The 144,179-nt window shown below is 38.6% G+C and overlaps 2 protein-coding genes and 1 long non-coding RNA gene across 12 annotated transcripts; 1 reads left to right on the top strand and 2 right to left on the bottom strand.

Moving 5' to 3' along the window:
- Positions 1-38,671: 38,671 nt before the first annotated feature.
- Positions 38,672-105,861, bottom strand: BRD1 (bromodomain containing 1). 3 transcript variants are annotated; one of them, XM_066550748.1, is made up of 13 exons: positions 105,771-105,861; positions 100,242-101,622; positions 88,657-88,813; positions 82,266-82,397; positions 79,030-79,158; positions 77,784-78,096; positions 76,734-76,994; positions 73,038-73,526; positions 57,791-57,926; positions 56,501-56,628; positions 54,531-54,640; positions 52,141-52,295; positions 38,672-40,572 (listed from the first exon to the last, which is right to left on the bottom strand). In XM_066550748.1, the coding sequence occupies exons 2-13, from the start codon at positions 101,606-101,608 to the stop codon at positions 40,389-40,391; spliced, it is 3,561 nt and encodes a 1,186-aa protein (XP_066406845.1). In that variant the 5' UTR covers positions 101,609-101,622; positions 105,771-105,861; the 3' UTR covers positions 38,672-40,388. The 3 variants fall into 3 exon arrangements, with proteins under 3 accessions (XP_066406845.1, XP_066406846.1, XP_066406847.1); XM_066550749.1 differs by having other exon boundaries at positions 73,038-73,142; XM_066550750.1 differs by lacking the exon at positions 73,038-73,526.
- Positions 105,862-106,442: 581 nt separating this feature from the next.
- On the bottom strand, positions 106,443-116,416 carry LOC136557152 (uncharacterized). Of its 8 annotated transcripts, none has more exons than XR_010783733.1 (9): positions 116,313-116,416; positions 115,198-115,310; positions 114,027-114,149; positions 113,486-113,589; positions 112,571-112,790; positions 111,795-111,961; positions 111,239-111,329; positions 111,037-111,119; positions 106,443-110,269 (listed from the first exon to the last, which is right to left on the bottom strand). It is a non-coding gene; the product is annotated as an uncharacterized lncRNA (long non-coding RNA). The 8 variants fall into 8 exon arrangements; XR_010783731.1 differs by lacking the exon at positions 116,313-116,416 and having other exon boundaries at positions 106,443-109,518; positions 110,176-110,269; positions 115,198-116,135; XR_010783737.1 differs by lacking the exon at positions 116,313-116,416 and having other exon boundaries at positions 112,571-112,609; positions 112,725-112,790; positions 115,198-116,135.
- A 119-nt stretch (positions 116,417-116,535) lies between these two features.
- Positions 116,536-142,483, top strand: ZBED4 (zinc finger BED-type containing 4). Its single transcript, XM_066550765.1, has 3 exons — positions 116,536-116,658; positions 123,267-123,343; positions 137,208-142,483. Exon 3 carries the CDS (start codon positions 137,605-137,607, stop codon positions 141,121-141,123), a length of 3,519 nt encoding a protein of 1,172 aa, XP_066406862.1. The 5' UTR covers positions 116,536-116,658; positions 123,267-123,343; positions 137,208-137,604; the 3' UTR covers positions 141,124-142,483.
- The last annotated feature ends 1,696 nt before the right edge of the window (positions 142,484-144,179 follow it).

The raw sequence follows: 144,179 nt of genomic DNA, 5'->3' as shown, positions 1-144,179 counted from the left end.
CCAGGAGAGCTGAGGCAGTGAGCACATGACAGACAAGCAGCCACAGCACCACACCAAGGAAAATGGAACATCCCTGCTCCATGCAGCCACCCCAGCCTACCAACAGGGTCAGGTCAAAGTGGGAGGGCAGGGAGTCCCAGTCACCCCAGGCAGCTGTGTGCTGCTTTTGCCAAGGAGAAGGTGAAGTCCCTCCACAGGTTCCAGCTACTGACCCAGTTCAGGCCACCAGAGAGATAAGAGGGACATTTGGCTGATTTTGGACTCCAGGTTTTCTTTTTGTTTTGTCCTTGTTCCCAGTTGGTTTTTATCTGGGGAGAAGAATGAGTTTTTGTAATTGTGGAGGTTCACTGGCCGTGTTGCTTTTCTCTCCTCTTTCTCTCTGCTCATACACAGTGGCCTATGAAGGGCATCATATTGGAGGGAGGGGTTATCCACCACTTTTTTCCTTTTTGTTCCAAGTCTGTGAAATTCAAGAGCTTTGTAGCTGGTGTTTATCATATTTATTTTTCGCCTGTTGTTCCATTTTTTACTAAACCATTATTTTTTTACTTATATCTTCTCATATTTATCTCTCCTTATTGGTGAAAAGGGAGTGGTTAAAAAAAGTGGAGGTAGCTCATTTGGGAGTGTCCACCCTCTTAAATTGTCTTTATTGTTTTTATTGTTTCAGTGTGCCCTGTATTGGACCTTTTTAAACAACCTTCTTGAACTAAAAGTAACCATCTTTCTGGTTTTTTCCCTTTTCTTTAGTTTCTAAATTTTCTCTGTTCTGCAATCTAGATAACACTGATAACAAAAAGAATTGTTGACATGCTTTTCTTTCCAGTCTGATTTTTGGCTGAACCTTATTATGATGTTTGAATGTTCATTAATATCTTTGTGATCATATTGTAAGTCTTAGTCACAATAAAGTAACAGAAGTAATTGCAACTGATTAGTGTGTTCTTAGACTACTCTAAGGCCTTTGATGTAACACATTTTGCTTACAAAAACAGAGCAATGGAAAAAGAATATGAAACCTATCAAAGGATTAAAACTGGCTGATAATTTTACAAATGGGTATAAGCAGCTCCCACCTTCAGGAATCCACCTCACCTGCTAGTTTGGTTTCCTTGGTTCTTTCTGTAGGTATCAGAGAGAATGAAAGAGAAACTTCTTCAGAGGGAAAAAATGTGATTTTCGTGCTCAGAAATATAATCTTAGAAATAATTACCTCAATTCTGTTAGGAACTCTAGGAGACTGGTAACTGAGTTCACTAAAGATTCGATCCCCCAAACAGAGAAGGTGAAATAAACATCATTATTTGCTCAAGAGTGGACAGCAGCTAGTGTTTTAATATATGTTGCATGATGTATTTGTAATTGCAGAGAAGTAAAGACTTAGAGGGGACATAAAATAAGGTACTTTACTTCTAGAAGACATAACAGTGTATAAAAGACAAACAATAAGGACAGGTCACTAACACTAAGGGTAGATCACATGCTAAAATGAGCAGCAGTGCAGGCATTCAGTATGGCTTTGAGTGCTTTTTGAGGCTTTTAGTAGATCCGAATGTAGCCAATGCTTAAAAAGAAGAACAATTTGTCTCTTATTTTTTATCTGAAGACATAGGTATTAAGAGATGTGTTCAGCTAATAGCTAATTCAACCTTCAAATGCAACAGCAAGATCAAAACCATTCACATAAATCCTGTTTCACTAAACAGGATATTTATTTGGAATAGATAAGATATCTGTATTTCTGTACTTGGCAGTGGTACAACACCTACAGGGATATTGTCTTGTCCAGCTTCAAGGCCTGCATTATTAGAAGAGTGTTCATAGTGAAAAAATATCTATACAAGTTCTATTGATCAGAAAATACCTCTCACAATACTCGTCCTTCAGTAGCTAATTCATTCAGTCTTAATAAAGGGAAGGTTGGGTTGTTGCATGCCTTAAGTCTCCATACCCACATGACAAACAGGCACTTCACAATAGCAGATTCATCAGTGCAGCAGGTAATTCTGTAATGAGACCAAATGATCTAGATGAAGTAAGCCAAATTTGGATCAACTGTAAAGCACTATAGACTAATAAAACATTAAAATAATTTGCTACTGATTATGGCAGACTTATCTCTGGAATCACTTTCAAGATTGGCTATTTTTCTAAATGGAACACTTTAGTTCATGTGGGAATTAATTCCAAAATCACCAATGGACTGTGTTATGCAGGAGGTCACAGCAAATGATCACAATGGTTCCTTCTGGCTTTTATGTTCTATGAATCTGTGAACTTGGTTCAATAAAATAAGTACAGCTGCCTAGCTGCAAGCACACTAGATAATGGACTGAGCTTTCTCCTCACCCGTGATATGTAAGCTTACATTCAAACCTCCCAGCAAAACGTCTGCTGAAATAAATTAATATTCCTCTTGATACATGTGGCTGGTGCATAAACCTGAAAAATCTGTGTTGATTGTGTTATGTTTAGACGACTTGGGCCTGAATTAAAAGGAAATTTAAGTACCTAGAAGAGGCATCCTACAGGGATGGGAAACAGTGCAGCAATGACTGGTAGTCAGTTCCAAACCCAAGAAATTCATGTAACCTTTCTCTATAATCAGATGAAAGTTGTAGATACACCAGAGAGGTGACTCCAAATCCAAGTTAGATGTCCAGGAAAGTTGGAACGAGTGAGGTCTGATGGTGCATTTCTCCCTTGCTGACCACAAATGCCTTGCAAAGACTTAACAGCCAAAGTGCAGAGAACTAGGTAGGTGAAACCTGAGAATATGTGATTAAATTCTCTGTCACACTCTCAATCTGCCCAACACTGGCATTCCAACTGAAAATACACGAGGGTGTGTTTATATATGTATATATACACACCAGTCAGAAAATTAGAGATCACTGTGATAGAAATATTTAAGAGACTGATAAGCCAGGCCAGTTTCAGATTTCAAAACAAGGATTGACTAGATTGCTGCTCATGAAAAACACACAGTCACAGTGGTTGCTTTGTAATGTCTATGAATCATTATCAGGACATAGTCACCGCATTCAGTCCTTGCCCATCATCATATCCTCAATTAGCTCTGCCTGCAGAGTGCTGCTGAACTGACACAGTACAGTCACCTGCCTGACAGCTATGGGCCTTGACAGCCCATCTGGCCCTCTGGCTGAGATGGCCACATCCAAGAGCTCTTCAATAAATCATAGAATCAAAGTTATAGAATGTTAAGGGTTGGAAGAGACTGTAAAGATCATCCAGTCTCAACCACCCCCTTCATGGCAGGGACATCTCTCCCTAGACCAGGTTGCCCAAGGCCTTATCCTGGCCTTGAACACTGTCAGGGCTGGGGAGGCTGCAACATCCCTGGGTGACCTGTTCCATCTAGATCTTATCACCCTTATAATGATGAGGCCTATGGCTTTAAATAGTCAACAAATATCACACATAAGACCTTGCAAAAAGCATTAAAATGAAAGCATTTAACCTAGAATTTACATAAAATAATAACTGCTATTTATTGTCATTTTAAGTTCTATTTCACTATAGTCAAAATATCCATATCAGCAAAAATAAGACATCACTTGCACATGGAGGCAGAAATTTATTTTTAGTAGAAAATAAATTTAGAAATTTGTTTAACTATATCTTAAGTTTGTTTGTTTTGATAGGGGACTCCTTCTTCCTCAGCTCTACCAAGATAGATATAATTTTACCATTCCTAATAAATAACCAAGTGGTTATTTAAGCAGATGTTTCAGCCTTCTGCATTTTACTGAATGGTATTGCTTTATGTTGAATCACATAAGAAAAAGCTTTCCAAATAGACAGATAGCTTCCATGTACCAGCACTGGTGGTATTGCCAATCCATTCCTACTCACTGAAAGATCTGACTGTAGGGATGACATTCCTTCTAGATACAGTTTGCTTGTTGGCAATTATGACACTTCTCCAGCTGAACAGAAAGATGCTTCATTTCTACAATACCAGTGAGAGTCAGGGAAGATAAACCTTAGAGAGCAATGAAAATTGTGGTGTACTAAACATTTTAAATCCAAACCCATAAAACTGCAATCAAATGAGAATTCCAGAATGTCTGTTTCAAGGTTGTGGAAGGACAAGAATGTATGAGTACAAATTCATGTGGCAACTTTTCTTCTGAGTTAAAAGAGAGTTGTTCACTCTCTTGATGAAGGAGCAGGTGATCTAGATGAAAAGAAAGAATATACCCAGTATTTAACATATCAACATCACAATGACAGCTCATACTGATGGAGTCAAGATAAACAAGAAAGCCTCTGGTTATCACAAGAGAGAAAGCATAATACAAGAAAAGGAATATGGTAATGACACATCCCCTCAGAACTGTGTACCTTCCACTGTAACACTGTGGTATACCATCCACTATAACACTGTGGTATATCTTCAGTTATAAACCTAAGGTTCAGTTTTGAGTACAAATGACCTGAGAAATCATAGAATCACTTTAGCAACCAATTGAATAAACCACTCTTGGCACTAATTCAAAATATAAATGACATAGTGTGACCAATTCCTTTCAGTTTAGTCACATTTCCTAGACTTACCTAATAAAGAAGCAGAATCAGCCTTTCATATTTACTTTTCTGATGATATTGGATCACCAATGAAAAAAGTTAAAGATGAAAACCCAGCAATTTTGTTTATCCTATACTATAAGAAATTGCTCTTAAACTGGATGAGTGGATGGATGGATGGATGGATGGATGGATGGATGGATGGATGGATGGATGGATGGATGGATGGAAAGAGAAAGATGATGTATATGTGAACATACTTATGAATACACAATTTTCATGTGAATAGAAATGTGTGTGTACACATGTAGCAAAAAGCATATTTGCTACAGACAAATATGGCAGAGCCTGAGGAAATGTATTCAAAAAGAAAAAAATAAAATAAAAGGCTCTCATGAAGTTACCTGACAAGCATCCATTTCAAACAGATTCAAACACTGTGGCATGCAGGAAAAGTAGACAGTTGTGGAAAATAGAGCAGTTTTCAGTAGAAAGAAAATTTGATGCTATGCAGTAGCTAAGGTAACACTTTTGAATTTAAGATTCAAAAACAAAGAACTTTAAAAACTCAGAAATTAAATAACTGCAATACAGCATATACAGCTTATTAAGTCAGCCATAATATTTCAGGTTTGTGCTGCTGTTTTAACAACAGACTTCTGATTTTTAAACAAAGCTCCTGATCTCATGCAGGCTTAGCCTAGATTTTAAATTCTGATAGAAGCACTTTCATATGTTAGAGAAAACTCAATAGATGGAAAATAGATTGTTTTTCTTCAGTGATTATTTTGTTCCACAGATCATGGAGTTGCTTAAGGCAGTGGGACGCTCCCCTGTGGTGCTTTTTGCTTGGTGTTTGTCAAGTGAGTTGCAGAATTGTTCATCCGGTACTAATAAACAATCTCATTAATGCTGTCTGAGCCCTGCTGCCTGTTCCAGCAAATCTGTCCAAACCTTCATAGACTAGTCACCTTTACTGCAACACACTCTCTCCCTTGTGTGCAGGGAGAGCTCCTCCTCCCTGCTGCATTCCTCATCTCCCCAACTACCTCTCTGTGGTCCAATCATTAAATGAAAACAAAAAAAAAATTATGTAGCAAAACTAACATACCAATTTAACAGGTGTATATTGCTTTCAAAATGTACAATACAAACCATATGATCATGGGGACTGATAATTTTTCATCCTTTTTTTAGTCACTGTAAACAGTCCATTAGGACAGTAGAGAAATCTGATAACCAGCAAGATATCAAATCCCATTTAAGGGTACCTTGGATCTCAGTCCTCTAGGAAGATCATATTAGTTTGCTCTGCTAGAGCTTAGAGCGCCTCAAAAAGCAAACAAGTGTCAGGATTCATTCCTATTGTCTGCTTAGACATTCCTCAAAATTACTAAACCTTGCCCATGAGAATATTTGTTTGGTGGATCCCCAGGAATTTCCACAGGTAGAAAGAAGGTGAAATAATAAACTACACTTAACCACACTTAATTATAGAAGAATCCAAAGCTTTTGTTTCTCTAAATAAAGAGGTAGGTAGATAGCCAGTTCTGTTTTTCTAAGAACAACATTTTTGGTTTGAGGATTTAAAAGCTTTAACTTGAGTTTTTCTTATTCAGTTATTATTTTTGTCCCATATAAATTCTTTGTATTGTATTTGTGCAATATGCTTACAGTTCAAAAATATATTTCTCTGAGTATGAGAAGAGGAACCATTAATGACACTATGACAAGTCAGACTATCCTTATAAGAGAAGGTCTGCAGATGTAAAAGTGTTGAAAAAAGACATACAGAGCATCTATACTATGCAAATATAAGATCTGAAGGCTCTTAAGCCTCCAGAGTGAACAAATTCAATGCAAGAAACATGAAAATAACAAAAGGTCATTACAGAGACTGTTTCTGAACAGCCAGAAATATCAACTCCTGTATTGAGGGCAGACCTACAACACGAAACATCCGCATGACAGATTTCTTTGGGATCAGGGGAAGGCATTCATGTGTGTTCATTTCACATCATCCCTCTGCTCAGTTCATTCAGGTAGTGCAATTTCAGGACCCTGCTCTTACAAAATTGTGATGAGAGTCATTCCTCTCTGACTATGCTAGAGTGAATTCACATAAAGTGATAGTTCTTTCCAAAGGATCAGGAAAATAACTGTTTAATGAGGAGACAGGTAGCCTACTTTGGCTTTCAAAACTTGCTTAGAGCAATAAGGGCATCTGGATTTTTGCAGGCTTGCTCAGAATTATTCATGTATATTGAAAATCTCATTTATTTTATTCTTATAAAATATGCTTGGCAATTTACTCATGTCAGACAGGGGAAAGGAAGATGATTCTTTACCTTTATATTCAGATTCTGCTTCAGAACTCAGAAGCAGATATTTAAAATTGGGCTGAGTTTCGTTGATGCTGTTTCATAAACTTTCCTCTTACATCCTCATCTAAAGCTACATCCTGCCTGGCACAGCAAACCAAGGAGCTGTCCTATGACAGTCACTGCCATGCCTAGATCCACCATTCAAGATGGGTGAAATAGGAAAGGCCTCATTTTCTGCTGTTTCTGCTTTCTATTATTTATTAAAAATATATTAAGCATAAAAGGGTTTCCAATATTGTTATGTTTGAAAGGAGTTGTCAAAAGTGTAAATGCTTTTAGCTATTAGTTCTTGGTGAATACAAGTCTCCTTGATATAAGAGATTTTGACTAAGCCTAAAATAGTTCTTAATGCCTTCATGACTGGAATTCATGAGGAGAATTCCTGTGCATAAAAAGTTAATGAAACTCAGGATAAAGACCAGGAAAACAATCCAATACATCTCATGTTCTTAACTGAATTAAATACTTCTGATATAACTTGTGATTAGCTGATTGCCTTGTTTGCTACACAAATGCAGCTTCCATCAGCTATCAGGATGAAACAATCCCAATGTATGACTCTGCTGAATATTCAGTCAGCTCAGCTATTTCAATACAGCCCAACACATAACAATCTACCAAAAGCAGTCAGAAATCAATAAACAGACTTATCTTCACATAAAACCAATTAATTCCTCACCAATTTTCTTCCTATTGCCATTGTCCATGTTCTTCCTCACCATTTCCGCTCATTTTGCTAAATGCAATTCTGCATTTTTTTATCTCTTCTTCCATTTCTATTTGTCCTTTCTAGTTATTTTCACCCTTTTTATATCATCTCTATTTTCTTTTTTGCCTTTGCAATTCTAGTTTAAAGACCTTCCTACATTCTTCATTTCTTTTCTATATGGTGATTTATTCAGTTTCTGCAATCTCCTGCCTAAATTTTCTACACAATCTTGCGTTCTGAACATGCACTTCAAGGATTTATTTTTCACTTTTTTTTACTGAAATACATTCACCCACGCTTATGCTACATTTTTCTTCTTTCTATTTTTCAATTCCAATAGACATTAGCAATGTGCTGTGGATTTGTTAAGATCACACAATCACAGAATATTCTGAGTTGGAAGGGACTCACAAGGATCAAGTTCAACTCTCAGGTGAATGGCCCATATGAATATCAAACCCACAACCCTTGGTGTTATTACCACCATGTCAACCATTTCATAACAAAAAAGAAAAGAAAAAGAGAAAATAAAAACAAACCAAAACATATTCAGATAAGGAAGTCTTATATCGAATACAAACATTTGGTAATTAATGTTTTCAGAGTAATTGAACAGCAGAAGGGAAGATCTTAAGTGTAGCCTAAAAATCAGCTACAATTTAGAAAAAGACTGCATTCTTCATTAATGCAACTGCCTTTCTTTCAGTTCTGGACTGCAGACACATGACCTTGACTACTTAGAAATATACAGGACTCCACAGCACATCAGAGCCCAACAGGAAGCTCTTTGGTTCTGCAGTGACTGCCATATTGCAGTGAGGGGACAGGCAAATAAAACAGCCCAGGTCTGGAAGCAGCAAAAGAACTTCTGGTCAGTGCTTCATCTGAATAACTGATACCCATCTCCCTTTGCATGACTGAGCTACAGAAAAATGCAGCTGCACTTCTCTCCTTCTGAGTTCCAGGATTCCCTCTTCCTCACTGTCACCTAAGTCTTACCTAAGCCAAATGTCTCTGCACTCTCAATGTTGTTGGGCTCTTTAAATGACAAGGGACATACTCTTCTCTAGCAGTATGGCTGACGGCTTTTGTAACCTGAACAGAAGAAAAGCTGAACCCACATCAATAGCATGGATGCAATTTTGCAATACTTTATTAATATTTAGTTCGATGTTAAGTATATTTATTTATTTATTTATACTTTTAATTTCTAGAGGAGTATGTCTCTAAATCAGGATGTCAGTGTGATGAGGAACATACTAGAACCTTCATTGAATTCCATCTGGAAAAATATCACTGAGATGCCCAAGGACTGGAAAATGTCTTAAAAAATCTGTATCTGAAGAAAATTCAGTAAGTTATCCTGATAAATACCTAAAAAGCTTTAGCTGCCTATGAAGGGTTATCCACAGAGAAGCAGCATATCACATTAATGTAAGCAGGAATTTTTGACAGCAAAACCAACTGTTTTGACAGTGTAGATGAAATCACCTCCAAGTTGTGTATGCAGGACTGTAGCAAACACTGCAGAAACATGTAGAGACCCCTTCTCTTCAAAACTGACTGTGCAAAATTGATTACTCTGATGTGCAGTAGTGTACTGCTCCTTATGTTAGGCATTACTTTATCATAGAGTGGAAATCTAAGTCTCATATTTTCATCTCCACTTTATATTCACTCAGTCTGATTCTGTCCTTGAGATTTATTTGTAAAATTTAGATCCAGAAGATTGATCCATTTCTGGATATTATGTAAACTTCTGTGCCTCAACCTCAGGACTCATCAACCCCATCCAAAAGAGGCAGTATAATTTGCAACATTCTTCTATGTCAGGAAGCTAATCTAGCACATCAAGCACAGGACTACTTCCCAGGCTTGTGCTCTGCCACAGTGCTGACTATCATGTAATGCCTACCCAAGCATAGTATGTTAGTCAACACAGCACAGGAGAAGATCTCTAATTCAGCACTGACTTAAAAACAGCTGTCTCCTCATTCACACAGAAGCACAATCACAGAACCATTTCTGTGTGTGGCAGACAGCAGGCAGCCCTGAGAGAGCACGTGTGTGTGTGAATCCACCACTCCTGCACCTGCAGCACTTGGCAGCCTCTGCCGTGTTTTTGTGGTGGGCTGACCTTGTCCATCTGCTGCTCGTGCCCACCCAGCTGCACTCTCACTGCTTTCTCACTGCCCCTCCTCAAGAGGATGAAGAGGAATAGCATGAGAATGCTCATGGGAGATGAATACAGGGAGGTCACTTCCCAGTGACTCTCATGGGGAAAACAGGCCTACCTCAGAGAAAACTAATTTAATTTATTGACAATTGAAATAGATTTGCAAGTGAGAAACAATTATTAAAACAACACCCCAGCCCTAGAGCAGCACTAGGGGATGTGGAATGGGGACTGATCAGTACAGAACAGCTCCTCTCTGATGATCCTTGCTCCAGAGCGGGTTAATCCATGGGCTGCAGTCCTGCAGGATAAACCACCTCCAGCAGCGTCTCTCCAGGGAAGTATGTGATCGAGCACCTGCAGTACATCACTCCACAGCATCTTGTCTGACCTTGCTGTCTGCAGAGCTGTTTCTTACAACTTCTTCCCTCTTCCTTGGCCTTTGTGGCCTTTCTGTGCCCTCCCTTAAGCACATTTTCACCATGATGCCGTGCCTGGTGGTGGGCAGGCTGGGACAGGCAGGGCCCCTCACAGAGCAGAGGGCAGGATGGCCACTTGCTGGCCCACAGATCTGAGCACAAGGACACCTCAAGACAGGCTCAGTGGGCTGCCCCAGTGTGAAGGGATAGAATGTAAGAAAATAGTGCAGAAGGTAGTCTCACCCCTGAGGACTTGCAGCTGTACTAATCACCAAAGATTAGGAACAGGCCTGCCCTTAATAGGCCACAGCTGTGTCCAGTAAGAAAAGTGCTACAAAAGAGTTGGAGTTTATTAGCTGTGCTGTGAAGAAGGAAGAGTTAGTGCTGTGAGGAGCTGCCTGTGAGAAATCACTGAGAAGGTGTGGGAACTTTTTCAATAAGATGACAATACCCCAGCTCCTGGGTTGGGCGTGTGACAGAGCAGCTGCAGCCGGGCCTTGCCGCTTGCTGTGGGCCGGGCCCTCAGAGCATGAGCAGCTGCCTTGGCTCACGGCTATGCACGAATGCAGATGGGCAGAACTTTCTTCACTTTTGTTTAAACATCTCTGGATGTTTTTGTCATTTTGTCCATGACCAGAGAGATATACTTATTACATGAAATGTTGCATATTTTACACTTTGATCCCTTTGATCTCTTTAGTTCGCTACAAGGTCAGCAGCATGTTTTAGCTCAGTGCAGCGTCTTAGACCAAAAATGCACCCTGGCATATTCTAACAAATGTACAATCAAAATTCTTGCAGCTTTCCTTACTGTAATAGCCAAATGGCTTGCGGTAGTGATGGCATTTGCACCATTTTATATTGTAGGGACAGATATATGTTTTTAGGAGCTGTACTGTGTAGATCCTGAAGGATTTGGTCTGTAGGGGTTAAGATGTATCTTTAGCAAGTTCATGCATATCAATGCATTCTTCAGCAGCTCTGAGCTCAGTAAACGTTTCTCGCTTCAGATGTTCCCATTAAGAATTAACATAATAAGTCAAAGACAAAAAAAGTTACAAGAGAAAAAAAAAAAAAACAAAACTAGAAATACATTAAAATAAGAGAAAGGGGAGAGGAGAGGCAAAATACTAAATAGTTGCTGACAGTGTTGGCAATTTACACAGATAAGGGAGAGCAATGGTCTCTTAATGAACCAGAAGAAGATCCTCAATTTTTATCATATTTTTATATACTAAAAAAATCCCTCATTATTTATACTCACATCTGTTGTGTATAGGTGTATCAGGTGAAAGGTGAATTAGGTGTACAACAGATAACCAAAGTAGCCCCTGGCCTTCACTGAAAAAGGCAGGACCAGGATGGCTTTAGATCTCTGCAAGTCTCCTTGAGCAATGCTGGCACAGGGACATGAAAAAGTTAATACAATGCAAAGAAATTTTAGCCCTAATTTGCACCATTTTGTACCAGACCATCCTCTGGATTGTAAGACCATCCAGGGACTGTAAAGAACCATACCCCCTCAACACAGTTTCTTTGTACTCCATCAGATCACCTCTGCCACAACAAACTCTTAGGTACCTGGAAAATGAGGTATTTTGTCCCTTTGAACTGCTCTGAGAGAAGATCAAAAGCTAATCTAGACTATTCAAAAATGTGTATTTGTTAGCCCTCTGAAACTAGCACCAGACTCTTGGAGTCACTTAGCTGAGAGAGGTCTTTGCACAGTACTAGAATGGTTCAGAAATGTATTGTGGTTGATATGTCATAAATTGTTATTGAATATATTCAAGACTGATATACTGTGGATTCTTCAGTGGAATGCATTGATAATATCAAATGATTCTGAATGTAGAATGCAACTTTCTGCAGATGCAGGAACTGTAACTTTCTGCATCTTCCTTTTCAAATATTTGCACTTATTTTCCTCATCTAAGATTTACACAAACCCTCTTAAAACCCAAACAGAATCCCTGAGTTGGTTTTCCACTGCTGACATTCTTTGACTAAATCTGTATATTGGTTAGGATGCCATTCACAGCCAAAGGATTGCAAAAGGTCTTCTCTGAATATAGCAACCTTCAAATGTCTGTTTAATACTTTAACTGCCCTTAATTTAGTAGCCAGGCTGAACTAATTATCATGAACATCAAAAGGTTTCCAGAAATACAGTCATTAAATATTTTTCTTTTTCATAGGATTAAAAAGCAACTCCTGGCTTTATTAGCACAAGTTTTCTCTTTAATTGGGTGCTAATGATGGTGCTTTTTCAAGGATTTTCACAGCTAGTACCTTGGGGTAAGTAAACATATAAATAGCTCTGGTAAGCTTAGGGGCTGAAATCTCAGGTTAACAGCATCATTATAGAGGATATACAATTACAACTAGAAGTACTTCCTGAAATTATTGCTGGTGCTTTACATTTCCAAATGACTCTTAACATGACTGAAGTCATTAATATATGCCTAACCATTAAAGAAATAAAAGTTATATTCTTACAGCTTTGGTCAACCTTTAAATAGCTACTTACTGAATTTCAGTGATTTTTTCTTTCTTTCTTTACAGTGAACATAACATGGGGAGGATTCCTCCAGAAGCAGCCTCTCAAACAATTGGAATGTGAAGAAACAGGATCTCAGAGGAACATCTTTAAATACACATTTTGGTTTTCCATGTTTAATTAAAGACCATTTGCTCAGTATAGTCACAACTGATGTTTATTGGTATCTTGAGTCCTGTAATTTACATTGCATTTTACTTTGTACCCAAAGATTCCAGGGAGGTAATCAAGCTCCTGTCCTTCTTCATGGCTTAAATGAATTGAGGCTAAAGCTCTTTCCTTGTCTTTTCCTTCTGGTGGTGCAGGAGGGTATGGAGAAGTGAGGGCTGTCACTGATGACATTTAATGCACAAGATTTGTCAGTGATGGAGCACTGTAAGTACTGGTCCTACCCTCCCTTGCTCTAGTGGTAACACAGGCCATTATTCTTTAGGAAACCCATAACAGCCTGCTGTCACCAACCTCAGTGTGCAAAGCACTGTCTTACACCAGAGACAAGCTCTGTTCCTGTTCTCAGGAGCTTCTGTTCTGAGATTCCAGGAGAAGAACAAATCAAAATGCCATTAATGTGCTTTATGCACTGACCTTAACAGCAGTGACTTTAGTTGGGAAAACATTACTTTTTAGTACATATTCTTTCCTACAAAAGTGCTTCATTCTTTGTAGCAGACTTAAACTTTTCCCCACTTTGACAAGGAAGAAAAGAAGCAGCAAGTGAGATACAATTCAGCTATTCTCCAGACATCATACGTCAGATTTCCCTTTATAACAGATTTTTAAATGCAGAATAACTGCTATTCATGTGAACTAGAAACTCTACTCTTTAGGACCTCTGACATTTTGATCTAGATAATAAACTGGTTAGCCTATGAAATAGGAGCAGAGGAAAAAGTAAATTAGAAAAGTTAATACTGAAAAAGTTTACTTTTGATTTTTATATCTGTTTAGAGCATTTTATAGTCTACTTAAAATACTTAACATTTTCTTCACTAAATGAAAAACTGAGAATTATTCTTTCATTTCTCATCAAAAACTTCACTGAAAGGAATAAGTTCAAAGGAAACATTTGACAGGTGACTTGGTGACTTTGTTTCTCAACACATCATGAGGTGTTCACAGGTAGGGGGGTACTTGGCATGTACATGGATACACCAAGTACATGAGGCAGCCTCCACCAGAAAAGAACAGTGATACTTTATTTGCATTGTGGAGTCTTGGCATTTCCAAGGTTGCTGCACAATGTTTCCTGTGGTATTGAATCACAGATAAAATGTGCAAACTTATACTTAGTCCCATGCAGCTTTTTGAATAAGCCATATAAATATAGAAGATAATTTTTGCAGATCATTTTCCTAACATTACTGTGAAACTACTAACAGTATTACCTCCTAATGCTACAATCTTACTATTCTAAAGATTTTCTAGGCACAAAAAACTCAAAAAACAACCCACAAATTTTAATGATTTTACTAAGCAAACTCATGTTTTCCTTTAGATTTTTTTCAGTGTTGAAACAAAGCAACATCTCATTGTGACTGAAAAAAACCCTACTTCAAATCAATTGCCCTCTATCTCTGAATAAGGTGAGATGATAAGAATTTGCCAGACAGAGACCTTAACCTTACTCCTTACAAAAGAAAAGTTTGCTCACTAGAGTCTTTGTGCTTTTAGCTATAGGAATGCATCACCTTCTTTAACAATGCCCTCTGGTCAGCTGCCTTTCTGCACTAGGCATTCTGCTCCAGACAGATGTGGGGAATATTAATCATGACAGTGTTTTACCTCCTACTTCACTGGGGAAGTAAAAATCTCAGAAACAGAATATCTGAAAGAGCAGATTAATTCGGGATGAGTCCTCTTCATTTTGGGCCAGATCCCAAACCAGAGTCAATCTGAAAACTCTGCTGAAGGCAAAAGAATCTTGTTATTGAAACCAGCTGAATGTCTTCTGCCACAGCAGTCTCTGAATGCTTAGGAGAAATTTACTGTTCACTTGATTCTAGGATACCTAAAATATTAAAGCCACTAAAGTAAGTATACCCATATTATATGTAAATGGTACCATTTAGATTCTTTGGAAGTCAAACTAAAACTATTGTGATTGGCACCTTGAAATTTTGACTGTAAATAAGGATTAACTTGATTCTTGCAGGCTAGTCCTCAGATAATTTTGCAAACTATCTTCTTCCTATAATTGCTGGAAATTTTTTTCAGCACCTTACTAGTAAATATTATGAATATATGAAATTGTCCAGTCTTGATTTCTTATTTCCAAGGCAGGTTATAACTACAACAAGAAGCACTAAATATGTCTATAATATTTAGTGATATCAAAAATTTACACGGCAGTTTAAAAAGAAAACAAAACCAAACCTACAAGAGTCCCCACAAAGCCCCTGAACATTGAAAACAAACTAGTAATTCTCCAGAAAGCTGTTCATCATATTTCAGTTTTTGAGGCTGGCAATGCAGCTGTTAGTCCCATTTCACAGTTGAAGAAACTGAAGCAGTGTTTTGGATTGATCAGGGTGAGGTGCTTTGAAAACGAGACAAGTGTTAGGGTTCAGAGACAGGAGGGACCACTAAGGTTCCCAAAAGCTCCAGATAAAAGCTCAAATTATATTTATCTACCTTTTAGAGTTCATCATCATGTAATGGGCTGTTACCTCAGAGAAAACTAATCAACCCTTGTCCTTTCAGGGTGATTGTAGTGACAGGCTCTGTTTTGGAAAGCCAGAGACCCTCACTCCAAGCCAGCATGCTGTTCTCTATGCCTTGTAACTCAGTGGAAAATCTCAGCAACAGATGATTAGCCAAATTTGTGCAAAAGTAATTTATGCCAGTGTAAATAAAATAACAAATCCTCACAGATTACTTAACTAAATATGATACTGGAAGTTGGCAAAAAGCCTTTCCGAGAGGAGAAAAGAAATTTAATTAGAAAGTGTACTAATGCCCTCTATTTTTGACAAGGAATAAATCTTCGTGAGACCTATCTCATCAATAGTTTGTTACTTCCTCAAAAAGCAACCACAGCCAGGGCAGAAGCAGAGCAAGCTGCCCCACTAATGAGCCTGGGCTCCTGTTTGAAGGAAGAGCAGTGCCAATGACAGGAGGTCGATAAAATTCTGACACAGAGGAGGGCAGAGGGGCTGCATGACTGCCCAACTGTGGTCACTTCTCAAGACTGAGGAGCACCTGCCCTCTGGGACAGACTCATGCATTGGCATGAGCCAGCACCTGCTGTCAGGGGGTCTCCAGCGTGCCAGGCCCAGGATCAGCTCCCACGCTGCTTGAGAGCAAAAGGAGCACCAGCTTCCATCCTCCCTGTCTGATGGGATCCTGCCACCAGATCCTGACTCAGCCACGGTCCTGAAAACAAGCTGCTCCACTGTTTGCAAACAGTGAGCAGGTCACATTTACACTCTCCAGTTTTCACATTTTGTAGGAAGCTGCAATCCCACACCTGTGTGGGAGTAAGGTAACTTTTCCCACAGGGGTGGGTGGTTCACCTTTGCAGGATGAGAGGAATTTCAGAAAAGTTGGAAGCCCAGAAGCACCACAGCCCCTCGAGGTGCCTGTGTTGCCATGGTGCCACCATGGTGGGTGAGCAGCTTCCCAGCAAAACGGCACACACACGGGGTCCTCGTGTGCTCAGCTCTTGCCCCAACTTCAAAAGAAAAAAAATCTTTTTGTAAATTTTCTCTTTTTTACCCCTTCCTCCTCGTCTAGAGAAAGCTCCCACAGTTTACTTTACCAGCAGGAACCAAGGTCCTGTATGGAAGAACTGCCAAGAGACACTTTGGAGCAGCAGTGCAATGGGACCATCCAACTGCACCCAACTCTGCACTTCCCTCAAAGTAAAACAAAGTGGTATTATAGTTTGGGTTCAGGAGAACAAATGCTTTCCATGGTGTTGTTATACAAATCTCAGTTTCCAATACAATGGGTGTTTTACACAGTAATAAATTTAAGAAAACAGTTTTTTAATTATAACATTTTTATAATAGTTTCCCTGTGATAACCTACAAATCCAAACACAGTTTCATGCCCTCTGAAGTGATTTCTCTTTTAAAATGCTTTTATTTTAAGCATAATTTTTTCTTGTACTTCTTAGTGTATGCCATAAATAAAAGGCTAATATTGATCGTGCAGTGTTTACTGCAGAGAAACAGTCTCATTTTAATTATTCTGCAAATAATACAGCTTTAAGTCTAGAAATATAAGCCAGTAGTTTATGCAATGTTCTAAGAAATGGTAAAAGAAGAGAAGAAACTCTGCTCATGTATACACACTATAATGTTTCCTCAGGCAGTTTGGATTAAAAAAGAGCTCCTGCTGGGGCTTTTTAAGAATAAAAGCAATTAACACAACTCCTCACTGTTTACATTCTCAAGACCTTATATCTCTCTTATTAAAAGCAATTGAAAAACTCCCCATTAAATCACAAGACTAAGAGAAGACCTCTAATTTTTTCTGTCACCTTTCTACACCATTATGTAGGTGTGTTGTTTTGCTGGCATTTGAGATAAAAAGATAAATTACATGGGTAGGTTTTCTCAGTATTTAGAATACCTTTTGTAAGAACTTTTTACACAGTTATGGCGATCAGGTCTAACCTGAATTTTTGAATCAGATCTTTCTTTAATAAGATTGAGATACAAAGGAAGAATTATTGTAGCCTATTCTAAATTTCTCTCACAGTCACCTTTGTCAGTGGAAGACAAAGACACTATAATTCAGTAATATTGCATTCTGGGAAGCTCCTTTTTTTTTTTTTTCCCCAGAACTATTAGTTGGAATGTGCAAAATGTGATTTTTCTAACCAAAAAATATTGCAGATGATGGACAAAAGGTAAGATATATTTATTTAAATACTTTGTCTAATGTCTCATAAAACCTTAATATTTCAATTGGAATAGTAATAAGCAAAATAGTACTAAGTGGAAACTATCCAAATAGCCATAAATTCATGACAGTGATAAATATAAAGGTTTTGATTTATGGGAATAAGTATTGAAGATTCAGTTTTGTTTGAAGTTCCTCCATCAAATTTGGAAAATCAGAAGCAAATTTGGGAAAAAAAAAAAAGAAAAAAGGTATCTTAAGAAATTTGGAGTTTTCAGTTTGAAATTTGGTATCAAAAAGTGGGACAACTTAAGGCACTTCAGTCCCATCTCTGAGTAAGACTCATGCAGACCAAAACATGAAAAAAAGAAGAAACCAGGAAAGCATTTACATCAGAGCTGATGGCACAATCCTGTCACCATGTGGCAGCACCCACTGCTGCCAGGCTGCCAACACCTCTTATTTCTGGCAGTGCCTCAGACCATGGCTTCATTCAGCCTGTACTGTTCTCTGTGGCTACCTGAGATTTTGTCTCCTTTTCTGAAGGACATGGAAGAATGAGCTGGGTTTCTTCATTTCCTTTCCACTAATCTTTATTCTTTTAACTAAGCCTGGTGACAGAGAAATCACAATGGTTTTTGCTACTTTATGCTCTAAAGAAAGGTAATAGATGCTCAGAAGCCTTCAGTAACTCAGAAAATATAAATAAAATCTAATGCAAGAAAAGATAAAACTGTTAAGCTTGTTTTTCTTGGCTTCTTTTCAGATAATTTCCCTTTCCTATTTAACTCCTGAATTTTGACATTTGCATATCCCAAATTCAAGCCTTGGAAAGATGAGATGTCCTAAATAGTAATGAGTAGGTGCATCTTGTTCATTGAATGAATACAGACGAATTACAAAATTAATCGTGATTTTTTTCCACTATGATTAGCAAATGAGGGTTTGTCATTGTCCAGGTTTTGAAATAATATTTTCAGCTGGAGGGAAAAAACTAGACAACCAGAATTCCAGGGCTGATACACACTGTGAGGCTCATGCTCTGCACGCCATCCTGCAAACACCTCCTCAGGGCCTCCTGCTGCCCCTTTCTGAAACCATTCTCAGGAAGGCTGATTTTGCCCTAGGACTACACTACCAACTACACCCTGCTAGACAGACAATTTTGGATTAGCATAATGCCTTCAAATCTTGGAGTGCCCCAGGAGAGAGAGGAGCAGCTCCTTCTGGGGTGTGTGTATACCACGGTGGTAACGCTGAGTTCAGTGGAGCCAGATGAGTTCCCATAGCTGAGAAGCTGCAACTGTGGTGACTTCTTAATGCTAAGGATCACATTTTAGGTCAATATTTTCCAAAATATTATCAGAGGTTTTAATGCTGTGGGGCAGGGTAATGTATACTGAGCAGATAATGCGCAATATGTGGTTATGTTTGAGGCTTGGGTTTGAATTAAAAATACAGAAGCTGTTAAGAGGTGTTCCTGCTTCTAAATAGCCTCTATACTTCTAAAAAGACTGTTTCAAAACTAGATGACTGAATGAAAGTGAATATCAGTGAAGACTGGTTAGACCAAAGAAGGACCATGTTTCTGCACTACTGGAGCTGCCAGTTTTGAGGGTACTGGGGCCATCAGAATGTGTCTTAGGGCTGCTCGCAGTGCAGCCCCAGACATGAGCACAGGATAATAGGCTTCAAACATGCTCCCAGAGTTGGAAACAGCAGCAAAACTATCAGCAGAATAATTTGTGGAGACAATTTCAGTCCAAGATTGCCATCTTGTGGACTGCAGCTGCAGAAGAAAATTTTTACAATCTATATTTGCTATCTTGTGATCAGCAATGACAAATTTATTGCACTCTAAAAAAAATTTATTACTTTTCAATGAATCTTTAAGATCAAATTAAGGATGTTCAGCTCTTCTGAAACAATCAGGAGAGGAATTTCAGTTTACACAAAATTAATAGTATCTTATAATAAATATTTTACAGCATCAACTTTTTACAATTACAGGGAACATTTTTGCGTGCAAGAATTATCAATCTATACAGGCTGGGGGATGAAGGGACTGAGGACAGCCCTGCTGAGAAGGACTTGGAGGAGAGGTGGATGAGAGGCTGGACATGACCTGGCAATGTGCACTTGCAGCACAGAAAGCCAAACATGTCCTTGGCTGCATCCAAACGAGTGAGGGCAGCAGGGAGAGGGAGGAGATTCTGCCTCTCTACACAGCTCAGACGAGGCTCCACTTGGAATACAGTGTCCACTTCTGGGTCCCCAGCTCAGAAAGGACATGAACCTTTTGGAGAGAGTCCAGAGGGCCATGGAGATGGTCAGGGGGCTGAAGCACCTCTGCTCTGAAGAAAGGCTGGAAGAGTTGGGGTTGTTCAGCCTGGAGACCTCATTGCAGCCCTCCACTACCTAAATGGGGATTATAAAAAAGATGGGGACCAATTTTTATTAGGCCTTGTTGTGACAGAACAAGGAATAATGTTTCAAATTAAAAGGGGCTACATTTAGACAAGCTATAGGGAACCAAGGTTTTACAATGTGGATGGAGCAACAAAAGAACAAGTTGCTCAGAGGGATCGTAGCTACCCCATCCTTGGAAACATTCAAGATCAGGTTAGATGGAGTTTTGAGCAATCTAGTTGAAGATGACCCTGATCGTTCCAGGAGATTTGGACTAGTGACCTTTAGTGGTCCCTTCCAACCCATAATATTTTATTCTAAGACTATGATTAATGGTTTATAAATTTAGACATAAAAATTTAATTAAACCTTTCAGAAGGTGACTTGGTAAAGTAATATTCTCTCCCAAAAGACTTTAGCTAGAAAAGTGGCTTTAATACAGGAAAACTGCTCACCTATCAAGTTACACAAGTAACTGATTTCTTTAAAAAAGATTAGTAGGCATAAATTATTTTATTTACTCTGTATTTGGATCTAAAATATTTTAACATATCTGCATGCTACTTAAATAGATTTTAGAATGCTGATTAAAAAAATTACCAAAACACATAAACAAACAGTCTGTTCTCAAGGAAAGATGTCTGTAATAACAAAAGATTTTAAGCACCATTATCTGGACCAGACAGCATTTATCCAATAAACATATGATGTATATATGTGTGTTTGATTTACTTAGGTTTACCATTGCCATACTTTTGAAACTGCCTGCTTTGTAAGTACACTGCCCTGCTGGACTGGGATTGCTGGGCTTGGAAATCTCAGACATTCCCTACAACAGGGCTCATCTGGAGAATGCAGGTTCATTATGGGGAACGCTGAGCCCTGCTCCCTGCTCTGTCATCTGCTGCCAGTGAAACTATTTCATCCAAAGATAAAAGCTAAGAGCATTGTTTTATGTTTTCCAAGACCCTGCAGAATGTGCAGCTCCTTCTCTGTACTGTTAATGCATAGCTTACAATGAGACCTCAAAATGCCACGTTCATTTGAGAAGCCAATGAGCCTGTGTTGAAAGGGACCCTTGGTCAATAATAACAATATATTGGGGATACATGATATAGAGGGTGTCAAACTGGGACATTATTGAAGATATACTACTTTTCTTTAAACATTTTGCATTTTATTTCAGAGCTACAAATGAGAAACAATAACAAGTCTGAAATCTAATCACATAGTAGCAATCCAGTAACAATCAATTACTATCAGCCTGATTTGCATTTAATTTACAGCATCATTTTCGTAAATGGAAGCTTTCTTTTAATATTTTATACTGTATTGCTGTCACTTTAAACTGTGCATTAAATATATAATATCAGCTAGTTAACTGTAAGAGATTTCTTTTGCAATTTTCCATAATATTTTATACAATGATCACTCATTCTCAGTTAACTTTGTCTCAGCTCTATTTACTCTGCTCTTTATTTGGTGTGGTAATACACAGAGGAGATTCAAGTAAACACACACGGCTTCTATCACAGAAGTTGAAAAAATGCAAATGTATTCAACCATTTGTGTCCATAATAATCAGATGAATTTTAACAGTGAACATTTATTTTGACTTTCCCAGTTGAAATTATTCATACATTATTTTAAGAAGCTTTAAAATTCTTCCTGTCTAAATTAAATGAAGACAAATGTTGCTCCACTTTTGAAAAAGAATCATTAATACCTTGAATGTGCCATGTACAAAAGATTGCTGCATTTGAGAACATAAAACATAATGCCTCAATGGACATCAGTGCATGTCTGAAAAGCACAGGTCTGTAATACAGCACACATGGCACACTCTGGAGCAATGTGTGGGGGAATATTTCAGTCCTTTAAAACAAGAAAGGCAAGCAAACAGGCTGGCTCCCTTCCTTCTAAGGTGTGGATTTGGCTGAAAAAAGGCACTCCCACGTTAACACACTCACACCTTAGCAGAATGATGGTCACAGACTCCATTCTGCTGTTATTAAGTCTGTGAACACAGACAAGATTGACATAAGCAGAGATAAGACCAAACAAAAAAATCCATATCTTCTTGGTGTGTGTTGTTGCAGTAAGCTTTGTACATTTTATTGCTTTATCTTCTCTTCAAATTTTGCAGCTGTTCATTATTATAAAATACTCATACAAAGCACATGAGCAGGAGCAGATGTTGTGTCACAACAATAACAAATATACATATCCTCCTCATGTGATGTATTTTGACACGTTTACATTATCACCTTTCTGTTAAATCACAGTTTTGAAGAAAACATCAGATGTGACATCAAACATCATAAAAAGGAAAATAAATTGTACCTGTAGAGAATAACTTCATATGGGTGTCTAAAGAGGCGATGTACTGTGGGTGTCCTGTATATATCACCTGACTAAATCCAAAATTCTGGAAGTGTCTACTGACACTAAAGACATAATCATTAAGTCTCCTCCAGTTCTAATTACTGTTGTATCCCAATGTTTCTTTCAACATGGAACATTAAATGGGTCTATTTTTAAAGAGCTGCCTAATGCAATACTAATGGCATGAAGACCAGTATTTCCACTGAAAAGAGCAAAAAGGAATAAAACCAGTGAGCTCCTGAGATAAGCTACTTGTAGCTTATACTTTATGATATCCCCCAGAGATACACAGGGACACAGAAAATTCCACACTTAATGAAAATTCCACCTCTGCCTGGTTGCTGCAAAGAGAAATATGTAAGGAATCCTGCTGTGGACCTCAGCTAATAATTCCTCAATGAAATTAATAGGAATATGAGGGCAAAATCATTGTTTGCACATTTGAGTATTAATCTGCAAATGTCAAAAGTTTAAACTAATACTAGAAAACAGGTTATGTGGGGTTTACTCCTTTGGGAAACATCAAACATCATTAGAAATGTTTTAAACTTTCATCTTCATCACCAACAGCACCTTTCAAGCAACGGCTAAACTTCTCCCAACTGACTATGGCTAACACACTTTATTGATGCAAAGTAGTTATTATTATTATTATTATTATTATTATTATTATTATTATTATTATTATTATTATTATTATTATTATTATTATTATTATTATTATTTTAGCACAGAATAGAGTCTGGAGCTTACTGGGAGTAATTTTCATCTATCAAAACAATAGAGATTTCTTGGGAGTTTCTGTGTACACATATTAATCATCTTCTGGTCCCTATGTTTGCTGCAGCCATGTGCTGGAGTTCACTTTAAACCTCCATTGATTAAAAAATGTCCCAGCTGTTTCTCAGAAATATGGTTTTTTGTAAAGACACACTTGGTCTGCTTCACTCAGTTTAACAGACCCTCTGTATTTATAAGGACACTAAACCATCACTGTGCAGAAGCTGACAGAGCAAAATTTCTTTGCAAACCAGCTTTAAGTTTTAGTGGGTTTAGTTTAGAATAGGCTTTAAAAGATATTTCTATAGCAGAATACAGGACTTAAGACCCAAAGGCTCAGATTATCCACTCTTGCCTGTGAAAGAACACATTTTTAATGTCTCTGGATATTAAGCCTAGACATTTTTGTATCTACTTTCTCTACCTGTGCAAGCAGATAATCTTGGTGGAATTACAGTAATAATTTAAAGCAGTGCCACAGCATGAGCCTTGCCATTATCACTCATGGGTCTCACATTATGAGAATTGCCTGTAACCCAGTGATGAAGAGATATTAATACTGCATCACTACATATATACTTCATACTTTTTACAGACATTTTTGTGAATCATTTGCTGGGTTTTTCTGGTGCAACAATATTCTGGGCTCCTCTCAGTTGCTTGGCAGTTCATGGAGAAACAAAGTTAAAGCTGTGGATGTTATTTTTCTATGGTCTTTTTTGGGCCAATGGTACAATCAACTTGACCAGAACACTAGGGCAAATGGTTTCTGCCATGGCAATGTGCCAGCTGCATTCCACAGAACTGACCAGCCTTGGCTGCTCCCACAGAGCCTCTTCCTGATGAAGGGAGCAGGGGAAGGATGAGAAGCTGCTGCAGTGACCATGGAAAGGCTGCATGACACAGCACTGTGTGGTTACAGCCAGAGAAACATGGGTGACACAGAGGGATTCCCTGTCCCTGGCTCAGTGCTGCTGCACAAGAGAGGGGTTCTCTGCATCCTGTTTGGGATGGACAGATACCCAAATCATACACTCTTCTCAAACAGCAGAGGCTTTGAAGGAGAGCAAATGTACCCCAGGAACCCAGAGGTCTTTAAAAAATGAAAATAGAGCATAATGCAATATAATTAATCTCTGCTGTTTTATCCCTAAATAACTCAAGTTTTGTCCTCAGTACTTGTGTAGATGTTTTTTTTTGCATGAAAAGGAAATTAATTTCAAAGTCCCAAGTAAGCTGTCTTTGAAAGGTAGATCATGGTTTTGCACCCAAAGAACCTGTAGTTCCATCTTAGAATCACATAAATATTTTAAATGAACACTTTCAGGTTCTCTGAGAAGAGCTGGCCATCTGTCAGGAATAAGGAGAAATCCCTCCAGATCTGGTTTGGACAGGAGGTTGTGTTAACCACCTGTCTGTACATATGTCTGTAGGGACATCTGGGACCAGCTGAGTGTGACCTCTGTGCTCATTTAGATTTATTTTAACAGGCAATACGTTATGCTGAAACAAAACTGTCCCTGTGGCATCACCCATCAAAGAGAGAATCTGCAGCATAAAGAGCAGGCCTTCGAGGGGGAAAGCACACAATTCTCTTCAAAGTTGCCAATATTCTGGAGTTTTTACTCAAATCATAGTTGGAATGTTCTCTGTGTAAAAGTTGCGTGCATGTAAAAAGGGCATGGTCATTGGAAGGACTAAAATGGGATTTGGATGTGAAGTTAAATTAAGACTGACATGGGAAAAGCCCCACAAATTACTATATTCTGCTAATTTCTGGTAGAAAACAGAGGAATCTCCTGGGTTTAAGACACAGATGTTAAGATGTAAGAAACTTTCTATGAAGAGAGAGGTTTGATAAGGTTTTGGTGACAGCTAAACTAGATTTGTAGTTTAGGCTCTCCTTTCTGTAAGCCTCCAAAATGTTTCCAAGCAAATTTTTTATCAGACTGCTAATAAGAATAACAGCATCAAGCCAGGATAAAAGATTTACATTTCAACCACACACTGCTTCCCTGTTCAGGGTCCATTTATGAGCTGGTAGCAAACTCATGATAATGAAATTATTATTAAAATTATAATAAAGTGCTACACAATGTCATTGTAGGTGTAAAGATGTTCTTAGAGTTTCCACCAATCTATTAATTTCAGTATTATTTCTAATACTGATTATGTTATTTTAAATGTCAGTACCATTAAGTATTTCACAATTAAAATACTAAAAAGTGTGATGAGACTTGTTATAAATACTTATATCAATGTTATAAATATAGATAGCACCGGGACCATAAAAATAGTGTTTGAATTAAGACATATTTGTGTTTAATAGCTCATGTGAAATGCCTTGAGCATGAGTAACTGCAGTTTCCATGGAGTCATTTAGCTTTGATGTTTTCCCTTTTTTAACACAAACAAAAACTCTAGCAAAAATAAGAATATTACTTATCTGTGTCACTTGTCACTGATTACTGAAGTATTGATGGTAATTACATCTTGTAAAACAGTTTGTCTTTTTATTTGAAAACTTCTAAAACCTTGGTCTTTTTCAATGTGTGCCTTTGTAGTTTTTCACTTGGAAACATTTTATTTTAGATATTGGTCTATCTTTAACTGCCTGCAAGAGGGGAAAAGTAAAAATGATTCACATCAGATGTAAAAGTTTTAACCACAATGACACTTGAAGAAAAAGACAATTTAAATATTATTATATAAAAAGAGGGAAAAAAGCCACCAATGCCCTGAAATAGTTTAACTAATTACTCTGCTAATATATAAAATTATAAAAGTTCCACAAAATCTCTCAGTCACCTAAACCTAAGCTGTGAAAGTATCAGTATTAGGGAGCTATTTTCCTAATGTAAAATCTAAAACCTCTTGACATCAATTGAAGCCTGTTTTTTCTTCTCCTACACAAGAGTTGTTGCAGAAAAAAGGTAGTTTATTTGGGTTTTTTTGTTGTTTGGGGGTTTTTTTTCGTTGTTGTTGTGGGGATTTTTTTAATGTTTGTTTTGGGGTGTTTTTTCTTTTTTTTTTTTTTTTTTTTGGTTTTTGTTTTAATTTACTTTTTATATGTTGCAGGCTCACTTCTGGCTTCTCAGAGTTAAACACCACCAGAAGGCTGGACTATCAGATACTCCTCTTTCTGCTGAAAATTAAATCTTTCCTGTTGTCTGAGCACAGAGACAGCTTCACACTGCATGAAACCTCCCAAAGGATGAAGACAGCAGGGCTGAACTGCTTTGTTTTTTCCTGTTGCTGCTGCTAGGAGAATTAGAGCAAGAAAGGGGTGGGAAAGAACTGACTAGAAGAGTAACTTCATGAGGAGAAAATGATCTTTGGATGCTTCTCACCCTAGCGTTATTAAAAATGCACGTGCTAAGCATAAATGGTCTCTTTTTCTACAAACCTTATTTATATATGCCTGAACCCTGCAGTCAGACTTGTGTGATCCCACTGCAAGGGAAGGACATGGCCATCATCCAGACCAGTAGTGTCAAAAATCTGCAATAACTGTCAGGTGTATGCAAAACCAGTAGCAGAGCTTTAAACAACTAAATTATTCCTTGCTGGCTTTTCTCTGTAGACTTGTGTCTTACAGAACCTCTTATTTATGTCAGTATATGAGGAGGATGGGGAACAGAAGTGGTGCTTCAGCCTCTTTAAGGGTCTTAGGACATGGCTGGAGGTTGTCTGAGCTGTTTGTTAGCTGTGATCCACTTCAGATGTCTGTGCAACATGAAGAGCACTCAGCATGAATGAAAATTCCCTATGTGAATCCATTCACATAATATGGGTTTACCTATACATGTTGACACATAGAAGCTGAATTATACAGGTGGCACTCATCAGAAGAACATTTTCTTTAATTATTAGATACTGTTTCTTTCTCAGTAAACTTTTAAAGTCTTTGCTTCAGACTCAACAAATAATTGCAGAAAGATGATATGCATAGATTCATTTGGCATATACCCTCAAGATACCTGAAATTGTTGCTTGTTCTGTTCCTTTTGAAGCAGGAGTCCTTTCTACTCTACCTACTTCTGCAGCCTTGTGATTCCAGCTGACTATTTAAATATGAAAGCAAAGCTGTACTATTTTGAAACTGATAAAACAGTCACCACTCAGCCTTTGAGATCTGTTCTCACTTTAAAGTCTTCATTAACAGCAGAAGAGCAACTACCTTGAAATATCTGCTTTAGCATCAGATCCCTCCAAATTGTGCTGTGTTGGTCACATATACTTCAGACAGATGGATTTACAGCTTATCAGTCCAGTAAACATTGATTTAATGGAAAGTCACTCAATATTCTCAGTAAATTTTAGAGAAAACCAGCAAATGCATTTTGATATATTGGACAGGTAGTGATGAATTAGCATGCAGAAACAGCAGCCCTCAGAATCAGGAAAAGTAAGAAATTAGTTCTAGCTGGTTGGCTTGTGGACAGTGGGAAATAATAGTACTCTTTAAATGGCCTAAACAAAACAAATTTGGAAAACATAAATGAAAAGGTCACCAAATGACACTCCCAAATTATGCTAATTCTGCAGCAGGAGTGATCCAGCAGTACATTTCAGCTCTACATTTAAAGTGTAGCAGCTTAAAGCATTAGACTCTAATCCTTCCATGGGTAGACTTCTATGCTCATATGCTCATTCAGTGAATACCTGGGCAGGACTTCTGTTGATTTAGTTAGGAAAACAACATTTTTCAGATAAATAAGTTTATTTGTTTCAGAAGACTATTCACATAATTTGAGAAAATCAAATTAAAATTCAATGCCTTTTATTTACTTCAAAACTATATAACAAAGAAAGATAAATGAAAGCAATGAAAGTATCTACATTGTATGTCTGATTTAAACCCAAGCTTTTCACCAAAAGTTCTTAAAAATCTATAGAGTTTTTCTTAGCTGAGATGTCCTTTGCTCCAGAAAGCCTCAGAAAGTCTGCAAGGAGACCTGTCCATTTTCAGCATGTTTTAAGCCCCCCAGTACATAATATATTGTATAAAATATGGACTGAAAACCAGAAATTAACAGTCTTTGCCAGGTGACTACAGGATCTGTTTGGGTCAGCACAGTTTTCCTGTTCCAAAGCAAAGTCACAGAGGTAAGCTTAAATCCTCATGGTTTATTATTTTAACTGTGATGAGGAAGGTCTTTATCACTGCTAAGGTTATTCCACTTTAAATAATCCATTAAATATTTATGAAGAAATGAATCCAGACATTTTATATCTCATGTTTGTTCCCTGGCCTACAGAGTGAGTCTTTGTGAAAACAGTTTGAAATTTGCCAGAGCTGAGCAGCTCCACAGAAAAGAAAACCATGAGTATCTGCTTGCACTGTAGACATGAGGATAGCAGTGGGAGTATTTGCATGGCTGTGTTCAAATTCCTTGGCAAACTCCAGCAAGGCACAGAGTTGATCTCACAGATCCATCCTGCATGGTTACTGCCAGAGTTGCTTCCTTGATAGGTGTGGGGCCCTGATCTGACTGGGCACCCAAGCCACTCTTTTACTCCCCTCCACAACTGGACAGGGGAGAGAAAATGTAAAAAAGGCTCCTGGCTTGAGATAAAGACAGGGAGATACCACTCAGCAGTTACAGGGAGAGGGTACTCAGCTGTTTGATCAGAAGGTCCCAGGCAAAACAGACTCAATTTGGGGAAATTAGTTTAATTTATTATCAATCTAATCCAAGTAAGTTCAGAAGAAATCAAATCTTAAAACACCTTCCCACGTTTCCCTTTTTCTTAGGCTCAGTTTTTCTCCCTATTTCTCTAATTCCTCCCCACTAGCAGCACAGGGGGATGGGGAATGGGGGGCTATCATGTCAATTCATCACACACTGTCCCTGTCACTCCTCTCTCCTCAGAGGGGGGACTCCTCACACTCTTCCCCTGCTCCAGCATGGGCTCCCACCCCACAGTCCTTCGGGCTGTGCTCCAGCGTAGATCCCCCACGGGTCACCAGTCCTGCCACCAAACCTGCTCCAGCCTGGGCTCCTCTCCCTGTGAGCCTGCTCCACTGTGGGCTTCCCACAGGATCACAGCCTCTTCTGAGTGTCCACCTTCCCTGGCAGCACTCTCCTCTAGGGGCTGCAGGGGCAGAGCTCCCTCACCATGGGCACCAGGGGCCGCAGGGGAATCCAGCTCCATTGTCTGGAGCACCTCCTCCAATTCCTTTTGTACTGTGGGACTCTTTCCCACATTCACACTCCTCTTTCCAGCTGTTGTGCAGCTGTTTCACCCCCTCCCTAAACCTGTTATCCCAGGGGCACCACCAGCACCATCACTGGTGGGCTCAGCCTTGGGCAGAACCAGAGGTGTCTTAGAACCTGAGGGCATTGGCTTCATGAGACATGGGGGAACCTTCTGGAATCTGCTCACAGGAGATACCTCTGTAGCCCCTCTGCTACTCAGACCTTGTCACTCCAATCCAATAGATTAAATAGGCTCCAGAACATTAATTTTCAAAGCCAGTGTCAAAATTTCTCTATTTCATGCAAGCATGGGATTCAGCAATAGATCTTTTTTGATAAAACAAACTTTTTAAAACTGTAAAGTTGTTTAAAGCTTAATGCCCTAGATTTATCCTTTGCCAGCAACTCTTCTTCTGAGAACAAGTCAGGATTTAATTATGTCCCACCCTAGAGATTCCCATGACCTTCTAAATAGTTAACTTTCATAATTTAGTCTTAGAACATTATAATCTTTCTCTGCCAAAGGCCTACTGATATTGCTATTCTCTACATTATCCTGGAGACATCACAAGCTGAAAGTCAACTCTGTGACTTCAGTTACAGTCAAAGGACAGACACAGCAAACTCCCTCTCATTTGTGAACTGCATGAATCAAACTATGGCAAATAGTAATAAATCGAGTGAAAGAACTGATTTTATATATTATAATATTTTTTACAAGTGGTCCATAATACAAAAAGAGGGTTCTATCTAAAAAGCATTAGTTTAACAAAACAAATTGGACATGTCAAATTGGAGTCAGGTCTAGTATGCATAATACAGGCATATCTACTGAAGAATAAACTGGTTTAACTACCTTTACATTAGTTGTGTATATTTCTTCTGTTAGAACTGCTAATTGCAGAGCATTGTCTGGAAATCAGCACCTTTGCAGATTTGTATTTGTCTGTAATATGTATTGTTTTAAAATAGGTAATACAAGAAATGAAACCAAGCAGCTAACTTAAAATTTCATATTGGATATGCATTGTCATGCAATTTTAAATGTTAGTTGCCCAAAATTCAGCCTGCCTACTTCAGCAGGCATGTCTGGGTGCACAGAGCAGGATCCACATAAACTGGTTCTTGTGCACCCTCTTAATCTCACATGGTGCAATGGTAAAAGCCCCATGCTGAAGATGTGCTCAGTTTGTTCACCTCCTTCAGAGTTAACAATTTCATTTCCCCTCTCACAGCAGAGGAGGAGAAAGAAAATCAGCTCAAGGGAAACCTGACCATGACTGTTAAAAGGGCCCCTAAGAAACCTGAAAGATGAAGCAAGACAGAAAATGGAAAGCAGGGCCACGTCCTCTTCATCTCTGTCTTCAGGCAGTTACTTTTACAGTTCCACCCTTGGGAAAGATTATAAGAAATTATAAGGGGTGAGCAGAGAGAGAGGGAGCAACAAAGCACAAACAAGTAAACAAGCAAGTAAACAACCTTAACTGAGGAAGAGAGTCAGGTTTAGATTTTTGTTGCAAAAGTTTTGGTCCATGGCTGCAATTTTTCATTGACGACACATGAATTTTAGCCCAAGCCTTAAGTTTGGGCAAAATTCAGCCCATTAAGGTATGTATATTTTACTTCTGAGGGAAAATTATTTAACTAAAGTTGTACTCATTTAGTGAAAATGAATTATGTTTGTGAAATATATAAGTGCCGTTTATAATTTTACTTTGTTTTCACAATAAGCTGGTCTTTATAAGTTTTTCACAAGAAAAATTACACCTAACATAGTTCTCCTTTCTCTTTGTAGTATATTTTTACTAAATGAGCAGCTCATCTATCAGAATTAAGTACTCAAATCCCTCAAAGACCACTGTGCTAATTTCTTTCTATCCTTTGATTAAAACACGGTGCCTCCACTTTTCCAAAATAAGGATTTTTTTTTCTCTTTTTACTACTACTTTATTTAGGGAATAATACTTAACAACCTGTCATCTTTTTTTGCCCAGAGATATAGCAGTATGAAATTAACTTAAATTAAATGTTAAAACATTTATATTTTTATCACCACATAAAGAAATGGAAATGGAGTTTCTAAATGAAGCAGAGACCAGTAAAACCTCATAACTTGAAACACATTACAGATTAATTCAAACTCTCTAACTACACACACTATTTGCTTTGGTACTCCCCAAATGCATTCCCAAAATGCACAGTAGAGCTTCTATTAATTTCAATACTGTCATGGCATACCCATATAGATTGTAGACTGGGAACAACTGGTACCAGCAGTCAAATAACAGTAAATAGGTTAAGATCATTTAGTATCTGTTTTATAAGAGAAAGTTTTATATTGTGCTTCACATCTGCAACACAGGAATAGAAATAAGGTAGAATCAAGATTTATGGGTGGATAAGAGACCAAGATAAATAAACGTACTGAAGCAAAACTTTTTGATATAATTATTAAGCTGGTTTTGGTAAAAATTTTGATTTTCATTGAAGTATATTCATTTCAACAAGGCTTTTTTTACAAGGCTTCCTCTTTACAGAATGGATGGCTGGTTGGGGTAACAGCAGCCCATGTTCAGCATCCACAGGATGAAATGGGAATCTGTCTCCCATATCCCATAGGGCTGCTCTGCCACCAGCACTGCTGACTATTCTAACAAGAGGTTAGAGGACTTCTGCCTTAAAATAAAAATCAAAATTTTGCCGTAACAAAACTATTGATGCTGATGCAAAACAAAAGCAAATTGAAAAAAAAATCTTAAACTTTTTTATGGAGTCTGGCTGGCATGTCACAGCAGCTGATATTGTCTCATGTTCTGGATTTGTCACTGAACTGTGTTGATCACATACAAGTGTTTTGGCTCCTGCTGAGCCAAGCAGCACCAAGTCCTTCTGGTTTTCACTCTGCCTCTCTGCTGGGAGGGGGAAGGAGACGGGGAGGAAATGCAGCCAGCGTTGTCAACCTGAACTGCCCAAAGGCATATTCCATGCTCACTTGTTAAGCTGTTTAATCTTGACCCACAAGTTTGCTTGCTTTTTCTCTTCCTCTGCCCTCCCACATCCCACAGGGAATGATGGAGTAGCTCTGCTTTGCTTTGCTGCTAGCTGGGGTCAGCCCAACCCACTCCTTTCCTAACGAAATTCACTGAGCAGCTGAGCCTGTGATTAAATTCCAAATCTATCAACTGATTAAAAAAGACATAATTTTGTACTCAGGCAGAAATGTGTTCAGTTTGATTCCTAGATCTGTCCCAGGCTTTCTCTGTGGCCCTGGACAATCTGAATTTCTACTGTCCTTGGACAATTCATTCAATTTCCCCCAACTGGAGTTTTACCAAAACTAATTTAATGGTAGTAGCAGCAGCAGCAGCAGCAGCAGCAGCACCAAGCCATGTATTGCTTTTGTCTTGCTCTGGAACTGTTTTCACTCTTGTTTGTAATCAAATTAATCAGTAAGAGGTTGTCCAAACCTATAACCAAACAGCCTGTGGTCCTCTTTTATAGCAGATCCCATGAATATCAGAAAAGAAAATGGTAATTTGATTATGTGTGCTTGAGAGGACCAATATCTACTGCAAAGGTTTCCTGTGTACTCTTGCTGCAAATGCAACAGCTAAACAGGCTCAGTTTCAGCCTTGCAACTGTGTTTTCACTTTCAAGGCTGTTTGTTCTTTAACTGGTAATTGTACACATATAGCTGACATTAAAGACTGTTGAATACAAAAGCTAATACGAGCTTCAGGCTGTCCCCAAAAGTAATTTTTCGAGAGACAGGTAATAAAACAGACTTGTGTAGTTCATTAGCAACACCTAACCTGACTGAATACATCACTGTCAAGTCTAGTAACCTTGGACACAGAAGACAGTGTCACACTAACCAAGATTAATGAAACTACTGAATGTTAAAAATAAAATAAGACCAGAGTTTTCAAAACTAAAACTTTTTATTGCTGAGGTGATAAAATGCTAATGGTTTATTTTTATGCAAATAGCTTATATGAAGCATGGGAGGCTTGACAGACACTTTAAACAATTGCAGTAATAAGCAGCATCAACAGTCTCTGGCATACAAGGCTCTGGAGGAGGTGCCATGTGACTATCTGCTGCTGTTACTGTCTTTGACCTTATTTTTTTTAATTCTAACTCTAAACTGAGAATCCTGCTCTCATTTTCTATGCAGCCTCTTTTTCCTTGCCTAGAAATTAGGACTTTTAGAATAAAAACTATTTTACTGTTGTCAGCTCTTTACCTCTCCAGTTTTCTTTACCTTTTCCTTGTATTTTCTGGTTGACAGGCATAATCTATGATAAATCAAATTCAGCAACTTCTCTTAACTGCTAACAATTCTCTCTTACTCTTTATTCTGATGAGAAGTACTTTTCACTCCATTCCACAAGGTCTTCTGAAAAACAGAAAAAAATTACAATATTGGATGACACATTTTTTTTACACAAAATATCATAAACTAGAATTTTTATATCTCTTAATGATAGGGCTTGTATAAACACCACCACAACAGTACCAAATATCATGAAGTACATGATAAACAGAATGTGAGAGTAAGTAAACAAAAAGGAGAGCAAAAAACACATGATGTTTGCTTCTCTCATCCTGGGAACCATTAATTCTGATTATTTATTCTGACTTAATTTTAATGTATGAATTTGGGGGAGAGAAAGGAAAATAATTGATAGTAAAATTAGACTTAAGAAAATTAGGTAAAAATTTACCTGTCATGAGGCAGCTTAACAACTAAGAATTAACATCACAGCATTGAAGAGACCTTCTGGGCTATCAAGGACAATAACCTGCTATTGCACGGTTCCTGTCACAAAATTATTAAGTTGTTTGTTTGGGTTTTAATGCCCAGTTGTCTCTACCCCACTGCTTCAATGTCCACATGTCAGATCCATGCAGGATGCTTGTTTGCTCACTTTGCCCATGAGCTCCTGCCCTGTGTGATTCGTGCAAGGGAAGCACTGATGCAATGAGCACCTGGATGGGGATTGTCCAAATGTCTGCTCTCAGCTGTGCGACATCTTGTGTTTTCTGTGTCATGCTTCCTGACAAGCACTGGTTTGCTGTCAGTCATTCTCAGTGAAAGAGGACCAGCTAAGGAACAACAGACAGCATTAAAAATCAGAATTATTAGAAAAGAAAACCTTGTGGTAAATAAAGCGGATCCCTTTGTTCTACAACCTATTATGTTCATTATTTTAAGATTAATATTATAAATATTATATCTATATTATAGCTACTACATTATTTTTAATTAAGATAATTTTAACTACTGTTATTTTTAATTAAGATAATTTTATTATCTTATTTTCCTTATAATGTTTTCCTTATACAAGTGCTAAACAGAAAATCTTAAGCAGCAACACTTTTTGCACACCTTAATCTTAAATTATTTTTTAAGTCCTAAGAAAAGAAGACATGATTAGTTTTCTTTCAACTGAAGTAAGTTACAGTGCTACAATACCTCTGTGAACTCTACACACTGAAAAATTAGACAATCTTCAAAGTCCCAAAATCCTACAAGCTTCATAGTAAAACATTGCTAATGTTTTTCAATAGTTCCCTATTGATTGTTGACAAAAATGATTCATATTCCTGTGGTTCTCCAGCTACTTGAGCATGAGCAACAAGTTTCCATGGCCCAAAATTACAAAAGAGGGTATTATCAATTTTTTTTTTAAAGAACTAGGAGTTTAAAAAAATTAACTGTCACAATCTCAAATACAGTGACAAATAAAGCCCAAATCATCAATCAACTCCAATCCTTTATCATCTTTGCACCATCTATTAGCAACAGTTTCCCCATTAAAATGACAGGTGTGGATTCTCCTTTGTCCTCCTTGTACTTTCCATGGTTTCAGATAGAATTTTTCTGTGGTTTTGGGGTGTTGTTTTTAAATAAAAATGCGGAAATTCTTATCCTCATAGGGCTTGATGTGGACAGCAAATGTGTCCTCACAGGGCCAAGTTTGGAGGAGTGAAGGACCCAGTAATGACCATAGGAGAGGAAGACATGTAAACATTCCTAACCCATCTTAGAATAAACCTACTTGGGACTGTTGCCAGGGAAGCTGAACAGAGAATACAGTTAAATCTCTCTAGAATTCACAAGGTGAAGCCCCTCATGGGGGAGAATGGCTCCAGACAGCTGAGACAAGACGAAAACCAAAGTTAATAGGAGAGATAAGTTGGTATCAATACATAAAATTTCAAGTAAAGAGGAGCAACCAAAGACTGGACATGGAAACTATTCACATTACTCCAGACCCCTCTGTAAAGGCAGACTTTAGCCACTTTAGCCCAGCAAGTGGAGACCTTCCTGCTTTCCTGACAGTGCTGCCTTGCTGCAGTGAAGACTTCAAAACAGATCAAAACAACCAAAAAACAAGTCGAGCTTGGAGAAACTATGAAAATAAAAAGGAGAAGAGCAGCACAAAGGCAGCAGAACAGCAGCGTGATGAGAAGATATTGATATCATGGGGATTAATTAAAAATTTAAATAATATTTTAATTATTAAAAGGAAAATAAAATTCTTATTCTGTCCCCTCTCTCCATGTATAAGCAAAAAATAGAAAGGGGTGACTGCAGTCACTGCACTGTTGGTAAACACATAGAAACAATTGAAAAAGATCATTAATAGTGTTAAAGTACAGCTGCTGACATCTTGTATTTTCTTTCCTGACCATCAGATATTTGATAGCACTTTCTATGCACAGCCAATAAAAGCTGAATAAGTAGGCAGGTAAAAATAAATTTACAGCCCCTCCCCATCAAATACCAATTCCCAAATGTTTTCTAAAAGTTTTTTAACTACATGCTATTCCAAAATGTTATTTTCCAAACTTCCATTACCTTGAATTTACTCTTTTTCTACATTAAAAGTTTTAGAGGAAATAAATCTTTCAAGGAAGAGGCAAGTCATAGCAACTGAATGTTAAACAAAACTCTCAACAAGGTAACCCAAAGGTGCTAAGCTGGATGTGGACAGTAAATGTCTCCTCCATTTCACTTCTGGATTTTCTGTTACAGATATAGCAGGGGTGAGAAAGTTTGTTCTCACACAGGCAAGAACCTTTACCCATATGATCAAAAGACTGAGATGAATTTATTTGATTCCCTAGCACACATCCTCAAGACAACCTCCCCTTGCCAGGCTGCAGGACAGAGCAACTGTCTCATCTGGAACCTTCACCTCCACACTTGAGTATTTCTGTTAATCAATGTGCTTGACTTGCACTGTGATACCAGCAGCAACCACCTCTGAGTCATTTTCTAACACTACAGAATGCAAATGTGAAAAGAAAATCAACAACTAAATAAAAGTGTAAGAAGTTACTCATCTGTCACTTGCAATTAAGACATGAGAGCCAGAAAATCCAGAGCTGTTTTGTCCTTTGTACTAGCTCTAGTTAAAATTAACCATTCCTGAATCAGCCCACTTGCAGCGAGAACAGAGAAAGCTACTTTTGATGGACTAGAAACACTAGAAGCAAAAAAGACTTACTGTTCACAAGCAGTAAGTTTTAATAGCAGCATTTTGAAAAGGAAAAACTGAATACTTATTTTGTAGATGTTGATGGTCTGTGTGCATTGCTCCCTCTACTGTAAAAGACAGAAAATCACAACAAACGTTCCCCAAAAAAATCACTGAGATCGGTAACAAACTTTTTAAAAAAAACATTATTCTCTAGTCACATTTTCCCCCTAAATATTTATACAATTGCTCATATTTTGATACAATAAAATACATTTTCACATAGTTTCAACTGATGATGTATGTCTCACACTTCTATTAACAGGAAATGATCACACCAGAACTGAGCAGTAAATGTACAAACTTACACCCTGTACTTATAACTGTAACACTCCCCAAGAAGCTGACAAGCCAGAATGTGGTGTTCCAGTTTTACTTTCCATTAGAATACTAATTTCCACTCTATTTTGTTTATTTATTTCTGAGTAACTATTTTAAACTTTAACCCAAGCTCAAGAGCCACTGGATGATACTGGATTTCATCACAAGAGAGTATGGGAACAGCAACTGACACTGCAGCAATCTCCTCTCGACAGGGTCTGGGAAGAATTCCTGGGAGTTTCCACTGCATAACCAAACAAAAATAAATGAGCCTTTCATATCAGTTTCATCAGAAGAAGATGCAGAACAAGCTTATCTTAATCAGTACAGTTTTCCAGCTGATAATTGTCATAAGTGCATACAGTCCCCTGTAAGATGAAGGCAGCACATCTTCCTTCTCCAAGAACTGATGAAACCATCTCTGAACAGAAAAGTCATGAAATAAGACTCAGAAATCTGAGCAAAATTCGAAATAGAGCTTTCCCTGATGATGTGATTTTAAAAAAAGTTCAGAAATAATTAATGCTCTTTTTTTGCAAAAATGAGCTCTTTTCCTCCCTGCAATGTTGCTAGTGTGCGAGGCAACTGAGAACGTAGGAAGCCTTCTGAAGGATCATTTTGCAACTCTATGCTTTCTTTTTTATGGCACTTAGTATTTCACAGGTATCAGCATCCTTATCATACAAATACTGTCATCTTCCAACTTCTGTTGTAACTGCATTTCAGCTTTCCAAGGTCCAAGACAGAAAAAAGGTCCATTTCTCTGTGCACCAAAATGAGGTTATGAATCATTAGCTAGTTTTACACACACAAAATCTGAGTACCTTTTGTGGAACCAGTCTGAAATAAAATCTGATGCAGTGTATTTTTTTAAATACCTTTAACAGAGTCCTCATGATGGCAAGTGGTTCTACTGTCTCAACACTGCCCAAATTAGGCTCCATTCCCTTTAAAGAAGAGCACGATTATATGTCAGATCCTTGAAGTCATATTAAATGCAAACCACAAGATTTTAATTTTTCTAACTGATGTGGCTGTCGTGGCCATCAGAGCAGCACACCTCAGTGATGGTCCTTCCAGGGTACCTGCCATCACTGCTCTCCCTAAAGCTGTGTCTGCTGTCAAGCCTGAGAAAACTATTTGCTTGATCATTCGTGACGTTTATCCAACTCATCATCCCTAATTACCAGGGTCCATCACAGGCAACTGGTCTCAGCTAACTGGAATACCTCCTATGCAAAGGGCTCAGTGAGGACAATGCTGGGTGCCACAGGAGAACATGCAGCTTCTTGGCCCAGTGCCTCTGGAACAGCTCAGTCATGGAGTAAGAAAATGGGCACTGCAGCAAAATCTCAGGGGCTAAATTCAGGACAAAATTTACAGTTGAGAAAGAAATTTTATTTCAAGCTTCTACGGGGGTATTACAAACAATAGAGAATAAAAACATTAAAAACTATTTAAAAAGTAATTGTCCCTTTAAAATAAAGATTCAAGCAGGTTTAACAATGAAGTATGCTATTCAATGAAGTTTTAAAAAAAAGATTTAAAAAGTATTGGTTTTGCTGTATTTGCTAATCCTTTATAAAAAAGCTGGGCATAAATACTTCGTGCATTCATATGCATTATTTGGTGTTTCATATTATATAACTTGGTACAGTATTTACGATATCACTGCAAAAGAGTTCAAACACAGTGCATTTATAAATAATGGAGCCATTATAAATCACATTGCAAACATACCTTGCCATTTTCATTGTTACAAATTCAGTATCTCAGTGAAGGTAGGAATAAAGTAGCTACAACAATCAATATCTTGACTTTATTTTTTTTTCTTTTTAATATAAAAATGCAGTTCTGGAAACCCACCCTCCTTCTTCCCCCTGCCCAAACATAATGCTTTACTTCTTAAAAATAAAAATAAAGTACTAATTCTATATACATCACATGTACCATACAAAAATGTATCCAAAGTTTCTATTGCTACCAAAGTGTTCTAAATTAAAAGTTACATAAATCCCCTCATTGGAAACAAAAGATTACAAGTTACCAAAAAACCAAATTACACACAAACCATCGAGTTATTTTATACAATTTCCAATACATTTTTCTCCCAAAGCAAGTTGTCTTCTCATGTGCCTGTATAAAAATGCATATCAATATATTTGTCAATTTTATTTTTCATTATAAAGCAAATTAATACATTTTCTACAATAAATAAAACACAGGGAGGCACACATATCAACAAAATTAAACCAATGGGAGATAAATGGGATATGGTTTTGAAAGAAATAATGTGCTTGCAGGCTTTAAGCCAGGTTTGTTTAAAACAGTAAGAACCTTAAATCATTTTGGGCAACAATGGAGTGTTTTTGGTGATTTGCAAGTGATGTACATAGTATAATTTTTATTGATGTCTTTCTCACAAAGTACCCTCCAAAATAACGCAACTTCCTTTCTTAAAATACATATTTGTAATTGTAAATTTACATCAATCTTAAATATGTGGTACTTTGTGCAAAGAGCAACAATTTACACAAACATTCAGAAGTCTTTTTCAGAAGCTACAGACCAAGGAAGAAATGATACAAGCAGCACCATACTGTATATGATTTAGGCAAACATATATTTGATGCCATTTTGATATTAGGCTTTAAGATCAACTAAACACCTCAAGCTGGAAGATGGTGCTTAGGTAACTTAACCTCAGAAAGAAAGAAAAAAAAAGTAAAAAGCATGGAAAAAACAAAAACCAATTCCCTCCCCAACAAAATTATAAAAGGAATTAAGGAGCTACTTCTAAAATCAGAATAAGTTAAGTGTTGAATATACATTTATGTACAATTATGAACACTATGAACAAGACATTTTAACAGGTTTAGTGGAAAATCCTCCAATCTACAACACAATAAAATAATTAATCAATATGGCAATGGTGATTTAGAAGAATTGCTCAACTATTTCAAGTTTGAAGAACTCAGCCACTGAATCAACAATTAAGGGGTTGTATCTTCAATACATTCTTTTAGACAAAGAGGTTCATTAGTAGAGTTCAAGTCTCTGTGGTATTTTTCATGCCTTGCTAGAGAATCTCTGTTAATCAATATCACTGAAGTCACTGACTGGTTCTCCATGGACTCGACTCAGGTGATTCATAGCACGATCAAAAGCAATTCTTACTGCTTTTCGTATGCTCGAGTTACGTCCTTCCATCATTTTTAACTTGTCTATGGTCTCATCTATCCCAAGGGGAACCATTTTGGATTTGGGAAGCCACTGCCTGTAAGAAAAAGGTAAAAAAATAAATCTGTTAAATACAGAATAAATTCAAGAAGTCTGTCCAGAAATGTCAGGGCTATGATGCCATGTTTCTCATATCGCAGCTTTACCACCTTGAACATGATCAGCTTTACCACCTTAAACAAAACAATTAAACACCTTTTAAGATAGTGCTTACTTGCATTAAATATTTAAAGAACATGAAATATTAAGAAAATCTTTTCCATAAAACAGAGAATGTATTCAGTGATATGTACTTAGTGATTAAGTATTAATACAAAAACTTAGCCTAAAATACTGATGCAGTTAAAAGAACAGGCAGCAGCAACTAACACTGGGCATGGCTCAAGATTCCCCTGACACAGTATTGTTTCTCCTCATTCTTACCCTTCCATTATTACAAGGAGTTTTCAGATGATGGATTTTTGCCTTACATTTCAGGTATCTCGATTTGGTCTTTATGGGGAAAGCTAAGCTGTCAAGGGAGTTCTGCTTTAGCATTTACTCTGCAGTATGAAATCCCACTAGCTCTGTATTCAGGGTGCTTTTCTGTTTCAAGCTCCATAAATGTCTTCAAATTCTGGGCATGGAGGAGTGATAATGGAAAAAGGTCTACATCCCATTCTTCTACTTAAAGCATTCTAAATATTTACTTTAAAAGTATAAATTAAATTTATGTCATTTTCATAAAGGTTGACTGTAATCCTGTTTTCCAAAGTTACAGACATTGAGGAAAACTTAAATTAGGTCAATTAATGAATATATTTAAGATATACTACTGTAGTCTGCAATCCCAATCCTGCAAAAGGCAGAAGCCCTCCTTTTGCATAAAAACATTAGTTTGGGAGGGAAACCATTTGAAGCCAAACCAACAGGAGATCAGACAGTCAAATCTTCAAATATTTTCTTTTAAATGAATAAAATTGGCTATTGAAATATTTTCATTTTCTTAAAGGACTCTAAACTAGAGCCCTATTGTATTGAGCACACACATTGAAATAAAATGTGAAGAGTCAGTACAAGGACATGGACAGTATGATAACAGCATGAAAAGCATCAGCCTAACCATTATCAGTTTCAATACATGTCAGAGGAAGTTTTAAGAAGGTATTTTTAAAAGAAAGCTTTGCAAGTCCTCCAGATATAAGCAGGGAAGAAGAAGAAACAAATATGAAAATCCATAGGGGATACCATAGGGGATGGTATCACAGAATGAAGGTGACAGATACCCTGCAAATGAATGAAAATCACAAACAAGGCTTCAAGACTACAAGAGACACAACAGAGATAGAATTACGAGTGCCAAAATAATCACAATAAAAGAATCACTACCAAAACAAGTTGGTGGGGTCAGGGTAGAGGGGAGGAAAGGGGCTGGAAGAAGTATTGAGTCTTTTCCTGTCCATCTATGCAGAGTACCCATTCGAGACAACTTTGCACAGTATTTACATGATTTAGGACCACCTGCACATAGAGGCTAATTAGAAAAGTTTAAGCTGCAGAGGACTCCCCAGATCAAGAAGCAATCAGAGCAATTATTAAGAAACTGACCAGGGGAAACATGCATTACATTGGCAACACCAGTAAGAGAAAAAAAAATGAGAAACTGTTGTGGTTTGCATTTGCCTGTTTGGTTTCCCCCTTTGATTCAGAGTTGTGGTCTAGTCCAGGTTTCAGTTATTTGTCAGTCATTGTACCCCTCCCCTGTTCCCCTGGTTACCTGTCATGTCCCCTCCTCTGGCTACCTGCCCGTCACTCGGCGCCCCTTCCTCCTTTTCCAGAAGCTTCTGGCCGGGGTGTCGAGTGATTGGTCCAGGGGCCAGGGCCCCACCCGCAACCTTCTCCCATTGGATGTTAACGGTTGTCAATCTTCAATGTATCTCTTGTACCTCTTTTTGATTTGCTGCCCCTGGTTCCGCCCTTTCCATATAAAACCTGAGGTTTTTCCTGCCTCAGGGCTCGGTCTTCGGTTCAGCCTCCGGCTCCCCGACCCCTCCCAATAAAACCTTCCCCCGAAGACCTGAGTCGCCCTTTCTTCCGCACCTGCAGCCTCGGAGTTTACCCACCCGCGACCGGCTGCCCACAAGCATAACACCGCTTGGGCACAAGGCCCGGACTTCGGGTCTGGGCAGTGCCCTACTGGCTGGAGATCGGCTGGACCTTACTCCTAGCCTGGGCTCATCAATTATCTTCTGGCCGCTGCTCCAGTTCTGGCGCCCAACGTGGGGCCCCTCTCGCCGGACAGCTCCTGACCAGCACTTCGGGTCAGTAGAGCCCAGAACACCATCGGTACGCGGACCCCACGGGCAGGATTACAAAAATCCCTTGGCCGCGGAACTACCCTGAGGTTGAGCAGGCTTCGCTTCTGAAGCAGCGCTCCCCGGGGACTTCGGACGGCAGCTCCAGCACCCGGAGTCGTCCCTGCTGCAGGACCTCCTCCGCCCCAGTTTTCCGTTTGCCACCCCCGGACTGGTGAGTGTTTCGTCGCTCTCCCTGTCGCCTCCTTTCCTCCCTCGGTGTTTCGTCACCTTCCCTTCAGTTTTCTAGGCAGGGGCCGGTGGGTAGCACCCTTTTTCAATTTTTCGTTTTCCTTAACTGGAGCGGGGAAGGCTGGGCTGTGGCTGCTGATCTGCAACATCTTATTGAGCCATGGGTGCTAAGCTCTCAGCAGCCCAGAAAGGGCTTTTCTTCCAAGTTGCGGGTGTCCTTGCTAGGGGGGGTGTTTCTTTTAACAAAAAAGAAGTTAAGAGGTTAGTTAGATGGATCTCCTCTGAGTTCCCCGAAGTCTCCCCTGCCTTGATCCAAGATCCTGCCTTTTGGCGGAGAGTTTCTAAGAGACTCTCGGAGTTGGTCAGGGCAGGGGACGCCTCGTTCTCTCAATTGGCATTTTTATCAACCCAAATTAAAAATATTTTGAGAACAAAAGGGGACTCAGAGAGACCAAAAGTTACGTTTGGCTGTCTCCCTAGTTCGAGTTCTGCTCCCTCTACCCCTAACCCTTCTCCCCACCCTTCTAAAAGTAAGTCCGGAATTCTGAAGAGTGCAGCTCGCCCTCCCAGCCAGGTGCAGGGGACTCAGTCGTCTCCTGGCCCTCTTCGGAATTCCCCGTCCCCCCGCCCTAGGAGTCCTGGCCAGACTCCTAGGGACTCCTCATCTTCTCCTGTTTCCCCAGCCCAGTCTCCTGTTTCCCCAGTTCTCGTCCTGAAATCCCCAGTTCTTAGTTCCCCGTGTTCACAGTCCCCAGTTGCTAAATCCCCAGTTCAGTCCCGGTTGCCTCCAGTGACGCAAAATGGCTCCCAGGGAGCCCAAGATGGAGGCGACCGCATGGCTGAGTCGGCGGGAAAACCCCTTTCTTCTTCCCAGAACCCCTTCCTACAGACTTCCAACCCCTTCCTGCCGCTCAGCCACTCCCATAGTCCCGCCTTACCGCCCTGCCCCTCTCTCAGCCCCTCCTCCTTCCCAGACCCCTCCTCCGTACCTCCCATTCCTCCTCCCACCTACCCACCCATTTCTCCTCCCCCATTTCCCACTGTGGCTCCTCCCCTGGTACCTCCCACGGCTCCACCCCCTGTCGCTCCGCCTCCTGTTCATCATTATGTCCCACCTCCTGACTCCGCCTCCTGGGAGGGTCCTTCAACATCAGATCTCCCTCCCCAGATTCTCAGCCACGCCCCTGCCTCCCTCTCTTCCGGTTCCCACGCCCCCCCTTCCGGTTCCCACGGTCCGGGGTCCGGGGGGAAAGGGGGGGGGGCCGGGAACCAGGAACCGGGATCCGCTGCCACACCATCGGCAGCCCCGGTCGTTTATCACCCTGAGGGGGACGGTGGGGCGCGCAGGCAGTGGGTCCCCCTTAATCATACGCAGATCAAAGAGCTGGTCAAAGCCCAAAAAGATTATGGCCGGGACAATGAGTATTTCCGGGGAGTGTTGCAGGCGACACTCTCCGAGGCCGACGTCACCCCCTATGACATCCGGCGCCTCTTCACATGCCTGCTCAATCCTACCGAGCGGGCGATGTGGGAGGCTGCCTGGAAGAGGGGAGTGACAGAGGCTCTCCCGGGCCTGTGGGGTCAACCTCATACTGGGGTGGACCTCATGGGTAATGTCCTCGCAATTGACCAGCTCTTGGGGACCGGGAACTGGGAGGATGGGCACTCGCAGGCGAGTAGCCTACCCCAGGAGGCGCTCCGGGTGACGGCCCGCGCAGCCGAGAAAGCGTTCCTGGCGCTGCCGGGGGCGGCCCCCTCTCTCTCCTTTTCCAGGATCTTCCAGGGCACAGAAGAACCTTTCCTCGACTTCGTCGAGAAGTTGAGGAGAGCTGTTGAGCAGCAGGTGGCCGATGAGGGTGCCCGAGAACATATCATCAGGGAGGTGGCGTCCTCCAATTGTAACACCGCATGCCGAGACGCCATCCTTAGCCTCCCGGTACACCCGGCCCCCTCGCTGCATGACCTGCTTGAAGTCTGCGCCCGGAAGGTCCACATCTTACCAACTAGGGAGGGAGAGAAGAGGAGACCACCACCGCCCCGAGTCGCCGCCGCAGATGAAACATCGGGAGACGCTTTCGCCGGGGCCACCAGCCGTCAACCCACCCCGGGAGTTACCGCTGCCACCGCACCTTGTCACCTGTGCGGCCAAATAGGGCACTGGATGCCAGACTGCCCGTTGCGGCGGGAATTTTACGAGTTCAGGAGAGCCAGGGGACAGAGGGGGACTCTCCCGCCAAAAAACTAGGGACAGAGCGCAGTTCCCCCCTGCGCCACGACATAAATAAGGCGGGGAATGTAACATCGCGCAGGGAGGGGAGGAATCAGGGACCGCCGCCGTCAAAATCGGACATTTCCTTACCGGATGTGACTTTTGCTAATACGCTTCAAACCAAGCCGATTCTAACTACCTTTTCTGCTTTTGGACCTTTCAGGTTGCAGCTTTCGGAGCCGCTACATCTCCGGAACTCCGACTTTCATCTCGTCGCTGTGAACCCGGAATGCCCAGGTAACTGGGGACGGATCCGATGTAAGTACGTCGTGGTCGGAGACACCAAGCACACACCACTGGCAGTGAACATCATTCCGGGTCTTTTACCATCGGACCCGGAGATGTTCGCTGTCGGGCTGCATTGTGTCCAACCCCCGATCTTCCTGCCCAAAGGGCAGGTGATTGCGCAAGCAATCCCTGTCCCTGAATTAACTTGGGCCATTGGTCACCCACCATCTGACCAAAGTTTTGCAGTAGCATGGGCCCAAGTCTTGGGGCAGGAAAGACCACACCTCAGTTGTTATATTTCAAAAGGGGGAGAAGGCAAGCCGCTCAAGGGCTTGTTGGACACAGGGGCAGATGTGACGATCATTCCCTCCCGGGAATGGCCGTCACATTGGGAGTTGCAAAACGCGCCAGGACACATCCGTGGTGTCGGGGGCTTACAATTGGCTAGGCAATCAAGGAGCATCGTACAAATTACGGGGCCGGATGGGCAATTGGCATCAGTGCGCCCATTCGTTCTAGATTATACGGAGCCCTTGTTGGGGAGGGACCTTTTGGCCCAATGGGGAGCCCGAATTGACCTTCCAGGGGCTCCTCAGGTTTTTCGGGCAGCGGTCACTGACGAGCGCCCTACCTGGAAACTGAATTGGAGATCAGACAAACCAGTACAGGTAGTGCAGTGGCCGCTCAACAAACAAAAATTGGCGGCGCTCAACGAGCTCGTAAAGGAGCAGTTACTTAAAGGCAACCTGGTGGAGACCACCTCCCCGTGGAACTCCCCAGTCTTCGTCATCAAAAAGCCCAATAAAGATAAGTGGCGGCTCCTGCACGACCTCCGTCAAATTAACAATATTATAGAAGATATGGGGCCTCTCCAGCCAGGGATGCCGTCCCCAACGATGCTCCCCCAAAATTGGAATTTGGCAGTAGTAGATATCAAAGATTGCTTCTTTCAAATTCCCCTACACCCGGATGATGCCCCGCGTTTTGCGTTCACGGTTCCCGCCATCAACCGTGAATCCCCTGGCAAGCGCTACCATTGGCGGGTCCTCCCACAAGGCATGAAGAACAGCCCGGTGATCTGCCAATGGTATGTCGCTTCCCTGCTGTCCCCAATCCGAGCAGCCGCAAAAAATGCAATTATTCATCATTACATGGACGACATCTTGGTGTGTGCCCCGACCACAGACATACTTACACACGTGCTTGACCTGACAATCAATGCATTGGTTGCTGCAGGGTTCGAGCTCCAGCATGATAAGATTCAAAGGATGCCACCCTGGAAATACCTGGGTCTTGAAATAACTAGGCGGACCATTGTTCCCCAAAAATTGGCGATTAAGACAAATATAAAAAACCTAGCGGATGTCCACCAGCTGTGTGGGTCCTTGAATTGGGTGAGGCCTTGGCTGGGTATACCAACTGAAGACCTGGCCCCCCTTTTCAATTTATTGAAAGGGGGAGAGGAGCTTAGTTCTCCGAGGTCCCTCACGCCAGAGGCCCAAGCTGCTCTGGAGAAAATCCAAAAGTCCATCTCGGCCAGGCAGGCCCACAGATGTCATCCGGGCCTGCCATTCAAATTTGTTATTTTAGGGAAACTGCCGCACCTCCATGGGATGATCTTTCAATGGGACATTAACATCAAAGGCAAGGACCGGGGCTTAAGGGATCCCCTCTTGATTATAGAGTGGGTGTTCCTTAGCCATCATAGGTCCAAGAGGATGACACGGCCCGCTGAGCTGGTGGCGGAGTTGATCAGAAAGGCTAGATCAAGAATCAGGGAGCTGGCAGGTGTCGACTTTGAATGCATCCACATCCCCCTGAAATTCGAATCGGGCCAACTAAAACGAAAGATGCTTGACCATCTCCTGGAAACCAATGAAATGTTGCAATTAGCTTTGGATAGTTACACCGGTCAAATTGCAGTTGATCGGCCGGCCCACAAATTGTTTAATCAAGAATTCACTTTATCCACAAAATCCGTTCAGAGCAGAACCCCTTTGAAGGCTCTGACCGTTTTCACGGACGCGTCTGGAGCATCCCACAAGTCAGTAATGACTTGGAGGGATCCTCAAACTCGGAGGTGGGAGGCCGATGTCACCGAAGTAGAGGGCTCGCCCCAAGTTGCCGAGTTGGACGCAGTCGTCCGGGCCTTCGAGAGGTTCCCTGAACCATTTAATTTGGTTACTGATTCAGCTTATGTCGCCGGTGTAGTATCCAGGGCTGAAAATGCTATCTTGCAGGAGGTGGCGAGCATCCCTCTATACAACTTGCTCTCCAAACTTGTTCATCTAGTCTCCCACCGAGAGCAACCATTTTATGTGATGCACGTCAGGTCGCACACAGATTTGCCGGGGTTCATTGCGGAGGGCAACAGGCGTGCTGACGCCCTTGCCGCTCCTGTTCAATCAGCCCCGCTTCCTGATATCTTTGGTCAAGCGAAGATCAGCCACCAGCGTTTCCATCAGAATGCGCCTGGTCTAGTTCGGCAATTCCATCTCACACGCGAACAGGCCAAGGCCATTGTGGCCACATGTCCCCATTGTCAGTCCCATCAGCTTCCGACCATCCCCCTTGGGGCCAATCCCCGAGGCCTATCCAGCTGCGAGGTGTGGCAGATGGATGTCACCCATTGTCCCTCCTTTGGCCGTCTTCAGTATGTTCATGTTTCAGTGGATACTTTCTCCGGCGCAGTTTACGCCTCCGCCCACACAGGGGAGAGGGCAGCGGATTGCGAGAAGCATTTGCTTCAAGCATTCGCTGTCCTGGGCATCCCGAAAGTTCTCAAAACGGACAATGGCCCAGCGTATAAATCCAGGGAGCTGCGAAGCTTCCTGCAGCAATGGGGAATAGAGCATAAGACCGGCATCCCCTATTCCCCGACAGGCCAAGCCGTGGTGGAGAGGACCCACCAGAGCCTGAAGAGAGTTTTAGAACAACAACGTTCGGCTGTGAAGGTGGAGTCCCCCCACATCCGTCTCGCACGGGCACTTTTCACGATCAATTTTTTAAATTGTTCGTTTGAAAATCTAAATCCGCCCATAGTGCGACATTTCGGGAAGCACGAGCAGCTGCAACCCAGGGCCAGGCCTCCTGTCCTCATCAGGGATCCGGAGACCTGGAAAACGGAAGGGCCCTTTGACCTCGTGACCTGGGGGAGGGGGTACGCTTGCGTGTCCACTCCCTCAGGTCCGAAGTGGATTCCATCAAAGTGGGTAAAGCCCTTCCGCCCTGAGAAAGGTCAGAAACCAGAAAAGGTAAATCAAGTCACCGAAGCGTGTTGGCGGCGGCGGCGGAAGCTATAAGAGGAAGACCACCCTGATTTCAGCCTCAGTTTGTCCTGGACTAGACTCCCTTTACCTGTGCCCCTTCTCATATTTGTTTTCTGTTTGCTTTCAGTTGTTTCCCCGCCGGCGTGAACCCAATGGTCATCTTAGCTCTCCCGATAGTCCTCCTCGTCGGGACTCTTCCACCATCCGCGAGTCCCTGGATAGTTCCCCAGCCAAGGGCGAACGTGTGGAGGACCCTCGCACAAGCCATGGGCCAGGAGCACATCTGCCTGGACCTAGGCTCGGCTGAAGACCCGATGTCGTCTTGCCTAGTGGGGATCCCTCTGCCTCTTTTTGAGTTTCCCTACCCTTTTAATGTTACTTTAGGATCTTTGTTGCACCGTAATCCACCCCTGATGGTTGATGCCCAGAATGCCTGGAGAGATGGACTCAGAAGCTTGACCCCTTTGCAGTCCGACCCTCCAGAGCTTCATTTAGTTGGCTCCGCAAAGTCTTCTGTTTGCCTTTGGTTTCAGTATGCCCCCTTTATGTCTTCCTCGTACTCGGACATCCGACCATCCAGTCCTGAGTATCGGGCAGCGCGGTGGTGCAATTTTACTATTCGGCTACCATTCGCCTCCACCCTTGGGGTGAAGCCGCTCGCGCTGCCCAGAGGAACATTTTTTATTTGCGGAGACCGGGCGTGGGCAGGCATCCCCCCTCGTCTGACTGGAGGCGTCTGCACTTTTGGCAAGCTGACGCTGCTTTCCCCCAACGTTACCCAAATTAGAGATTGGAAAATTAAGAAGTCACAGTCTGAATTGGCCATTTCCAAAAGAGATCTTCGAGATTTCGACCCAGACTGTGATTCTAAAATAGAACATTGGGCCAAGCCAAAATCGATTGCACTCACCATTTTTTTGCCATGGGTGTCAATCGCAAAATCTCTAGGCGAATTGGGCCGCCTAGAATGTTGGGTGGCAAAGCAAGCCAATTTTACTTCAGCCGCGTTGACTGACCTCCTTACAGACGAGGAGATCACTAGGAAGGCGACCCTGCAGAATCGGGCGGCCATCGATTTCCTCCTGCTACTGCACCATCATAGCTGCGAGGAATTCGAGGGCCTGTGCTGCTTAAATCTGTCATCGAGAGCCGAAGATGCGAGGGTCTCCATACGTAAAATGCAAGAACTCGTCCATGAGATCAAAAACGAAACATCAGACTGGCTGGGGAATCTGTTTAAAGGCTGGGGACTATCGGGATGGGCTGGGTCCGTGCTCAAGTCTGCCCTGTATGTAGTTTTCGTTGTGGCTGCAATCGTCGCCGCTTGTTCCCTAATGTGGGGACTGCTTAAGAGACTTGTGTTAAAATCGTCGATGATCGACGTGAATCATTTAGAGCTCCCGGAAGTCAAAGAAGACCCGGCCTCCGCAATAGACTCTGGCAGTATAAGCGACGAAAGTCTCGACTCAGAGACTGCACGCGAGATGTCAGCCGTTTAATTTCAAAAAACTCGTTTGCTTTCCCCCCTTCCTTTTTCTTTTTAGACAAAAAAGGGGGAGATGTTGTGGTTTGCATTTGCCTGTTTGGTTTCCCCCTTTGATTCAGAGTTGTGGTCTAGTCCAGGTTTCAGTTATTTGTCAGTCATTGTACCCCTCCCCTGTTCCCCTGGTTACCTGTCATGTCCCCTCCTCTGGCTACCTGCCCGTCACTCGGCGCCCCTTCCTCCTTTTCCAGAAGCTTCTGGCCGGGGTGTCGAGTGATTGGTCCAGGGGCCAGGGCCCCACCCGCAACCTTCTCCCATTGGATGTTAACGGTTGTCAATCTTCAATGTATCTCTTGTACCTCTTTTTGATTTGCTGCCCCTGGTTCCGCCCTTTCCATATAAAACCTGAGGTTTTTCCTGCCTCAGGGCTCGGTCTTCGGTTCAGCCTCCGGCTCCCCGACCCCTCCCAATAAAACCTTCCCCCGAAGACCTGAGTCGCCCTTTCTTCCGCACCTGCAGCCTCGGAGTTTACCCACCCGCGACCGGCTGCCCACAAGCATAACACCGCTTGGGCACAAGGCCCGGACTTCGGGTCTGGGCAGTGCCCTACTGGCTGGAGATCGGCTGGACCTTACTCCTAGCCTGGGCTCATCAATTATCTTCTGGCCGCTGCTCCAAGAAACAAGACTAAATATGTTTAAATGCAGATGTTCTCTGCTAACAAAGGGAGAAGAATGCAGGATCTTATGGAATCATGAGCAACTGAACAAAGATAATTAAGATGAAGTACCAATTAATTAAGAAAATAAGTGAAGAACAGAACAATTATGCCAAGAAATCTAAGAGGCAAAAGAGTAAACATCAGTTATAAATTTTAAGCAGAAATTTATTTAAGTGATAGCATACTAGCACAGCAGGAGTCAGGGGAATGGCAGCATCACTCAATGCCACATATAATCATCTAAAGAGGAAACTGATAGCTAAAAGTAAGTAAATTCAAGAGAAAAATGAGACATGAAGAGATTTACAGTTAGCTTGACCTGTATGGAAACTAGAAGAGGAGAGGAGAGGGTCTAGAGAGAACATAGAAAAGAAAAAGGTAGTTTGATGAAACATAGATGAGAAGCTTCCATGTCTAGGAAAAACTCACCAAAACAAAAAACAACTCTAACAATCAAAAGAAGACCAAAAAACCTTGTGTGTCTCCTCCTACCTCCCCAGAAAAACCCCACCAGCCCTATGTATGTACAACAGGGGGAGGGAGAGAGAATGTTTTGTTGTGTGAACTATCCCCCTTCAGGCTCTACACAGCACATTGTCAATGCCAAAATAAACGGAAATAGGGAAGATTTAATGAAAAAAAAATTAGAAAAGGCTAAGTGAAAGAAAGTGTTAAAAAAGCATTGAGTTAAAGAGGTATTAAAAATGCAAAGAAAATGCACTTGAGCAGACTGGGAGAAGAAGTGTTGGAATTCAGAAAGCAATGATGAAGGATAAAAGAGATAAACGTTAGACTATTACTTTTAAAAAACTTATGAAGCAATGAAGCAATTTCATCACGTCAATAAATGAAAGTCACTTGTAAATAAAAAAGACTATCAATGACTTAAAATATTTTTTCCCAAACTGACAATAAAAAGGTATCTTTCAGTGATGATATATACCTTGGTCCAAAAATAGAGACTCAAATATGAAAGTTTAGCATTACAGTTTATACTTCCATAGGAATTATATCCATGGAAATATAATGTTTCATTTTTCTTCTAGACCAAAGGTACAGGTTCTTAAAATTTTAAGTTACTGCAGCAAACAATACATTTCAATAACATACCAACTTCTTTTGTTGTCAAAAAATAGTACTAAGAATAGTTTCTCATCTGATTTGGTCTGCATTTGTTCTCCAATTTTCAGTACATCTAGAGGTGGCACTGGTATAGTAACACCGTTGTGATGGCCAGCAACACGAGGCATCTTAGGGTCAATAATCTGTAAGAGAGAAGAAAGGACAGTTCTTCATTTTTAAAATGATGTAATTCATTTTAAGAAGGTATTACAAATTAAGTTACAAGAAATAAATAATAAACTAAACAGCCACTGGATATAAATTGACTTTGTGTTACACACAACTTTTTGACATAAGCTGAATAGGCACAGTGGAGACCTAGTGGCAGACTTGACTGAAAATGCCAAAAAAAGCATTTTTCACCCATATTGGTTCTTCTTAAAAGTCCCATTTGAATTCCACTTAGTACAACTTTGAGACTGACAAGCAGGTTTAGAATGAAAATGTCAAACCATGATTTCTAGAAGCTGTAACTAGCCTCAAATTTTAGGGTTTGAAATTTATATACCTTAAAGAACCAACCTATGTTAAGGTATAAGTATTTCAGTAAAATACATGTTCCATACTCAAACTCTGGAGCAAAAATTTAAAAACAAAACCAAAAAAGGTGTAACTTTCAAATATCTTGCATATCCAATTTAATGACTCAGCCTTAAGCAAAACATGCAGTTATAGTCACAAAGTCTTTCTAAACAAAACTTGAGGGAGAGACGGAATATGCTGCTCATGTTAAACTAACCATCCTGATGGAAAAATCCTTTGCAGGCAGCTCACAGCATTATGAAGTGCTTAGCTTCCACTCAAAGGTTTTTACTCCATGCCTGTTCCACCCATCCCCTACTCTATGAGCTCCTGTTGTTTTTCCACCATCCACACTGGCACCAATCTTAATCCACAGTAAACTAACTTTGGGAAATAAATGAATAGAAAGCTAATACTGTGGGGAGCTCATAGAAATCAGAAGAATTTTCCTCTCTTGACAGAGGCTTAACTCCTCAATTAACTTATCCCACTCTCAGACACACCAATGCTGACATAAAGTAGAAGGCAGAAAAGGAACCCTTTGGTCTTCATCAGTTTAAATCTAGCACTAACATCTTTCAAGAGACAATCATCAAATTTTCAGCTTCTGACCCAAGTGTCTTTGAGTCACCCACTGCGGCTACTTAAACTCAAGTGCTCTGAATGCCACCTCCAGAGGTTTTAACCTGACTCTGTATGATTACATTTCACATTGTCTTTAGAACACACATATTAAAAGTTGTGATTGTTCAGACTCATATATAAATCAAGCCAGTGTATGAACTGATCATATAACTCCAAAGGCCTAAACCCAAACACCTCATTAGTATTTTCTCTGCAAGCTTTGATGTAAACAGAACTGTGTCTGTTTCTCCTTTATTAACACACACATATATGTATCTCCTCTGCTGAGAAACAGCTTTAAGTTTCCGGTACATCAATCACAATTGGCTGCAATCAGTCAGTTTATTCCAGCTATTGAGTTTTTTGTTTCTTTAATGAGCTGCAGCATCAAGAGTATTTTTATACTCATTTTGCAGCAGAAATAATATATAATGTAGAAACAAAGACTACTGAGACAAGTATGCTGGTTTTAGCAGGGATAGAGACAATTTTCTTCACAGTAGGTGGTATGGGGCTATGTTTTGGATTTGGGTTGAAAACTGCATTGACAACATAAAGATGTTTTTGTTAATGCTGAGCTGTGCTTACGCAGAGTCAAGGCCTCTTCCCCTTCTCACACTGCCCCACCGGTGAGGAGGCTGGGGGTGCACAAGGAGTTGGGAGGGGACACAGCTGGGGCAGCTGACCCCAACTGACCTTAGGGATAGTCCATCCCATATGACATCATGCTCAGTATATATAGCTGGGGGAAGAAGGAGGAAGGAAGGAACATTCAGTGTGATGGTGTTTGTATTCCCAAGCCACATGTAAAGGAGCTCTGTGTTCCTGGGGATGACTGAACACCTACTGCCCATGGGAAAGGTGAATGAATTTGCTTTGCTTGTGTGCATGGCTTTTGCTTTCCCTATTAAACTGTCTTTATCTCAACCCAAGAGTTTTCTCACTTGCACTCTTCCAACTCTCCTCCCACCCACAGGGAGTGAGCGAGTGGCTGCAGGAGGCTGCATGACACAGGAGTACTGCACATCTCAAAAGGCTGGCAGGGTAGCAGAAATTATTGACCTAAAATCTGGTACTGCAGGAACTTTACAAACTCAGTGCATAGTAAAGAGGGCAGAATAAACCACCTTTCTTCAACCTGAATGGGAATTTTACCAATTAAGTAAGTTTGTGCATGGTGTTTTCAGACCAGAGACAGTCACTACTGTACTTCTAGGAAGCTAGGCACTTACCAGAGCTGGGTAAGAGGGATATCCACTGCACTTGGCCCATACTACTTTTAGAGGCTCAAGAACAGATGTTGCAGCATCAGTTGAAATCCACATACTGCTATGCCCAACTTCTAAGAACAAAGAAATATAAAATTAAAATGTTCCAGAATGAAACCTCAGACAAATCTGCAGTTCTTGGTTTCCTAATCAATAGCTCATGTTCCTTAGAATCCAAATACTAATACCAACTTTCACACACATACCAATAAAAACAAGGTAGTATTCATAAGAACTCTTTACATGATACTAATACTTTTTTCCAAGCCTACAGATAAAGAACAAGAGTTGAGACACTTCTAGAAATAGCATATTTAAAACATCTTAGTTCTTAGGAAGTGTTTGCCAAATTCCAGTAATTCTTTCCCTTTGAAAAAGCTCCAAACAAACATAAAATTATGGTACTCCAAATAACAGTTTCTTTCACTATGATGACAATCCTGTCACAGAGGTGATGATTTTCAAGATGCAATTTGCATGGTATGTATTTCCAAGTGTTGGATACCTGGATACCCACACTGAGATTAGCACCTCATAACTTAGCAAAACTGGTACACCTTTCTATTCTTATACCTAAATTCTAACCTGCATTTTGATTTCCATTTATTTTTAACAAGTTTTCTTGGTCTCTCTGCCCTGCCCTTTCCTGCAGTCAAGTTAAAAAATGTCAAGAGGTTTCCAGGCAGCAGCACCAGTGTTTTATTTCTTCTCAAAAAGCAGGGTAATGAACAACTGGGTTTAAGTTACTGTGCACTTCCACAGAATCCTCAATTTTCTTCTCTGCTGCTCAGCAATGGATTGAAGCCTGAGACAGGCATAAGCCTTTCAGTCAACCAAAACCACAACTGGATACAGTCCAGAGACTGATCAGAAGAGTGAGTTACAACCTCAAGATGGAACTGGGGGTGGTGATCAAAGGGGGAAAAGTGATCCAAGTTCATATGCTGTAAAGGTCAGGCAGCACTTCCTGTATGGGGAAACCTGGTACCAAGATACAGTTCAGGGGCTGCAGCTGCACTTTCTTTCAGCAGTCAGGCAATACTTACTGCTGAGAGAAAGTGCATTTCAAATGGGCATTGCTTATTTATAATGAAAGGTGGCATGCAGATACATGTTCTATCTTGACATTACAAAAACATACCAGGGTTTGTTGTTGATCTTAAACCATAAAAGTGGTTTAAGATCTTTTCAAAGTAGAAATAGCAAGAAAAAAGTATTTAAAGTGATCACATTAAAAAAAATTAGTTCAGTCATTCTTCACAGTAAGTTCTGTTTCTCTGCTCTGTTGGTACCAGTTTGTATTCACATGTCAGTTAGAAAAAGCCATGAGGGTTTCAATTAATTAATCCTTTATTTACAGACTGTTTCAAAAAATATCTATGTAAAATTGTATCTGGTACATAAAAACAGTTCAAGTCCTCTTCTTCAGGACAGCTAACAAGAAAGAAATCTACACTATTCTCAGCTGTAAAGAAAATGGTATTTTAAGGCTGAATAGAAAATCATACATAAGCTGACAGGATGCATGCAGCCAGACTCAGAGACTTCTCAGGTGTACATAAAAGTAAGAGTCTCAGATTTCTTCCTAGTCAGAGTTCATTCCACGTGGTAGTAAGAGGTTACTTATCTAGTACACAGGATTACTAATTTTCCTTTAAAGATCTGCAAAAGAAAACTCATCTTTTTATTTCAAAACCTCTTTATTTCCTCAAGCAAGGAGAGAAAATTAATCAAAATCAGAGTCAGATGCTATTCTTTAAAAAGTCTTTCAAGAATCAAAAGCAGAATTCAGTAGTTTCTGGAAGGATATCAACAACACTTTCAGATGGCTTAATGTATTTAAGCAGTAAAAATAAGAATGTTAAAATCTGTCAAATAAATGGAAAAAATTATACACTACTATTAAGAACTAAGAATTAAGAATTTATAGTTACCAGCTGCAATTCTTGCTGCTTTGGCATAGTTTCCATTTTCAATGCATGATATCAGTTCACTTCGATCTTCCAGTGTGTGTCTCCGTATCAGGGCAGGTTTACCTTTACCACACTTTGGGAGACTAAAACTACAAAAGTATTAATATTAAAATCACTACTTGATAATTAACATTGCTCACTATAAATCAAAATTTTGAACGAGAATTTACATTTCATCAGTACAGGGTAAAATCAGTGGAGCAAGCTCTAAAAATATTTTGAGTAACAAATACAAACAACATAAAAGCCAAAGCTCTCATTATTTTCATACACAGAATTGCCTGGTGATCAGCTAAAGACAGATCCACTGCTCCAACAGTTCTACTACACAGAAAACACAACTATTCTCTCTTTAATTTTTCATTAAAAATTTCAGTCCTCTAATTGTGAAATGTCTCTTCTCAAAATGGGAAATTTGCTTTCTACACACTTGAGTTTTCTTCAAGAAATCACAGAATGTGAACAACAATTATACTGACAATTTGATCTAGAATATCACATTTAAAATAGATACAATAGAATATTATCTTTGTTTCTGAAAGCCTGTTTGACATGACTGCATTAACACTATTCCCTTAACCGGAACACATGAAAAAAGTCCTCTTTTTCTGTCTAACAGATTTACCCTATACTGTCCTGTATGTCCCATCCTCATAGCCCAGGACTGGAGACAGCTACCTTTACCCAGAAATCACTGTTCTTTCAGAAGATACACCATTGGTGATGGAGACATCAATGGTGGCAGAAGTGTCCATTCTGACAGTCCTGCCTTTAACAGCAGACTCCATGGAGAGAAAGTCAATAGCTGGTACAGAGTTACTATCAACACTGTAGTACCTACCCACTGACAACCTACAGTTCCAAAGCTATCAAACTACCTTTTTTGTGTACAAGACTCTGCTTTGTAAGTTGCTTCTCTATTGCCTTCACAAAAATAAACACACACATTTTTAGTGTTCCAGATTAGGAAGATAATTAAGCCAAGATACTGTATGTAAAAACATATCTGTATCTTTACAGAGCAAGAGAAGCACAGTCAGTTTAAAAATGTAACTGCCTGGATATGCAAAAACCCGAATTCAACAGAAGAATCGCAGCAATCCTGAAAGGTAACTCGGATCTGACATAACCGAGAAAACTGAAATACACTCTTTTTTCCAAAATTTATGCAATCTTCCAATGTGGGTCACAAGCACTATAGAAAACTGATATATTTAGTCTTAAATCTGTATTTCATATTTACAGTTTTACCTTGAGTTACACAAGAGACTGTTACTAGATGAAATACTAGATTCTGATGCACAGCGGCGACGAGGTTCAACTTTTCTTCCTGGAGTATCATCTAATGCTCTCTCTTTACTTTCGTCTCCAAAACCATTTGACAGACCTGCAGTATAACACAAAAAATAAACTGCATCAAACTGGAAACCACACCATTTTCATTAACAACCTTTTGTATTTACACAATGTACACAATTATTGTTTTGTTCTTCAAATATTTTGGTGTGATGAAAAAGAATGTCAATATTAACAAAATATGTAATTTCAAGGAAGCATTATAAATAGGAAGTTCCTGTTGTCCAGATTTTAAAAACAGGATGAACCTTTAGGTTACAAAAAAAAAAAAAAAAAAGGCAAGCAGAGATTGTAACATGGGAAATACTAACAGGAGTATCAAATCAGTCTTTGCAGTAATGTTTCCAACTATTAAAACAATCACGCTGCAAAAGCTAAGTAGAAAAAAACCCCAAGAAAATAAAATGTTACAAATCAGGCAGATTACCAAGTCAACAAAAGGCTATTTTTCAATGCAATGCTATGATCATTAAAATCCTTTTCAAACACTGGAAGTAAAGACTGATATGGATTTCTCCATGACACTATCTAATTCTTCCTGATAGGGTTTCCATTTTAGTAAATTCAGACTGACACTATGATGACTGTCTTCTGTCACCAATAATCAATAATATACATGGTACTGCTTTTAATTAGCCTTCCCCTAATAAAAGTTTACTTACATCAACGGATATTACATTTTAATTTCATAATTGTAATGAAAACATTAAAAAGGCTTTTATATTACAATCCACTTATTTGATGGGCTGTTGCCAATCCTGCTCTGGGTTTGCTATACAAACAGTATTGTCCTTATTAAGCCATTTCTATACTTGATTAAAGAGGCAAATGAAAAGTTTTAAGATAGCATTCTGAAGACTTTCCAGGGTGTGTGGGAGTGTATGTGGAGGTGTGGACATTAGGTCTACAAGGAAAGAATCCCACAGAGACTCTAGAATACGATCAGAAATGCACTCAGTTAAAGGCAATGGTACCAGCCTGCAGTCATCCACTGCAAACTGTAGGCTACAAAGAGAACAACATTTTAAAACAAATTCAATTCTGGGCATGCCACTCCCAACACAAGAAAGACCTACCCTTCCCAGCCATCCTTACCACTACCAAAGACTTAAAGGCCATCATGATCATTGTACATGCAGACACAGTCAAACTAGGTTATGTAACATGCCCCTTCACATGCCCCTCCACAGAGCCTTTTACTGTAAAACAATTATGGCAGAACTTTCTTTATCAATTCTTCCAGTCTGTTTGCTACAAAGACAAAGGAGGCTAATAACTAAGGAACTTGAACTTAGCAAGTTACTTTTTACAATCCAGTAATTTTTCAAGCATTTCCATACAGTGACTTACAAGGTCTTTACCCTCCACCCCAGGAGACCTTCCATTTGGATTATCAACACAATTTCAGATTTTTAAGAGAAAGAGGAGTATATTTACTCAAGGTTCTGAAAGATTTACATATAAGTATTCCCTTTCATTGTCATTTAATTTACACTGTAAATATTCATTTTAGAGTGTTTGTTTTGTAACTCCTATATGTGCCTTTGATTTCCTACAGAAGAAAAATGATAAAGGTAGCCTTGTCCTGAGTGACAAGCACCAAACTATTAATCAGTGCTATTAATTAATCTTGTTCTCATTCTCAGCAAGTTGATAAAATTATCTGCAGATTAAGGAGGAGTTTGGTCTTAGACTGTGCTGAAACAGAGCATGCTTTACGAAAAAGTGTATAGGGGAATTTAAGTTATCACAGTACATTTCACATGGCATTTGAAATGAAAAGCTAAAAAAAACCATTCTGCAAAGGACATCTCCTACGTCTTTGCAAAAAGTACTTGTAATTCTTCAATATCCTGTCAGATTTATCTTTCAAGTGAGGTGTATAAACTGTTTTGTTTTCATCCTGCCACAAGCCGGAGACACATTACTCAAGATATCGCTCAGGCATCTAGCTATTGTGAAACAGCTATCAGCAGAAACAAGTCAGATCACAGACTGAATTTTAAACAGAAAGACAGATCAAGTAATGATTGCTGCCAGAACAAGGGCACAGTTCACATTTCCAGTGGACTGTGAAAATGGAAAGAAGTACCTGTGTTAAGAGAATGTGCAAAACATTTAACCATATAAAGCCAAATGTGACTTGGATGCTTATCTCTGCATACATTGGTTTTGTACATGCACACCCAGGACAAAAGGGGCAAAATAATATTTTTATTATTTCAATCAGTTAGTTTATGACTGCGCTGTCACCAAAATGGACATTTTGGCACTCTCAGTCCCTGGCAATGGTGGCTTCTCTTTGTCAACAAGTCAGTACCAAGAAATAAGGAGCCAGTTTTCAGCAACACAGTGGACAAAGCAACCATGTGATCGCCTGACTGCTGAAGTTAAGAAACAAGGGAAACAGCAGAAACATGCAACTGTAGCAATGGAGACAGCTCTCTGAGGTGGCAGTCCAGCCCTATTCTAGTTTAAATATAAGCTGTGAGTTTAATGACTCACTTAATTCACTTCAGATTAGAGTAAAAAATGTTTTATCAGTCTGTAGAATAGTTACTAACAGTAGTGTCCTGGTTTCTGCTGGGATAGAGCAAATTTTGTTCTGAGCAGCTGGTACAGTGATGTATTTTGATTTGAGTGTTGATAACACACTGATGTTTGAGTTGATGAGCAGTGCTGACAGTAAGTTAAGGACTTTTCAGTGTCTTATGCTCTGCCAGTGAGCAGAGGCACAAGAAGCTAGGAGGGACCATGGCCAGAACAGCTGACCCAAACTGGCCAAAAGGATATTCCATACTATGGAGTGCCATGCCCCATAGATAAAATGATGGGAGTTGGCTGGGAGGGGCTGACCACTGCTGGGGGACAGAGCTGGGCATTGGTTAGTGGGTGCTATGCAACAGTATTGCCCATCACTTGTTTCTCTTGGGTTTTATTCCTTATTATTATTATTATTATTATTATTATTATTATTATTATTATTATTATTATTATTATTATTATTATTATTATTATTTCATTTTATTCTTTTTCAATTGTTAAACTGTTCTTATCTCAACCCAGAGGTTTTACCTTTTTCTGATTCTCATCCCACTGTGAGGACCAAGGAGAGGAAAGTGAGAGAGTGGCTGGTTGGTACTTGATTGTCAGCTGGGGTTAAACTACGGTAAGTGGGGAAAAAACCCCACTTACACATTTTTGACAAAAAAGGAATACTAAAGTGCAAAAGAATTTAGAGCTTCCCAGACATGTTTCTTTCTTGCTTGTGGAAGTATGAAAAACAAAGAACATGCAATCTATCAGCAGGAGTAATTTTCCTGAGCACCAAGCCCCAAATGACAGGAGCTTACACAATCTATGAGACTCCAGTTTATACAGTTCATGTTTCAGAAGGTATAAGGAATAGGCATTATTTTAAGAAAGGAAAAGTTCAAGCCTTATTTTAAACAAAACACACTCATATCTAGTCATAGATGAAATGGTTCACAATTGACCTTGTAACTTGCCAGAAAAAACTGAGGCAATAAAACCTAAGTGCTTTATGGTCGTAGCACTGATGTGCAAAAAAAGATCAGATACACTACACGATTTGGTTTCTGTTATATCATTACAAAACTATTTTCTCATGAATCATGAAACACCCAATGTCCTGTAGCTGCTAGAGTAAGTGAAATTAAAGATCTCCATTTGCTTTAAGGAACTTACATTTTATAGAATCAGTAGATATAACTAAGAAGGCCAAATAAAGAAAATCCATGAGACCTAACTCATCCTGCTTACAACTTTTCCACAAGCTCACGATTTTGTTAACTCAAATGAGCTTTCTCTACAGTCACGGAGTGAAATTTTACGTCAGGTACTAAACTTCTTACACATATTGCCTCCTCATCAATACCACTAAATGACAACCCTCCTCTTCCCCCCTAAAGTCCTAAAGATCAAACTAAAAGCCTTTAATTAGTGGTTCATTTCCTTTACTTTTCCACTCTGTTCTTAAGTTTCTTCAATAAAGCAGTCCACTCTCAAGAGGCAGAACTTAACCTTTTTCAATTAAAAAGGGAATTCTCAAACAATGAAGTCTGCTATCACTCTTAAATGCAGGGTTACTTCCATTTCTAATCTTCAGCTCAACTTCTATTTACATGGAAAATTTACTGCCTTGCAAATCACAGCATAACACAACCATTTTGAAAATAAAGAAATGCTAACTAAGAAGAAAAAAAGTAAGGCAAAGATGATCAGCCTGATACTTTTCCACAGGTCTCTCACTGCACTGAAAACTGTATTATCAGGCAAAGTTTTAACTTCTTCTCAACAGTGCCAGTTTGTTCTTAGGCTGCATTTAAAACTTTCACTGACTACCTACATCAAGCAAGTTGGAATCCTTTTGCCCATATTAAATAAATGGAATCAGGAAAAGGTAATTTCCAAAAGAGAGCAGAAGTTTGGAAAACATGATAGAGGAACAAAGCTCAGTATAGTCCAAAGAGCAGCACAGCATGTCCACGAATGTACAAAATGCTGACCCAGAATACAGAATTGTACATTTCAGGCTGTAATACACCTTACAGTTCTGCTGAAACAAAAAGAAAGAAGCAGAACTTGCAAAAAATTATTCTAAAGCAATTAATTCTGTACTATGCGTAGCTTGATGCAAAACCAAGCGCATCAAAATGTAAGATGAAGTGCTCCCCCACAACTAGACCTGAAGGGCTGAAATTCAACCACTAAAAAACCTGGGAGTATTCAAACAATGACTGCACACAGTGCACCAGCACTTCTACAACACTCTTTAGTCTCATTTTCAGTCGTGACTTGAGCACTTACCCTGAACACTGATGTTACTCTTCATTAAAATATATATACAGTAGAGGAAAAGGTGTATTTTATTTTAAAAAAACCATAACCATTTTTTTCTGGTAGGTTTCACTTCTCCAAGGAAGATGAGACTGATTTTTCTGGGGAAGGGAAGAGGATGGATATGTAGCATTCTTAGCTAATCTGCTCTCACAGAACATGTTGTGGGAATAAGAATGTTGGGACTGGTAAAACTCTGCGACCAGTGTGTGTCACATATACTACAACACGTACAACTTTGTAACTTACGGAAATGGGGCAATGTATTGAATGAAGAGCATAGTTTCATATGTGTCAAAGACTTCCTCCAAGAGTGTTCATTTCTATTTGTTTTTTGTTTTAAGGATGGCTGGTGTCTCCAACACGATCCAAATTAATTACTTCAAATGTAATTGTCTTTCTGCGTTCCAAAATGATCATTTAATTGAATTCCATTCCATGTTGAGGATAATAGAAAATAATTAGGATCCAAAGAGATAAATACCCAGCATGATATTAGTTAATATGAGAACCTGGAAGACAGTGAAAAAGTCATTAAGTCTCTCTGAAAGGAAACAGAGCTTTCAATTAAATAAGCCATCCTTACAGCAGTGTCCAGAGACAGTGAGAATGACACAAGTGTCCTATGTATTCTATCACTAAAACCTAAGGTTTCTAAAGGGACTATCTAAGTAAGTTTCACTTTGATTCAGGCCTCTGTCTTGAAAAAGAAAACACTGAAAGTCATTGAAAACACAGAATACAACCTCCATGTGCATGATATGCATCAAGAACACAGTTTAGAAATGTAGCTAAAAATACCTCCAGTAAGAGTAAGAAAGGGGATGCCACTGATTTAGGGGGATTTATATATACAGATAAGCACACACAGGATAAGGGAATACTTGAAGGTAATAAATCATCAAAAGTTACTGTATTCTTAAAAATGCAAACCTTGGAAATGGGCAGACTGCAGAAACAGGAAGGCATCCACTAAGTTTTTTTTTCACAAGTAAGAGCATAAGACCCTAAGAGAAACCCTCTAAATGTTACTTCAAACAGTAAATTCTAAAGTGCAACAGGAATATTAAACACAGTTCTTCTTTTCAGAGTACACAGATGAATATCAGAGCACAGCAAAGCTTCCAGTACTTAAAACAGTCTTCAGTATGCAGACAAAATGGAAGCCAGTTACTCAAAGACTACAAAGCCTGGTGTGAAGAGTCCCCTTGGAAATAAAGCTTTTAAAACTTGGTCATGGCTAAAGACAGCAAAGACAGCTCAGTATGAGCTCATGATGTGGCACCTACACACTAAACAGCAGTACCTTTCAAGATCCTAACCAGAAAATCTTAACCTTTAAAGATTTAAGTGACACAGAACAAATACAGTTTGGTGGCTCAATAAATTGCCTGTTTGATGGGTTCCAAAAGAATGCCAAAGAATTCCTCTTGTAACTACTAATTTTCTTCAAATCTGAGAATAAGAACTGTCTCTGGCAAATCAGATGAGACTCTAATACACAGCAAAATCTGATTTACACAACAGAAAGAAAAACTAATCAGAATTTATTAACTACAGCTTCTGTAAGATAAGGATCATACATTGCTTTGCATTACAACAGGATCTCTGTACTGCAGAATGAGTGCTCAGGGCATTTCAAAGCATGTGAGTGGGAGGCAACCTTAGTGGAGGAGTTTGAACACACTCCAGAAAACTCTGAAACGAAAAGAGAGCATACAAGAAGAAACATTTCTCAAAAAAAAAAAAAAATTACAACTTCTTCTAAGACAGTATCAGCTGTTCCAGTGGTAGACTGATAGACTGATGAAGCAGTAGAGTAGAAAATGCCATTAAAAAGTGCACACTCAAAATCTAAAAAATTTAAAACTAACTTTACAAACTGAATTCCTGAATCAGCTTTGGTTTATACAATTTATGACATGTAAAACAGATGACTGCGAAATACAAGCTTTAAGTGCCTGAATCACATACAGACCAATAGCATATCATCCAGGATCCCAGAAAATACTACAGAAAGCCAGTAATATTTAGGACCATTAATTCTAATTACCTTGGCAAAAATTACTTAAGAGGACTTAAGATCAGAATCTTTTTTCCAAACATTTTTTACTAATTTATGCCCAAACAGTTACGAACCTTAAGAAAGAAAAAAATTCTTTAAACATTTTCCATTTGAAGATTTTTACCTTCTCACCTACAAAATCCTGATAGAAATGAAAAAATCTTTAGAGATTTCTTAAATATATTCTTGATATATATTATTTTAATTCACAACTTACATAATGAAAAAGCATGATAATTATTTATCAATACATTCCATGAAAATCCTAGTGCCTAGGAATCCTTCAGAGCAGCCCAGCAGGACCTGACACCTACAAAGAAAGGCTGCTCCATTTCCTAAACCGAGATGTTCGTGAATGGAACTAACTTTTGGAAATTACTAGCTACAGGATTTTACACAGAGCTTTTATCAACACAGATTTTTCTTCATTGAAAGTAAGGGTTTCCCTGTAATGGTGAGAACACAGCTTTTAGGTATGCTAACCAATGAAAAGGGAACAGATAGACAGAAAACTCCAGAGCTCTCCTATGTAAGGAGGTCAAGCAATCTGACTCTATTAAAACTAAATAATTTAGCATTTACTTGCCTTTTACAGCTGTTTAGGAAAACTGGTGCATAATTTGTTCCTCTTGAGAGGATAGGGAACAGAAAATGAAACTGAAGTTGCTACTTGAAAGAAAGATCAAGGCAGAGATCTGCCACTCCTGAGATGACATACAGGACACCACAGTAAAATGTAAATCTTTTAATTACTTCAGTAAATTACTCAGCTGCATTCCCAGTCCTAATTTTCCAGGCCTTTTTTACCTTGAGAGGTACTTCAAGCAGGGAGATTAAAACTTCCTGTGATTCAGTATAAAAGATCCAGTGCTTTACAGCCTCCTTCTATGACAGCTTGCAGAGTACTTGAGGAAGTGCATGACCCGAGTCCTTAAGAGACTGAAACATCTTACTAAAAAATTATTCCAGCCTAGCAAAAATCAACAGTGTTTGCTATCCTAACATTTTCTTCCTGGCTTCATTGACAGGATCTGGAAAGACCAAATGAGATGTTTCACTGCTCATGCAGTCAACCTGACAGTGCATGAAGCATCCTCAAGTGAAGAAAATCAAGAGCTATTAAAATACCAGCCCAGCTTTGCTATTTTTAGGCAAAACTGAACAAAAGAGTTAAAATAAGGCTGACTCGCATGTTCGTATCCTTGTATCTAATCAGATGAATCTATAGTTGCTTTTTTCCCCTCAGACATGAAGTACTTTTATCTTCAACACAGAATTTTTTTCAAGAACTCAAGAGTTAGCCATGGTTATCAACTGAAGGTTACTTCTCGGCATCTGCTTTTGTCTTCACTTTTTTCCAATGCCATGCTGCTAGGAAGTAATTTCTGAGCATTATTAAAGCTTTGGAGGGAAGGGAAAAAGGAAAAGTCAAGGAAGAAAATAGAATAAAAAGAAAGAGAAGAGAAAATGAAATCAAAGTGAGAACATTACCACATTAGGATAGCATGGCCTGTCAAACGCAACCTGACAGCATGACCAATGACCGCTGTTTTGGCAGCAACAGAACAAAGCAACTTTGCTCCAATTTTACCCATTCTTGAGTATTACATGTTTCTTTATAGGGGATATCTTCTTAATGTGTATACTTCCCCTGTGCACAGCAAAGAAATTAGATCTGGGTATTACAATGAGAAACATAGCAGAGAGCTATTCAATTTAAACTATCCCCAAATACTGGGCTGTGTGTATGATACAGTGGACAACTACATGCTACCAAAATTACTCTTTATGAAGGAAGTTCCTCTGTGCATGCAAATGCATAATCTAATCTCTTCTAACTGAATGGAAAAAGGGGAAAAGGAAAAAAAAACACCACAAACCACAAATCCACACACAAACCTCCTTTGAGAGGCATTAATCTGCAGTCAATCACACAGTGTAAACTGTCCCACTCTCTCCACTCACAGCAGAATGGGCCACAAGTGACTGGTACTTCTACCTGCCAGGTTCAGTGCCTGATGCTGCTGTTGGAGCCACTGGATTAACCTTTTCTATTGTCCACCTCTTAAATCAGACCTGTGGGTGAGTATGTGAGGGTTGGACTGGATAACCTTTAAAGGCCCCTTCCAACCCAAACTATTCTATGATGTTCCAAACAGCTCAGCTCACTTGATCCACGTTGATACACTGTATGTCTGGGAAGAGGGGACTTCACCATATCTAAGCCTGTAAATCTGAAGGTAGGTCATCAGTCACAGCACCACGGCAAGTATCTTCTTAAATAAATTAAGAACATAACTTACAAAAAATATAGTGTGGATCTCCAAATTCACTAACTTTTGGCTATTTTCAATAAATCCCACAGTTCTGTTTACCATCTGCACCACACAGAAAAAAATAGTCTTAAATGTCACAAATGAAGCACATAGGGGACTATGACATTTAATTTTTTACAAAGCCAAACCTGGGCCAAGAAATGAGCTAAGTATTAAAAAAAAGAGAAAAATAAAAAAAGCAGCACTAGAATACCGTAAAAGGCTCCGCAATTCCTACAGCATCAAGAAAAACAGAAGGGCTTCCAGAAATATTTGTTTATTATTACAGAAGATTTGGTTATAATCATCTTGGAAAACACAGCAATTGTATGCTGAGTGCTAATAATATCTTAAAAATAACCCAAAAGACATCACTTTCAAAGATATTAACATTTTTAAGGCCCCAAAAAAATTTCCAGAATACTAGTGTATAATGTACCTTATGTATGCACACATCTCACAAGCCTTGAAAAAAGCACCACATTGCCATTTATCCAGGTGTTCATCAACCCCCACCACTCTCAACTACATTGCTCAAAATTCCCCCTATTTTAATAACATAAATCAAGAAATAGGAAAAGGATTTTTTATCATCAGGAAGTTAATACTATGATTATTTATATGCAATAAAACCAGAAGGAATGTTTATGTTCTTAAAAGACATTGTGAGTGTTGATTGGCATAAAATAGCTTCCTACCCCCTCTTTCTGCCTTATGCACTTATTTTATTCTATGTGTATTACAAAACCGCTCCCCTATCTCTCAAAATGTTCCCAGAAATTAAATTGGCAGAAATTTTCACAGGCCTGGCAGAGCTCCTGGCTTAAGTTTGTGTGGGCCAAAAAGAAATTAAGAAATGCAATGGGGTTATTTTTTCTTTTCCTCCTCCTAATTTCTTTCCTTAATTTGCTTTATTTTCTTATCAAATGGTCCTACATTTCCTAGTGGCCTATCAACCTACTAGAAGACCAATTAACCAAACATATTTTGACAACTGAACAGTCATACTCCTGTACTCCCCATGTCTCTACACTGACAAATTTAACAAACCAGAGAATAATTCCTTTTAGGCCTTTTTAACCTCCTCACAATCTCTAATACTTTGTTTGCTTGCAAATACACCTTAAAATGTTTTATGTTTCCAAACCTCCTGGAGTGAGGCAGCTGAAGTTCTTGAACACCACTAAGTGCTCAAATAATTAAATTTCAAATCAGACTTCACATGAAACAATCACTATGCATTTCAATACAACAAACCAAGACTGTGGTAGATTTAGTCAAATTGTTGCACTTTATTCATGAATATCAATTTTTAATATATATATGTGTATATATATATATATATATATATACACACACATGTACTGTCATTCCTGTCTATGCTAACCACAAGAGAAATCATACCAATTTGGGGCTTTTTTTCCACTGAGGAACCTTTATTTTAGTTTTTTATTTACTTCGAAGACATAAGTTTTTTTGATATGCATGTTTTACTTTCACTTCCTTCATTTAGTGAATGGTAACGAATGCTGTGCATATGAAGCCTGACTTTTAGCAAATGGGCCTGTGTTCCAGAGAGGCAAATATTCATTAGAAATCAAGTACTCAAGAATCAAAAAAATGAACTGTGCTCCATTTCACTCCAGACACAATGTCTACCCTTATCATATCAAATTAAGTAACAGCAGTCCTCACTACAATATTAAATTCTATCAAATGCAAATGGAATTCGTATACAGGTTACTTGCCATCATTTTGTAATACTCGAGCAGAAACAAAGTCAGCCCAACATTTACTAAGAGATTTAATAAGGAATCTTTGTTGTATACTGATAACTGTATGTGAAGTATGTATTAAGAAATAATAAATTCCCCCACTCTATGCTTTTTACTGTGTGAATATTCTACTTCAGTGATCCATATTCTAAATACTTGTTTACATGGGTTTCAGTACCTTCAGAAAATCTGTGTAGCTGGAAGCGAAAATATGAAGTAAATTATATACTTCCCTAAAATTTCCTACTACTGCATTTGGACAATAAATAATAGAAATGCAACATACTATAATAATCACTATCTGAAATCCTGATTCTATGGTAAGTTACAGTGGTTGTTTTAGGATAGTGTATTTTAAATACTTAGTTTCTCATTAAAATAGAGAGTACTGTAACAGCAACTAGGAATTTTAAAACCTACATTTACAAAATCTTAGAGATGACTAATAACACCAAGTACACAGGCAAATTTAATCTGATCATAAGCTAGCATTTTACAATGTTAAAAAGGGTTTCTTGAAACAATAATTTGTTCCATCTGCTATCTTACTAATACACAACTGATACAGGCAGATTTTTAATGGTCAGTAAAATCTACCTTCTATCCATTAATCAATTTCATTTTTCTCTGATATAATAACTGCACAAAATATTTCCCTGACAAAAAGGGTTCATCTTTGTAACAAAAGAGCAAGGTAAGTATACAATGGGTATTTGGAAAAGGTCATTAAACTTGTCACAGTTAAGACTTGACATGCCCAACCTTCAAGAATCATACATCAATCTCTGATGTCACCAAAATTTCCTCGGTAAACCAACAATCTTCTTTTGGAAATTGTTGCTAGATACTGTGTGAAGCAAACCCAAAATACATCAAATATGTATAGGAAATTTTTAAACACATCTCCACTATGCAGCTGTCAGTTTCTACACAGCAACTACAAAGACAGATGTACTCTGTGATAATGTAGAACACTAGAAAATTTAAATTTAAGATTACACTACACTCCTGCTTCATGTATTTTAAAGATTCACATATGAAAGATCACAGTATGGAAATGAACTGCTTTCAGCTCCCTTTGAAGGCTAACTCATGTTGTTCAATAGTCTCCTACTTCTGAAAAAGAGCTGGCATTTCAGTAATCTTATGTATGAAAACCAACAGCATGTGGGACACCACACTTACAAAGGAGTGTGTCAGTGGATTTCTTGAAAATAACTAGAAAAATATCAACCCCAAATGTAAGTCAAGAGAGCACAATAAAAGCAGTCTACAAGAATAATGAACAATCAGGTAGGTGTGTTTTCACTCAACTAAATAAACTTTAAAGTCTTCCTTTGAACTTTGTCATGTAAGAATACAGGAGTGACAAGAAAGGAGGAAACACTGAAGAGACTGCAGAGTAAGGGACAGAAACAAGACATCCTTAACTAATGTCAAAAACCCTCATACTGGCTATAAATAGGTAAGAAAGAAAAAAATATGTGACAGTGCAGCTCCTGACAAGTTAAAAATTTCAATCCTTGGCATATTAAGCGGTTCTTTTTCATGAGTTTTTCTGTATTCAGTAAAATTAAGGATAGTTAATATTCACACCATTCAAAGAAAACTGTGCAACAATACTTCATTTTCAACTGCAGGGATTTCCCCCAAAGCTAATAACTCGTGTCAATGCACACAAGAAGCCTGTTGCATGCCTCTTCCTATGACTGGATGGCTTTGGAAGAAAAAGCTCTGCTGGATTCTACTGAATAAAAAGATTCTTACCTGTAGTATGAGATTAAATTTTGTAAAAAATAACCAAAGAGAAAGAATGCATTGCTATATACATCACCTAATGCATTTTTATCATAACACAGACATCTACCTGAATCAATACCAGCTGCATACACAAAAAATCTCAACTGTTTTTAAATCTTGTTAAGTATCTGACATTTGTGCTGGTTTCCTGCTGAACTGTAGCTCAAAATAGCTGCCAACTGCAAATTACTTAAATTTGTGTGGAGACACAAATTTGAAAATAACATGAGGAATAAAATTTCCTATGTGAAAGCAAAATGTTTGCTTGCCAGCAGGCAAACTAATCAAAGGAATAAGATCTGATAAACTGCCACATCTGTATGAACCATATATGCTTAAAACACAAGATACTATTAAAAAACAACTAGAACATTTTCAGGTGAATATTAATTGGCCAAACTGTTTCAATTCACTCTTCTTGAACAAGTACAAATCTAACTATAAATGCCCCCTAAGTATTAGTTCTACATATATTTAATTCACTTTATATCTTTACTAGCTTCAGAAAAAGACTACATTATTTTGTTTTAAATTAACAATAGAAAAACTTTTTAACTTCTGGATTTTATTCCTGGAACTAGGTTGTTAGTTTTGAAGATAATTAAAAGCATATTTGCTCTACATACACCTAAGTCCACAGAGAGAAGGAAAAATGGCTGAATTTAAATGTATTCAGAAATCTGGTGGGTTTTGGTTTCATTGCTGCCTTTTTTCCCTTTAAGAATTAAGTTAGTTTTCCTACAAAATAAAAACCTTTTCTTCCCCTAAAGAAAAAATGCACAATGTTCAACACAAAAATTTCAAGAAATTAGAACTAATTCCCAGTGTGGTCTAGCACAAAATGATTCACTGTATGTGATAAAATGCAATCTATGTCCAGGTACATAATGAAATTATCTAGGTTATACACTGGCAAATTAAGATATTTGGAAACCAAGGTTTTTATATTGTTAATAAAGATTGACTAATTTCTATTATCACACTGCCTTCACTTGGTACTTACTTCAGAACTAAAGTACCAGATCTAATCTGCATGCTCTTTCCAAGCTGTTAGGAAAATGAATGGAAGTTGGGGCTTTCTTAACAGGCAAACAGAGCAAAACCCAAAAAATATAAATGAAAAACAATTCCCCTCACTGCATCTTACATAAAATTTTCTCATACTATGATTCCAGCATTAGAATCATTAGTGCCTTCATGTGATCATTAAAAAAAAACCCCAGCCAACCAACCAATCAAAAAAAAGCGCAACATCCCACACGTCGAAAAATCCTGTTATTCAGAACAAAAAATTCCCACCAAACAAAAAAGAAACAACCTAAAAATCAACAATACTTCCCTTTTCCCCCAAATAAACCCCCCTATCCCTCCCCCAGCTTTTGGAGTACATCTTCACACCTAATGTTCAAATTAAACTCCTATCTCTTTCATTCAAAGAGACAAACCCCCACATGCTGTTTTCATACCTGCATAAGGGTTCCCAACATGACAATGAAAGAGATTATTTATTTCAAAGGTAATATTAAAGTCATAGCAATGGCCATGGATGACAGTAAGGAAATATCCATAAGTAATTTCCTGATGCTGCTTTTCTTCCTCAAAGGTTTTGTATGAATTTCTCAAATAAAGAGAATTATGGTATGCTAAGAAAAGATATAATTAATGTCTTGAGAGAAATAACTAATGTCTTGAGCTGTTTGTTCTGCCCTAATGTATCAAGATAACATTTTCTTTCAAATATTCTTTAGAGAAGTCTCATTAAGAGCATAATCTCACCTTCAATTCTACTGAAAGTGCACAGACTAAAAAAAACCACATGAAGTGTCATTATATGTTGGGATTTGAACACTTCCATAAAATACATGGATATACAAAGTGCCTTATACACAATCATCAGTTTCATAATATAAAAATATGCTTGGAGTAACATTCAGCAAAATGAAATCATACATGGCGCAGGTATTTTTCATGCTCCTGCTTACAAGCCTTCTAGTTTTGGCATCACATGTCCAGCTTCCATGTAGTTTTAAGAGGGAATTTGCAAAAAAGCAGCCAATTTATCTTTCCTACAGGTTTCATATACATCCATATGTGTATTTAAAAACTGCATCATGAAACTGGAGAACCCAAACTTGGTTCAGTAAGTCTAACTGTCAAGGGCCGACAGAAAAATGAATAATAATTTTCTGAACTGTAACTACTCAGCTGCGAGGACAACCTGTTTCAAGTGCTAAAATCTGAAGATTAACAATCACATGTAGGTAAAAACTAACAGGAATGTTAACTTTCCAGATGCATCCATTCAAATAAGTTTTGTAAACATTTACCTGTATCCAAGCGCTTTACAGGGGACTCATCATCAACCTCAGAATCTCCACATGCACTCCTTGATCTTTTCCTTGGGTGCAGAAGTGTCTCCAACCTTGGAAGGACTACAGACAAAAAGGTTTTGGTCCCTAGCTGTGGAGAAGTTGGCTGGGTTTCAGTGTTCTTTGCAGACTTTTGGGGGCTTATACTTTTCGATTTGCAGAAGAGAATGGATGTACGTCTGTTTACATCAGTTGATGACTCAGCTACAGCAGAAACAGTCGACTCATTGAGATTACTGTCAAGTAAGTGTTCTGGAGTGTGTCCATTTATTTCTTTCTGAATGGAAGTGCTATATAATTCATTATCAAATTTTACTCTTTTGTAAAGCTTACTCTGCTCTGGATTGAGTTCTACTGGTTTGAGGGTTGGTGGTTCTGAATTAGTCTCCAAGTTTGAAGGAAGAGGTAATGCATCTGATGGTTCAAGTTTAGGGGGAGATTTATCTCCTGAAAAAATTATAAATAGAGTGTGATTTTTGAAAACCTGTAGTTATAAAGTCTATTATAAAACTCACTATAAATGTGCAGCCCACCAAATAAATTGTTGTCTGGAAACAAAGCATAACATTTTAAAACCAAAACTTGTCTAGCAACAATCTGTCCTAGTTAGTAGTTCCTACTTTTATACTGGGAATGCAACAGGGGTAGAAAAGAAGACATCTATAGTTGGTGTTAACAATTTATACCTGGATAAGTACTTGCTTCTTCTCATGCAGTTATGTTAGTTTCATTAACTAAAAACTACTAAAATTTTTTCATTAGGAAGTTGGGGTGGTGGATGATTATCTGTTAAATGCAATTATACTGCCATTCAAGTAAAATTTTTTGTAAGATATGTTTTTATCTACTTCACCTTATCAATATTCACCTTACCTGCCTATGAAAAATTTTATTAGCTAACCAATAAAAAAAAAAGGTACTTGTAACCTGTTCTACTTGAGTGAACTAAAATGTGTTACAAAATCCACACAAGGACATGATTTGTAAAACCTTTTTACAGTTGTGACCAGAAGTTTTATCTACGAAAAAGTAATAAAAATGGAGAAGAAAAACCCAACATCCCCAAAATCATGCAGCTTGATTAGCCACTAGTTGAAAAATAACACACTTGATAATGCAGATTTGATATGAGAAATCAGAAAAACCACCCTGTAACATTTTTCTCCCCTTCTCCCCCACACTTTTATATTTTTAGTATGATTCAATTCCACTAAATCCATGCTGAGAAAAGACAATAGTGACATGACAGTGAGTGAACAAAAGTAGTTTCAGTTTTTCATCACAAGTAATGGGACAGAAAATAAACATTCCACTATTGCAGCATTCCCTAATACAAATAGAAGGATGTCCTAAGCCATAATTATCAACTCAGAAAGATGTTAAAATCTTTCTAGCTTTCAAAAGACTCTTTCGAAATACAAGAAAGGAAATACTTATTCTAGTATTCTAGAGTAACTGCCTAACACTACTGTACTGTTTATGCTAAATAAATATTTTGTTTTATATTTTATGTGATTTATTTTATCACATAAAATATTTAATATTAGTTAAATTTTCTATGCCACCTGAAGGAAGGTGCAAAACCCCAAAGCGTTTAAGTTCTCTATTTGCAGTTTATTTTGTTTGGTTTTGGCCCAGCAATATGCACTTGGAAATCAATGATTTCTGAGTGCAAAAAAAATCTTTACCCTGTTGTTTAAGGTTTAATGAAACAATAGCAGAGTCCATATTAAAAATACCGGTTTTTAAAATACAGTGTGACTGTGCTTACATCATCTGCAAGCACGCAGGTATTAGAATTGGTAACTAATATTTCAGGAAGACTGTAGAATGAAATGCACAGTCAGATAAGCACATTTGGACTATCAGCCATTAAAAAATCCTATGCTTTAAAATCTCCACAGTGACTTCCTTTGTTAACAAATTCTGATTATCTTACAACTAATTAGAAAATATTTGCAGAAAGATTAAAGAACCTAAAACCACTTGAGAATTATTTAGAAATAAAACCTAAATTTCACGGGGTTATTCTGGTACTGTATTTTTCACATGATCAAAGACGGGAAACAGAATTGCAAGGGGGTAATTCAGAGTTGAATCAAAGTCAGCTCCTGTAGAGATCCTGGGCACAGGATTTTTCTTTTTATTTTGGGACAATTTGTTTGCTTTACTCCTCTATGTACCTTTTAAGAACTGAAATTTGAATTAATTATTATTACTCTCCACTAGATCAGAACCATAACAACCATACCAATCAAACCTGGATCATGTCTTTCATCATGTTTTATTTTAAAAGTCTACCCTAAATGTAAGAAAACCACTACTGTTCACTTTGGACTACTTTTTTCACAAAAAACTGCTGAAGTGAAAGGCTGTGGCATCAAAATGTTAAGCTACAAATAAAAAAAAAGGTTGTGGATTCATTAGATGCCAAACCCCACATTCTTAAGAAACTGTATTTAATACCATCATCATTTAAAGATCAAAAAAATACCCAAATTTAAAAAACCCAAACCATTAAACATTTTGAGAACACTTAAAAACCTCAGAACAGGATAATGTGCTGATTCATGTACACTTTTTCTACCAATGCTCAAATCTCCAGCAAGTTCTGTTTGGAACTAAACACTAAATTACTGTTTGAATGGCAGTTAAGGACAATCATTTAATTGACTTCACCTTTCAAAAATTTTGACAGCATCAAGCCACAACAAATAGAGATTATTTTATTTATTACCATGCTTCCACTTTCCCTTGAGCTCTTTCCTCCTCCTATTTCAAGGCACTTAATTCAAAAATGAAACACATTTCTTAACTCTCCTAAAGAAAAAGTTTAGTTCCTTAGAGGTAATAATGAAACAAAGTCAATAGAATTCTTATTTAAATGACAGATTTTCTTTCCATCATTTTAAAATGAGCAACAAAAACCTCAGAAACTCGATTTAAAAGCTAAAAATGCAAATATTAAATTTAATTTAACTATTAAGTTAGTCCTTCCAGCACAGTGCTCTCATTGAATTCAATGGCAATTAGCCAAGAGTAGACACAGTTCTGAGACAACTGTTTTAAGGAGGAAGAGAAGCAAAAGGGGAAGAGGTAGGCAGATGTGCCTGACTTGATTCTACAACGTGAAATTTGTTAAGTCTTATCAATAGTTAGCTTTATTTAAAATAGATAAATAAATAAACAAATAACCCCAAACCCTCCTCCCTAGTCTGGAGTAGTGAATAAAAAAGGCTACAAACACAGTACAACAGCCAAAGTCTTCATTACCATTGACCTAGGCTCACATGATCCCTAATGCATATTTTGACATTTAAGTGTATTTCCAAAAGTAAAAAGATATTTTCCACTCAGGCATTTCCAACTGCTTTTCATCTGAAATTGTTTGCACTTTCCTAAGTTTTTAGAGCCTTGCTACCATGAAAAGTAACGGAGGAAGGTTTTCTTCAGAAGATCATTCTACTCTTAAAATATTTGTTGTGATTAGGCAGCTATTTTCATATTTTTAAACTATTATTTTAATTTTTAAATCAGTATTTTAAATTTAATATTAGTTAATCAAATTCTTTAATTCACACTATTACTCACATCACAGCACCTGACTGAAGCAGCTCAGACCAGTACTCATTTAAACCTGGTTTACAATCTTACCTTCTTCTTCTCCATCTTGTTCTAATGCTGCACTTTCTTCCTCGAAACTTCCAATACCTGACTCTATTTGAGGAGCTTGGTTGTGTTGCTGACTGAGTTTGTTGCGAATAATGCTGATTTCTTTCTTTAACAGCTTTGCTCTTTTGCTCCTTGACCCACTGGATTTCATTGCACAGGTGAGATCAAGTTTTTCTAGCAGCTCTCTCAGCTGTTCTTCCAAGGACATATGTGCTCTGTTTGCAGGATTCAGTAATCTATCCACTGAAGTCAAAACACGTACAATTGAAAACGTGTTAGCATTTCCCAGAATATCTTCAGAACAGTAATACAACAAAAGGAAAAAAACTGAATTTGCACGCCAAAATAAAAAATACTGTCAAAAAACTATTTAGATTATAGTCAGAAATACTGAAATTAATTCCTACTATACAGTTACTATTTTTCTTAATCAGCATTTTGATCAAAAAAACTAAGCAGTAGAGCAAAGAAATAAAAGGTCAGAAGGGTAGACATAATTAATCCTTCCCACTTTAACAGATTAATTGCTTCTTGTTAAAGAAAAGGACAAAATTATGGTTATAAAAGAAATGTGTTAATTATTCTCCACTGCCAAACCTTAGAAAACTCATGTGTATGTCAAAAAAACCCTATTTAATTCTTAGTATTACAAATGTGCTCAATTTTTCAAGTAGGTTACTCAGGAATGTGCTGAAGTTTATGAACACTGGTATTCATTTTCCATGCTTTACAAGCATATATGATCATGTGAAAGAAAGCACTCAACTTAAAAACCTTTTCCGCGTAAATTGTTGAATTAGGCTCTGACACTGCCAAAATCAGAATCCAGGTAGCACTGATGACTTATGACAGATCTGGTAGAATAGAAACACCAGACTCTTTCAAGCAATGCTTTTAATGGGGGGGGGGGGGGTGGAGAATCTAGCTAGCAAACTGGACAGCAACAATCCTAAACATCTGTATGGAACATACACGCTGTATGCAATGAAGAATGCAACTTGAAGAATGCAAAATAATTGAAAAATATCTTACCATCTTCCCAAGAGAAAGGCTGGGGTGACTCAAGTTTAGGCCGTTCTGGTAAGTGCATTCCAGTTTCATTGTTGTAACCAATCCCTTCAGCATCTCGCCTGGCTTGCCTGAGAACTACACCTCCTTGATCTCTTAACCGCACTGCAGCTCTATAAAATATTGTGTCTTTTGCATTGTATTTCATACAGTTATCTATGATCAGATTGAAGTCTTCTTCAAACTCAGTGAGGTTTTTATAGCCTTGAGCTTCTAACCGTTTCCGCATGGTAGAGAAATCCATAGGATGTTTAATATGATCCAAATAGTCTGGAACCTTTGAATAAATATTTAAAACACAAATGGGTAAAACTGTCTTATTACAGGCAAAGTAACATTAGTTAGTACCTGATTTACTTTGTAAACGTATCTTGTAACACCTCAATACAAGACAATGAAGATGTAGCTTAGAATTGCACATCTAGATAGTGCAAACATTTGCATGCCAACAGAAGTTTAGATATTACAATATTCTGCATCTCAGGTAACAAGTCTAAGCTCTACTAAGAGATGCTGAAACTACTTTCTCTTGGGAATTCTGTGGTTTTACATAGTATATATACTTTCAGGCAACTAGTGATAGGACAAGGGAAAATGGCCTCAAGTGGGGCCAGGAGCAGTTCAGGTTGGATATTAGGAAAGATTTCTACACTGAAAGGGTGGTTAAAAATTGAACAGGCTCCTCAGGGAAGTGGTACAGTGGCCATCCATGGAAGTGTGGCACTTTGCCATACAGCTTAGTCAGAATACTGCTATTAGGTCAATATGGACTTGATGATCTTGGTGGTCTTTCCCAACCTTAATGATTCTAAATACAATAAACAGATGTGTATGCAGTATATGCAAAAACGCACACATATATACTCTAAGTCTGTCTAGTTTCACCTTCAAGTAAGAACACAGTATCTGCACTGCAATTTTTGATATCCTTTGAATTTGCCTTACCAAAATTGTCCTACTGAAAAGTATCAGTATGTACTCAACATTCTCTAAGTATGGGATATTTCCATACAAGTATTTCCCAGAAATTATGTTGCTATATAAGCATAAAAAGGCTTTCATAGCAGCAGACCATAACTCATAATGTTAATTATCAGAATAAAGATTAAAAGCTAACACTGCTTCTAACTCTGCATGTAATGACTTGTTTCCTGTACTTAAGTGCCACCAAGCCACATGTAAACACCAGGAAACACAGCTGCAAACATACCTCTTTAAGGTTCACTGGCTGAGCAAATATACGAGCAGAATCCTTTTCCTGCAGCTGATCCAGAACCGATCGCAGAAGTACAGTGAATGGAATAAGCTGAAGCTCCATAGTAACCTGCTCAAGCTTGACCTAAAGAAGTAAGAGTTATCCAACTGAGCATTTTCCCTTAACATACTGTATTAAAGTTGTTTAGCAGCAATACTATAGTATTTTAAATAAGATATAAAATATAAATACATTTAAGTAAATGAGTAGCACTCATTTACTTAAATGTACTCAATACTACTTTCAATACCTCAGTTGGCATTTATCTGACATAGGTTTTCAGCTAATGATTTTGTAAGAAAAAACATCATCCTCGTTCCTTCAACTCCAGCTTCCCAAAACTCACATTTGTATTTTATATGTAAGAATTTTATTCCACTTTTAAATGTATTTTTTTAAAAGATGCTACATAATAGCAGCTTCACAATTTACCAACAATGTGAAAATAGTAAGAATTTAAAGGTAATGTTTCAAATTAAATTTCAGTTGTACTGCTATGTTTAAAGTTTAAAAAGAGAATCTGATTTACAGGCTACACAAGACCAAAACAAAGAGTAATTGGAAAGACAGTGCTCTATATAAATTCCAAGAAAATTATTTCAAAAAACAGAATCAACATCTTCAAATACTTCAATATCCTTCAGAATTTTTTTTTATTTTTGACACTATTTCAACTCCTCTGTAGCTTAATTTTCAAGCCATTTTAAGAGTTATCAACAATCAAACAGTTTTGCTATGGCTAAAGTAAATTCTTAATGAAAGATTAAAGGTGTGTGTACCTATATATAATATATAGATGTAAATAAGTATAAGCAAACATGCATATGTTAAGTGCACACATATAAATACATGTGTAAAGCAAGTGATACGTGAATACACGTGAATGATGCATAGAATTCCAGAAAGCACTCCAGAAGGACAAATTCTATTAGCTTGCAATGAATGTTCACAGTTTGCACAAGTAAAAATGAAATGGTGTTTTTACAAATAAGGACCATTAAAAGCTCCTAAGTGCAAACATTTTGCGTTCACAGTTTTCATGTACACTTTTATCTTTTTGCATTATCACTTCCTCAAATCTCTCCTCCTGGCAACGTTAACTGTAGAATGCTGTAGGACTTCAGATGCAGCTTTTATTTTTGCTTTTTTTGTGACAGAAGGTTAAAAGTGCTACCAAGTATATGGACATGTATTGAGAAAACCTGAATAGATCAAATCTTCTACAGTACTTCAGAAACCAATCATTTTTGCAAGTCTAAGAGAATGTCTTCTTAAATAATTTCTCTATACCAATGCACACAGCAAGGGCAAGAAACAGAAGGAGGTGGAGGTCACAGGGCTGGTAGAGAGCCACATCCCAATTTCCATTACTGAAATTTGGTGGGATGAATCCCATGACTGAAGTGTGACTATGGATGGTCAGAAGCCGGTCAGAAGGGCCAAGAGCATACCAAGGGGCAGTGGGGTTGCCTTCTACACTGAGAAATGAATATACTGTGAGGAGCTGTCTCAAGAAAAGCCACGAGCAGGTTGAAAGCTTAGGCACCAAGGTGAGAGAAGGAACCCCGTGGTTGGTATTTATTTCAGATCTAGGGGAGCCTATTGACAAAGCCGCCTTGCTCCAGCTACAGACAGGGACTGCTTTTGCAGGCTCCTGTCCTGTTGAGGACTTCAACCACTCTGACATCTGGAAAAGTAGCACAATGAGCTGTAGGAGACTCCTGGAGTGCATTATGGATAACTTCACAAGGCAAAGCTTCCATGTGGGGCACAAGGAGATGATTCAGGACAGCCAGCACAGCCTTACAAAGGGTAAGTCCTGCCTAACTAACCTAGTGGTCTAACCAACCTAGTGGCCCTTCTATGATGGAATAACTCTTTAAAGCAGACAAGGGAAGATGTCATCTATCTGGACTTCTCTAAGGCCTCTGACATGGTCCTCAACAACATCCTTCTCTCTAAACTGAAGAGAGATGGATTCAATGGGTGGACTGCTCCACAGGTGAGGAATTGGCTGGATGGCTGCATCCAGACAGCGGTGATCAATGGCTTGGACTCTGGATGGAGATCAGTAACGAGCAGTGTCCCTCAGGGGTCTGTACTGGGACCAGTAGTACAGTTGGTATTTTCATCAATGACATGAGACCAAAGGATCAAGTGCACTCTCAACAAATCTGCAGATGACACCAAGATGAATTGTGCAGTTGACACACCTGAAGGACAGGATCCCATCCAAACATGGACAAACTCAAGAAGTGGGCCCCATGGGAATCTCATGGGGTTCAACAAGGTCGAATTCCAGGTCCTCCTGCACCTGGGTTGTGGCAACCCCAGGTATCAGTACCAGCTGACGGATGAATAGCTCCAGCCCTGTCAAGAACTTGAGAGTACTGGTGGATGAAAACTTCAATGTGAGCAGGCAGAGTATGCTTGCAGCCCAGAAAGTCAACTGCATCCAGGGCTGGATTGAAAGAAGTGTGGGTAGCAGGTCAAGGGAGGTGATTCTGCCCCTCCACTCTGTCCTCATTTGGCCCCAGCTGGACTGCTGCATCCAGCTCTGCAGCCCCCATCATAAGGCACAAAGCTGTTGGAGTGAGTCCAGAGGAGGGCCACAAACATGATCAGACTGGAGCTCTCTTCTGAAGAAAGGCTGAGAGAAATGGGTTTGCTCATCCTGACGAAGAGATGGTCCAAATGAGACTTTATTGCAGCCTTTAGTACTTAAATAAGCTTTATAATTAACATGGGGATAAACTGATTAGTAGGGCCTGTAGTGACAGGACAAGGGGTAACAGTTTTAAACTAAAAGAGGGTAGATTCATACTACATATAAGGAAGAAATTTTCTACAATGAGGGTGAAGCACTGGAACAACAGGTTGCCCAGGGAGGTGGTGCCCTGGAAAAATTAAAGGTTGGATTGGATGGGGCTTTAAACAACCTGATCCTAGCTGAAGACGTTCCTGTTTATTGAAGAGGGACTGGACTATAAAATCCTTAATCTTTCCTTTCAACCCAAGCCATTCTATGAAAATTTTATGTATTTTAAATAGTTTGAGTGCACAGCATGTACATATGTTACTTGACCCTATGTAAGGATTAAAATACAGCTGTCCTACCAAAAAAATTGGAGAATACTTAAATTATCTTTCCTTCAGAAAAGCTTCACCAAATTAAAAGGTGCTGCATTTACCTGTTCTCTTTTTAATTTTTCACGCTTACGTATAAGTTCTATCAATAAACGTGCTCTTTCAAGATCATGGCGCAGCCTTTGCCAGTACTTCAATTTTTCTTTTAAGGCTTGCATTTCTTCATCATCTTCTCTCTAAGAAAAGAATCAAAACATTTTCATGAAAAGAAAAATGCATACCTCTTTTTATAAGATAGTTCTATACAACTACAAAATGTATGCACATGAAAGGAGAATCTACTGTGAGCAAGTTATGGCACTTGCTCATAAGCTTCATGCTGCAAAAACAGAAAATCTGTGGTCAGGGTATCTTCCAGAGCTACTCAAGGGTTTAATTGAAAATAAAATCTAAACTAGAAAGCAATCCTATGGCAATGGCTATTGACATCAGAAGAAGCAACTCAGCCAACAGCAACCAAGAAATAACAACACGCTGCAAAATACAATACAAGATTTTCACATCAAAATCCAAACTCGGTGAAGAACACCAGTTTCTTCAGAAGCTCCAGCCTGGCAGAAACAAATTACTCATGTGGTCAACACAGTCCACCTCCCTCACACCCAGCAGAACTAGGACACCCTTGTAACAAAACAAAGTAATTATGGCTTGTAAGGACAGGAAATGAAAAGCTGTTTATTAGATAATATAGTACTTCAAATAGTATTGCAGGTGTATAATGCAGCAATACACCCTTTTGGGAAATGGATGAAATAATTTAATTTACACATTTGTCAGAGTAAGTAATGTTTAAACACTTGTAGTATTTAGATTGATTAGTACATACAAAACTCAGAGTGTTTTGTTTGCCTTTGCTATTTTTCATAAGGAAAAGGAAGGATACTAGAATATACTACTTCCAGGATTCAAATGGTTTTGGTAATTCATCAGAAATGAGGCCATAAAGAATTCCTGATATTAGGACCAATTACACGAAAGAAAAAGCTCCTTTGGAAAATTATTACATTTGAAAAACTAGTATTTTATAAAAGCATATCTGAGAGATATCCAAAATTTTGCATGCTTGCCCGTAACTAGCAGAATGCAATATATACTCGTTAGGTCACCTAGGAGGGCGTTCTAAAACCTAAAACAAAACAAGTAAATTCCGTCAGCTTTTATAGATAGAAGACAGAGAAATAAAGGAAAGTGGCTAAGGAGATGAACAAACATTACAAATTATTACACCAAAAGCCATAAATTCCTTAAGAGAAGAATAATTTAGGAGTACCATAGGTCCTCTAAAGGAAGTTTGTGCCATTTTTCAGATAGTTGGCTCTAAAAATAGAATTACAAAAACTGGAAGCTTAAAAACATTATCTAATAGATTTGCCAGTGCTACAATTCTATCATCTGCGTTGTATTTTATTGCTTCATGTACTTTGTAAAGGTAAAGCTTAGTATTATTCAAATCTCTGACTTCACTGAAGTTGAAAATACTTAAAATATCAACTATTTCTGCACTAGAATATACCTATCCAGAAATAACAGTTTGTTCTTCTTTTCATTAAGGAAAAAAAAAAAACAACCAAAATAACAAAAAACAACCTAAAAACTGGAGCTAGAAACTTCTAGTTCCCTTTCCCAATGACTATTATAACTGACAGTTGCAATTTCTTTTAAAGAGTTAAATCTTTACATAGACTCGATAATGTAACTGCTGGGGTCAGAATAGTTCAAAGTAAATTTTGACAGTTAATAGTATTAATATTTTCAGGAACTTTCAATTCCTTAAAATTCTGAGACTCACTGAAACAGGAAGCCTATGCCACTAAACACTAGTCTCCTAAACCCCTTCATCTCTGAGTATAAACCTCATGTGCGGAAATGCAACCCAACTCTTAGTTGTACAATTTTTTCAGTTCTCCTGTTTGTCAGAACCAAACTTAAACTGCCAGAAGTAGCAAGCTTGTCATCCCTTTGCTTGCAAACACTCAGAGCCTGCTTTTTGCCCTATTTAACTACATAATTTAAGAAATTGGAGAACCGAGCATGATGAAAGCTAAGTCAACAAAGTGTACTAGTTCTAGGGTGGGTCAGGAAACTTAAATACAGCAAGAAAAAATAATGTTACAGCAGGCCTTAGATTGTTTATCAGACATTTAAGTACTTGGCTGAACCTCAAGGTGCAGTTGCACTCAAATAAAATAAAAATATTTTACCTGAATCAGTTGTTTTACTAATTTCATTCCCTATAATGGGGACATACTTGTCAATCTGGAGATGTGACCCAAAATATCAAAAGCACTCTGCCTCCCTTTTTTTTCTACACACATACACTACCTTTCTGAATGGCACTCTGGTTTGGAGATTAATAGCAAGCCTCCAATTTTTTGACACTTCTATGCAAAGTAATGCTGGCAGACAGTTTACAGCTTAATAGCTAAATAACTCTCCTTTGCCCTAACCTATTTGTTTTCTGATATACAACACATACCTTAATTAGATTAAAAGATCAGTGAAAGTTGAAGAGAGCACAATGCACGGGTTTCCAACAACCAACCGGTAAAAACTTAAAATATAAAGAGTTTCTTTCAAATTTCAAATTTCAAATTTTTTAGCTTTTTGATATAGAACTTTCTGGTAGGAAAGTTCTTCTTCTTCCTTCTTTTTACAACTGTCCTGACAACCACCAAGTTTCATTTGGCTGATGACACAAGAAAAATTTATAAAGAAATTCTCGTTTGAAGGGGGATTCTTCATCAGGAACTGTACTGCTAGGACAAGGAGAAATGAGTTAAAACTGAAAGAAGGGAAATTTAGATTAGGTATTAGGAAGAAATTCTTGACTGTGAGGGTGGTGAGACACTGGAACAGATTGGTCAGAGAAGCTGTTAATGCCCCATCCCTGACAGTGTCCAAGATCAGGTTGGGTGGGGCACTGAGTAACTTGGTCTAGCGGAAGCTGTCCCTGCCCATGGCAGCAGGGTGGGAACTAGATGATCTTTAAGGACCCTTCCACTCCAAACCATTCTGTGAGTCTATGATTTTCCAATGGACTTAGTTCTTGCTGAAGATAGTATTAAGTATTACCTAGAATATCACCTATTTGTTAATACTGAGGGAAGAGGAAAACATTTTTAAGTCTACACAGAGAACATGCAGCAGCTGAGAACTCGTCTCACCATTAGTATGCTACCAGTGTCTCCACACCAGCAGGAACACTGTCAGTGTAGCACCATATCCCTCCTTATGCTGGATGTGAATGTGTGAGAACAGCCTCACTCCTTAGAGAGACTGTACCTTAATATGATACAAACAAAAACAGAATGACAGTGATGAAACTGGACCTTGAGCAATACAATTAGTTTTATTAGCATGCTCTGCTGGACTTGTATGGCAATCAGACAAAACCACTTAGTGACTGCAACTTGTGTTCCTAATGAAATCTTCAGTGCAGGTGTGATCTTAAGTCATCAGCACCTTCTCTTTTATTTCTTCTCACAGTGGCTTTAAACTAACATCACTACAGCAGCAGCAAGCTTCTACACTTACATTTCATGCCTCATTTTCATTCAAGCATTCTTAAAATTCAGGGAAAAAAACTAAAATAATGAGGATATAAGTAGCATTAGAGTATTCAAATACCTTTCCTTAATTTCTCTAGGTGGAGAGAGAAGTGAGAGCACAAACCATTCTCTTACAGAGTTCCTTGCTCCTGCAAAGGGTGAGGCAGTCCAGGTCTTTTAGCCTGGTTTAGAACTCTTAGATCTTCAAAACCATACAATAACTGAACTCTGAAATACATTTATTAGGAAGTCTAGATCATGAAGACCTCTCCCTTTGCCAAATTTGTTCTAGTAACCTAACAGAAAGGGATCAAAATCACTTTCCACCATACATCCTGAAACCATTTTCAGGGTTTTGGTTTGTCATTATAACACTTCTTTTCTGTTTAAATAACAATTTTTTAAAAAACTTTAATTTTATTACATCACTGTTCATATTTGGTTAACTGAAAAATCTATGTAGGTTTCTTGATATTCTAACCCCTCATAAAATAAAAAGAATTTTCCCATCTGGACTGAAATGAAAAAAATAATCATCTCTATCAAAAAATTTTAAGGTTTTTTCACAACAGCTATGCCATTGCTGTTTATTGTCTTAGTTACAAATTGGTTTATACTTGGGAATAACAAAATACATTAATTTCCTTGCAGTTACGACTGCTTTAATAAATAGCTATTGAAAGTGCTCTGGAAAAGACACAATGTCATACAGAGGACACTTGCTACTCAATGAAAAGCACTAACTACATATTTTTCATCAACAGACTTCATTTAATACTCAGCCCACCTTGAAACTAGATTTTACTTTTCAAAAGAACAAACTTTTCAACAGACCAATATAAGCAGCTTCCAATTTATTTAGAATACATGATTTCCTCATTTAAGAATCACTCTCAAATTAGAAAAGAAAATAAAGAACTACTGTTTGTATTGAAGTAAGCAGGCAACTGAATTTTAAAATGCTCATATCAAAGGCCTATTTTATTTTAATGGAATATCAATTACAATAATAGTTTTATTGTGATAGTCATTATTTAAATATATAGTAATGTTGCACCCTTATCATGCCATCCCAGAAGAAAACTGGCTCGTGTAATTTTTTTCACACACTAACCATGGTCTAGTTCTATACTGCCACAATAGCACCACACTCTTGTGCTTGCCTTTAGTATTTTATAAGGACTCATGCTCATTTAAAAAGAAGTTTATTATCTGAATAAATTAATTTCAACTATTATTAGGAAACACTAATTAGGTAAACTGACAGGTATCACTCTTTAGAACCTCTCATGCAGAAGTAAAAAATTAATCAAACTTCAAAATGGAGTGATATAGAAACAATGAAAACAAGATAAACAAGTGGTTGATTTATATTCAAAGTTGACCTAAAAGGAGTCCATGTAACTGGAATTTGAGAATCTCAGCTATGAGGAAAGGCTGAGAGAGCTGGAACTGTTTAGCCCGGAGGAAAAAAGGCTCAGGGGCAGAAATCTCACCAATACACATAAATACCTGAAGGGAGGAGGCAAGAAGATGGAGCCAGGCTCTGTTCAGTGGTGCCCAGTGACAACACAAGAGGCAATGGGCACAAAGTAAGAACAGACATCTGAAGATTCCTATTTTTTCTAAACTGTAAGGGTGACCAAGCACTGACACAGCTGCCCAGAGAGGTTGTGGAGTTTCCACCCTTGGAGATAACTCAAAAGCCAACTGGACCATGGTGCTGGACAGCCTCTTCTAAGTGGCCCTGCCTGAGCAGTGGGGTTGTATCCAACAATGACCTCCAGAGGTCCTTTCCAATCTCAATTAAAATTATTAATTAGTTTTTTCACAAGAAAAGCAGAAAAACTAAACATACACAAACACGACAGATCAAATAATTAGGAAGCAGTGTTGACCACAGTATTTTTTATGACTACAAAATCAGCAAACAGAAATACAATTCTAACAAAAATAACAGTTCCACTTCAGAGGGGCAAAAAAAAAATCAACTTAATACAAGTAAATTATTATAAAATTAATTCCTACATTTTAGAAGCTATTTACAGGAAGTCAAGTGCCAGGAGAATAGAAAGAACACACCCACCTACACATTCCATTCCATTAAAAAAGGTAACTCGGATGGAGTGAAAGTTTCCACATCACAATGTTTCATAGCATTTCAAAGTCTACATGCAAGGACCCACACAATTCAGAAGTTTTAACTATTTTTGAAGCTCTCCAGTAACTTGAAACCAAAACAGACCACCCGGAGTTGGTGTTTTGATGTTTTACAGCAACTTATTCATAGGAGTGTACAACTAAACTTAAGCTTGTCTACAATCCCACTTAACTGTGTCAAAAGCAAAACCAGAAGCTCAAACAGGTCTTTGAACTTCATCAACAATTTCCATTTTGTTATTACCGAACAAGGTGGGCAATACACATCTGAATTTGAAAACTGTAAACTAGCTGTCTAACCCTTTACCCTGTTAAAATCCACATTTTTGTCAAGTGTCAAATAAGACATCTGCTTTGCATCTTTTGATGAATTTAAAATAACTTTTATTTTTTTATCTGACAGTACACTGATTAATGGGTTCCAAAAAACTACAACACTTATCAAAGAATAATGGCATTATGATATTTGTGATGATAGCATTTTTTGTGAAACATTTAAGCAAAACAGAAGAAAAAGCCGCACAATTTTTTTTTTACATCTCACATATTAAAAAGTATTAGATAATTGCCAATTCCCAAAATAGGTAATATCACTTCAGAATAGGGTAAAGAATTTATTCAGTCCTGAGTAAAAAAATGTTTTGTGCTAGGCTTCCTAGTTTATTTTTAACTCAATAAAAGAGAAAATTTCCAATTTATTCTTATAAATAAAAAGTATGTCACATACCTGTTGTGTGTTTCTTTGTGACTGTAAACTGGATTGCAGCCTTCTCAAGAGTGGAACACCATTCCTAGACAGTCTTTTAAGCAACCAGTAACTGTGCACTCGTTCAACAAAATGCTTCTTTCGCTGAATGGCCACCTGATTCATAATCTTATTTAATCTAAAACACGGAAAAACTGATATTGTATTTTTCACAGCAAAGCATAAAACATATTTATCTATGGAAGATAAACATTGCATATATATGAAGGTACACTGTAAAACCAGAAGTAATCACTATGTTACTAACTTCTTTCAGTAAGATCCCTTCCAGTTCAATTATTTCTGAGCAGTAAATTACAACCAAATGCATCTGCTTGACATTGCAGGTTCTACCACATACATTAACATACTTTATAAAGCTAAAGGGAATCAATCTTTTTGTAATCATTATTGGAAGAGCAATCCCAGATTAGGGCTGAGAATAAAGCTTTATGCGCAGTTGATTTTCCTATTGAAAATGAAATCAGATAAAAAGCTCCAAACCGCTATGAAAATCATCAGATCATTTGTTGCCATCTACAGAAAGATTAGTAGTTTATTTTACAGACAATACATCTTCAAACTCCTCCCATAAAAACATGCAATGAAAGCCTTGTATTACTCTATTTATATTAAATTTCTGACAAATAAACCAAACAAAAATATAAAACACAGGAACAATTGTTATTTTACCCCACACATACAAGAAAATAAGCAAACAGAGAAGACGTGAGGACAATGTAAACAGTTAACAAAATATTTTGATCAAAATCAATCAGTATTTTCTCTGAAGCTGCTTTTTAACAAAAAAAGTATATGCGTATACTTTTTTACAAATACTCAAGGAAAGTGCTTTAAGAACATCACACACAACAATATGATTCCTGTTTTTCAAATAATGATGTTAGATGGCCAAGTCTCAAACACAACAGTGGCTTCTGAAAACATATGGAAAAGAAAGCTTATCTGAAACAAATCTTCAGCTGTTTGTGCCTACAATATCTTGAAATTACAGCAAAATAGAAGTTAGAAAAAGCTAATAGCTATAGAATGAAAATATTTTCTCTTTGTATGCTAATGCTGATATTTGCAACCAGTGGCAGCCCTTGTAAAATAAACACAAGATGCCCAAGCTACCAACCCCCTGCACTGCAAGAGATGGTTCCTTCATCTGAGGACAGAGGTGAGCTGGAAAGAGAGCTGGATGTAAAACAGTTACAGAAAGGACAGTAACAATGACAAAAGAAATCTGTTAATTCTTCACTCAGAATATTACTACCACCCATAGCAAAACTCTACTAAAATTGATAGTAGAGGGTTTACTGCATATTCTCCAAGATTTATTACTAAACCAAGCAAATATTAACTCAAGAAGTATCTGATTTGTAGAGCAGTACCATGAGACATTTAAACAAGAATCACGATTGTATATGCATACTAATGTTTTTCTACTTTTCCCCTTTTTGTATTAGGAAGAAAGCAGCTTTGCAGGTAAGTGATAAAAGTTAAGCAGTCAAAACACCTAAAGAAAATGTAAAGTTAGAAGTAAGCCTTGGGTAAAATGGTTTTTTAAGAATACCTGGGAAAACTAAATATTTTTCAGGCTAACATACAAGTGAGTGTACTTTGACTTCAAAAGTCATCTATCCCTGGGGTTTTTTGGACTGTGTAGAAGATAAGGTGCAATAGGTCTATTCAGTGCTGCTAACTATAGCTAAAGTTTTCAGTCATCACCAGGTAAAGACAGAGCAAACCCAGATTTTCTTTAAAATACAGTGCCATTGTGTCCTTTGGTTTCTCAATGACATTTTTTTTTTTTTTTACTTAATAACTAAGCTAGTTAGGCATTCTTGAAAAATTCTAGCTTAATTTAAAGCTTAGGTCTGCAGATGGACTTCAGACTGTCCTGTACATCTTTCACTGGAAGGCAGACACAGGCTCCACAAAGATTTACTCAATACAGAACAGATGTGACCCTAGTAAACTTCAAACAACATAATTACAATTAATTATAGAATGCAATCAAAGTCAAATAATTGCTTTCACAAATCTCTTGGAAACGGTAAAACCTACTGAACCAAGTCAAAAAAAGCACAGCCAAATACACAGCTATTTGGAAAGATCAGAGAATCATAACATAAAGAAAGGTGCTTTGGCTTCATGCCCATCAGATGTGGCAAGACTAAGCAAACATCTTTAGCTACAGCTTTAAGTACATTTGCCAATTCACATAACAAACCATTCTATTCATATATAATTATAATAGCAGAGTGTTAAAAGAAGCTCAAGAAAGATGTTCACAGAAGACCCTTTCCAACTTTCAAAATATAAATAGACAGAAGGTAATTTGGAGTGCACAAACTACTTTAAAAGTAGTTGGAAACTACTCGTCTGTGCCTTCCCTTCTAAATTAAACCAAGTATTTCATTTAAACAACACACACGGGTAGCAGCTATAAACTTGTCAAAATACAGAGCTCTGAAACTCTTCACGTGGCAGGTATCTACACAGCCTCTACACTACAAACTTCCTGCTAGCAGGTTGTTACATCTGCTATTAGACTCTAACCACCCACTACCTAGATCACAGCTCTTCAACCATCCTTTTGCTTAATCTGATACTTCCAGGCAGATTATTACTGTCTGAAGCACCTTAAATTTTGCTGGGCAATACAACTATTTTGGGGAAATGAGACCATGTTGCTGTAGAACCCTTCAAGATGCACAGATTGGATACTGATTTTGAAGCTCCCACTACTTAAATGAATTTTCCATACATTCTACTTCCTTTTTTTTTTCCTATCAAAGATGTAATAAAAACCCCCTGAAGAAGAAAAAAAAAGGCATGTATTTGGGATAGGTAAGGGAGAGCTGTTTAAAGACTTCATCATTTTGCAATCCAGGATCTGACTTAGACGTGACAGTATTAATTGCTACAGTACACTGATAAATCCCCAATGAGGAGGCAAGGCTTAGAGAACTTGGGACACCTCCCAGAACTACAGAAAACACCTCAGCAAAGGCATTTTTTTGCTAAGGAATCTGTTCACACTAGCCCTTTTTCCAGTATAAGCACATCGAAAAGAACAGCTTTCTGTACTATCTTCTAAAGGCAAGTCAAGCATATCAACTACTGGGAGAAAAAAACCATCATTTTCCCCCAACTTACCAGTTATTTAAAACAAAATACATTGATAGAGGAATTCAAAAATTCTTAAAAAGGTGACTGTTCCAATGATATTCAGTGACTACTATCTAGCTGGTCTCATAAAAGAAACGTTAGGTTTCAAGCTGATGACCACTGCAGCCTTTTGATGTTTTAGCACTAGCAGTCATTCTGATTCTTGTTTTTGTTTCTTTAGAGCTACATGCCAAAACTACACAGATGAAAAAACATTTTTCAGAACAGTTTTAATTGTGTCACAGCCAACTGAGTGAGCCAGAACTACTTCCCCAGCCCCAGCCCTGTAAAACATTGATGTGCACTACAAATGGGAATATCAATTCCCTGCTTGTCTTTAACAGGCAAAGGTCCCTTTGAACCAAACGTGTGGAATAGCACCTACAGTCTCCTCACATGGAGACACTGGATGGATAATCTGCCCTGTAAAGGATGACACCCTTATTGCACTGGTCAATGCATTCAGAGAGCTGAGTGTGTTACTCAGTACTTGCTTCCTCACCTTTTACAGAAACACATAAAATACATTTTGTCAATGTAAGAGATGTGCTTTTAACATATTAGCAAATCTCACAGCTGCCTTCTTTGACTCATGACTTCCTCTCCCAGTTTCAGTTACATATCACTGTGGCAATATGGCAACTGGTTACAGGGAAAAGTGAAACCAGTATTTTTGGTAACCAATGGTGTGGCAGCTTAACCTCAGAAAGCCAGTGAGAGATAATCAGCCACTTTTTTATCCATCTTTACTAACCACTGCACAGACCATGTTTTTAATTCCACAGGTATTATTTTACCTCAATATTCTTAAGTTTTTGAAATATAAACTGGAGAGAACGTTTTCTTAAGCAAGTATGTGATTTTGACAACATTACTATAGTAACTCAAGCACAAGGAACTCAATATGAAAATCTGTATTAATCAAACATCCAAAGGAAGATCATATATCCATTAAAACTAAGCAATTTTTGAACATGAATGAACCCTAGCATTTTAATTAGCATACCTGTCTTGAGTCTCCAGTTTTATCAGTTTATTATTTTGCATTGTCCTTTATCCAGCATTGAGCTACTAAAGGTACACACAATACAGGAAAACTGTATTACAGCCTGTAAAATTTCATTCAGTATCATTAACATACAAGTTTCTCTGACCTATGCTAATACCCATTAAAATCAAATTTTGTTCCACTTTACAGAGCAAATAAAATACCCTTCTTTTCCCACACAAAGATTGCAGATATGTTTAAAAACCTATCAGAACAAAATGCTAAAAAAATTTATTGAACAAGTTGCAACAAAGCAAACTGAGTTTCCAGGACACTTGAATTTTCAAGCCTTGTTCAGCAAAGTTCCACAAAATGTACTGAGACTTGTAGGAAAAAGAAAAGATACAGGACTTCTCTACAGATAATTATAGTAATTCCAATGACCCCTACTGGAAGACAATTAGCAAAAAACTAGAATAAAAAGTTAGGAAGAATTTATTTGGGGAATTGAAATTAATTGTGGAGTCTTACCAACTATTCCTCCTAGCTCCATAGTCAAAAACTTCAGTTTTTGAAGACCAGAATGCCAACCTGGACAGATGAAACTCTCCCTACTCTTCTCATGGAAATCTGTGGCAGCAGCTGCTTATGAAAGTGCTTGTAAAACTTGTCTTTCAATACACTTTTTTTTTAAACAGTGAAAACCCACAATTTTGTTATCCTAGTCTTCAATAAAAGATGAAACTTACTATATAACTTATTAACTTAAAAATAAAAAACCTCTCAAACTGTTCTGACCAACTTGAAAGACAACAGAGGCAAATGAATAACTATGTAAAAATCAGAATCCATCTGCATGTCTTTATTTCCTGTTGAAAAAAAGATAACATTCCTTTAATACCAAGCAGAAGTAAGAGGGATGCCTAACAGAGTGCATATCAAATCCTGGAAAGATTGAAAAATATTTCAGTTAAACTTCTGCAACACAAGTCTGCAGAATCCACATGCAACAAATACACTTTCTTAATTAGAACTACTTTGCAGGTTTTATTCCTTTTGGACTGTTATGTTTTAAAAGTCTAGCTACTGAATTTGCCTCTCCTAAGTTCAAGTCTAACAGTATGTATTTAATCTACTGATATATCTTCTGGAGCCTGAAAGCCTCTCCAGGTTCCTATTCTTTATTCAACATTTACTGGTATTTAAATAATTTTGAATGCATATGTAGGAAGCACTTTGTTTTGCTTACATGACTGTGAACCCCCTATTTTTCTATTTGAGCAACCAGCTTGTAAAATTTTGCTTGGACAGGAAAAGTATAACAGTGAACTGAAGAGGTAAGAAAACACTGCCTCAGTGTTAACAGTTAATTCTGTTATCTTCTTCCTGTTCTAACAACTAAAGTTGGTCATATTCCAAAACTCTGGATAAGGAAAAAAACCCAAAACAATAAATAAAATAAAAAACCAAAACCAAACCCATCTCAAACAATGAAAACCTCCCACCCTGTCACACTGGAAAAATCTCTTCAGAAAGATTATATGCACACATTTACCTCTGCCAGTTCCTATACATATATAATGACCACACATGATATTTTGATATCTAATATCAAAAGGCTAAATTCACATCAGATGTATTAAACAAAAATCACATTTTGATCTGTAATAAGAGGAAAGCTCAGTATTTATCTTCTATTTTTTGTCCACTCTGTAACTTGATCATTGAATAAAAAAACTGCCAGGACACAGTTCTTCAGACAATGCATACTTTAGATGTTTTGCTATGGCACAAATCACAACATATACTACTTGGCACCAAAAAAAAAATTGAATAGAAGTTCACATAACTGGTGAAACTCAGAAGTTCTGAAAAACAAAATCACTTAAGTCTTGGTCTTCATAACTGCATTATCACATATATAATCATTGTGGGCCAAACCCCTTAGAAAGCACATAGAGTATTAATGAAATGCCTTACAGAGGTAACATATTAATTTGCTTTAAGCTTCTTGCCCTTGTACATGTAAAATAAACAGAAGAAAAAAACGTATTATTTTTACTCAAAATCTACTTTTACAATTTAGTAAATAAGTTACACTTCTTTGAACACATTAATTAATCTTTATTTAATAAGCCAACCAATGCCAAGATGAACTAGCTTCAAAATAATACTCTAAAGTTACCTTTACTTCTTTTAAATACTGCTGAGGCAAAACTAGTGAACACCACAGTAGCTTTTTTAATTTAGGGAAAATTACTTTTTTATTTAAGCAAAGACATCAGGATGACATCAGGAGTAGTTTCTACATGTAACAGAAAGTCAAAGTCAAACAATGTGACAAGACAAGAAACATCAGCGGTTGAAGATTTCTGGCATTCCCCTCAGGTGATTCTGTGATCCAAGTATTAGGTACAGTCACAAGGCATACCTACATCATGCTCCCCTGGAATTAAAATAAGTATTTTCACACCATTCTGTAAATTATACAGACATGTATATTCAAGGATAAAGAGCTAATAGACATTGGTCTGGATTTATTCAGCTTCCAAGTTCTTTGCAATGCTGGCCCCAGCAGTATTTTTCAATAGCTTTTTTATGCTGAATTTTAAGCCACATTTCTTGTACTTTCCCCCCACCTTGAAAACTTTTTGAACTTACTAAAAAAAAACCCCAGAGTACCCTAAAAACGTTTTAAAAAAAAATCCCCAAAAGAAATCCACAAGCTACATATACGAATAAAAAGCATGATCTGTGAATGCAGACTAACACTGTCTTGAAGGCTTTGTTAATATTCCTTTCCCCTCGTACTGCATTTCAACACTTTCTGTTTATTATTTTTCTGGTCCATATTCCTTTCAGAGACAATCAATATTCCTGTGTTATGATAGCAAGACTATATTTAATTACTTGGTAAGAAAGTTCAAGATAGCTCAATTGGGTAAATCATAAGCCAAAAGAAAATATTGGTTTTGCCTTGAGACACGGTAACAGAAATCCAGCTAACTACCAGGTACAGCATTCCTCCTAATAAAACCAAAGATCAACATAAAGAAATCAGTTAAGGTGGGGCACATAAATGCTGATCTGTCAGAAGAGCTGAAAATGTTTTTGTAAGAGTCTCAGCAATTTTTGCTCTCAGTTGTCAGCTATTACTTACGTTACTTTCATAACAATCTTATAATTGTCTTTTAACATTAATGATGCAACAAACCTCAGGGAACGACATACAGTGTTCCTACTTCTAATAAAAGTGGGGCTTTTCTGCTTATTCTTTGCTTTCTATACAAGTATTGCATTTCAAATGTTTTCTTAATTTCAGACATTACAAACATGCCATGTTTGCAGAAAGAGAAACTAAAGATGAAAGCAAATATTTATATGCTTTTAATGCCAGATTCCATTTAATAGAGCAGTACTTGCAGGAATGGCATGTTAATAAAGCAGATTACACTGTATCTCAGTGTATACTTTTAAAATACTGTAGATTAAATATTTCATATCACATTCTATTTCCCTCCAAGTATATAGCTACAATATTGTAGTTACACCGCATTTTTAAATAAAGTGAATATTGACACTAGCTAACAAGCAAATATTTTTAAATGCCTCTTTTGACACATAAGATCAAGAGGCTACACAAAACCAATAGTATTTGTACTAGAGAATCAAGCACTCAAAAATAAGAGAAACCATGTAGTTTTCCCAGCTAACATTGTAACACTTCTGCTGCACATACCCATCCTGCTTGCTGAATAAGGTAACATTTATAAAGGACAAGGATGAGGAGCGGCAGATGAAAAAAACAAGAAACACACAAGAAACTGAGCAGAGTCAGTGCAAGATAACTTACAGAGAGAAGTAGCTAGATTTAGATTGCCAAGACAACCCCAAAAGTTAGGATTTCCTAACTTGAAAATTCTGGACCTGCAGTCTAAACAAAATCCTTATAGTATTTTTTTTTGGGGGGGTGGGGGGGAGAGAATCTCTCTACTAAGCAAAATTCAACCATTACACATCCCTAGTGGCACATACCATACTTCATACTTCAAGAACAAATTTGCCATTTTCTTCAGCCAAACTAGCTGGTGGCAGTGGGAGGCTACTTTCTGACTACCATTTGCCAAGAGCAGCAGGTACTGTCTGTCCGTCCCATACAGTGGAAAAGTTTTAGATGTCCTTTCCCACTCTCCTCTCTACACAGCACAGCTGTTCTGGCACTTCCCAGGAACACAACTTTTAGATGATCCCCATTTCTACCTTTAAAAAATCAAAAAAAAACCCCAAAAAACAAACAAAAAAGCCCACCAAAAACAGGCAAATGAAAAAAAAAAAAAAACAACCTAATGAGTATGAACAGTACAGTGTAAGCCACCACGTTCAAGAGTTTGGTATTTCAGTAAGAACAGAATGGAATTTTCAAGTAAAGAAACAACACAACTCTGTAGCCAGGTCTGACATACAACCTCCAGGCATAGGAGTTCCCTAGTAGTCCCATCCATTATTACCAGTGCTAAGCAAGTTACAGGTCAGCATTGACAGCACTGAAAACTGAAACCACCTTAAGGCTCCAAGATGAACTACTGCACCTTTGGAAGAAGATACTCATGTATAGACTTTCCAAAATACCTAGGCAACAGGACAGATATAAGTCCAGCATTAAAAATAAATTACAAAAAAAGAGAAAAATGAAGAGGCAGGGGAAGTAAGCATTTATGTCCTATCATCAAAGGATCAATGCTTAGCAACTTCTCATCTGACCCCTAAATCAGTAGTTCACAGATTAAATTCTGAGAGATCATATAATTAATTATAAATGACCTAGAGAATGACACTATATAATTTAACTGCAAAAAGTGTAGAATATGAGATCTGTGTCAGAAATTCTGGTAGAAGTCATTCAAGGCAGTAGCATAGAAACTCAACCTAAGGTAAGCTGATTCAGAAATTTGTAAGCTACAAAAGTTGTGTAGAAATTATGAAGTATGCTGTTCCACACCCAGTCCTTTTAAAACATCCTGAACATTAGGATAATTGCTTTGGAAAACAGAATTATTAAAAATTGTGTTACTAAAATGCTCAGTCATTCATATACTCTGACTATCCAGAAAAGGATACAAATCCTTCTCCTTAAACTGAATATAAATTGCAAAATAGTTTTCCTCAAGCTTCACCAGATGTGAAGCTTCACACTCAGGAGCTGCACCCAGCACGTACTTTCCTCCAGTGTGATCTTCATATCTGTACACTCTTCCAACTACCAACTCTGAAGAGCCAGCAATATGCTGAGGAGGTGTACAGCCTATGTATTAAGCAAGCAATCCAAACCAAGCATCTCCACATGTACACATCTCCACATCTCCAATTTCCAGAGATGTTAAAAACATATTAAAATCAAATTCTTCAGGTAAAAAAGCACTAGTGTTTAAACATTGAGTGTATATGTTTATTCTCTAGTAACTTAAATAGCTTATTTGGTCTTCCTTAAGGCCTCTAAAAAATCATACTTCAGCTCCAAGGGAAAAAAAGAGTACATAAAAAACAGATTAGAGAAAAAGAATAATATAAATGAAGACTACTGTGAAGTGATCCAAATAATTTTTTAATACTTTATGGGTATGTACTTAATTCCTACAGAAACACAAGTGTGTTTCCTAAACAGACAAAAACTGAAGAACAGCCAAAGAAAATTGCACAACTTTGGTTCCAAAACTAGAGATTTGGGTCTGCAGTGTAATCACTTTTAATATGCCCATTTGTTTCACTTTTAATTCAGGGATCAGTTTTCTAGGACTGAACATGTTCACGTTACAAAAAATACTTAAGCAAGGGTCTCTCTCAGCCAAAGACAAACAATTCATAATAAAGCTCAACTTTAAAATACCTTTAAACTGTACACTTTTTACACTTATAACATACAGAATAGGAATTGTACTTGTTTCTAGAAATATGAAGAGATGCATAGATAGAAGAATGCTGAATTTCTCTGCAGTCTTGAAAAGAAAGTCAATCATTAACATGGAAAAAAAGAAAGAATAAAATGCCTTATAGTTTTGCTCCTGGCATCTATTGACTATTTTAAAAAAAGCCATCTGACGATAGCATCTTTTTAGGGTCTGGTTTTTTTAAAAGTTGTCAATGGAATGAGCTGCCATAGGCACAGCTAAGAACATACTTTCTAACCCTCAACTCTTAGTTCATGTTCTTTCTTACAGTGTCCCAAAAAAAAGCAAAACAAAATAACACTACAATACCAATTGGATTATCCTAATTAAGAGAAAGCCAAATTCTTATACACCAACTTCTCCTTCCTTGGACAGTAGTTCCTGTTTAAAGAGCAGTATTAGTGGCCTACTGTCAAATAAAGTTTTTCTGCAATGCATCACTAAACATAAAAACCATTTTACCAAGCCAATCCTAACATAGAGCAATCAATCTGATGTTTGTAAACATCACATGGGAGCTGAAGGCTGTTTGTCAAAGTCAGTCAATAAGTAGCTTCTTACATTAACAAAATTTATTACAGGAAAGAACTGCAGTCTCCAAACACATACTTATTTAGATTAATTTAACCAGCTTTAATTGCTCCCTACCTGGGACTTGGAGTCAGCTATTTAAAAGGCATTGCATTATATTAAAAGCCCTCACTTCTGTGCCTTCAGAGTCCAGTCACAGGACAGGAAATGAGCCTGCACATGGAACTGGTGCTATTTGAGAAACTTTCCAAACTACTGCTCTTAAATTAGTAAGAATTTCATTCAAGAGGTAAACAAATATACTGGTGTTGTAAACATACAAACATAAATTTCAGAAACACCTCTGGAGTAGTTATTCTGCTACACAAGGAAAACACTTCCTTGAAGGTTTTTTGTAAAACTTATATAGATATTATACTACAAGTTTATTCTTAATTTATGTGAGATGAACAAGATTCAAAATTTACATACACAATTGAAATTTTCATTTTGTATCTCATAAAATTAGAAAAATAAGCTCAGAATCCAAAATTACAAATAAAATTAAGTTTGAGCTTGGCTTTTTTCCTTAATATGAAGATCAGCTGCATCTACTATTCTGAATTCAGCAGTTAATTCTTAGAAGTACAATGAATGACAAGTGGAAACACAACAGACCTTAGTCTGACAAAAAAACTCAAACCAAACGTTCTGAGGACAAGACAGATCACTTGATCACTTAGTAATTTCTCAGAGGAAATTACTGCATTTTTAATGCCACTCCACAGAAGTGCAATGTACATAATTAACAGCAGTTCTCTGAAAAGGGCCTTTAAAGAAAGCATGTAAAAAAGGTACAAAAACTTCAAGGTGTCTTCTAAAAGCACTGGTTGAAAATTAAATTTATTAAATAAAGGTTTCTCATATTTTGATGGTTTGCTTACCTCTGGGGGGGAATATAAGGAGCAGATACTGTTGGCATAACTGTACAGGGCTCAACCACTGTTTTCTTGGCTTTTTTTGTCTTTTTCCTGATTTTTGATGTAGACCTAGCAGTTCTGACTGATCCCTCCTTTCTACAAACACCGTTTTTGATTTCAGCTTCTCCATAAATATTGAGCGGTCTCCGTGTGCAGCCTGGTGGAGTATGTACATCGCAATAGGCAGTCTTTTTCACAGAGAACGTTGTTCCACTGCCAGTCAGTTCTTTCACAGGTTCCATTTTCATATATAGACCAGCCTTTTGAGCACACGTCACATGGAATGCAGTATAGCAGTTTGCTTTGTGGCACTGGATGCAGGCACCAACACCTTTCTGTTTACAGAGGTAGCATGTTAACTTCCATCTGGCTGGGGGAATGTTCCTGACACCATCAATTGGCTCAATAAAAACCGTATTGGCAAATCCAACTTCTGGAATCCACAGAGCACACACCACGTGTCCCCAACGATCATCATCTGTCTTTTTAAAGGCACCTCCCTTGTTTGGGCACAGCACACAGTCTACGGGCCGAGAGCGGGACTGCAAACAGTGTCTGCAGAGCCACTGGCCCTCAGGTATATATGGCACCCCATAGCATTCCTGATGTACTGCTAAATTACACATATCACAAAACAGGATCACATTGCTGTTCTGACATTCACCATCCATGCATATACAACACACTGCATCTTCATCAATTAAAGACTGATGATCACCCTGTTTTTGGTTCTCACAATAAGACTCTTTTTCAAACCTATCCATAAGGAATTCAAACATATTTTGGGAAACAACTGACACTCCATCACTTTTCCGCTTATCATTGATCAATTCTAACCATGCATAATCTTCTTCATCCATGTCATACTCAACTTCGTTATCAAGTTCTTCTGCTGACTTCTCAATGAATTTGTAATAAACTGGAGGTCTCCGAGGAGCTGAAGGGGGACTGTATTCAACAATCCGTACTTTTGGTTCTGGAAGAGGAGCTGTTGTAGCAGGTATACCATGCGAGCTCGGAAGAGCTTCATTTTTCTTTTTCACTTTGTTATTTTTATGGCGTTTGCTTCTTAGACAAACTGGTGGTCTTTCACTATTTTCTTTATTGCTGTTGCATTCACTCATTTCCTGGGCAGTAAGATCATCTTCTAATATAATTTCTAAAGGATCAAAGATACTGATCCTATGCAGGCGACCTTCAATTTCTATTTCAACCATCCTTTGAGCTTGAGCGTATGTCAAGGTTTCTCGTGTCGGGGAGTGCTTAATACTGCATGGGGAAGAAGAATGCCTTGCTGCCGATACTCGATGACATCTTCCTTTTCTCCTCATTTGGTAATGTTTACCTAAAATTAGAGCAACAGTTAATACTATGAACTTCAAATAATCATATTAAAATATCAGTTTTACTGTAGTAAGGGAAAAGACCTTTGGTTCTACAGCCCTCTATGCAGATATTTAACTAAAAGTAAACAAAACCAAAAGCTGTCACTCTTACTCAACAGGACTGCTCAGTTTCATACAAGTTTAACCTGAAGATCAATAGATCTTCTAAATAACAGCTTCCCTGAGTAAACACAGCTATACAAAATCCTTGCTAGAAATCCTCTAGAAGCACTGTTGGCAAGACCACTGCGTGAGAACAAAAACATTTCAGATGAGTCACAGATTAAAAAAAACTGCATTTGTTACTTTGTAAGAAAACCTTTAACAGAATACTTAACACCTTAGGGGCACCTGCAGTTTCAAAATTTTTGCTACAGCTACAGATTATGTCCTCTAGACCTCTCTTCAAAAGAACTAATGCAATTGTAAAAGAAAAATTAGCTTTCTCTGAGTTTTTTTTCCAGTGCAATTTGAAACACTCATGTTATCAACTCAACTACTATAGCTATATTTAAAAGCTAGAAAAGCACACATAATTCCACATTTGGCAAGTGGGCAGTTTGACAGCCCTATACTTTTTTTTACTTTCCTCAACCCTTAGTGAGACCATTATTCTTCACAACATGACAAGAACATGACAGAACTCTTAGTGCCCAATATGGTGCAGTATGGACTGCAACCAGTAAATATTTCACCTGTAAAGCAGATTTGACTTAGGGCCAAAACATGTTCCCTGCTTTTAAGTACACACAGTCTTCTCCTTCAACAGAGTCTTCAGGAGCTGTTCTCAAACCAACTGCTGATAGAAATCTTCCTGATTACAAACCCACTCCCAAGCTCTTCAAAACAATTTTTAAGTTTACAACCTACTGCAAAAAGATCACATACCATACAAAAAGACAGCTTTCTTCCCCCACTCCAAAGCCCCATAACTAGGATGGTTACTGAACTTTTAAGTTAAAAGTGTCTATACATACTCATGCCTTTTGACGTGTTCACTTCACACTGGGTGGGGTTTTTCTCCTATAAGGGTTGAAAATTTTATAAACCTGACTGACATTGACAGACTGACATTTGTCAATAGACAAATTTTATTCCACTGCTTCCTTCTTCCCAATAAATCATTAATAAATAGCATCATTCAACCTCAGTTACATAAAAAACCCTTAATCTTTAATCACTGCCTAAAGTATTATTAAGGCCTCACCATTTCAACTCTGCATTTTGAGTCAGGGCTGCTCACCATAACACAAGTAGTGTTAGCATGTATTGCCAAAATAGTGGAGAAATAGAAAAATCAAAACACAACTGCTGTGAAAGACCAGTATACCTATTTCAGGAAGCAAATAGCAAGCACTGAACAACTAACTACATTAATTATTCCATGCTGCTTGCCTTTTGCTTAAGTCTATGATGCCAATTTCTAAAGGCCCCAAAGTACTGAGGGAACTCCTTTCACAGGAAGACTACTAGATCACTTAGGCAACTAACCCTAAGACTAACTCCCAAAAGGCTCTGATCTGTCTGCTCTCACAAACATACTCTTAGGTTTTTATAACCTAAGCTAGTTTTATTATTCATGCAAGAATTGTGTTTCTCATAAATCTGATTTTTACACAACTCATTCTTAACCCTAATTACCAGTTTCTATGCCATATAGAAAGTTCAGACAACAGCCAGTGCTTAATCATGACAAATCTCTGTTCTGATCTTTATAAACAACAGAAGAATATAAAAGGTTCTATTTCTTCAAACAACTTTGGAAGAAGCATTTAATAATTCAATTCTGTAAAACAACACAGGATTCAATCATACTAGTTTCTAAACTGCAGAAAACAGTTTAAACAACTAATACTGCCAAAGAAGGTCCAACCACTAAAACATACCAGTAATTTAGCCAAAACTAAAAATTAGTTTCCAGTTTCAATGCAGATTTTGTAATTTAGAGACCCAAATGTATTACAATGGCCCTGATTTCTGTTATTGTGAACAAGTAATGATGGATTCTTCAGCTAAAACACACTGATGTGTCCATGTACAGCAACTTATCACAGATCAGAATGATATTACTTGTCAATCAAGAAACAAGGTTTACAGCATGTTTACCTCGTATAATTGCATTTCAATTCTGTCTAGAAGCAAAAGCCTGCTTTGGTACTTTTAATGCCCCTTCCTACATTTTAGCTGATTGTGTATCTGTTTGTAGTGGCTCCTGAGGATAGAGACTGTTTCAGAAAAATTCAGAGGGAAGGATGAGAGGTGATCTTCAGAAATCAAAAACATATGTAACTTGTCCACACTACCTTAGCCCAGTACCACAGAAACATACACTAATACTATGTTTCCAAGCTCTCCACCTCCCTCTGTTCCTAAGATTCTCGAGTATGGCTTCAGGCAGGAATTAAAAATAGGAAGAAAATACTCAAAAGCACAAGATCTTTAATGTTGCTTAAAGATTTAGGACGGCTGTTGCAAAAGTAAAACGAACTGTAGGAACCAGACTGATAAAAAAAATGATTGAGCTAACACCTAGGTATACTGTAATACTCAACAGTAAATACATCTGACTTAAGAAGGAAGTTACAGTCTCAAACACAGACTGGATACCCTACAAATACAATTTAGTGCACACAAAATCGAAACTGGTAGTACTCAGGCCGAATTTCATGCAAATTTAGCGTGAATAACTTAAATGCCCCAGAGGCCAAAGCAGTGTTTTGTTTCTCCAAAATTCATGTTTGCAAATGTTCTATAAATACTCCGGATGAAGACCAGAGTTCTGCATAGCAAATTCATGACCCACAGCTGGTTTGCTTTTCCTACGCAATTATCAGCTGGCACTTCTCCGTCCTACCCCCTTCCCAGTATCCTGTAGATCGATAGGAATGAGGACCAAGATGAAAATTTGAAGCGCAAACTAAGACAAGTTTCCATTCAATGACCACAAAGATACTGCACTAACCGCACACAAAATTATTTTAATGCACTTCTGTTAGCACTGTCCTGCCCTCACAGACTGCGGGATATAAACCAGGAAAGTTATCCACAGCTCTCATCTCCTAGAATTGCATCAGCTACTTGGGAAGGAAATCACCAGCAGACGTTTTTCCTTCCCATAACAGAAGTAATTGAGATAGCTGTTTCTGTGAAATACGTGATATGAGGCAAAAATAAAATTAAAAAAAGCTATTTATCAAGGTGTAGGATAGCTAAAACTAACACGAAAGGTACAGTACCATATACTTCTAAATTACAATCTCTGCCCTAGTTACCTTCCTCCTCTTCAAATAAACTGTCTTTAGTCCCTGGATTCCTGCTCAATGGATTAGGGAATTCCACTGTCAATGGCACTTTCATGTAGACCATTAAAAAGAGAAAGACACAGGAATACTCTTTAGTCCTAGACAATGAGGGACGATAAGCAAACAGTGCTTACACGCACACTGGGTGGACACCACCCGCCGCTCCAGCCGCGCAGCGGGAGCGATTCCCCGGGGCACGGCCCGGAGCGGGCCCTCACGGAGCCCAGCGAACGTGCGCGGGCACGGCCAAGACACGCGGGACCACCAGAGCCGTTCTCTCCCGGCCCGATGGAAAAGCCCAGCGCCGCCAGATCCCGCGGCCATCCCGGAATCCAGCCTCCCGCGCACGGCTCTGCCCACGCCCCCGGGCCCGCCCCCGCCGGTGCCGCGCCAACACTTCCTGCCCACGCCCAGGGAGCTCCAACGCGCTCCCTCCCCTGCCGCCGATGGTTCCTGCCCGGCGCGGCGCTCCCCCCTCCCGGCCCCCAGCAGGATGGTTCCTGCCCGGGCCCATCATCTCCAGCCCTTCCCAACAGTCACTCCCTCCCCGCCGCGAAAATACTCGGCCCACAAATATGGCGGCTGACAAAACAGCTCCAGCGGCGCCCTCCCTCCCTCCCCCAGACCGCCGCGCTCGCCTCGCCTCTCCGCCCGCCCGCCGCTGCCCTCCCCCGCAGGCGGCCGTGCCCAGTCCGCCCTGCTCCTTCCCCCATACCGCTCTCCCGTCCAGCCGCGGCGGGACCCGCCGGCTCCCGGCCCCGCAACCCCCGCCCGCCCGTCCCCGCCGCCCACCCGGCCGTACTCACGCTGTGAGAGCCGCCGAGGAGCGGCTGACAGACCTCCCGCTCCGCCGCTGCGGCCGACGCTCGGCCGGGTTAATGGCGGAGGCCCCGCCGGTGCTGCCGCCTGGCCCCGCGTCCGGCAGCCGCGGGCGGCCGAGCGGGCGCTACGAGGGCCGCGCTGCCCGCGGCGGTCACCCGGCGCTGGGTGCGGGGCTGCTGCTGCCGCCGGGCGCGGCGCATTCGTGAGGCGCGGCGCGCGTCGCCGTCCGGCTGCGGGCTCGGCGCTCGGCTCCCGGGGCTGAGCGGCTCCCCTCCCCCCGCGGCACAAACAATGCGGCTTCACCACAGCGCTGCGCCGACGGGGGGGAGGAGGAGAGGCGGGCGGGGAGGGAGCGAGCGAGCGAGGGAAGGGACGTGAGGGCGCCAGGCACCGCCCAGCCCCGCCGCTCCCGCCGCCGCGGGGCGGGGCCTGCGCGCCGCCGCTCCCCGCGCCCCCGGCCGGCACCGGCCGCGCTCGGGGCGGGAACGCGCTGGCCCCGCGACCGCCGCGCGACCGCCCGGACCGGCTGGGCCCGAGCCCGAACGCGAACCCGAACCCGCCGTGCGTCCCCGGTACAACGTTCGAACGGCCCAGCGCGGGCGCCAGGGAACGGATGGAGGCGGGACACGGCTCGTTACAAAACCAAGGCTAAAAAGTTGAAGCGACTGGTATTTATTATCTCTTTGGGGGGAAGTGGAAGCTCAAGATTCCTTACGTAGAAAATGTGCTTGAAAGTCAGCTCTTTCGTGGTCTCTGGGTCAAGCTGCTGTTTGTAGATCAACTGATAATAGCCTTACATTTTGACAGAGAAAAAGGTTATTTTTGGCTTCCCCTGTGAAGGACACCCTTTGTTAGGTATTATTTTTAGACAGCCATTACAGCCATATTCGAGAGCTGAAGGATTTTACTGCAATACATTTCTGCAAGGCAGCTGCACCCACATACTTAGAAAACAATGTTTTAGCTGGCCCAGCCTTACACAAACACTTGCCTGTGCTGATCATCCAGAACAAGTCCTGCATATAGTAAAAAGCAATTGATTGAGAGTAGGTGTGATTCTTTTTACCCATCAGTATTTCACATCCACTCAGCTAAATTGCTGCAAAACAACTTACCAATTCATTGTTATGTTTTCTCTAGCAGTAAGAGGATTCTTTGCCTCAAAAACCAGTTAATCCTACAATAAATATATGACTAGGGAATCAGAAAGAGATACACCTGTTATTGCTTGTAGAAAGTTAATTAAGGTCCAGAGAGTTTAAGCAACTAGGCTGGAGAAATCTTGTAGAATATGAAAAGTACTTTCCAAATTCTTTTTTCCTTATCAGGGACCATTTAGCACACTGACCTCTGAACAAAACACAAGCTATTAAAGCAGCTAACACTCATGCAGTCTGCTCGGTGTAGAATAGATCCTTAGGCTCAGACACAGAAAGTATCTTCAACTTCCAACACAAGAAAGTTTGTACAAACTATGGAGGCCATCTAGTCATTTGTGTACTTGCCTGTGAAGAACTACTCTCCAGTTAAATTGTTTTAGTGATCCTGCCACCAGTCTCAGAAGTCTTACAACATGCTGATATAAGTTCGCGTTGTTGCACTGGAATACGACCTGTGATAGAAATGTATTGAAGAGCAAGTATCATACCATACCATACCATGTACATTACTGTGCAGAGTATAAAAATGAATAGAAATAATGTCAAAAAACATAATAAGATTATGATAAGGAAATATTTTGGTTTATCTTTTGAGGGGTGATTTATGTAGATCTACTGTGTAGCCGTACAAATACTTTTTAAGTGGAGACAAGTTTTCCACAGAAATCTTGATGGTGTCAGTATTCTAATGTGTCTGATACACAGCAAGTCTGGCTTTTTTCCAGTTTTTTTTCTGCCAGGTGGGCTACAGCATTCCATAGTCCCTGGACATCCCTTTGATAACATGGTATCCCTTATTGGTATTTGCATCATTTAACCAATTTTCTATAATTTAAACTCATGCTTCTAGATTCTTCCAATTACTCTCAGTAAGAAGGTGGTGTGTGGAGTTTTCACTCTGGAGCATCCAGGCTAGGACACACACCTCATGTCATTCCTTCATATGGTATTTCAGAGTAACAGCACAAAGATCAGGGCACGCTCACAAAAAGCTCTGTATTTGGAGTCTTAGACTTCTAAATCATTTCTCATTGACCTTATGAAGGCTACCAGAGCAGGATGCTCAGCCTCTCCATTTTAAGTATTAGCACATTAGCCCGTGTAGAACAGCATGTAGTACTGTCTGGGGCATCTGACCAGTCCTCAGCACACACACCTATAACCTCAAAGATCTGTTACCTTCCTCTTTTCCACCTCACAAGCGAGACATGGTTACTCAAAAGAATACAATTCTACTAGCATACGGTTCAATTTCAAACCAAAAATAAGAAGCCCTCTGATCCCTAGTTTGATGGCAACAGACCCCTCAGCACCTTTTTTCACACCAGTTCAGCATGTGCAAGGGGCTTCAGTCCCAGTCCTTCAGAATCCTCACACCCCTACCTGGCAGCATCAAACTGTTAAACAAATTACCAATGCTGACTCACTCTACATGGAAAACTTCACAGAAAGAGGATCTTCTGCCTACCAGATTTCACCTCCACTAGTTGTCAAATTTTCAGCAGAATCACTGCAAGAAAGATCATGTAAAGAAACATAATCACTATTTATCTGCCTCGGCATCCTCCTCTATTTTCTGGTAGAATCAAACTTCATGAGACACATTTCTGTATTTCTAAAGTGTATCAGCTTTGTTTCAGAGATTAATAAAAGTTAACTCAAGACTTGCTGCAGCAGTAAATACTGGCAGAGATACTGACCTACTTTGGATGCAACTTTGTATCCCTCTCAGGGCCTGGACAGCTGGCTGCTGAAGGGACAAGAAAGAATCGCAACTCACTCCTCACTCCTTAGAGCCTACAACAATCTGTATTTCAAGAAAGGTTTTGGACTGCCATAGCATACACATGTGGGTCTTCTTCCTATCATGATGACAAATCTGCCTAATCTTGCATGTGATACTTCTGTATGATGCCTTAAAGTAATGTATCACCAGTAAATTTTCAAGTTTGGCTTCTCCATCATACAATTTACACCTTCACACTCATCTATGAGATACAACATTGCCATGGTCCTCTCATCCTGCATGGAAGTGCTTTTAGATCTCACTTACTTCATCAGCCATGGTATGTGGCACTGGTAGAATACTTGCAGGCATGACTTCACAAGTTCACAAAAGAAAGGCTGTTCCCAAACCTCACAGAAGCCAGAACAGCATTCATCGTGGAAAAGACTGTAACCTTATCAACAGACATTTTACAGCAGCATGCTCACATCATTTCAGCTGTTTATTTTCAGTCTGTGGGGCGGTGGTGCAGGATCACTCTGCATCTTCGGAGTGATCTTTGCAAATTTTTGCATTCACAGAGAAATACACATTATCATTGCTCCATCTCCTAGTTATCACTGGTATATTGTAAGAAAGACTGGTATATCATACTAGACTAAATGGGATATATGGTTCCAAGTCCTGGATGACCATCCTGGAATGAAGATCAAATTTTTTGCTTCAAATATATAAAAGAAGTGTTGGTCCATTTCACTCCTACTTGTTTACTGAATATTCCTTGTTCTCTAGTTAGGAAGAATTGTCTGGATTTTCCTTCTCACTCCTCTGATGTGGAAGTTTTAGCTGTATTATGACAAAAGGGGAAATAAAATAATATTGGGGTATATAGTGTTCACCAACTGCTATGGAATCAAGGACTTTTTGTTTCTTACAGCCTCAGTAACTCTTACTTCCTGCACATACCACCTTTTCCATTCTCACAGCCAAAGCAGTTCTTTGTTTCTTAATTGCTAAGACCCTTTAGTCTGACCTTTCAGAACAGCTCATGTCGATCCAAACGAACAGTCTTCACCAAAACACAAGTTTAAAAATACACTGGGAGCTGTGTCAGTGCCTTTTATGGTACTGATGAAGGTCCAGAGACCTTTTATCCTCAGAGCTCCACCAGAAGTCACGCTTGATCAGGGTGCTTGCTAAGAAATACCTCTGTAAGCTGCATCTGCTAAGCAGTCCTATGGAATGTTATCTATAGATAAGCTTGAAGATCATTTGACAGCATGGTCTTCATAGTAAAGCCGCTATGCAAAGGCCCTCACCCCATTTCCATTTAAGCATTTGTTGGAACTACTGCTTGGGGTCACCTACTGCAAGAAGAGGTATATATCCTGTCCCTTGCTGACCGAGAGATACACCAAGCACTTTGCTGAGATATGCAATTGACAGGGAAACCTACTGCCTGCTTTACTTATCCACCATCTTGAATCCTTTAACATCATGTACCTTCAGGATTTTGCAGTTTTAAGGTGATCTCTACAGGATGTGCTCATAACTGTTGCATGGTGGAAGGTGAGGATTGAGCTCACTCCTCTGGACGCTGCAAAGATGCAAAACCAAACTTCATGATTAGGATATACATGAAAACATACGTAAGCTATGCTTCAATAATAGAAAACAAAATCTGCATCCAAATTACAACATGCTGCAACACAAGCACAGAGCTTGCCCATGTACTGACCTGTAGGTCTGCCAAACAGCAAAACTATCATCTACTATTTTTGAGACTATTTTATCAAGAACAAACCCTTGGAACAGAATTATTGACACTCATGTATGATGATATTGCTGTTTCCAAAAGAGTAGACAGAGCCATAATCAAGAGAATAATATTCCCCTTCTTTTCCATCATTGTCTCTTCAGTATCAATTATTCAATTCCTAGTGTTTACAGTTTGGCACCTTTATTATGTTCTGCATAGTAACTCCCCCTGCAAAGGTCTTTGTGGGAAGCTGTTCCTGCCACAGGATAACTACCATCAGAACAACCCCTTCATAAACAAGTCACCAATTTTTTGTTTAGCTCCCAGGAGTGCCTCCCTGCATGATCAGATGAAAATGATTACGAGCACAAGAGAGCAGCAGTAAAGTAAATCCAGGATTTGGGAGTGCCTCTTCAGCATCCCCAGTTATTAGCCATCATTAGTTTAGCTTACAAAAGCAGCTGCATATTTAGAAGTGGAGTTTGTCAATTCACACAGCATAGCTAACTGAGCCAAGTTAGGGTAAAGACAACGTCAGTGGTAATGGGTATGATTCAAAAAACAAAACAGTAATTGCTATGCAAAAAGTTCTAAAAATATCATACTTGCACAGCAAAGAAATCCAAAACAGCATAGCTGATCTACATTGGATTTTGACCTCTTTCTTCACAAGACACACTGAGGAAACCTGAGTAGCAGACATAAGACAGAATTTACAGAAAGATAACACAAAAAAAGGACCTATTTGAACTGAACAATTTTGTCAAATGCAGCCATAGCAAAGGGAAAACAAAGTGTGGTCCATACCTGTATCTGATACACAATGATTTTTGAGAAATACGATTTCTTTTAGTTTCTGTGGTTGTTCTCCTGATCAGGTTTGGATTTCATAAGATACCTGAGTTTGTGATAAACAAAGTAGCTTATTAAGATAGCATAACCCAAGTAAACAATATTATGCAAATTCATTGCTACTGTCTCTCTTTCCTACTTCCTTTCCTCTGCACTGGAAAGCATTCTCTACACAGCACTCATCCAAGCAAAAACAAGTTGCTCATTGCCTTCATAATTTTTAATTATACATAAAGTTTATTTTATTTGTTGAAATCGTTAGAGTGACTTCCCTTTTCTCAATTCCCTTGGTGTCAGTTTAAAAACCTGCAAATGTAATATGAGATGTGAGGGAAGTTCTTTTCCTAGTTAGCTCACTCACAAACATGTATCTAAGAAACAATCTCCAATGTTTACAATGAGCTAATACTTCAGCCTTAGTATGATTAAGTTAAAATTCAATTAGTAATGAGACCCAAATCCAGTCTTAATTACTTTACTATCTCTTCCTCATTCATTCTAGAGGACAAACCTGGTCTGCAGGTGATTAAGATGGTTTGCAATGGAGGAAGTTAAACTGTTAGAATCCCTAGTCATTTGTCCACGATGACAAAATCCAAAAATAGATGGGCTAATTCAGAATTAAAATTTGCCTCCTCGTTTATATGGGGAAGGACTACAAGAAGGTGACATCAAAATCTGGGAAGGAAAAATAAAGTGAAAAATAAGTCAGAAGTAAGGACTCAACACATGACATCCACAAAAAAGCCTGAACCACAAGAGCAACCAACATGGCCTGTAGCTTTCCTCTGTACAGAGAAACCCAACTAGTGTGTACCATTTAACAAGAAGAAATGAACCCTACACAACTTTGTTTGTCCCAGACTTGCTACTGCCTCAGCAAAGGCCTAATAAAGAGAACTTCCAAACTCATGTATATGTAAATCAGTTCTGATACTGATGGCTTCATCAGGTAGACAAAATCTCCATAGGCCCAATAGGAATGCTAGATTAGGAACTTCAAACTGACCTCTCCTGAAAGACATACTCCAGCACCATGCTCACTCCACATAAAGGGCAAGTATGAGTAAATCCTGTCAACATGCTATTATATGCTCAACTCCAAGTCAAAAGTCAGTGACCTACACCTCTGATGTGCTACACAGTGAGGATCATACAGATTAAACAGTTGTGTTTGTAACAAAATAGGTAATTAATATAAATCCACAAGGGTATCATGGTTTTGGCAGTGAATGCTTGCTCCTAACTACTGTGTGATTGCTCATTCCTTCTTCTCTGAGCACTCACCTGGACACCTTGGATCTGATGAGTAGAGCCAAGTAGCCACTGAAATAAATGGGAAGGTATGCTAAATATAAGTACTTTCCTATGTTGTAAGTTCTTGGAAATCACACCCCTGTGACAGATACTAAATTGGACATCCAAATTTAGTACTTCTGACCTCTATTTTAAGGTTTTGATCATTAAGCTGACATTGCCTGGATGGGTTCCTAGAAGAGGCTGGAGTCTACAGAAGAAGGAAAGGAGATCATTTTATTAAATGTATTACCTCGGTGCACACAAAAATCTGAAATTCTTTCTGCTTTATTCTACAGGAATTCTTTCTACTTTATTTTACTGTTATCTCTTAATGTAGTTTTAGTCTCCATGACTTCAAATGGAAAATGCATCATTGATGTAGAAGTTACTAGAGGTGAAACCAAATGTTTGAGTGAAAATAAGCATACCAGAGCAGGTTTGGAGATAAATATTAAGTGCTCAATTTTGCTAAAACAAGGTAACACTACTAACTACACTGTTATTATCAACATTTAGTGTTTCCAAATGAATACAAATGTAGAAAGACAGAACTACATCAATTTATCACTGCAGTTTGTTTGCATTATGTTTACTGCCAAGAAAGAAATGGAATGAAGGAAGTAATAAAATTAGATTAAGATGAACAGCCTGATGACTGGAGAGACCCTGGGACCACAACACACAAAACTCTGTCTGCAACACTAAACATCTACATTTGGCTAATAACATAATATTGAAGTAGGTGTATTGAAGGTATACTTTAAGTTCTGTCACAGTAGGATAGGATATAAGAATTTAATTTAGTTTCCAACATGTCTTAGGCTCTTGCTATAGCCTCCCTGAGAGCCTTCCAAGTTCAAGGCATACCCCAGTACTGAGAATGACAGAGAGATGGTTACTTACAGCTACGTAAGTGATGTTTCTTTCTTCTCTGAACCTCTAATAGCTTTTTTCCAGAGAACCCGAACAATTTCCTCGGAAGCATGGTCTCCTAGCTTTCTGCTATTCTACAAAACATAATGGAGAGCCAGATACTTGCACTTTGCTCCAGGGACTGGAGTGAGAAATTACTTCTTTACATTCATTTAATATCATATCACTTTTAATTCATGCCAGGTTCAGTTAACCATGCAAATAAAGATGTTTATTCACAATATCTGAAACAGATAACAAGATTGTAAATGCATAAGGGGAGGAAAAATCAAAGAAAAAAATTACTCTTCTGAAGTTAAATAATGGAAGTTTTGGGTTCTTCCTGTCAGGATGCCTTGCAGATTTTCCTAATTATCTGTCTTCCTAAATTACTATGTTCTTTTACATACTTACACCTCAGACTGCAACCTTTATGGAAAATCTGTATCTTTAGACTATCACTACACCAGTGCTGCTACATTCACCACCAGCCGGCAGTCTGGAGCCTTCTCTAGGAATTGCAGTTACTTACTCGTTCTTTTGCCTGTCACCAGATCACCACCTCTGTTTTATTCATCACCTCTGTTTTATTCATTGGTTGGTTGTGAGAAGATGTTCTGGATCCAGCTTTGCTCAGATTTTTAAGACCCGATTTCTTGAGTTTCCAGTGTATTTTTGTGAAACAACAAGAACAGAAAAATACCAGTTATTTCACTCAATCTGTGATATACACCTGTAGATTATATACAGAATCACTGATTGGCTCTCAAGCCACCTAAAATACAATTTAAAGAAATAATTAACTTTGATTAATCTCAGCTTCCCTAACCCTTAAGGAAATTTTAAGAATAGGACGTATGAAAAAATGAAGAGATATAGAGAGGTGAATACAGAAAGGGCAACATGCGGTGCAGAAGTGCAAAATTAATTTCCAGTCTTTTTCAACTTACTGTAAAATTTTCAACTATGAATTGTGAAATTCTCCAAAATCACAGCTGTTAAAAAAGGCAGTTAACAAAGCCACATACTCTGATATTTAACCTTTCCATATGGTGATAAGCATAACTATGTCATTCCAACTGTTGCAGTTTTATAGTTCTCTAAAAGATGCTTTTTGAGGTGACGTGTTTCAATACTAACAGTTGTTGCTATCATCACTGTCGTAATTTCCTGTCAACAGACTGGTGATAGAGACTTCTCAACTAAGCTCTCACACCTCTATTACTGTGTCTAGCTGGCAGATCTAGCCAAGATCAAACTTCATGTTTGAGCAGTTCTATTCGTATAACTGCACTTTGTAGCAGTGGAAACTGAGCAAGTCCAAGAAACCTCAAATTGCTTTGGCCTCAGTCATCTATAAAAACTAATACATATGCTATATATATATATATATATATATATATATATATATATATATATATATATATATATAAATATTGTCTGAATATACATATATATACACACTAATACAGTTGAACTCTACCAATAAAAAGAAAATGTAAATTAAAAAGTAACAAGGAACAAAGGACTGCCTGCACACAGCTTAACAACTATTTTGTTGAGAGTTTGAATAGTGTATGAATAAATTAAAAAAAGCAACTTGACATGAGATTTACAAAGAAGTATTAACCACAACAGACCATTTACTGTATGTTGACTGGCAGAATACATTTAGAAAATCACACCAGTACTTAAGTACAAACCATACACCGAATATAGCAGAATGTTGAATAGGTCCACTATTTCAAATCAAAAGGTATCAACTGATCTCTTCATATACTGCCATATATTCCAACCAAAACACTCTTTACTGAATCTGTTCAAATTAGAAAGAAAGAAAAAAGAAAATTAACTGATGAAAATAACTCAGATCAAAAAGCAAGGACTTGCTTAAGCACTGTCTCTCTAAACACTGTCTTAATCTAAAATTTAACATTGTTTTCAAACCTGTAAAGTGGTAAAGGTGGGAAACAAAGGATAAGCAATTACCTCTTGTAGCCTTACCAACACTTAAGGCAAAGAAAGTGAAATCTACGACTGCCACTGGGAATTTGACAACAAATGTCACAATCACAGCAGATTATATCTCACACAGCTCTCCGGAGAAATGACATACATCAAAAGGACCAACAAACCACCCTTCTTCACTCCTCCTGAAAAGCCTGGATCACTCGGCCCATTGATAACCTCAACTAATGTTTTGCAATCGGAGAAGAAAAACACCGACCTATAACCGAATACCGAAACTGGAGGAGCTTTATCCAGAACAGGACTTTAAGCATATAGCTGGCAGTGTTTCCCTGAACCGGCGCAGTGCATTCTCTTCAGCCCTGATCATCCTTCCCTAAGATGCTCAGGTGAGACTCGAGCGCCACGCCAAGGGCCCCTCCCGAGGCAGACTCCGTACATCAAAGCAGCGCTCAGAACCAAACCCGTTGGGCCTTAGACCACGCATACCCATCAAGGTGGGTTCAACTGCGGATACGAACAATGGAGGCTAAATTCCTGACAGGGCGAGGGCTGCGCTCGGAACAGCGTGTCCGTGTCCGTGCCCGCTCCAGTGGAGCGATGCCCAGGAAAGCCTCTCCGCGACCTGCCCATGGGGAATGCGCAGCGTCCCGCCGCGGCCCCGCGGGGAAGGCGCGGCAGAGGCCCTGGAGGCATCGCTGGGCCTGAAGCACCGCAGGAACCACCCCCACCCCGACCCCGACCCCGACCCCGACCCCGACCCCGACCCCGGCCCCGGCCCGCCGCCCGCAGAGCCACCGCCCTCAGCCGCCCCAGGAACGAAGCGGAGTGCAGCGACCAGTAGCCGCACCCTCGCGGAGAAGGCCGGTGTCGGGCCCCGGCCCGCCTGGGGCACCGCCGGGACGCGGATGCGAGGGGACCCGGCGCCCCCAGACCAGAGCGCCCCGGTGCCGCCATTTTGCGGCCTGGCGCGCTGACATGTCGCGCGCCGTGCGTGGCACCGCCCCCCGCGCCTGCGCCCCGCGCCCGCGGCGGCCGAGCCGGGGCAGCTGCTCAGCGCCGCGGCGGCGGCGGAGACAAAGCGCCGGGTAATGAATGGGACGGGCCCGCCCGGCCCTTCCTCTTAACTCCTTCGGGCCCGGCCGGGCGGCGGCAGCGGCGACCTCCGGTTTCCCCCGCGGTGGCCGCCCGGGGAGGTGAGTGGCACTGTTCCGGCACCGGGAGGGCGCCGGGCTGGGCGGTACGGCTCTCTGGTCCTGCACCCCCCCTCCCCCTCCCGTGCCCGCCACCGCCGCGTTTGGCCTCGGCGGCCTCGGTGCCTTGCGCCGCTCGGGACCTACGTCCCGGGCCCGGCGGCGCCTTGTCCCTCCCGGGAACGCCCGCGGGACAGCGCCGCTAGGCCGGGGAGGGGGCGTGTGGCGGCGGGGTAGTGTAGGAAGCTGGGAACCAGGCCCGCGGTGCCGGCTCTATTGTCTGCGGGGCCCCGCAGGGGGCCCGGACGGCCCGGTGAACGAAGGTCGCTGGTGCCTAGGGGTTCGGTGTTTTCCCGGGCCGCCCGGCAGACCCCGCCGCCCCCCGCCCGAGGAGGGGTGCCCGCCGGGTGCGCCTCGAGTCCCCCCGGGGTGTGCGCGGCGCGGGCCGGGCCGGGCCGGGGCGGCGGGACCCGCCGGGGCTGAGCGCCCGCGCCCACCTGGCGGGGCCGCAGGAGCCGGGCCCGCGGAGGGAGCGGTGACCATGTGGCCGCTGCCATCCCGACCCAAGATGGCCCAGGCAGCCCTGGCGTGGAGAACCCGTCCCCCTCCTCAGGGTGCGAGCCCGGGACCGGGGACCGCCTCGGGTACGGGCTCCCGAGAGAGCTGCCGGGACCGGAAAGCCCGGGAATTCCTAAAAAGCCTTTCCCCCCCGAGAAACAGGACACGAGGTGGACAGGCGCCCGCCAGCGGCTTCGGCCGTGGTGTGAGCACCCCGTCTCTGCGTGTGTGTGTGCGGTGAAGTTCCAGCCATCCCTCCTGGGCAGAGTCGCTCAAGAACGGTGTCTCGGAAAAGTGCAGAATTTAGCTTTCATGTAGCGCTGCTCTCGTTTTCTGCTTGAGGCGTGGTAATTTTTGCTTAAAAATGTCTTTTGTAGAGTCTAGATCTACACTTAGACAGCTGCTGATGTTAGAGAGCTTGTGTTAGAATGCTTACTGGAGTTCTCAGGGTGTCCGATGAACTTAAAGTTGTCTGCTGCATATACAGCCTACTAAAAGTATAAAAACGTGTATTATTGTAGTGAAAGGCTGATGAGTCTTTTGCATTAATGGTGATTCTATTTATCATTGCTAAGTTTAGTAGAGCTAGGCTTTGCAGTGTAGAGACCTTTCTCTGTAGTGCTTATGTGTTAGAAGCAGTCCTGTTTCAGGGGGGGGGGGGATCCTTAGCGAAATTTCAGTAATTTAGCATGAGCTGTCATGCTACACCTATAATACTAAGCAAATAAAGTATTTCAAGCCCACATAATATGAATGTACTTTCCAGATTTTCCTTACATATTGTTGTCTTTATGGCCCACTATACATGTGTATCTGTGTTGCTTTTCAAGAGCATGAGCACAGCACTTTTTTTCTAAAGGTTACTTCCACTAATGCAGTGTTTCACTTTAAGAGCAGGCATGCACCCTTGAGAGGACATTACTGGGGGGAGTGAAGTCTGGAAGACTTTATCAACTATCCCTAAAATACTATGCAGCTACTAGGAAGCAAGCCTGTGTTTGTGCAAATACTGGGCAAGGGCATTCTCGTTATTATTCACTATGGAGACTGGTTTTGCAGAGGAAAAAAAAATTATTCAAAACAAAATAAATTCTTTTGTGTACTTTAAGGAATTTGGGTTCTGTCCACTAGGTATAAGACCAACAGGCAAGGTGCTGACAGTTTTTGTACAGTTGGATGTGTGTCTGCTTTGGTATTTTATGTTGCTAGTATATTGCAGCTTTAACAGATGTTGAGGAATTTATTCCATAGGAGTTCTCCAGAGCAGTCAAATGTAAGAATTGATTGAGAATAAGTAATATGAAGTATCTAAACTAAGCATCTCGGATAAAAGTTTTCTAAACATTTGTACTGTTACATAACAATAACTCTTTTACTTCTTGTGGTGTAACACCCTTCATCCTTGTGACTACTCTGCCTTCTTGGAAGCTCCTAGTGAGCTGTGACCAAACCAGCTGAATGGTGAAGTGTCCCTTGACTGTACCAGTTGGGCTGCAAGGCACTCCCTGATCATACCAGGAGCTCTGGCGTGATGAAGGTGGGAAACAAAGGATAAGCCTCTTGTAATTACCTCTTGTAGCCTTGGTAAACCATTTACCTGGTTGTAGCCCGAGTGGAACGGTACCATTGTTAGTGCACTTTGGGGAGAAAAGCTTACTAGTCACTGACTTGATTTATGGTCGGGAAGGAAGGTTACTGATGGCCAAAGTCAGTCATCTTCTGACCCTATAAACTGCAATCCTAAATGATGTTGTTTGGGCTTGCCTGGACCAGCACCTCCCAGAGCTCACAAACCCTTAAGTTTGTGGTACTCAAGGACTGTCAGCCCCTCTCCCTCCATCTCCATGCTCCTCAAGATGCAACCATTGCCTGTTGGAAAATGCAAAGGAATTTGACATATTGTAGTGAATTCGAAAGGAATTTTTCATATTAGCCTTTACATACATAGAAATAGGTGTATACATCATTTATCTGTGTATATGTGACTTGATTGTGGTACAAATATTTTGAATCCATAGTTAAGTCATTGTTATAGTTGTTGTAAAAACTCTCAAACCGCTTTGTAATTGTCAAAGTACTCAAGTATTAAGTGCTGCTAAATCCTTCTGCGCCCTTATCTTTCCACCCCATATCCTTTGCAGTCTTACTGCTTTTGCACTCACAGCTTCTGTGTAAATCATTCCAAATTGCTTCTTATTTGATCTTCCTTTGCATACTTTAGTCTGTGCAGTAATTAGTAGAGTGAGCCTTGCCACTGAACTCTGTAAAGTTGCATTTTCACATATCCATATTAAACTCTGCTTTTGCCAGTACCTTTGACAGTGTTTCTTTAAGCAGCCAAACCACTCATTCATGATGTCTATATAAGGCAAAATTGTAACAGGTACAGCATCCTCCTCATTGATAATGTGAGAGGCAAAGTATAGAACAGCAGAAGGCTAGACAGGTGATGAGCTTAGAGTAATGTTTGCTGTCTTTCTGTTACCTTGTCTGCAGCCTCTCTGTCTGCTGCTTCCCCTTACTATGGCTTATTTTATACTGAGACAGTAAATGTCCAGAGCAAGAATCTGTGTTTGCAGAACAGCCAGTGTCACAGGTGGTTAGTGGAGAGGGGGTCTTCTTTAATAAGTATTAACACATCACTAAGACTTTTAACAGTGCTTTGGAAAAACAGGAGGGCAACGGAATTTTATATGTTTATTTAAAACTGTCCATCCACTAAAGTAGAATATCCTATCAAATACTTTCAAAAACTGGGTATTACAGAAGTAGGTAGCCTTTGAGCCTGCTGGATCTTTCTGTCTTCTTCTACCTTTTTCTTGGAATTTGTTCTCTTTTAGTTTTTAGACTCCTAAATACGTTAACTTCTGAGAGATTTTTTTTTTCCTCTGAGTAAGTTTGAGTTAAAGAATGTACATGTTGTATTTCCCAACAGCTTGCTGCATTTTATTACCATTCACAGTGAAGAATATTTACAAGGGGGGGGTTTGTAAATCCTGGTTTTTTGCAGCTTGCTTTTAATTTTAAAAGAGTTTAATCTTCAAAGGGAGCATGTTTTGCTATGTGGTTGCCCCTGTAATGAACACTTAAAATAATCAGCCATATGTAAATAATAATGATGATACATGTGTATTGGCTTAGTTTTATATAGAAAAGAGTATTATAAATAGTTTAGTGGGGAATTTTGCACTGTATGGAGCAGAGTGTTTAACTCATTGTGAGTGACATTTTTTCTGAAGCAGGGACGATCTTTGTATTTTAGTAGTATCAACATAAGTTAATGTAATTTACATCGTGCTCCCTGTTGTAGTGTATACTTTCAAAACAGACTTCACAAAGAAAGAGTTCCTATATGACAGATGTGCCTTGTTTTCTGCACATCCTTGATGATTTTATTTTGTATTTGTTATTGGCATCCTCAGTACTGGTCAATTTACAACTATGGAATTGTTTAATTTCAGCCAATTAGTGAAAAATTTATATGTGACCTAATGGTAGCTTTATATGTGGCCTAACAGTAGCTTTCAAATGAAATCTAGAGTTTAAAGCTCTCAGGTCAAGAAGTAAGAAAAACTAAAGCTTTTATCATAATTTTTTGTGCTTTTTGTGTGTTTGTTTGGTTTGGTTTCAGGGTTTTTTTTTGTTTCTTTGTTTGTTTGTTTGCTGAAGCAAAGGAATTCTGTCCCAAATTAGTGTGTTATATAGTTTAATCATGGTAGTATTGGTTTAGGTTTGGGGTTGTGGTTTGGTTGTTTGTTTTTTTTTTTGTGATGAGATACAACTCAATATGATTGGCTGTTGAAGCAGCAACAGGGAAATAGCTTGGTTTTTAAGGCCCTTCTTTTCATTCCAGTATGATGATTCAGGATACATAGTGATTTTTTTTTCTATTGAACAACATATTGGAAGGTGAGGTATGAGTATTTTCTATAGTCTAAGACTGGTTTTCAGTGGATGTTGACATAAGAAGTATTATTATATTACTATAATCTTTATGTAAACTCACAACCTGTGTGCTCTCTTTAGCAATTACTGCGCAGCTGCGTCCTTTCCATCTCTCAGCTCTTTCCCTTCCCCCTTTGTTGTTTAAAGACATGTAGGGTTGGACAATCCCTCTCTGAAGGTTTAGAAGGTTACTAGTTTTTTGTTACAGCTGTGTGAAAGGTTGTTGGATTTTTCTTTTTTTTTTCTTTACACTGTCTTCTAGTTTGCATTCACTGGTGTCCTACAGATACGTTTTTCCTGTGATGTGTTAAAGTAATTTTTGCAGTGACTGTTCAGAATTTCTGTGTATTTAATATAAAAGCCAGTTCTGGGGTGTACTCATTAGCTTGAAAATCAAGGCTGAAAATAGGATTTTTAACAGTTAAACATTTTACCAACACTTTTTTGCAATTATTTGCAAAATACATGGGACAAGATATTTAATAATGTATTTCTCTCATGTGACAATGATCAAAGAATTTGTGCCTGTTTTACTCCAAATAGGTTAAGTGGCTTTTCAGTAGTTATTCTGCTTACCTGTTGCTGTAATTCTATATGCTGAATCAGTGTCTGCCTCTAAATAAAGTAATCTGTGATCCAGAAAAAATTACTTTTTCTTTGTTATTCTTCTCACAAAAACAAGCAATCAAGAAAACCCAAACATTAATTTGAATTGAACAAAATGTTTGGCTGGGCTTGAAACTATAGTCATCTTTAACAAATTAGAGAGGGGGAAAATAGAAGAGTTGAGGGGTTCTGGTATTTTTTAAAGATATCAGGGAGCACGAAGATGCATATTTGTACTTTATTTTGCCTCTAGTCTGATGGCTCTGGCACTTGCAAGGAATGTGGGAGAGCCAGGTTCATTTCCCTGCTTTGCCTGAGGAGCTTAATCCACATGTGAGGAGAGTTCCCTAACTGCTCCACTGAGCACTGTGCCTCTGGTGGGTCTGTGTCTCCTTGGCTGACACCTTCCCCTCTGCATACATTATTTAAATGTTGCTGTAATAGGGATAGCTACAGTATCTCAACAGTCAAATTAGCTAGCAGCACAGCTCTGGAGGTGTTCAATTGCTTAAGAGGCACTATAGGAGTGTTTTTAAGTAAAAAATGTCACCAAGAGAAGTGACACCTAGTTCATTTCATAAGGCACACTAAGCCAGTCATCAGGACTGTTTGCCCTCTGAGAGGTGATCTCCTTCCTGAAGAAAAAAAAACCCTAAGTGTGGGTGTATATATATGCATGTGTGTGTGTGTATTTATGTAGTGTTAAACATCTCAGTCTGGTTAAGAAGAGTAATCTCTGTAATATAAGAGAGAATGCTTGTAGATTGTGGATTTTCTAAGGTGGCAAAATGTTTTCTTGGTTTGTTGGGTTGGGTTTTTTTCAGTGTACTGGGTCCTCTGCACTATGGCACTCATGTCTGTATATTGATGAGATCAGTGGGACTGAAGTTGCAAAACTCAGAAAAGGTGTCCTGCAATAGACTGCTTTGGTCTGTTTAGTTGCTAAGTCAAAATACATGATCTGGTATGCTCCACTTGCAATCGCTCCTTTCTCATAGGTGGGGAATGATAATCTTGTGTTGATTCTGTGCTATTGCATGTTGATTAATACACGTGGTTGGTGCAGTGTATAAGCAATATGTTTAGCTTAGGAAGAGAAGGTGCAACAAGGTGAATCCTGTAGTGCATGGAAAGGTGTCAGCAAGCTCCTTTGAAATCTTGCATGTAATGTAGACTCTGTTTCATTCAGCATAAGCATAAAAAATGGAATAGTGCTAAAATAAATACAAAAATTTTACTTTTAAATTTTGTCTTAGCAATCATCTGAGGGGTTTTTATTATGTTTTTAATTTTTATTTTGCTTTGGAGTTCTAGAAGTGATAATGTCTCATTTTTCTTGATAGCTGTGAGGGCTAGAGATTTGAAAAAAGGTGAGAGTCATGTAAGTGCAGCTCCTGGAGCTGTCACCTAAAGAGAAATTTGAAACATCCCATGAGTCGCCACTGTGACAGTTAATGTGTTTAAAAAAACAATAAAAGTAATTACTTTCTTCTTTTCCTTAGATACAATCATCTCATTAAGTTTGAGTAGCCAGTATTTAACCTCAAATGAAGCCGCCTGCCTGCAGTGGAACAGATGTGTAAGTTTGTTTGTTTTTCTCAATAAACTAGTGAGCAGCTTGTTTGTTTTCGGTCTTGTATCATTATTTTTATTAATTTGAAGGAAGACAATGGAAAAAGGGAATGAATAATTGTATGCCTGTGCAGTGACTTGTATGGAGCTTAATAATTTAGCAGGAGGTTTGTATGAGTGCCTGAGCCTTAAGAATTAAGCTTGGAAGCCTGGATATCTTTAGAATGGTACAGAAATAGTAACTATTTTATGATTTATGGGGCACCTCTTACTCTGTGGTATCAGCTGGCATATATACATCCTTACCCTGAATTATACCATTTAAAAAGGGGAGATAACTTAGATGCTGCATTCATACTGTACTCGAATTACCAGCGTCTTAATCGGATTTTATGTCTTCACTGAGCAAGTTAGTTTTAATATTTTCTTCTAGGGATTTCATCTGAAAATATTAAAACATTATATGTTCTGTTTGAGCTTTTGAATAAAGATTTTTTGGAAGCCTGAGATTCCTGAGTAAGATGCCATAGAGAAAATTTGTCCTTATGAAGATAAGCATTTATATGTGGAGTAACAATAAATGTTGTTCTTGTATAGTGTTTGAGAGCTTTGTATTAATTTCTTATCCCATCCTCTCTGTGCCCTGAATAAAATAGGTCCATTTTTAAACCATCTGTATTATTGGTTAACATGCATGCTAGCAAGAGATGGACAAAATGTTTATGATGGAGAAAATGTTGAGCTTGGAAGTCTTATTGAGGTCATAGAATCAGAATAGGGGACCTCTAAAGACCACCTAGTCAAACCCCTTGCCATGAGGAAGGAAGGACATCTTCAACTAGACCATATCACTCAGAACCCCATCCAACCTGCCCTTGAGTGTTGCCAGAGATGGGGCATCTACTGCATCTCTGGAAAACCTGTTCCAGCATTTAACCATCCTCATTGTAAAAAATCTGTTCCTTATATCTAGTTTGACTCTACCCTCTTTTCATTTAAAACCATACCCCTTTTCCTATCATTACAGACCCTACTAAAAAGTTTGTCCTCATCCTTCTTAGAAATTCCTCTTCCTGAACAGCTAGTCTAAAGTCTCACTGGAGCTTTCTCTTCTGAACAGCCCCAACTTTCACAGCCCTTCCCTGTAAGACTGTGGTCTCTGTAGGAAGAGAAAATTAAAAGTATGATTCAGATTCATTCCTTGAAGGAAACTTTTCTTAGGTGACACATACAGAAGAAGTGGGAGATTTTGTTACATACTGAATCTGCCTGTGGATTGTTCTTCATCAGTCCAAGCAAAAATGAGCTGCTAGTGCTTTCCAAACACAGAGGAGAGCTTAAGAGCAGGAGAGTAGTTGTTGTTTGTACCAGCCTCCCAGGTCACTTTTAGACCACTGTGAAGAAATATGACAAAAGGGACAATGGTTTTTTCCAGAATATCCAAAAGTTCACTCTCCATGTAGTTAATGCTTTATTCTAATATACACATCTCAAGGTCACTGAATGCTTTGCACGGTTTCATTATATGATGTCGAGCACTGTAGTATATTATACTTAAAGTGCCTTTCCATTGTGACTCTCAAGGTTAAATGCCTTCAATGAAAATAATCCACTTAGTACTACCTGTCTAATGAAAACGAGTATCTGCTCTTTGTACCTTCAAGAACTATTTGTTGATTTATACTCCCATATAAAATAATTGTTGACTGCAAGCTCAGTGTTCTGATAGATCCTTTCTTAATCTGTGATTAAAGCAGCACTCTCTTGACAGTGGGTACCCTAAAAACAGATATTTATCTAGAGCTGCAGTCTCCTGAGAACAAAGAGTCTCCAGATGTTACCTTTACTGTTAAAATTTTAAATTTTGGTAGGTCAGCAATGTTACCTTTCTAAGTCCTCTAGCATCCACTGTAAGAATTCATCTTTCAGTGCATATGCTATACAGTAATTTTTATGTGCAGTTTAGATCATTGAAGAAAATCTAGTTCCTGATTAAAGTGATCTAGTAGTGCTAGATGTGGCCTGAGAAGGTGGGAGAGAACAAAGCAGTGTGAACACTGCTGCCTGTTTATCTCACACCAGACTACTGGCTCCCAGCTCACAACAACTTTTCTTAATATTAGAGTCAAGACTGCAAATCCCAGTGCTAAAATGTGGCATAGCTCGTGGCAATTATATAAACTTTGTGGTTTTTTTACTCTGTGGTTCCCCTTATTTATTCTTCATCAAAGGTGGAAGCATGATAAGCATGATATGGGAGCGTATGTACAGATGGGAGGACAAAAAAACAACTGAAAGACAAGAAAGTAAAACTCATTTCATGGGAGGTTGTCACTTGCTGTGACTTGCATTAATAGCTGCTGAAACAGTGGGAAGAGTGGGTCAGCTTTCAGGGAGTCAAACAGTGTGCAGATTGTGCTGTCAGCATCAACCTTGCTTTGGTATGGGAAACAGGAGAAATTGAGGTTTTGTTCATTTCCTTTTTTAGTGATTTTGAGTTGTCTTTAGTGGCTTACTGAACTGTGGGGAGACCATAATCCATTTATGACAGGAAATACAATGATGCTCATAAAGAAGAGGAAGATTCCTCATCCTTTTCTCTAAATGTTTTTATTTCCTTTTTCTATTCCTCAGAAAAGATTAGGTTTATTAAAATAATTATTAAAAATAATAGAAATAAAGTGAATGGAAACGGTTATCCATTTATTTACCTTTTCTTGTACTAATAGTGTTGTGGATCCTGTCCTGAATAGGACACTTATGTAGTTGTACTATGTAAAACTTATTTAAAAAAGCAAGTTGCATTACATTAATTAAAGCTCATGAACTGCACTGGTTAGAATAAGTACTACAAAAAGCTTTATTCTAAATTTAAAATTTCTTGTATTTTTTGCTCCTTGAGCAAAACCTTATTTGGTCAAATTAAGATCTGTCTATGGCAGTAGGATGGTTCTTCAATAAATCATTTCTTTTGGGAGAAGAAGCTATTAGAGCTATTTGTGTCCTTGGGGTGGAGAGTATACTCCCTGCTAGTGCTCAGTGTGGTGCTGGTGGAAACAGTGTTGGCTTCCCTTAGCTTGATTGTCTGAGTCAGTTAAGTCTTTGCAAAATCTCACCTTACCTTGAAAAAGACAAAGAAAATATATCCCTAAAAGAGGTTAAGAGGAGAATACCTCTTGTCATGGAGACTAGGAACAGGCTGGTTGACAAGTGAATACAGAGGTATGCACACTCATTTCTCCCTCCGTCTCCCCTGTTCCATGAATAGGAAGGTTTGTTTTGAGAGGAAGAGAGATCTGATAATTGTTTTTTTTAAACTGTGATTTCAGATGAAACTGTCAGATGCTACTGATGAAGATACAGTTTACTAAGAAAATAGAGAATGACAAAAAATACTTCAAAGAGGCATAAGATGTTCTCCCCTATTGTGGGCATGTGCCTTATGCCTGCATGTGATATGGAAGCTTGGTTTTAAAAGTTACCTCTTGTTTTTTGTTACAGTTCTTGTAGTCATCGGCAGGGTGGTGAAACTGAGTGTTTCTGAACTCTTAATTACCTTGGATAGTATTGTGAAAGTTGTTTTCTATTTTATTTAGTATATTTAGTAAAGAGATGATTTTTTCCTTACTTCAAAAAAAAATCTAGACATGCTTCTTCAGTTTATTGCATGAGGAAGAAAGAAGGTACCCTCAGTTGCAAATGATTTTCCAAAGAAATTTTTCTTTTCCATATTGGGTGTCTTCTGACTTGAAATAAAGTTTTGTGACAAAAGAAAGATTAAGGTTAAGTTTAAAAAAATCCCTCTGAAATTCTGTTCATACTGTTCATACTATTCATACTACTACTGTTCATACTCTTGAAAATATGTTTTTGTGGTTTTGGGTACTATGAATTGCATTTTCTTTCTAACCTTCCTTTGAGTTCACAAGCATTCCAGGATACAAACGTTTTAATAGAAACATAGTATTATGTCATGTTACACATATACAGATATTATTTATATAGATCATGGAAAACCTCTCAATAGCACTGTTGAAACTATGTAGGGGCATAGAACTAATTGACATCAATGTGAGCACAGAATTTGGTTGATTGGTAGCTTTGAAAAGTTTTTAAAACAGACATCTTCAGACTTTAGCATGAAAATAAATTCTGCTGTATGGTAGTATTAGCAGTTTAATAGTTCCGAATAGTTCCATTCTGTATATCAGAAAAATTATACTTGTAACAGGTTAATGTAAGATATTCTCAAAGGATTCAGTTTACATTCTATGAGGTCTTTTTCTACTTTCTATTTACATGGATGTTTTCAGCAAGAGTTCCAAGAAGACAGACTACCCAAAACATGGTGTGTCTCTCCTAACTGGTTTTTTTATGTTTTTCATCATCTGGCCTATTCAGCTTTCCTCTTCACAAGTGCCTCATTTCTTACTGTAATAATCCCTAAAGTGCTTGAGGTTTCACTCTTACTGGATTTAAAGATAGACATTTAACAAAAATAAAACCTACAAAAGTGTATGGTTTTTATTGTGTTGCAAGCTAGGAAGATAGAGTAGTCAGTAGAAAAATCACTTGTCCTAATCCTGTCCCTTTTACTTGGTCAGCTGTGGGCTGCATGGGAGGAGAAAGAGAAGAGTCTATTGGGCTGGTCAGAGAATTGATCACTTGGAGAGGAGAGTTGTTAGAGGAGCTTTGCTTTGAATTTTCTGATGCTTTTCTGAAAGCAGACTGCTGTTCTCTAGCAATATAGAGTAAATCTTTAGTCTTTTGCCTTTCATTCTTTTCTGACTTACCTGTTGTTACTGCTGTTTTGGTTGTGTGCTTTTCCTGTTCTGTGATAATACTGATGCATCTTTCCTACTCTGTTCTTATTTTTATCTTCTCCATTTTACCCTTGTGCTGTGTTACTGCAACCTTATTTGTCTCCTGTCAGCCCCAAATTGTACAGCATGTGGTACTAAAAGCAGCTTTGATGTCCTGCTCTAAAAATGCTCTAAACCAAACAATACATGCTTCAGCTGTATAAAAAAAATCTAATTTTTTTTTCTTAAGAAAACCAGCTTATTTTTTGTGACATTAAGATTTTCCCCATCATATCAGCATATGATATTTGTCAAAATTATAAAGGATAAAAATATCAAAATCAATGTAAAATTTGCTGTAACAACACTGAACTGATGTGTAAAACTTGGGAAAATACTGCTTAAAGTTTTAATGAAACTATTGCTTAAAACATTAGCATTTTAACAAATGAAAGATCTGACGTTTGGTAGGTGTGAACAATAGCTCAGAAACATATCCTGCAAGTATTGCATGCCTGATAATGAGAAGTAACACTTCAACACTTGAGACAGTTTGGATCCTAGACAAATGTTGACATGATTTACTTAGTGTGATAGATCTGGTTTTTATGAGTAATTTCTTAGTAGAAGCTGGGACAAATTATTAGCATGTGTAGAACCTGGGGGTTTTTTTTGTCCTTCATTACAGTGTGCTGCAATGGGAAGTTAGTAAAGGACGTGAGAAGGGATATAGCCCCATTTGAGATCTGATGGTATTTTTAGTGCACTAAGGAAAAAAAATAGCAACAATTAAAGGCTTATCAGGTGGTTGTAGGTGTGAATAGTGCTACTAATTCCAGTGATACATAATGTTATGTGTGGTGGTAATGCAACATTCTTCTTAGTTTTCTTACTAAAAGTTTGGAGTAATATTGTTTTGACCAAGGTTATTGTTTTGTTGTTGTAGCTTTACATTTTTATTTTACTTTTAAGATAAATGCTGCTCAAAACCATGTGGAATGGGGATTTCTGTGCTATGGGCTTTAACATGTTTAAGAGTGTTACTTAAGTCCAGGTGGTGGAGGATGATGCTTCAAATAGATATATGCTTAATACATGGCAGATAAGTGATGAAGATTGATTTCTGCAGAAATAAGGTTGAGCTTTGGCTCAGTACCCTGTATCAGACACCTGCTTTATTCTTACACATGGTGTGCAGTGAGCCTGCATCATTGAGTCTGATAAAACGTTTGAGCACTGAGCTACTAGACAAAACCCGGTGAGCTGAATGGGAGCTTCAAAGTTTGTTAAAGAAGCCCTCCTGTGGGGTCACAGGGTGCAGAAATGACCTCCATGCTTTCCAAACTCCTCCTCAGAGAGGAGCCGGGGTGTGGCTGGATCCGGTCTAGCCCCAGACTTCTCAATGGGTTTTGTCTAAAGGATCACAGAGGTGTAATTGAACCGTATACAACTTTGTTCTGCAGGATTAAGGATGCCAAACCATATATATTTATATAAATATATATGATGTATTATGATAATGATTAGATATAAATAATTTACAGAATTATTTACTACACAGTGCAGGAACTGTAACAACTATTATAATATAGTGCACTATGAAGCAGCTGTATTGAAGCAGTTGTAACAAAGCTGGCAAAACAATTAAGTAGATTGATGTTACTCACCCATAACAGTGACCTTGGGCAAATCTCTTTAGCTCAGCCTCAAGGAGTAAGAGGAGTAACCTTGAGGGATGTTACCTGTTTAAGGGAGGAATCTCCATATGTACACTCCAAGAAGGCTTATGTCAGAAAACCCTGCATTAAAAATTGAGACTGGGCTTTTATATTATAAAGTGACTGATGATGGTAAGATGTCAGGTCAGAAGTCTCCATCTGTGTCAGCTCAGCAGCTTTGGATAAGTTATCAGTAGTATCACTTGTTTGTTCATTTATCCAGGAACAGATCTACCACACCTTCATCTCACTATCAGGATGTTTAGCTTTGGGACTGATGAGTCAGGCTGGTCTCAGCGTTATTCAACACCAAAAGCAGCATGATGCTCCCTTCTTCGTTTACCACTTGTAGGTTTGCAAAAGGCATTGTTCAAGTTGGTTCACAGCATTCCAGGCTGAGCATCCTGCTACAGCACTAAACAGGGATACCAGAACTAAGTGTCAGCCCAATGTAAATAATATACATGCTAACTTCAACATCCTTATTTCTATCACACTTTAATTAATATGAAATGTATAATAGTAATGTACTATATTTTAAAAGCATTATCTCAATTCTTTTAAGAAGTTTTATGACTGAGGATATGCGAGTGTAAGAACTGAATAAAGAACTGGATCTTCTTTTTTTAAATAAATATTGCTTTAAAAATATATCTTCATTTCCACTTTGTCTCTGTTCCAAAGTATTTTTTTTAATTATGCTGATTTGGAAATCATATTGTTTGTCTTCAGTTTTACCATTGTCATGAATTATTTTCAACCTTTTACACATTGGAGTATGAGCCAGTGTAGTTTTGTGCAGGCAGGGCTGGCATGCACACTGTGTTGCAGATGATTTAGGGTTTGAGATGGAGATACTGGTACAAAGCTGGAACTTTTAGTTTTGAATCTTTTCTGAGGTTTCAGGGACTATTTGAAAATTATTAGTAAACAGCATCCTGTTGACTTCCCATGTTTACAGCAGCAAGAGAAGAAAACAGCTGTACAAATAAAAACTTCTTTCAAGAGTAAGAAGCTAAATATGAGGAGTTTGAGTTCATCCAGTGTTAGGTGTTTTCTGTGTGCTGATTTCATTTTCATTCAGTGCTGTCCATTTAACAATAATCAAATTACTAAAACTTTCACTTCTGAGCTGTTATCTTCTTGAAGTATTATTAATTTAGAGGTGGTGGGGAAAATAGAAAACATAGAGAAGAGTCCACTAAACCAGAAAAGTATAACTTGGCCCTAGAAGATCTGTTTTACTGCTTAAAATCATTTGTGTTCACCATAAAATTATTTGATGTTTTGCGGGGCAAGAGGCAAGAAAGAGGGGAATATTTAGATTTAGTGTCCATTTTTATCTTTTTAGTCTCTGCTTCAGCTAAATTCCTCCATTTGTAATTAGAGTTGAGTACTCAGAGTGTAATGGTGACTGTTACACACCTTGTTATACACCTTGTTTTACTGTTATACACCTTGTTTTTTTCTCTGCCTGCAATGACTGATTTAGGTCCCAGCTTACACCAAGCCCTGAGTTTTCCAGTAACATGAAGGGACATGAGTGATCTTTATACCTCAGCAAATCAGAGGTCTCTGTGTTGTGTCCTGACAAGTAGCATGAGTGCATAGGGGAACTCACAGAAGACTATTCATGTCAACAAGGAGCAGTTTTCAATTATGGTGGTGTTCTTTCCACAGTTCATTCCTTTGAGTCCAGATGGAACATTTGAGGTTGTGGATGTGCGAGGTTGTTTTACAAGTTAGAGAGAAAACCCTTGTAAAACCACAACAGTTACTGTTTTTCATAAAACCTGCCTTACAGGTGACTTAAAAGTAATGCTTTTCTCTTCCAGCAGTTCTCTACAAATCATGCTTCCCATGAAGTCCAGAATGACTTGTGTCTTCTATTAAGCCTGGTTTTCTGTACTTTATTCAAGATTAAACTGTTGCATACCTCTAGTTCATGTTTGTACATCTGTGCCAATTCCTGTGAGCTTCTGTGAGACTTGAGACTAGGACCCACCTTGTTTCAGTGTGACTGACATACCAATTTTGCGTTTCTAATTCTGCATTTTTAGTGATCAGTATCTTGCAAATCTCTGTAGTTTCATACAGGTGAGCCAGTACTGATATTTTATCATAGGAAATTTCTGTAGATAAAATGCACTGGTTTTAGTTTTCCTTCTTCAAGGGATTTATAACTTTGAGAAGCAGTAAGGTTCATCTGGACTATAAATTTATACAAATACATTCTGCTGATTTGTTTATGATTTTGGATGTGTATTCTCTAGATTCTTGAGGAGGGGTTTTTTGTGTGTGTGTTTCTGTTTTGTTTGATTGTTTTGCTTTAGCAAATATTCCTTTATTAGCAAAGTAACTGCCATTGAAATTGAAGCAAATAATTTCTTAAAGTATGTATTTCTTATTGCTTGTATTTCTTGCTCTGAGGTATTTCTAATGATGCTTGTACATTTCCAAAAATAAATAAGATTAATGCTATTATAAAACTGACATCCGTTTGTGCAAATTACTGTTAATGAGCTTTTATGTACATCTTATGCTCAAAATCTGTCACTATTTTTGATTTTTTTTCAAACTAGTAAATGCTTTTACTTTCACTGTCTTAACATTTCACATCTTTTTTGAAAAAAAGTGTTCTTGCATTTTGCAAGTGTGTCTTTGTGTTTACATTACATGCTCTTCAATAACAATGTAAAATTTTTTGGTTTTAAACAATTTTTTCTAGACCATTATTTCCACCAAGATTCTGTGATACAATCAAGTTCATGATTATCACCTGACTATTGAATCTAAAATGATGTAAAGCTTACAGGCCACTCTCTGCTTTACAAAAAATAATTAGCTTATGGTTTGGTATTCTTGCATACTTTTCATACTTCTTCATGTGGTAATGTATGTCTCTGCAATTCAAAAAGACACCAGTGTTTCACTTTTTGCCTCCTTCCTTCAGCAGTGATTTCTTCTGGTCATGGCAGTTTGCTGTGGCACTCAGGATCAGTCACGTTCTCCAGACATTTCATGTCAATCACTGCATGGTTTCAGTAATCCCATTTTGAATGGGAAATCCTGTAAAATGTTCTGTAGGCTTCTTACCACAGCAAATGACTGCTCAGGAGCTTATAGTCCAGTGTAGTGCATTTTTGTTCTTGAGTTCTGTTTATTTTCTTTGAAGATTGTTTTGTTGCAGGGTGTCTCTGTATCATTGTGGAGATTTTAAAAGCATAAATCACTTTGAGCTAAGTGCCTATAGCTTTTTGTACCTTTGAAAACATTTTCCTTCTTGAATATCCTGTTTGTTTAGCAGTAGTCCTTAATTTTGAGTAGCTTGGGTCCAAGGGTAAATAAGCCATGTAAACGTGGTCATAATCAAATTCATACTTCATTCTAGGTGACTATAAAATTGTAAAACATCCTTTTTTGTTTCTTAATTAAACAGACTGACTCTATTTGCATAGAGTTGGTATGGGAGGAGGAGATGAAAAGCATCCTTATGTTTCTGACCCTTAGTATTCTGGGGACTGTATTCTAAAGAAACTTTCAGTTGGACATGCAAGGGTGTTTAAAGGGAAGGAGCTTGACTTAACTTTATATGATGTAACATCATAACAGAATCAGAGAATGATGGGGGTTGAAAGGGACCTCTGGAGATAATCTACTCCAACTTCCCTGCTAAAGCAGGTTCAGCTGGAGCAGGCTGGACAAGATCTTTGTCCAGTCTGGCTTTGAATATCTCCATAGGAGCCTCCACAACCTCTCTGGGCAGCTGCTTCCAATGCTCTGTCACTGACAAAAGAAAAGTTTTTCATTATATTCAGATGGTCCCTCCTGTGTTTCAGGTTTGTTCTAGTTAGGTTTCCTCTAACCAGACTGCCCTGCTGATTGCAGCCCTCTGAGCTCTGCCATTTAGCCAGTTCTCAAAGCAACAAAAATAATTCTTGGATGTTTGAAAGAAATGGAAAAAAAAATACATTCAAAATTTTCTAAGGGGCATTCAGCTTTGGGGATTTCCCAGGAAGTGATTGTCTCTTCTAATCTCAGCTATTTCTGCTAATTTCTAGAAGGCAGCAACAAGGTCGAGAAAAATAAATACTATGTAGCCAGAGACCTATAACAGCCATAGAGTGGACAAGATAGAAATAATTTTTTCTTGTCTTACATTCAGTCATAAGCACACTAAAATAGTGTAACTGACCACCATCTGTAAGTGCTTTTTAACACTGCTAATAGCATAACTCTGTAAACAGCCTGCAGGCATTTTCACAGCTAAGCATAAATATAGAAATAACATGTAGCTGCAAAGGGAGACCTAGGTTTAATTGCACAAAGGAGGACAAAAACGATGTGAATCAACAACTCAAGCAGTAAAAACTGCAATCAGAAACCAAGGATACAGAATAATCAGGAAAGATTTCTGGTGGACCAAGAACAATTTTTTGTCCTAAAGAAACGAAGAGTCAGGGGCAGATGAGATTGCTTCCCAGATTTTTTGGTGGAGGAGAATATGACTGTTAAAAAGACACGGTGACAGCAAGGAGACATACAGAAGAAAGAAGTCTACCACCGTGGTTCCTGCTTCAGACTCCAAACAGCTCCCTCACCTCTTTACCTCAGCTTCAGTAACTAAGACTGTCAAGGACCACAGCCATCAGTATTTAACTACATGGCATCAGCTCAGTGGTATTGTGTACTCAAAGCTAATTTAGGATAAGGTGATTAGGGCCTAAGTGTTTGAATATGTAGTGATAATGGCTGATAATGATTAAGAACTTAACCACCGGCAATGTGTTGTTAATGAATGTCAATCTAGTTAAGCGTGGTTATAAAGTTTGCAACTGGTGTTATTTATCAGGTTTTCAGATCTTCCCATCACAGCTACTTTAAGCTTCACCATGTTAAGCAGTAACTGCTTATCAGGACAGGGACACTTGAATCGGTTCTGCAGATTTTTCTGTTTAAAGCCTAGAATTGGTTTTGCATTGTTAAGAAATTACAGGAATCACAGGATAAAGATGTGATTACCTGTTTTGAGTCAAAGAAATTGCACACAGCTTCATTAGAACCCAATGCCAGTGGATATATACATTTATTTTGTGTGAATCTAGCTAAGAATCTGTAATGTCCTTATTGTAACTTGCACTCCATGCATAATTTATGTTCTGTAAGCTCTGCATCAAGGCTCTTGCTTGTGAGCCTTTCTATTCTGTGATCTTAAGTCACAACATCTTATTATATTTTCTTGCTTTTCGTGTTTGCAGTACAAGCTCCAAATTCACAAATTAGATCAAAGATGAAACAAAAATCCTCTTGAATTGATTGCTATTTTAAAAAGTTGCCTGTGTTACACTTTCTCGTCCCAGATCCACATATGTCCCGTATCATCAGTATGTGTGTGATCAGTAATTTCTGTTTCATTCAATTTTATCTTGAGTCATGTAAATTTAGTCTGGCTGCCAGAATTGTTCTCTGATATGATTTCACAAGCCAAGGGAAGTCCCGTGTAATGTAAATTTCTTGTAGAAATCTAAGGCTTTTCTTCAAGTCTTTTCCTTCATTATTCTTCATGCTCAACCCCTATATCTTTTGGTATCTGAAAAGAGATTTTTTTTTCCCCGAGAATAAGAAAGAAAGGCACAAATACTAAAACTCACACAGAAAGAAAAGCAGAATTGCTCCCTACCTGTTAGCGAGTTCTGACTGCTCCATCTCCCTTTCCTTAAAATAGCTGCAGTAAGACCATTGCCCCTCCTTTTCCCTGCCCCTTTCCTTGCACTGGAAAAGAAAGGAAATTATCACAATGCTAGGCTTTCCATACATGAGAAATCCACAGAAAGTGAAAGTTTCTAATTTCTCTTGCAAACAAAGCTCAGAGAAAAATTAGTTAAAATAGGTTACAAAGCTAATATGACATTGATCTTGATACAGTGTGAAAAACAGCCTTTTTAATGTGTTTTGTGGCTGTGGCTAATTTTGCTATTGGTAAAATCAAAGAATATGCTGATTTGGAAGGGACCCATGAGGATTATCAAGTCCAACTCCTGGCCCTGCACAAGACACCCCAAGAATCACCCCAATTCTGCCTGTGTTTTAGCAACACATAAAAGTTGTGGAAAATGTTTAAAATAATTTAAATTTGTTTTGGCTTCAGCTGTGGAGAGTTCCATAAAATTTAGTTTGCAAAAATTGCAATGCATAGTGTAGCATCACCAATGTGATGGCCAGAAATGTTTGTTATCTCGAATGAAGGCATCAATAACTGCATTAATGACACAGAAGAATAAATGAGAAAGGGTTTGGCAAAATTTAAAATTCTGTATAGTTCAGTGGGAAAAAAAGTGACTGATAAATGCAGACAGCCTCTTCATATTTGTGAGAGACTACTCGGTTCCAGTTTTTGAGGCTGCTGTTTCCCTTTTGTATACAACTTTATATGCAACTTCATATGCAACTTCAAAAACCTACTCTTTGTACTGGAATTGGTAGTGAATAATCTTTACTCACAACTGAAATTAGCTGTCTTGTTGTAAATGGGCTTTCTAATGTAACCTTTGGGCATGTGAGGGACTGGGCTGGCAGTGCTGCACTAGGCACCAGCATATGCAGCTCTGTGTGTCTTTGCTCCTGAGTGATGTTGCTACACTTTTGGAAGACCTCTCTGTATAGCATTTATACAGCTCCATTGTCCTAAATTAAACTTTTCAGTTTTTATTCAGAAAATTCTAAAAGTAGCTTGTTTCCATAGCATGTTATTGTTTGGCAGTGTTATAGCATGAACACAAATGTGTGACTGTGGTCAGAAGCAGAGTGATTAGTGTGACAATGCTGAACAACCTTACAGAAGTTACTTGTTTTCTTTTTAAAGACTGCTGTCAGTTATGGTGGGCTCACATGTACAAGACTGTGAAACAACATTTGAATTTAAGGATGTATTTCTGTGCTAATGTAATTAAATGCCTGCTTGTGTTCATATCTATCAGTAGATATAGACACCTGTGCAGTATAGATATATGTGTGTATGTACTTTGGTATATATGTACTTGCAGTGGTTGAATGATGATATAGGATAGGCATAGGAATGTGCGAGCAAATATGAAAGTGATGCTGAGACTCTTTTTGTCAAAGGTGAACCAAAGCTGCATATGTAGACACATATTTTCCCACAGTAAATGTATTGAGTAAATGTTGGGCTTTTTCCTTTTTTTTTTTTAATAGTACATTGAATTGTTTTTATCTCAATAGAGAAAAAAACCAAAAACATGCAGAATACCTAGTGCTTGCTTTAGTTTCACTTTTACTGTAGTTCTTTAACGTGCATTAGTCAACTTTGTCTTCTGATTTATTTTTTTTTTAGATGGTGTAAAAGAATCTCCGTTTCCCAATCAAGATGAACAGAATGGCTTTCTTCAACAAGAAAATAGAACATCCATTTTTTAGGATTATATCTACAACATGAATCATTTAGCAGTAGCTGTCTTTGAGAACATTCATATATGACCTCAAATGTCCTGATCCTGGGAAAAAAATGGGATTCCATTAATTAAGTCTATAATTTTTAAATGCATTTTCATGACTAATTATATTTGCTTATGCACAACACGGAATTCATAAACCAGAGATTATTTTAACACATGAACACATTTTGTTTTACATTCAGTGTACAAGATACATAATTTTAATCAAATTTTAAATAATCTTTTAAATTATCTATATTTATTAATAAATGAAGTCTTGGCAAGAATTTATCATCCATGGACATGAGTAAAGCAGATTGCCCCGGAATGGATGATACTTTTGTATTGGGTAAAATCAATAACTTGAAAGTAGAGCAAGAAGACGACAGCATTAACTGTACTCTAGAAAGAACGGACATAAAGACAGAACAAGATGATTTCAAACATGCGGACAGCAGTGATGAACAGGAAGACAAAGAAAAGAACTTCATTACAAACAACTCTGGCAAATATTTGTCTACAGAAAATGAAGATGATTATGGATCTCTTTTTTCTCAATATAGTAATACGCTGTATGATGTAGCAATGGAAGCTGTGACACAAAGCCTCCTTTCGAGCAGAAACATAAGCTCCAGAAAAAAGTCACCTGCTTGGAACCATTTTTTTATATCTCCTAGAGATAGCACTAAAGCAATATGTATGTACTGTATGAAAGAATTTAGCAGGGGTAAAAATGAAAAGGACCTGAGTACAAGTTGTCTCATGAGACACGTGAGGAGAGCACATCCCACTGTACTAATTCAAGAAAATGGAACTATGCCAGGTATATCTTCCTTTTCTTCATCTACATTATTGCTGCCACCTCAGTCTGCAGATGTTGGAGATCTGAGTTCTATGTTATCCCCCATAAAACTGGTCAAGAAAATGGCTTCTAAAATACCATCTCCAGATCGAATAATTGAGGAATCTGTTTCTATTGTTTCTTCTGAAGAAATATCAGACCTCTCAGTCTCTGAAAAGTGCAGCAAAGAAGAAGTCATGGTTGGTTCATCTCCACAGCAAGCCAACAACCAATATGATGACACTGTTGAGAATGTAGCAGAAAAAACAGTTGTAATTCCAAAGAGTGCATCGGGTTCTAGAAGGAGATCCGCTGTCTGGAAACACTTCTATTTGTCACCTCTAGATAATTCTAAAGCTGTTTGCATCCATTGCATGAATGAATTCAGTAGAGGAAAAAATGGAAAAGACCTAGGAACGAGTTGTTTAATAAGACACATGTGGAGAGCCCATCGTTCCATTGTCCTGCAAGAGAATGGGGGTGGTACCAGCATACCACCTCTCTACACTGCACCTCCTACTCTCTTGCCTTCTTTACTACCATCAGACAGTGATCTGAATTCTATGTCATCCTCTCCTGGAAAACTAATGAAAGAACCAACTTCTGTTTCCTCTTCTCCAGACAGAATCTCCGAGGAGATCCATACTAATCTCACTTCTGGAGATACTCTAGTGGAAGACTCAATGCTGTCATCTTCTGATGATATAGGTGAAGTCTCCTTTGTTTCATCTCCTGAAAAACAGTGTGAGGGATTAGGTCCACTAATATTTGAACCTACTGCTGTGTTTCAGCAAAATAAAAGGATTATGAAAAGACTTAAGTCAGAAGTCTGGCACCACTTTTCACTCTCACCTGCAGACAGTTTAAAAGCAGTATGTAGATACTGCAGTTGTATGATAAGTCGTGGTAAGAAAGGAGATGTGGGCACAAGCTGCTTAATGAGACACCTATATAGACGCCATCCTGATGTAATTGGAAACCAAAAGAGCTTTCTCGATGTGAGTTTGGCAAATTCACCTTATGCCACTTTGGCTTCTGCAGAATGTTCATCCTCAAAGTTGACTGACTTGCCTACAATGGTTACACATGATAATCAAATTATATTTCCTGTTAATAGTAAGAAGACCTCAAAACTGTGGAATCACTTTTCAATTTGTTCTGCAGATTCAACAAAAGTAATATGTACACACTGTGGACGTATAATAAGTAGGGGGAAAAAGCCAACAAACCTAGGCACGAGTTGCCTTCTAAGACATTTGCAGCGGTTCCATAACAATGTATTGAAAACTGATGTCCCAGAGACAGTGTTATCCTCGTCTACGGATAATCACATGCCGCTCCGCACAGAATTACTAGGATCTTCAAATTTTGACGAAACCAATGACAAGTTTTGTGACTCTCATCCAGTTGCCAAAAAAATCACAAGTCTTGTAGCCGAAATGATTGCACTTGACCTTCAGCCATATTCTTTTGTAGACAACATTGGCTTTAACAGGCTGCTTGAATATTTGCAACCTCAGTATTCTTTACCTTCTCCATCTTACTTTTCTAGGACAGCAATTCCAGATATGTATGATAACGTAAAACAAATAATTATTTCACATCTTAAAGAAGCTGAAAGTGGAGTGATCCATTTTACATCTGGAATATGGATGAGCAACCAAACACGAGAATATCTAACCCTGACTGCTCACTGGGTAACATTTGAGTCTTCATTTCGACCACAGTGTGAGGATTACCATTGTTCAGCACTATTAAATGTATCACAGATTGACTGCGACTACAATGGAATCAGTATTCAAAAGCAGCTAGAATACTGGTGGGAAACGTGGATCACTTCCATTGGACTTCAGATTGGCATTACTGTTACTGATAATCAGAGTATAGAGAAAACTTTAAATGAAGGTGATCATTCAAGTGTACAATGTTTTAGTCACACTGTTAATGTAATTGTAAATGAGGCTATTAAAAGCCAGAGAATGGTTCAGAATTTGCTTAGTATTGCAAGAAAGATCTGTGAACGCGTCCATCGGTCAGCAAAAGCAAAAGAGAAGTTAGCTGAGCTGCAAAAGGAGTATGAGTTGCCTCAGCATCAGCTAATACAAGATGTTCCATCCAAGTGGAATACATCATTTCATATGCTTGAACGCCTTATTGAACAGAAAAGAGCAATTGATGAAATGTCAATAGAGTGCAGCTTCCGGGAGCTAATAAGCTGTGATCAGTGGGAAGTCATGCAGTCAGTGTGTCACGCTCTCAAACCTTTTGAAGCTGCAAGTAGGGAGATGAGTACACACATGTCTACTCTAAGCCAAGTGATTCCAATGATTCATATACTTAACAGGAAAATAGAAATGCTTTTTGAGGAAACTATGGGCATAGATACTATGCTGAAATCTTTGAAAGAAGCTATGGTGAGCAGATTGTCCTCCACGCTTCATGATCCAAGGTACATTTTTGCTACACTTCTGGATCCCCGGTATAAAACATCGTTATTTACAGAAGAGGAGGCTGAACAATATAAACAAGACTTAATCAGGGAGCTGGAAATAATGAGTTCTACCTCAGATGATGATAAACCTGTTTCCAATGGATGTGATATAGGTTCACCATCTACAAATTCTTATGGGGAAGATAATCTCTGGTCACTCATGGGTGACATGAAGAAAACAAAAGACCTGAAAGAGAGAGCAAAGTTACCAGAGGAAATGGTGCTTTCTTACTTGGAGGAAGAAGTGCTTGAGCATAACTGTGATCCTCTAACTTACTGGAACTTTAAAAAGTCATCTTGGCCAGTACTGTCAAAATTGGCTGTCAGGTTCTTGGGTTGTCCACCAAGCATTGTTCCTTCAGAGAGATTGTTCAATACATCCAATGAAAGCAACAACTTTAGTCAGTCAAGGTTAATGATTGAACACTTTGAAAAGCTTATCTTTTTGAAAGTGAATCTTCCTTTAATATACTTCCAGTATTGAAACTAATGAACAAACTGCTAGACTAAATTTATTGTTGCTCACTGGATATTAACTATCTATAACTTGGATTTTTAAATTGCTCCAGTAGGGGCCATGTATGACATCTAATCAGTGACTATAATTCCAAATTTTAGATTCATTTTTTTCAGCTTTCAATATGTCTACATGTGCCTTATTCATAGTACTTCAGGCCAGATATTGTATATATGTTTTTTAAAAGTTCACACTAGAGATAGCCTGTCTCGTCAAATTATACAAAATTATGTAGGTTTTAATCCATAATTGTAAATGAACTTTAAAAAGCTCAGTCATTTGTTTTAATAGAATGGCAAAAAAAAGGAAAAAAAAAGATGTAAACAGTTCTATTCTGTAGTTTTTTATTCAATTATTATGTAAAAACCATAAACCAGGTACTGTATTTTAGTTGAACATTGCTTTAATTGCAAGAAAACAGGTTTTGTAGTTGTCAAAAGAAAGCTGTACGTGAAAGATGGGGTTCAAGCTGTCTTTTTATCATATGATGTTTTTAACTGCAAGCCCTAAAGTACTTAAAGGATTAAGAAGAGTTATTGAGGAAGATGTGTTTACAGGAGACTGTTGACTTAATATCTGAAAATAAATCTTAAATTTAACATGAGATGGAACGTCACTTATACAGCAATCGGTAGTAAAACTTCCCATTCTGGGTTCTCCTGTTCAGGCTTTACATTTTAAGTGAATTACAGAAATATTCTGGATATTTATAAAAGGTCCTAAAGTTTGTGAATTAATGCTTGTTATTTAATGCTGTGTACAAAAAAGGCAAGAAACTTACCAAGAAGACTCTAATGTCATTCTGAAGCCTATTCTAATCTTTAGTGCATCAAAACTATAAGGTCCCTATTGTAAAAATTGAGCCCTTACTCCTAATGTAATTTCAATTGTGTAGAACAGCCTTTCTTAAAGCTCCTAGTACAGAAATAATCTGATCTTCTGGTTTTCAGTAATAGCCTTATGGATATGGTGCACTGCTTAGAACTTTATGTAGTAGGGTTGATTCCTGACTGTTGGTGTCCATCAGGCAAATGGGATATAAAGCCTTTAAAGCTTCAGATAAGTTGGAAAAAACAGCCAGCATTTTAATTTGAAAGGAACATTCTCATTAGTTTTTCTCTAGAAAGACTTATCTTTTAATTTCAGTTTTCATTGAATACATTTTTGGGAAACAAGTCATCATTTGCCTATGACCTTTTAGAAAAGTTGTAGCTTTGTTAAGATACTCTACCTATGCCTAATCTAATTTTGCATTTACTATGTTTTAGTGTATTTATAAATGGTGAACTCAGTTTCTGAAATTAAACATTTTATTTGCAATTTTCCAGTGGTAGTCAACACTGCCTTTTATTTTCAGATGGATTTAACTCTTGACTAAAAATTAATTCAAACAATTGTAATCATAAATATACCACAGAACAAGCTATTTGAAAAGACAGGTTTTCAGTTTAGCTCTTATGACTTGAGCCTGGATTCTGCTTCTTTTCATTTTCCAAAAGCTGTTTTAACTTCAGGAAGATTGGTTGAATTACTTCCCAAGTGGCTCTGGTTTCCATGTGTCATTTCTCTAAACATTTCACAGTTTCAGGTATTTCAAGTGTTATTCCATCATGTTCTGTTTATATATATACAATTAAAGTAAATGACTACATAGTGCACTTGGGAAAGACTAATACTGCTTTTTTCCCTGCAGAATTTAAAAGATAATGTTTACTTCTATCAACAGCCAGCATCTCTTTGTTCTTCTAGAGTTAAATGAGAACAGCACACATTTTTCCTGCAGTAATAAAACAATTTGGTCGAGTTTATATGTAGCTGGAAGTAGGTGAGTTTGAAGCAGCTTATTGGGAAACATGTTTAAATGGTTACTGGTTAATTATTATCTCAGTTTTTTCCTCCTACTTTTTAACTGTGAATATAACCTTGACCCTTGTAGAGGAGATTTTTAATCTCTCCAAACCAGTGGAGAAGAAAGAGGATGAAAAAAACCATATTTCTTTATAAACAAGTGGTGCAATTTTTACTCAAGGCTTGAATGTAATACAGGCTTATGACTTAAAGCAGTGTGGACTCACATCAAACAAGGAGGAATGCTGGCAGTGAACAAGCTCACCTGAAAAACACAGCTCTCTGGACTCAAGAATCTTGGCTCCTCTGAAGGGAGTCTTTGCTGTAGCTCCTATCAAACTCCCTATGTGGTGGAGAGTTGTAGTGATGGCAGTTTGTAGTCCGAAATCTGCTTCTTAGTCATACAGATAATTAATTGTATAGTCATGCTTTTTATCAAAACATCCTGAGAACAAAAGAACTAGTCACTATTTTTAAAAGTAAAATTTCATCAAGTTAGTCTATTTATACCAGTGATTTCCCTTTTTCATTTTGCTTTCATTTGGATTTTTAAAGGGCTTAGTTCTCAAGACTGCACTGTTTCACTGTCGGCTTGGCTAAGAATGAATTAAAGGCTTATGTTAGAATTTTTTTAAGACAATATGCAGGCCCAAAAGACCTTCAAATTGAAGCACTTAATTTTTAAATAAAAAGAAGAGAAACTGAGAACACAAAGCTGCTGTTTTCAGTTGTAAGCCTTGATCCTTCTATAGGAGTTACAGGAGCATCTCCTTCAGATCAGGCACTGCTGCCTGTCAGAAAAGAATGGTTCCAAAAGAAGGGCTGAAAGCTTTCATTGAAGCTTGAGGTAAGTTATTGAGTGACTGTTTTATGTTGGGTTTGCCTTATTATTTTTAATGTAAATTCTTAGTGATTGCAAAAATTTTATGGTTTCACAACCCTTCTCATATTTGTAATAGATAAGACCCCCCCCCCTCAAATTTTAAAAATTGTAAAAAGCAATTTTTACAGTGCTTTCCCTTAGACTAATAAAGCTGTAAATAGTGGGAGTTCTCATCAACCTGAGTTTGTGCTGCACCAATCCCTGTAGCAGCAGACAGTTCCTTGATGCATAACATGGTGACCCTGCAACAGTGATACTTAAAGATACTTTCAGTACATTAGCAACTTCAGAA

The sequence above is a fragment of the Molothrus aeneus genome, chromosome 5, assembly GCF_037042795.1.
Source record: "Molothrus aeneus isolate 106 chromosome 5, BPBGC_Maene_1.0, whole genome shotgun sequence".
Taxonomy (NCBI): Eukaryota; Metazoa; Chordata; class Aves; order Passeriformes; family Icteridae; genus Molothrus; species Molothrus aeneus.
The sequence above is the reverse complement of the archived record's forward strand: the minus strand, read 5'-3'. Positions and strand labels throughout refer to the sequence as shown.

Excerpts from the sequence above, each read along its gene's own strand:
- BRD1 (XM_066550748.1), bottom strand. The coding sequence starts at position 101,608 with ATGAGGAGAAAAGGAAGATGTCATCGAGTATCGGCAGCAAGGCATTCT. Across the intron at positions 88,814-100,241 it reads CCTTATATTCCCCCCCAGAG|ATTAAATAAGATTATGAATC; the intron begins GTAAGCAAACCA and ends TCCGTGTTTTAG. Across the intron at positions 56,629-57,790 it reads AGTCTCTTGTGTAACTCAAG|TTTTAGTCTCCCAAAGTGTG; the intron begins GTAAAACTGTAA and ends ATACTTTTGTAG.
- ZBED4 (XM_066550765.1), top strand. The coding sequence starts at position 137,605 with ATGGACATGAGTAAAGCAGATTGCCCCGGAATGGATGATACTTTTGTA.